This window comes from Acartia tonsa, chromosome 3, assembly GCF_053477335.1.
Source record: "Acartia tonsa isolate MP-2025a chromosome 3, ASM5347733v1, whole genome shotgun sequence".
NCBI lineage: Eukaryota > Metazoa > Arthropoda > Copepoda > Calanoida > Acartiidae > Acartia > Acartia tonsa.
In genome coordinates, this window is record NC_137262.1 from 4,731,570 (window position 1) to 4,853,465 (window position 121,896).

The window sequence follows — 121,896 nt, forward strand, 5'->3', positions numbered from 1 at the left end:
ACCTATATATTAATATTTATTGTTATTGATACACTAAATAATGTTCTAATGGTCAAAATTTGTAGAGCAACTTTTAGCTTTTTTTAAAGAGAGGCTTTACTTTCATACAATGTAGCTTTCCTAGGTTAATTATACTAGTGGCTGCGCCTCTAGAGTCAAGTAGGGTTGAGCTGGATATCCGGCCATTTTAAATAACCGGCTGGATACCGGATATTGAAACTACCCGGTTACTGGCTATACGGCTGACTTCTAATGCCGGATAATCGGTTATTCGGCCGGATATCCGGCTTAAGAAATCAGCGGGATATCCGGTATCCGGCCAAAAAGAATTCGGCCCAACCCTAGAATCTAGGGGCTCCGGAATTATGTGAATATTGCATAACAATCTATAATTGGTTCATTAGTTATTGTTATCTTAAACTACAGACAAAAAAACTTACTACTTTATATAATAGGATGAGAAATAGATTATTATGATAAATCTATTTATAATTTATGTATCTTTTATCCATAACTCGGAAAAGTAACGAAAGATTAAAAACTTTTATCTCTAACTTTTAACAATTTCCCATTTGAGTCATTTAAACCATTACAAAACTTTAGAAGAAATACAAGACGAACCTCAAACTGTCCCAGTTTTGAGCAAGACGATTCCTGTGACGTCATATAAAAAGGGAAGGGGGGGAAAAATCTCTTCCCTTTTCTCCCATCTCTTTTGAAGAGATTTTCTTCCCCCCCTTCCCTTTTTCTTTCCCGAAACGTATATGACGTAACTGGAATCGTCTTGCTCAAAACTGGGACAGTTTTGGGTTTGTCGAAATACAAGAATATGAACAAGAATGTGAGTAGTTTTTTTTTTAAATTAATAAAATACAGAATAATGTTTTAGGACTTGATTATGCTTGCAATTTTATACCTTGTTGAAATAGAAATGCTTATGTTAAACATAAAAAGTATAATTATATTATTCAAAAACGAATCGAGCCTAAGTATAGAATGCTTTGCTTTTAAAATGGGTGTAATCTAAATAAAAACTAATTCAAATATCGAGAGGGAAGTTTCCAACATTTTTTTCTATTTGTGTCAACAAAAAAAAGTGTCAGATTAAAGAAGTGGAAAAATGTATGAAAGTTTGATATTAATGTCTGGAGTATATAAAAAGCTGAAGGACATATGGATTTCTTATTATATAATTGCTTTCATAGAACAAGAATTAAATAATGAATAAGGAAAACAGGAGAGAAAATTGGACTGTATATATTGCACTAGAACCAAAAGAGATATGACTACTTTTTTATTTTACGTTGATTAAAAAACTTTGGTTACTCTTATTGGATTTGACTGATTGATTCCATAATAATAGTATCAAATTTTTTCAAACAGCCATTTCAATCTACAGAATGGTAAATCACCAATGAGTACTTTCATCAATTTATCGAATAACAAAGATAATTATAGAGTAGCTTTGTTACTAGAAAGGAGCAATAACTTAGTTTTATAGCTTCCTATCAAATTATTATAAAACTAGTAGATATCTGTATTAAAAGGGGAATGGAGGCCCGGAGTGCCTAGAAAATAGCTTAGAACCATCCTAAGACTTCAATATGAAAATAAAATAGCCTTTAACTATAACAGGACATATGTGAAGCTTACCTAAAATAGAAACCCAATCGGTTCAGTGTTTATTGAAATCTTAAGCTTCAGAAAAAAATAACCTAGCTACTTTATATAATTGGATAATGTTAATAACCTCTTTTTATTTCTTCTAGAACGTCTGTGCCTTTTTCTTGATTTCAGCAACCTAAATTTTAATATCATAATATTTTGAGAGAAAAAATAACTCATATTTTGCCGGTTAACGAGTATATTTAAGATTATTATACCGTATTGAATTTCATTCATAAAAGTTTGCTGTAGCGTTTATTTAGAACAAGGAGAAATTTTACAGTATTTGAAATTATTTCAGTAAAGAGAAATGTTAGAATCAAAGCATCTCTATAAAAAAGGGTAGGCCAGTCCATCAGAAGCTCTTATCGTTAATTCAGGCATGTTAAAATTGTCCTTTCGATTTTAAACTTGGTATGATGATACCTGTTTCAGTTAGTTACAAATTTTAAAAATTTGGATTCCTAGGATAATTAGGCATAATAAGTAAGCGAAGTATTCTTATATTACCTGGTTTGTGATCTATTCTCTTCTGGGGTTTCTTCTTCTGTTTCATTTGTATGCTTCTAGATAGATAGATAGATAGATAGATTAACATGGATAGATACAGGAGCGTGCAAATAGGGGTGTATCCATAGCCCTGGGTAATTAAATGGGAGTAGATACACCACCCTTGGTGTATATCCGTATACATCCCCCTTGACAGGTGCTTACGCCCCTCTGATACAACCCCCTGACACAGTCAAGAGTGTTTATGAAAAAATATTGTGCGCTTCGCGCCCTTTGACAATGAAATTACACCCGTGTAGTTGTGTAAATTACACTCCCCCCCCCCCCACACACACATTTTGGTTTAAGGGGGTAGCAAAATCTTCGGACGCGCTTCGCGCACATCCTCCCCCCTGGCAAAACTCTGTGGACGCTTCTAAATAGATATAGATACTTACATGGTGAATTGTTTTGCTCAATGTAGGTGTGTACGGACGTACGGACGGATGCGGGTGACTCAGGAAAGGTTTCTGGTTAATTTCTTTCTCGGTTGATCTAAAAAAGAGAAAATATTTTTTTAATAATGTATTGAAATAAAATAAAGATCTATATAGACTCTACAGGGCTACCTGGCCTAAAGTATTGAACAATTTAAAGTTAAAAGTATTTTTTTTTTGAGGGGGGGGACTCTATGTTCAACAAACAACTTTAATGGAAAAACCTCGACTAGACAATGTAAATACACATAAGACAGGTACTAAATTGAAAATACAATTTATGCTCCTCTAATATTAGAACCTTGGACACTTTTGGTGTTTTTACTTTAAAATGTAGCATTGGTCAGTAGGTTTAGTTAGTACAGTGAAATTTTGTCAAGATAAAACCATGTATAAATAAAAAGTTATTATTAGAATATGGTAGATATTCGTTTCTAGTATCATGTCTGTTACTTTGGATATTGAATTTTGATTGGTTGGTTCCAAACTAGCATTGACCAAATCTTTCCACCAATATTTTTAATGTATAAACGGGTAATTTTGTTAATCACTATTGGGGATGTAATTTGTATATCAACTAGCGGCTTCGCCCTTAGCCTCTAGGGGCTTTTCCCCAAGAGGTTATCAAAAAAAATTCGTAAAAGGACCAAGGAAATCTTCAGCAAAAAAAAATTTAAGGATAAAAAAAAATTAGGGGGATTTTTTGGTTTTTTTTGGGGGGGGTGGGGGGCGTCCCACCCCCCAAGAAAATAGCCTAAAACCACCACAGGACCAGTAGGTATATTCCCTGAAGAGTAGAATCCGATCGGTTCAGTGGTTACCGAGATCTTAAGGGACCGACAGACAGACAGACGGACGGACAGACAGACAGACAGACATCATTCTACTTTGTATTATAGATATAATGTCCATTATCCTATCTCTTAAGATCCCTCATATTTTTAGTATTCACCCCACACGATTCCATAATACCTTATACTGCTAAACTAGTGTTTCACATATGTATATTGTATATACTATATTATATGCATAGTAAACATACTTCTTTACATATTTGGTGCTTCCCCACTAAGAGCTTGTTGAACCATCAACCCCCGACCTCCCCCCCCCCAAAAAAAAAAAATATAGGGCATTTTTTTTCATATGCCTGACCCCTGCGGGGTATTAACCTGCAGTGCCCTAATCCCGTTGGGGAACCTAGTAAACAATACAGCCCTAAAGTAATAAACAAACAAAGGAAAAACTCCCCTCCCCATTATTTTCAATTTATTCCAAAAATAAGGGGGAGATTCAGTGCTCAACGGGCACTTTGAAGGAATGCGCCACAGATTTACATTTTACATATAATAGGGGATATTTTATCTGAAAAAAAACTATTCTATATATTTAGTTTTATGTATTCTCTATTTTGGGAAGGAGGAGACATGCAGCTGTAAATTACACTGGTACCCTTTAAGGTTTACATTTGTTGGCTCAAAAACCTTGGGTACTTTTACTGAATTTTGATTGGTTTGTCTAAACGTTTCAGTCAATAATTTTAATCTACAATAGGAATAATTTTACTTATCATCATTGCATTGGGTATTTATATCAATTTATTTTTTAACCCTTATAACCCTGAGCTTAATATATTGATACCTTTAGCACATAGTGTACATATTAAGTAAGTAAACAAAATAGAATGGGTAGCTATATAATAAATGGAGAACAAGGATGACAACATCCATAAGTAGCGAAGCACAAAAGATAAACAGATGGATAACAGACAAGTCAGTTATAGAGCAGATATTAAGTTTATCTATTATATAATAAATAAAACCATCACCAAATATATTAGCGGTTTCTGTTATGTAAAAGAACCGCCAAAAAAAGACTTTTCCTCTTATTATAGAGTAGCTTCGCTACTAATAAGTAAAGGTAAACAATGCAAATGGGTAGCTATAAGATAAAAGGAAAAAATATACTTTTAGTATATTAAAGAACTAGTGAATCGGTGGTGCAGGCACCACCTAAAAAATTATATTCTACGTTATCTCACTTCTGAATATAAACCCTATTCTTCCATACACCTATCCCCGACTATTAACCTTTTTTCTTCCATTCACCTATCCCCGACTATTAACCTTTTTTCTTCCATTGACCTATCCCCGACTATTAACCTTTTTTTCTTCCATAGAGCTATCCCTGAATATTAACCTTTTTTTCTTCCATTGACCTATCCCCAACTATTAAACTTTTTTCTTCCATTGACCTATCCACGACTATTAATTTTCTTTTCTTCCATTGACCTATCCCCGACTATTAACCCTTTTTCTTCCATTGACCTATCCCCGACTATTAACCTTTTTTTCTTCCATTGACCTATCCCCAACTCTTAATAATTTTTCTTTCATTGACCTATCCCCAACTATTAAACTTTTTTCTTCCATTGACCTATCCACGACTATTAATTTTCTTTTCTTCCATTGACCTATCCCCGACTATTAACCTTTTTTCTTCTATGACCTATCCCCGACTATTAACCTTTTTTTCTTCCATTGACCTATCCCCAACTCTTAATAATTTTTCTTTCATTGACCTATCCCCGACTATTAATAATTTTTCTTCCATTGACCTATCCCTGACTATTAACTTTTTTCTTCCATTGACCTATCCCCGACTATTAACTTTTTTTCTTCCATGGACCTATCCCCGACTTTTAACTTTTTTTCTTCCATTGACCTATCCCCGACTATTAATCATTTTTCTTCCATTGACCTATCCCTCAATCTCTTTCTCTCTCTCCGAACCGTACTACAAATCAAGTTACTCATAAAGATTACTACGACTTTTATAGTTTCGTTTATTCATCATTTTTTAAAGATTTAATGTCCCTCTCTCTCACTTCCCTTTTCTTCCGTCTTCATTTTAATTTCATTTTTTATTTAAAACCGTATTTATAATTTTGTCTCTCTTTCTTAAAACTATTTTAGGATCCTAATGTTTTTTGTTTGAAATTATCTTCCTGAAAGGGTTAAACTATTTAGCTAAATGTTAAATTTTAGTTTAATATCTGAACACATTCGGGCGCGTCGCTAGTATCATATTACATTAAAACTTAGTTTTCCTTGATTTACTATATTATAAACTTAAATTTTCTATTTTATGAATAGAAATTTAATACTTCAATATAATTTTAATAGCATAATAAAATAAAAGATTTAATTTATTCTTCATAGAGTAAAATAATGGGTCTTATCATTCTGGTCATTGAGAGTTTATTATTGATTATTGAACCAGTATGAGTTTTTAACATCTGACTTTTGGAAAACTTGAGCTCGTTTATAGACATTTATTTCCTATATAGATCTGTCATGGATCTTGATGCAATACAGCAAGCCGTTTTGTAGATGTTAAAAATTGGAAGATTTCATTAAATAAAAGTAATCGCAAATATAAGTATTAAATAAAGTCAGTTTATCAAATATTATTTAGAAGCAAAATTATAAATGCTCTGTTACTCTATATTTGTCAATGTATGTCTGACCGTTTAGCTTCGCTTTTATGGAGGTTGCCACCCTTGTTTGATTAATTAAATTTACATTATAGGTATGAAGAAAATGCTCTAACGATAGCCTAGATCCAATATATTCGTAGACTAACTGACCGCTACAGCAGCCTGTAAAATCTTGGATTTTTGGAGATACTCGATCCCAAGATTATTTACCGTGAACTGGACCTGATCCAGTATCTAATTAATAAATTACCTTGATTTTTCTGTGTCTTGTTTATTAAGGCTTAGTGCTGATAATTTATCTTGTATAGTTGTTGATCCTTTGTCCAGAGATTTACTTTGTCTGCTGAGGGTTACATCTGGGTTGTTAGTACTGCTTCCTATAGATGTTTATAATAAACAAGGATGATCCATAAATGTAGAAACTTAAAAAATCTTGGAGGGGCTTACGGACATTGTAAGTTAACAGCAGGTTTTAAGTGGCCATAAAAATAGAGGTCAGAAATAAACAAGATAAAAAATAAGTTCTAGAAAATCACTGAAACCTTTCATATTAATATAAATTTATGCATTTTGTATCATGACCGACAGACAAACGGATTAAGTAAGTTGTATAGCAGCCAAGAAAAAAACATTTCGGTTCGGCGGATAGACAAACAACGTAGATTAAAGAGTAGCACCAATACTTACTACTGAAATGAAATAAATATAATTATATTTAAATAAACATCTTTCCTTTGCTATTAATGGATTTAGAATCTCTTACAATAGCGTCTTTGGCTGTGGCTTTTCGCATTCCTATCAACCTAAAAATATTAGACAGAATAAAAAGTCTTTCAACACACTTTTATTTACATTTTTCAAATTCATTTTGTCTGTTATTTCATGAGTCCCTAACGCTATGGGGGGTAAATGATTTTCTCGACTTTACTTGGTCCGTCGTTCTATCGGGCACACTACAAAAACATATATTTATATACTTTTTTTCTAAAAAAAGCGTGATTTTAGTATACTTTCTTATATCTTCCTCTCTTTTTATGACCACTGAACATCTGAGCTGGATCTTTAAATCATTTTAGTGGTGAGCCAGATCGGGGTGAGCCGAATTTCAGCCAATCACAGCGCGGCATTTCATAAAATGCTGTGCTCTCATTGGTGGAAAGTTGGCTCACCCCGATCTAGGTCACCACTTTAATGTTTTAAAGATCCAGCTCTGCTCTATCAGTTTTCCATTTTGTTCACCGGCTTATTTTGCTTCGCTAAGTATGGATATTGACATCTTTGTTTTAAAAGAGAACCATTATACAATAATGAAATAATTGTTGAATTTGTGTCTTTTTGACATCAACAGGGTGTTTGACAGATTCATTAAGATGTTCAATTTAAAGTGTCATCTCAAACTTTTAATTTTCACTGCATTTTAATGGATGTAATCAAGATTTTCTTAATGCATATGTAACGGGAATAAGAATTCTTAACGTAACTTTATTTTCAAAGTTCAACCATACTTTGATTTCACGACATTTAACTCAATGACTTTACCAAAATTTATATTTAGTTGTATTTGTTTATTTGTCGAGGAATTTTCGTTTTTATATTATTCAAACAAAAAAATTAAAAAGTGTTCCAACTGCTAGATACAGTGAAGATACACGTTTTATAATAGTAGAGTAGGGTAATGCCTTGGCCAAAAACAGGCAAAACTCGTTACCTGACACAGTTAGATCTTTAAGACAAAGTTTTGCCTGTTTTTGAAGAACGTACAATAAAAGAATTGGTTGATTAAGGGAAGTTTGGCAGAACAATCATGTATATCAGCAGGCAGGTAAAGTCGGATTCGAATCCGATACCTTCGCAACATTTTGTAGATAATATTCATTATAAATACCTATCTATGAACCTTAATAGATATCTTTACAGCTGTCACTGTCAGGTTTCAGGTATAACAAGGAGGGGAACTTCCAAAGATATTAAGTAATACAAAATGAGAAAAGAATACGGAGAGGTTATCTAAAGGCAAATGTTTTAATCAAGAATGAATTTATTGGGGAAAAAATCATGAAATCTTTTACATGTAATTTTATATTTTTTAATATTCATATTTTGTAAAATGACAGACATACCGACAGACCAAAGAATTAACATTTTGGATGATGATCCATTTTCACAATAGCGTTGCAGACTGATTAACTAATGGACGGACGAAGTACGAAAATGTGAAGTATAGAGTTGCTTTGTTACTAAAAATGTTAAAAGATATCCAAACATTAAATTAAATGAATGAATTTCAACTTTTAACAGACAAAAAAATATGGTCAGTGTTTTTACAGTGTGACTTGTATAATATAAAGGGAATATGTAACTTCCCAGCTGTTATTTTGCGAAGATAACTTTTTAAAGAGCTTTAATTTCCTCTGATAAAGTAATAGGATGTTGGCCTGTTTGTCTGTCTGAAGGATATCGCCAACCGCTGAACTGATCGGGTTCTCTTGACAGGGTAGCTTCTCATAAGTCCCGGGAAAGAATATAACTATTTTAGGGGAGGGTACAACCACCCTCCAAGAGAAATCGCCCCTAGAAAAAATCCCCCCCCCCCCTAATAATAAAATTGGGTTATTAAATTCGACTTTCCCCTCCTCAAATGCCCCCTAAAGGCCTCTAGGGGCGTACTCGCTAGTACATATATGCATATATTTAATATTTATCCTTTATTTTATTTTCTTCTCTATTTTAAATTTATCTTTTTTATGAACATTAAACTCTGCTAAATATCTATATTTGTCCGTTTCTCCACCCAATTTTCGGTTTTACTAATCATTGATAATCATGTTTTATATGCTATAATAATTAAAAGCGAAGCTTTTCTATAATTAGGGTCGGTCCGTCCGTACGTCCATTTTAAACATGTTGATTTTTTTACTTTTTTAACAACAACTTTTTATGTGATCTAATCATCCGATTGATCTGATTTTTAGTATGTTGATTCCTGGGACAACAAACTATTATGTTATAAGCAAAGCAACTCTATAATCAAGTCCTAAATATGTAAGTATGTCAATATACATTATTCTGTATCAAGCAGTTTTTCAACAAATTTACTTACAATTTTGCTCCGATTCTTATACATTTATATAACAGTTCAGTTCTGACACTATATAAGTGTTAATTTCCGTTTGTCCTACCGATTCAGTGCTTCGCTTTTATGGATGTTGTCATCCTTGTTATAATTACAATTTAGCTGTTTTATAGTTTTGGTAGGTTTATGTAAACTTAGCACAATGTTGAATGTCTATATTATAAAGCCCCGGGCCTCATTTTAGGTTTCATTAATTAATGTATGATATGTAACTTATATATCTATGGAATAAAAAGTAATTTATTATAGTTTTTACTTATAGCACAGCGTCTTCATTAGTAATGTTTCACTAACAAAACAAATTTCATATTTTTAAAATGTAATGATATGTTTTAAATTTTAAAACTATCTATGTCGATATTAAATCTACGGTGCTATTGTAACAGTACTCTGTAATATTTTACTGTTATTTTTAAATTTTTAAAATGTATCTCCAAGATGATATATATATTGTCAATCTTAAAGTTGTGAAATAGAGATATAATATTGTAAATGTCTAACATATACCCAGATATATAAACTTCAAAGAGAATAAAATTTATATTCATTAGAGGCAATTACATTAATACATACATACATCAAGATAGATATACTAATTGAAGCTACATGTAGCTGGGCTATATCTATCTAGGCTATTTATCAATTATACAAATGGAACATTTATACATTATTCACATTGTTACAAGGTTCATACATAATAGATAAACTAGAATAGTCAAATGCCAAATTTAATTGTTACAGGGTGTCCACTTCAAAATTCAAGGTTTTTTTCTTAACAAAAAAAATCATGTTTTATAATAAGACTTTCAGGTTTATAGCTAGGTGGGATGAGGAAAATAAAAAATAAGATTTTTGTAAGAAAGCCATAAATACATGGTTGATGTTTTGCTGATTTATAAATGATAATAGAAAGAGTTAGTCTTTGTTATAGAGAATTATCTGACAGTACTTTGATATTTTTCTTAAAGATTCTTACCACCCAGCCAAAATGTTTCTTTGAAAATGACATTATTTTCTTTGCTGGCAGATAATAATAATATAACATTTTAAGATAATATGCTAAAAAAACAATCAGCTTTATCAAAACTGTTTCAAAATTTTGTCTGGCGAAAAGAAAGTGTAAAAAATCTTTTCTTCATATAATCTTTTTATAAGGTCATTAGTTTTCAATATGTTCAATCATGTATTTGGCCATAACTTTGTCAAAAGGCTTAGAAAGCAGACTTTTTTCAACCTAAGCTTATCACACAGTTTACAAGCCTAAGTAGTCATTATCCAAATATTTTTTTTACAAGAAAAATTGATGATTAAACATATAAAAAAATGTGGACATTATTTTCTAGTTTTAGTGATAGTATTTTTTCTTAGATGATGAGTATAAATCAATAAGAGTATCAAATATACTGAGGGCAGATAAACCAAGCCAGAGCCCAAGTGCAGATCCCAGATCAACTATCAGACCAAATTCATCAAAAGCTTCAGCATAAGTATAAACAGTCACTTCATCTTTAATTCTCATTTGTACATGTGCATTGCCAAGTCGGTTAGAATATTGATCCAACTCATATAGTTTAAAACTCATGGCTTCGCATGGTGGCTTACAGGATTCTAGGACATCAACTTCCATTCCACTTATGAACTTAGCAAACTGATTATACATTTCAAGCTTCTCATCAGATATTGTAATTATTTTTCCAATTTCACAAGTTGAAGTTGAGTTGAATTCAAACCAGGGAGGCAAACAAGTATACCAATCAAGCAGCTGCTTTTTGAATGCCCTGTCAATACAGTCATCATAGCTTGAACCTAGCCTTTCATAGCTAACACAACTACTACCATCATTGATGTTATGATCATGCAGGTTTACTTCTACTTCATACAACAAACCCTCAAAGAATCCATTTTGTGTTGGTCCAAATTCAATCTTTTTGTTCTCTTTGTCAAACATTCTCAATTTGTTTGCTCCTGTTGGGTTCACTAAATGAAATGTTGATTTTTCAGTTGACCGTACACTTGTTATCTTGTTAGAATTTGTTAAATTTAAACAAAAACCATGTGGGGCAATGTATATCATTTCCAAGTATTCAGGAAAATGATAGTCTAACATGTCACCACTATTTGATGTCATTACTCTAATATTGCTGTAGTTCATGTTGAAAATCATTGATTGAATATCATGAAATGAAATATTTCCATACTTTCCATACCATGTATAATTGTCAGATTCAATCAGTTTTCCCATGGTAAATTCAGTCAAGGATCTGTAGCCAATATCCTTTGCTTTGGTATAGTTAAATTGTCCTTCTTGGCAAACATAGATAAAAGGCTTCTCTATGTTTTCAAATGATCTTGTTGACGTTTGTTGGACAATTGGTTTGGTTAGAAACTTTCTGATTGAGTTCTGGATTTGAAATATAAACATTGCAAAGGCAAAAATCTGAAAGATTCTTCTTGCAAAAGTAAATTTCATCATTTTATTAAATGATAATATTCTAAATTCTCATTAATATTAAATAGTAAACAGAGTAACTATATAATACAAAGAAAACAGTATAGCCCAATAATAGTTGACTATGACTGAGCCATAATGATATGCTAAAAACACAGATATCCAATAATTATACCTACTTAATTAGTTTTTAAGTGGGAAAAAAATATTTTTTTTGTTTGTGTTAATTACTTGTGAAAAAAATTATATTTTTTTAAAAAATATTTCTAAAATCTATATGTTAAAAATAAAAAAAAATTCTAAATCACCAACAAAATATTTTGAGAACACCCTGTTATGAATAGACAAAGTAATTAAAATATGTGTTTTTATGAAAGGCTTATATTAAATGTTATAAACAACTTGGTAGCCAAACTTGACAATAACATGATTATAATTATAAAATATACAAGGTGTTTAAAAAAAAACTGCGTTTTCCAGTTTTGGGAATCAACCAGAAGGAGCATGAAAAAAATAATTATATGTCCATATTCTCTGTAAAAATGTACATAACATTTACTAAAGGTGTTTTTCAATATCTCTAAAAATGCGGCTGTACAGAAAGGTATATGTAGGGTAAAAATGCCAGATGCTAAAACTGTGATAACAATTATAATAAAATAACTCATTTATTGTGCAACATATAGGTTGAAAAGTGCAATATTAAAGTAACAAAAGGTTAAATAAATGCAACCATTTAAGATTTTTAACATTTTTTCTTTTTTTGCTACAAGCAAAGAGCTTTTTAGGTTCTTCAGAATTTACTTTTTTCTATTTCTCTATTTCAACATCATTTTTAGTAAGGAATCTCTTATAATACTGTGCGCATTGAAGAATAAAACAAGTAACTTTTTATTTCATTTCAATATCTTTAAAAATAAGCAAGTTATCTTGGTTCAAAATTACAGCAAAAAATACTTTTTCGTTAATAACTTGATATTTGAGTAATATGTCATGTATCAATCAAAAGGGATTAGGAGATTAAAGGGGGAGGAGTGAGGAACGAACATGAAGATTTTGAATACTATGAAATTGAATTATGATTAAAGCAAGAATAAAGTTAATCATTTGTTCTGTAAAAATAAGCATATTTAAGTTAAATTTAAAACGTGATCATTAGAATATTTCGTTGGGCATGATATAATGTTGTTTTCAAGTAAAAAGAAGACTTTAGTTGAACGTTATAGCCCTAAATTCTACAAGAATAAAGCAACACACAAACATTTTGATTTATTTAAGCTCTAAAAAGCGCTATTGTTTCAAGAGATATTAAAATTCACCTATTATAAAATTTATCCATATTTTTATAGAGAATTAGAATATATAATTATTTTTTTCATACTCCTACTGGTTGTTTCCCAAAACCGGAAAACGCAGTTTTTTTTTAAACACCTTGTATGTTAAATAAATAATAATATCAAAAATAGAATTATGAATATTAATTAGGAATATTTTAAAAATAGAATGTTGTAAGTTTAAGACTTATTAAAATTCATAAGATATTATTCATATTCATAAACTTTAAATTGTTGGGGTTTCTTTTCCTTCTATATCCTTATTTATATTTCTCTTTATCAATTTCTTATATTTTCTTTAATCAAATTTTTTAGTTAGATACTTTTATTATTAAATCCTTATACTAAAGTAACAGGATGTTTGTCTGTCTGTGTGTCTGTCTGTCTGTGTGTACCGAAGGATCTCGCTAACCGCTAAACCGATCGGGTTCTCCTTAACAGGGTAGATTCTCATATGTCCTGGGAAGGTTTTTAACTATTTTGGGGGAGGGTACTACCACCCTCCCAAAAGAAATGACAAAAAAATTGAAAATTTTCTTAAAATCTGGGAGACTTCAGCGTCAAATAAGGTGGTATCGTACATAAAAAATTAACTTTAACAAACAAAAACATTTAAAGTGCCACTAGAGGCCTCTAGGGGCGTAGCCGCTAGTCTGAGATAAAGTAATAAGAATTGTACATACAGTCTACTTGTTCTCTTAATAATAAAAGTTGAATTATTTTATCAAGTTAGTGCAGATAATAGACAAAAAGTATTAAAGAACAAATTACAAAATAAAATAAAAAAAGTATGTCTAACAAAATATTGACTTTCAATATAATTGGTGTCTATAAAAAAAATTACAAAATTATTTCTTCAAAAAAGAGGGGTAGGTAAATCCAGCCTTCACTTTCAAACTTAGGTTTTTTTTATGGTAAAAAAGTGAGTAGAGGGTTTATAGGGGCGATATCTCCTGGGAGGGTAGAGAAACCCTCCCCCAAAGTATAAATAAATCTTCTCTAGAACAAAAAGAAGGAATCCATACGTTCAGTATATTAGAATCGAAAACCTTTATAAAAAATTATGTGCACTCTTTTATACCTCTAATATGTAAGCTAAGAAAAGTTTATTCTCATGAAATACAAAGATTGGAAAAATTCATACTCATATTTTCTTAACTTACATCTGTTTTTGCAATAATGCAAAAGTATGTAGAATTAATTTATTAGGGTGGGGCCGGGGAAGGAGGATAAAGATCTAATTCAATCGTATCTTATATCCTCCTAGAGTCAATTTTATAAGTAGCAAGGCTCCAAAATAAGTCCAAATGTACCCCCTTATTTTATTATTGGTACACTTGAACTTTACCTTATTTGGCACTTTTTGTGAAGAATTAAAGAAATTATTAGAATCTCTGTTATAATGCATATCTAAAAAATAAATACAAAACCTAATAATGCTTCTTGTAATTTTGCAAGAACACGTAACTTTCTTCATCTTTCTTCAAGGTAAAAAGGATAAAGTAAAAATATTATCTTATTGTTCTTTGTAAAAATTCAAATTAAATAACCAAAATTAAGTTTATATTTTAAATTATGATAAGAGCGTACAAACCAACAATAATTATAGAGGAGCTTTACTGCTTGAAATGTTTAGTTTTATTGTAGAAAACTTGCTAAAAAAGTTTATGTTTGAATAATTGCAATAAATTTGAATTTATATACGTCAAATTCCTTTCATATGTCTAAAGTATCAAATTACCCCAATAATTGCTGCTAAAATATTCAGGGAGTAAGGGAGGGGATAATGGATCGAATATTCAATTTTTAGGAGTCTCAGACTTAGGGTACTGTTTTAAAGGGCATGTGCAAGAATTTAGCAGTTTCTGACTGAGTTTGGGTACTAGCGCATGAAATGCTGCTACTCGTTGTGTTAGTTTTGAATATAGCAGACGGAGAGTAGTTTAAATATAAAAGTTAACAATACACGGACCCCCTCCCATACTTTATTTCACTCCCCTCTCCCCCACTTCCATTTTTTAAAGCAATCGATAGGGTAAAGGAGAAGGGAGGTGGGGGCAAGGGGCAAGGGAAATAAACAGGATAAAACAGGGCCCCTCTCTTTTCCCTTTCCCTGTCATCTGGAGAGTTCCAGGGAGATTTTTCAGTAATTAATTACAGAATGGTTAGTCAGTCTGATATACTGGTAATCTAATTTTCAAATGATTGCTTTTTTTCTTGGAATTTTTTTCTTAGTTAATAGTTTATTAAATTTAATCAACAAACCCTTTACAATTTCCTCTAAATTTTCTGGATTAATCTGGATTTCATAGCCTTTCTTTGAAAACTCTTAAATTGAATTAATTGCCCATTGTCCCCTCCCTTACTCCCTGTAAAATATTAGTCAATTAACTGATTAAATTTTGTAAGCAAGAAACTGTTGTAAAAATTATTTGCTTAATATAAAAAAATACAAATTTATTTAAACTGTATTCTACAAGTTTTTTATAGTAAAATACAAATCTTTTTGTTGTGTTTAGTTTCAATTGCACTTTTGCCACAAAAAAAAACAACATATTTTCCAAAATATATTATTATACAATATTTTGTAAAAATATGTCAAAATGAGGTAACAATTTTTCTTTAAAATGTTCAATAAAATGTTGATATTGCATAAACTGCAACTGTTAAAGGCTTTTATATATTATTTGATATAATCATAAATTTGTTTAAATTGCATAATATATCATATGAAATTACAAATTCAAAACATGGAATGTAATAAAGAGAAATAAAGAGCTAGTTAAAAACAGGTTAAGTAAAGAAATTACAAAAAAAAATATGCCTAAGGAATAGGGCAATGTACCATAATATTTATTAAATTGCCCCTTATTAAATTAAGATATGAGTGAAAATAAAGTTATGTTTTTAAATTATCATAAAACAACCTAGACATCATCCTGTTAAATAAAGTATTATAGTTAATGTCTTTAGCATAAGTTCTCTAATTTTTGGAAGCTTCACATAGGTCTTAGGATGGTTTTGGGCTTTTTTTGTCTTTCTCTACTACTTCGTTTACAGATAGCATTAGTAAAAATAAACTCTTTTACAATTAGGATAGGTCAGTATCTTAATTTTGGTAGGTTAGTTGCAAAATTGGTATGATGATTCATCTAAAAGTTTATAAAACATCGAATTAAAGAACTTTGATGTTAAGTAAAATTTATGGTTATTTATATTGGAAACTGAGTGGCTCCGCAGGGTTAGAGCACGTGCACAGATATAGGCCCTGTTGGGCACTAATCCTGCAAAGATAAAACTATCTCCTGTATTTTCAGTTTATTTGAAATATAGGGTGGGGGGAGGGGTTACATTGATCAACCGGCCACTTAAAAAATAACTTACCCGCTTTCAACCCTGGGTTCACTCATTGTATCTCTCACATCAAACTCTTCTCTCTGTTTCTCCTAATAACAAGAACAAACATTAAGTTGGTAATGAAGCTCTGATTTTTACATAACTTGTAGCATGAATTTAAGTAGGAGGAGTGGGGGGGGGGTTGAAAAATCCCCCCGATGTCCAATATACTACAATCCCTTAACAAGGGTCTAACCCCCCCCCCCCCTAAAACAGACAAAGGAAGTGTCAAATTTAATAAGTCACACCCCTATGACAAAACCTTGTGCATGCTACTGATTTGAATAAGGAATTATTGTAAAGCTTGCTTTAAAGCAACAAAATTAAAAGGGAAACCTTGTAGAATTATTTAACTTTTTATAAAAAAAATTATATTTTCCTTTTTATAAGGAAATATGAATTGAGCTGGTTTTGTATCTACGTAGATAAATTTAGATTTGATACTTTTAAGATGGAAAAAATAAATACCAAAAGTATAGATAGCCAATGTTTTGATTGGACCAATAGGAATTCAGTGTAGGAAAAGTCCGACCAAATTATTGATTAGAAAGGGTGCATATTTTAACTGTAATTATTTCTTTACTTTATTCATAAAACATTTAAATTTGCTTTAGAGGAATCTTTAATTTAAATGAATTGATTTGAATTATAGGACCCTAAATATAAACAAAATCCTAGGAATTCGCATTTTAAGCTATATTAATGTTAGATTGTCCTTCTACGGTAATAGATCTTTTTATAGAGAAGGATACAGAAGTTGGATTTGAAAAGCATAAATTCATCTTAAAATATTTTCACTAAGACACTTGGAGTAAGATAAAAGATTTTAACTTTTTTTCATTTAAAGTTTATCTAAAGTAATCTCTGTTAGACGCTGGTCTTGTTATTATATTTTTAAAAAGCGGCTGCATACTGAGAATTTAGGGGCTATTAATTTAAATTTGCATAAAAATAGCCTAAAACAATTATAAGACTAAAAAAAGAAGCCCAATCCAACCCGATGATGGAGAACTCAATCGGTTCAGTGATTCGAGAGATAATAACAGACAAACGTTAAATATTGACTAATTTATATAATAAAATATTCTCAAGTCATTATTAGATAAGCGTTATAATGTTCATATCTATAATACAAAGTAGCTTGATGTCTGTCTATCCGTCCGTCTGTCTGTCCGTCTGTCTGTCCGTCCGTCTGTCCGTCCGTCTGTCTGAAGCTCAAGATCTCGGTAACCACTGAACCGATCGGATTTTTCTCTTCAGGGTATATACCAATTGTCCTGTGGTGGTTTTAAGCTATTTTCTTGGGGGGAGGGACACACTTAACCCCCCCCCCCCCCTGTAGAGGCTAGGGGCAAAGCCGCTAGTTTTATATAAAGTGCTTAATGTTGTATATAAAGTCAACGAAAGTTGGTTAGCTCTGATACAAGCGTGTCTTACATTTTCTACTAAATGTTTACTCTATATTAGAGGCAATTTTGTTTAACACAATTGGGGGTACAATAACCTATTTGCCATTGTCAATGTCCAATCCCTTGAGATCAATAGCTATGACCGCTGACAGAGAATTCAGTTTAATCAACAGACATTAAGTATTACTAGGCAGGTAGGGAGGGGACCTTGAGCTGTTTATTAACTAGTCCTCAAAGTTTTCAAACATTTTTTTCTTATTCGTTGGATACAAACTTTGCATTGGTTTGTTCATTAAGTTGATTATTCAAATGTTTCAACCACTGATTGTAATCTACATAAGGGTTAATTTTGTGTATCATCATTGGAGATGTGCAACAATTTATCGGCCATTGTCTTATAATCTTATTCACTTAGATCCATGATTACTAGATCAATACATTGACTCCAGGAAAATAATATTAAAATAAATATTCCTCTTTTTATTTCCTCTGTGGTAGAATTTTGCAAAGGGCAGTTTAAAAATATGTCACCTAATACTTTATACCATTGTTGAAATGTCATATTTCATATTCTATACATTAGACACTGTAAAAATTCATTTGCAGGTGTAAAATTTGAATTATATTTTTTAGGGTCGCCCTTGTCTGTCCATATCGAAGAGCTCAATTGTTAATTGAATTATGTTGGAATAACCTATCAATTTTAAACTTTGCTTTATGATTTTTGTGACAATTTGTAATGGGTAGTAACTTAAAAGTCTGCATGTGCCAATCTTAACCATGTTGATTTTTTCAATGTTTTGCCGCGACTGCAAAATAGGGATTCTTAGAACGAGTAGACATAATGAGGCCATGTAAGGATATCCTTCAAAAAAAAACCTATAAATATGCAATTAATTTTGTTATATTTCTTTAACACTGGTTTTTATGTTCGTTTTTTCCGACTGTCAGATGTATTGATCTTTGCATGCTTTTGTTCATGTTGTCATTTTTGTTTTGAGATGGGGGGGGGGGGGTGGGTTGTTTTTTTATAGTGGTGCATATTCATGCAAATAGGAACTGAGCACCACTTTTACTTACAAACTTTAAGTGAAATATCTTCATATCATCAGGGATCTTAAGGGTTAAGACAATGGACGAAAACTAAATGTACATCCACAATAAAAATAAACAAAATCAAAACTTTTGTGGGTAAAAATTGTTGGTTGAAAATTTTGGACAATATTATTTTAGAATCAACTAATCAAAATCCAATCAAAGTGCCCAAAGTTTTTATAGACATGAATAAGAAAACGTTGGGTACCACTCCCTTCCCTGACATATAATACATAGCAAAGAAATATATATAGGAAAAGATAAAATAAAATATTTACAAATATAGGAAAAGCATAAAAATCGAAAAAGGAAAATCCAGGAGAAAAATTAATTACTAAAAAACAAGGTAGATGGAGAGATGCTTCTCCAATTTTCGGGGATGGTTTCGTGGTTGATAAAGTTTTGGATTTAGGACTTGTAATCTATAATACAAAGTAGAACGATGTCTGTCTGTCCGTCTGTCCGTCTGTCCGTCTGTCTGTCCGTCTGAAGCTTAAGATCTCAGTAACCACTGAACCGATTGGGCTCTACTCTTCAGGGAATATACCTACTGGTCCTGTGATGGTTTTAAGCTATTTTTTTGGGGGGTGGGACACCCCCAACCCCCCCAAAAAATGAAAAATACCCCCCCCCAAAAAAAAAAAAATTTTTTTTTTACTTTTTAAATCTAAAATACGAAAAATTAGGTTGATCAAACCTCTTGGGGCAAAGCCCCTAGAGGCTAGGGGCGAAGCCGCTAGTGGTTTTAAAAGTAATAGGATATATGAAAGCTAACTGCTAAACTGATATGTTTACATGTAAGGTTTAAAACTATGTGAAGTGTAACTTTGTTGGTACCTCAACCCTCCCAAGAAAATCACCCCAAGACAAAATACCCCTTCCCCCCACCCAGAAGAAAAAACTTTTATCTTTTTTAAACCAAAATCAAAAGGATAGGGTAAATTCAATTCCTCCGCACTCCTTACTAAATCGAAGAAAATTTATAAAAACAACCCCTTTAAATTGAAAACCAAACATGCACACTTTTTGTTGTGTTAAAATTGGCAAAAAAAATCTCGGAAAACAATTAAAACTAGAAAATTAATTTCACCCTCGGGTGACTCGAGAACAATTCAACAGAACAACAAATAAAAACTTTAAAGGAACAACTAGAAAAATTTATTGTTAAGTGGAAGTGGAAATTAGAAAGATATATAGACAGATAGATAGTTGTGTTGCCAGATAGAAAGATATATATGTAGATAACGCAATATATGGATAATAGATAGTTAGATAGATAGAATATGGTGAGCAGGTTATATGAATAGATAGATCAATAGATAGTTGTGTTGCTAGATAGATCTATAATACAAAGTAGAACGATGTCTGTCTGTTTGTCTGTGTGTCTGTTTGTCTGTTTGTCTTTTTGTGTGTAGCGAAGGATCTCGCTAACCGCTGAACCGATCGGGTTCTCCTTCACAGGGTAGCTTCTCATAGGTCCCGGGAAAGTTTGTAACTATTTTCTTGGGGGGTGGGACACCCCCAACCCCCCCCAAAATTAAAAATACCCCCCCCCCCCAAAAAAAAACTAAAATTAAAATAGTGGGGTCGACTACCCCCTCCCCCATAAAAAAATTCCCCCCCCCAAAGAAATTTTTTTTTAGATTTATTTTTTAAAATCTAAATTACGAAAAATTGGTTTGATCAAATCTCTAGGGGCAAAGCCCCTAGAGGCATGGGCGAAGCCGCTAGTATGTAGATAAAGCAATATGTGGATAATAGATAGTTGGATAGATTGAATTTGGTGAGCAGGTTATATGAATAGATAGATCAATAAATATATAGTTGTTTTGATAGTTGCTTAAATGGTTAGGCGGGTAGATGAATAGATGGATAGACAGGTAGAAGTATAGATTAGTAGATGAGTAAATAGATCAGTAAATAAATGTTTAGATAGATAATAGATAGAATAATATAATAAATAGTAGAATAGATTAAAGAAAGACGATAAATTGATAGATGGAGGATGTATAGACGGATAGATGTATAAGTTGATAGATAGTTATATGCTTAGTTGGATGATAAAAGGATAAATGATTAGAAGGATGAATTGATATCCTGTGGTAGTTTTAAGCTATTTTCCTGGGGGGTGGGACTCACCCAACCCCCCAAAAAATGAAACCCCCCCCCCAAAAAAAAAAGGGGGCGAAGCCGCTAGTAGATTAAATATTAAAATGGATAGAAAGATAGATAGACAGATATTTAGGTTCTCCTTTACAGGGTAGCTTCTCATAGGTCCTGGGAAGGTTTTAAACTATTTTCTTGGGGGGTGGGACACCCCTAACCCCCCCAAAAAATAAAAAATACCCTCACCCCCCCAAAAAAAATCTAATTTTCTTTAAAATCTAAAACACGAAAGCCGCTAATATGTAGATAAAGCAATATATGGATAATAGAATTTGGTGAGCAGGTTAGATGAATAGATAGATCAATAGATAGTTGTTTTAATAGTTGCTTAAATGGTTAAGCGGATAGATGAATAGATGGATAGACAGATAGAAGTATAGATTGGTAGATGAGTAAATAGATAAGTAAATAAATGTTTAGATAGATAATAGATAGAATAATATAATAGTAGAATAGATTAAAGAAAAATGATAAATTGATAAATGGATATATGTATAGACGGATAGATGTATAAGTGGATAGATAGGTATATGCTTAGTTGGATAGATAAATGGATGAATAAATGGATATAGATTGAATAATAAAATGGATAGAAAGATAGATAGACAGATATTTAGGAAAATTTATATGTAAACCTACCTTTACTTTGTGTTTAGCAACTTCAGCCGCCCCTTGTGGATATGCAATGTCGCCAATAAATGCTCCTGCCTGAAAATAGATATCATTGGTATAAAAGTAATAGAATGTGTGTCTGTCTGTTCAGCCTCCCCTTGTGGATAAGCAATATCACCAATAAATACTCCTGCCTAAAAATAATACCATCATCTATAATACAAAGTAGTACGATGTCTGTCTGTCTGAAGCTTAAGATCTCAGAAACCACTGAACCGATTGGGCTACACTCTTCAGGGAATATACCTACTGGTCCTGGGATGGTTTTAAGCTATTTTCATGGGGGGTGGGAGACCCCTTACCACCCAAAAAATGAAAAATACCCCCCCCCCAAAAAAAAATTCTTTTAAAACTAAAATTTTTAAAAAGGGGTCGACAACCCCCCCCCCAAAATTTTTTTTACTTTTTTAAAAAATCTAAAATATGAAAAATTAGGTTGATCAAACCTCTTGGGTTGAAGCTCCTAGAGGCTAGGGGCGAAGCCGCTAGTTGTTATAAAAGTAATAGAATGTGTATCTGTCTGTTCATTCAACCTTGTGAATTAGCAATTTCACCAATATGTAAGTGTTCTCTCGGCCTAACACCGCGTTATAATTTAAGATATTAAAATGGTTCCTAATGATGCTTTTTAGGTTTGCAACATAAATAGTTAAAAGTAGGGATAATACTTCGGCCCAAAACTGGCGTAACTCATTACCTTGCAAAGTTGGGACTTACAGACAAGGGTTGTGTAATCAAAGGGTTGGATGTCTGAATAGGGTTTGATTGAATGATCATGCACTTCATTAACATTAGATTTGTTTCAGAGATACACAAAAAGATGATGAAAAATAGAATGTATATACTAAAAAAAAATAGAATAAAATCATAAAATTTAAGAAATCCTTGAATTAAACTTTTTATCATATAATTATTTTACAAAGTTTCTTATATAACCATCTTTAATACGATATATTTTAATTGGTTTCGTTTGAAATATTAAATTAAACAACTTAATAATTTTTTTAGGTTTCTTATTAAGATATACTTTTGTAAACAAATTGTTAAGAAATTTTAATGAAAAATATTAGATAATTATATTCTAAATAAGACGTTACTCTTTCGTTTCTAACTAATATTTGATTTATGTACCCTCCCAAAACATAATATGAACATTCCCTAGACCTATAAGAAGCTTCACTGTAAAGAAGAACCATATCAGTTCGCTACGGACACAACCACACACACACACACACACACACACACACAAAATTAATAATTTTGTAAGATACTAATGTTAAATTTAAAAATGTTTTATTAATATAACTGTATGTATTCAGGGAGGAGGGGGGGGGGACTTTATCATAGTCCCCAAAGTTTTATATTAACAGATTCTTATTCGTTGGTACAACAACTTTGGGGACTTTTAGTGAATTTTGAATGGCTAGTTGATTAAGTTCAGTGCCTAAACGTTTTAACCACTTAATGTAATCTACAGAAGGGGTTATTTTGTTAATAGGTGTGTACATCAATTTATCGGCCATTGTCTTATCCTTTTAGATCCCTGGTGTGTGTTTCATATACGCAATACAGTCGTGTAACTTATATCCTAACATTTTAATATTTTAAATTTTACTAATACTGGTTTTTCTTGAAATGATATTTTAACATACATTTTATCCTCATAATAAGAAAATTAGAAATGCCAAGGCATAGTGAATGGCGTGCTAACTGCGCATCGATTCACTAGGTAGGGGTTAAACCGTTAAGGGGTGAAAAAAAGAGAAAGTTAGGTCTTCCTTATTTCAATGAGTTAACACGACACTGTTTAAAACATTTAAAATAGACACTTTGTTAGAAGACGAGATTTTTTGTATCTTTACGAAAATTATAATGGAATGTTTTGCAATTTTGAAAATTTTTGCATTTGTTTCATTAAAAAAAAATACCGATTACCAAAATTTGTAAATTGTGTGGACATACCCATAAATCCTTTATTAACAATACGTAGTTCACAAAAAACGATTGAGGGATAGCACATTGGTCTGTAATTTAAATTTGTACTCACAGTTTTATAGCCTTGCTATCATTTTCGTTGACCTTAAAACTTTTATTGAATTTTAATTGGTTTAGTTCCAAACTAGCAGTTTACAAACGTTTCAACAATTACCTTTAAACTACAGAAGTGGTATCTTATTTACTAAGTATATTTGCGATTACTTTTATTTAATGAAATCTTCTAATTTTTAACATGTACAAAACGGCCTGCTGTATTGCATCAAGATCCATGAAATAAAGGAAATAAACGTCTATAATCGAGCTCGAATTCTCCAAGTAAAGAATGTTAAAAACTCATACTGCTCCAATAATCCCTATTAAATTCTCATTGACCAGAACGATAAGACCCATTATTCTACTTTTAGCATCATTAATTCAGTTTTTTAAATTCATGTTGCTATTTGAATAACATTGAAGTATTTGATTTCTATTCATAACACAGAAAATATAAATTTATAATATAGTAAATCTAAGAAAACTTAGTTTTAATATAAATTGATTCGTGCGACACTCCCGTAATGTGGTCTGATATTAAACTAAACATTTTAACCCTTTCAGGACGAAAATTTGAAATGAAAAATATTAGGTTATATTCTTTAAAAAATGTTTAAAAATGAAGCAAAACATTATATCGTGTATTGTTACATTAAATATAGATAAAACAAAAAATTACTGAATAAATCAGTTAAACAGATATTATAAAATAAGACGTTAAAGTCGTAATCTTTATTCTTTATGTGCAACTTAATATTTTTAAAAGAAAGAGAGAGAACGGGTCGATAGAGAGAGAGGGGGAGAGAGAGAGAACAGGGGGATAGAGAGAGAGAACGGGGGTATGGAGAGAGAGAAAGAAAGAGAGAGAATTAGGGGATAGAGAGTGAGAGAGAACGGGGGGATAGAGAGAGAGAAGATTTTGACTTTTACTTCATTGAAGGACATAACAGTTCCAAAAATTTTATTGTCAAGTTTGAAATAAATAGGACAATTCTAATATGCCTAAATTAACAATCAGAACTATCTGTTAGGGATATTCGGATGGACAGACCAACCCCCACTGTAGAAAAGTTTTGCTTTTAACAAGAAATAGATCATTAATATTATACAATCCCTTTTCAAACTGACCAATAAATGAGGTCCATACTGGCAAGCTATTTTGGGAATATTTACACAATTTTTCAGCCATTGATTAGTAAATGAGAAAATCACATTTTCCCCTAATCCTAGCCAACAGACTAACGGACAGATATTTTGAATTATAAATGAGATTCGCTACTAAATAACAGCGGAAAATGAATTTTGCAAATGTTCCGTTATAATCTTGATAAAAAATGTAATTTAAACAAATATTTTAGCTATAGGCGTACAGAAGTGCATTGCTTTCCAAAAAATTAAATCTTCTATATTAAATAGCAGAAGGGAAAAAAAACATTTCTCCTACAGTAATTTTATTTATTTCAGAGCACTTAAGACAGAAAGTAAAACTTTTTAAATTTAAATTTATTGACTTCGCTACTAACATTTAACAGATAAATAAGGATGACAATATCCATAACTATAGAAGCTCTTGAATTAAAAAAATAAAAGGCAAAGCAAATGAAAGCAAAAAGGGTGCACAAAAGCTGGGAAAATTATTTAAGAGCATTACCGATAGACCGACAGACAATATTATTCTTAGAGTATACATGCATTGGTTAGCAAACATAAAATAAGCCTTCTGTCTTAACCCTGAAAGATCGGGCCCTCTACAAATTCTTAATACATCGGATTTTATACCTTAATATTTGCATCAGCCTTCTACCTTTCCAGTACTGATATTTAATATTCTTAAGAACATTACAGACCAGTGAACAACGTGAGCTGTAGGCTAGTTTATTAATATTTGGGATGAATATCAATTTATCCTTCATTGTCTTATCCTATAATATCCCTGAAAAAAATGTTAGTTTACCTTACAAGGATCCATATCAATATCTTGGCCAGGAGTGCTTGGCAACTTTAGATTTAACAACTCTTCAGCACTAAAGAAAAAATAATAATTGATATACTTTGAAAGTGAATAATAATGTTATTTTCTCTGCTGCTTTTCAAGATAAACAACTGAAATTTTTTTAGAAGTTCCTATACTTATGAGCATCTTATGTATGATTTACATGATTTAAAGCATCCCTATTTTGTGTGCTTTACTACTTTAAAATGTTGTTATCCTTGTTTTACTGAGCTTAGAACCTTAAATATCAAGAAACAAAATTTTTACCTGTATGGAGAATGATATCTTCTGCCAAGGATTGATTCTGTACTTGTACTATCAATAGTTTCATTGGCCAGCAGAAGTGTATCTATTATAGACAACATAGAATATCATTTACTTGCGGGTATGCCCCTAGAGGCCTACTAAAGAACTTGAGGTTTTAAGAGGAGAAGTTTTAAAAAGAAATAGAAAAAATTAGTTGGTCTATTCTCTTCAGGGATGACCCTTTCCAAAAAATAGCAAAAAACATTCCAAGGACCTGTACTTAGGATATACATATCAGTTCAGCGGTTAGCGAGTTCATCAGGTTTTTAAATTCACTTACAGTATAAAAGACAACTCAGGAAATAAATCAAATTAATTCCAAATATTTGCAAATTAATATTTCAATGTCCCTGTTGTATTGCTTGCTAGTAATGGAGCATTAGTTTGGTCCATTTCACTGCCACTAGATGACTCTGTGGTAGTAACAGCTGGTTTTCCCGCCATCAGCTGATCCTGTTGTACATTCATGGTTGCCAAATTTTGAGGGGAAAAAACTTATTTATAAAATATTTACTAGAATTTTTTCATTGTTAATAAGTCTAAATTAGGTATCTTATTATCTAAATCTAGATACAAACATATCTTTTAGGGATAAATTTTTCAAAGTTGGCCACCATGCCTGTGTGGTAATTTGTTGGCTGCCATATTCAAGTTGCAGGGACACAAGTAGAATTGTGAAAAACAACATCTTGAAAATTATTACTATGTTCAGTTACAGCCTGAAAAAGTAAAGTTTTTTTTAACATTTTTTTAATAATATTAGTTTTGTCTATATTTTCTAAATATGCAGCAAACTATTTTGTATCTATATGTATTTTCAGGGAAGGAAGGGTAATTAGACTGTTAATTACACTGGTACCCAAGTTTTAATGTAACTGCTCAAAAACTTTGGTTACTTTCATTGAATTTCTATTAGTACTAGTATCCAAACTTTTCAACCAATAATTTTAATCTACAAAAGGAAAAGTTTTTTTATCTTCAATAGGGATTTATATATCAATTAATCGTTTATTGTCCTTTCCCTTATGATCCCTGATATACCCTCATATCTCATTTTTTTTGCAAATTGCAATAAAAGTTGCCAATCTACTTAACCTACTTTGTACTTTTAATTGCACTTTTTACTTATTGCATTGAGTTTACCAAAAAAAATAACAATTTTCCTAATATTGAAAACAAACAAATAATATGTGATTATTTCATAATAAGGATAATCAGAGTACAAAAAAGTTAAGATTATCCCTATTTTAGTTTTAAACTTTTTACTCAAATTAGTAGTAAGGTTTATCCTTCAAGATATTGCTAACCACTTAAACGATTGAGATCTCAATTGTAGAATAGCTTTAAATAGCTCCTGAGATGATTTTAACGCCTTAGCTCCCTCTTCGGGAAGAGAACCCCTAGCCTAGAAGTTAGAGTCTAAGTCACAGAGTAGAAAAGGAAATATAATTTTTACTTAAAGGAGATGAACTTAAATTTATCGTCTATTGTTTATCCCTTATTTTGCAAAATAAGGGGGGTTTTGTGCTCAAATAGGCACTTTTGGGGAAACTGCCAGCTAACCCTGAACCCAGACTAAGTGAAAATCAATTTATTTTCACTAGAAATAAAACAAATACAAACCCTAATGCTTGACAATAACAAATGGTTTTACATTTAACATTTACTAAAAATAAATATATTTTCAAAATATTTTTTATACTTTTTGAGCAGTGTTTTATATAGATATTATTTAGATTTAAACCTTTAGGTACTTTATTAAATCTTAGTTAAATTATACATTAGCAGTGTCTAAACTTTTCTGCCAGTGTAGTGATTCCCTCAGAAAGGAAAACGGACAAAATCATTAAGAAATTTCAAAATTACAATAATTTCAGTGAATCTTCACAATTAATTTCAATATTCATCTTACACATCAGCCCAGAAATTAATTTAAGTAGATTGTAATTGATATTGTAGGCGATGAATTATTATTTATAAAAAAAAATTTTAAAAACCAAAAAACTTGGGGGAGAGTTTTTTTTCATGGGCAGGGTAGAGATACACTCCCCCAAAATAGTTATAAACCATTCTTGGACCTGAAAAAGAACCATATAGGTCCAGTGGTTATGGAGAACCAACTGCAAACACAAACAGACGTTCTGTTAATTTTATATTAGGATTAATAGTTTAATTTACACCCTTAACAAGTAAAGTTAAATATCTCACCCCCATATTTACTAAATAATTCCCTCACAGGCCAAAGAGTTTGCATTATAGGCCTAGGCACATGAGAACAAATTGTTCATATAACACAGTAAAATAAGATGGTTTGATAATTTAAAGCACATTTTATGTAATAAGTTTACATCTAGGGACACTTTAATAAGAGGGGGGGGGGGGAGAGTTTGTCTTTCTATTTTTACAAGTACAATAAAAGATTTTTATGTTATTTTATTTTTATTCTGGGGAGAAAAGAGATGCCCTCCCCTATATTGTCTGCCTTCCCGTTACCTAGAAGAATTTTCACTGCAAAATAATAGCCATATCGGTTAGGCAGGTAGTGAGATCTTACGCTACAGATAAACAGATATCCTTTTACTTTCAATTAGTATTTCTCTTTGCTATAAAACTAACCCTCGTAGTATTATGTGCACACCATATCCAAAGCCGCATAAACGAGATAAGAGCCTTAAATCCAATATTTCTATAAGATTTAAACTTTACAATTCTTCAAAGTTATTTGGGTTAGAGTTGATACTTTGGGGTTGCACATTAAGATTTGAGTGAATCCATTGGTACAACAAGGATGACATTATCCATAAAAACGTAGCTCTGAAACTGTAGGACAAACGGACATTAACACTAGTATATTGTCAGAACTGAATAACCATTATATAAATGTATAAGAGTCGAAGCAAAATTGTAAGTAAATTTGTTAAAAAACTGGTTGATACAGGATAATGTTTATGAACTTACTTACATTTTTAGGACTTGATTATAGAGTTGCTTCGCTTATAATATTGTACTTTGATAAAAAATCAGATAATTCGGATAATTAGATCACATACAAATTTGTTGTTAAAAAAGTTAAAAAATCAACATGTTTAACATGGACGTACGGACATTCTGGTAATGATTATAGAGTTGCTATGCTTTCTAAATCATACCTAACTACTACAGGAATTACTAAGCAAAGTTTGAAATCGATAGGACAATTCTAACATGCCTAAATTAACGAATAAAGCTATCCACAACGGACGGACCGACCCTATTCATAGAAAAGCTTCGCTTTTAAAAACAGTACATTCTAAAACAATGCAAAGCTGACACTGATTAACAAAGCTTGTGAATTAAAGAGTAGGTTGTCTGTTGGCTTTATAGAGTTATACTAATTTGAAATCCTTTAGGCGAGAATTCACTTTTTAATGCTTCCCTCGAAGTACATAATGATATGTAAATCAACCACCTTATTTTTTAAATAGTTTTTCTAAATTTTTAAGAGATTAGTTTTAACCCTATGCTTAACCCCTACGGGGGACTCCAACCCTACGGTCCTAACCAGTACCCTATTTAACCTAACCAATCATGACCTAAAGTAACAAACAAACGAAAAACTACCCCGCCCCTTATCAAGAATTCATTTCAATTTCTTTTTTCAATTTTCTTACTTTCAATAAATTTCTTGAAAATTTTGGAAGGATTTTGTTTGGTTTAAAGAGTTATAGATAGGGTAGAATAACAGAAAATAGTACAGATCAGGGATTTTAAGGGATAAGACAATGGACAATAAACTGATGTACAATCTCAATGATGGCAAACAAAATAACTCCTTATAGAGATTATAATTATTGGTTGAAAAGTTTGCACTCTACTAGTTAATGAACCCAAAATTACCCAAAGTTTTTAAGATGACTAATACAAAAATGAGATTATAAAACTGTCCAATGTTCGCTCCCTCCCTGGGTAGAGAGAAAATTTAAAGGATTAAGGTGGTTGAACATTTTTTATTTAATTTTGTAAATTGGTGTAATATTTCATTACAATACAAATAGTGCATTCTAGATTTAACTTTATACAAGTGGCTACACCCCCTAGAGTCCTCTAGTGGCACTTTAACTACTAGTGTTTGTTTTTTTATTTTAAATATCTAATTTGAGAAATAATTGTCTATGTTGCGTTCAAGTCTCTACGAAAAGCGAGAATATTCTTAAAATTTTTGATCTGTTTTTGGAATAACTATTCCATAGACAACAAGGTACGATATTATATGCAAAGCATCTATATAATAAATTCCTAAAAATGAAAGCAGTCCTACATACAACCTTTGACATTGACATACATTTTTTATTTAGACTCTTAATTTATATTCAGATTCTGCTTATTAAGTTCTGACACTCTGCTAATGTTGTTGTTTGTTTATCCTAGAGTTTGATTTTAGATATTTGCTTATAAGGATGTTGTCATCCTTTTTAACATAAAAGCATGGAGATTAAAATTTCTTGAATTTCCTAGATTCATATTTATAATTAGATGCAGAAGTAGTGTCTTACATGTATTTCTTATGTGGCATACAATACTACTTAATCTATTTTTAGCCATGTGTAGGTTTATGTCTTTTTCATGTGTTACTAAAGTTTATTAATAGTTATTTCTTACATCGTATTATAAACGGCTTTTCGCGGACATAGAATGTACAATTATAAGATTAAAACCCCGAGGTGCCGAAATCTTATGGTTTTTTTAGCCCGTGCCTTCGGCTAAACTGGTTTTAATCTTATGATTGTACATTTTTATATTCGTAGAAAGCTGGATATAATACGATGATAGACATAGTTTTTTCGTATGGGTGAGAACCGGTTCCTATCCACCGGATTCGAATGAATACAAGAAACTGTTTTACTGTAAGGTCTTAAATTTTTTCTTTTAATTAGTCTTGATAAGATTTAGATATTTTTGTCATAGGTACCCTGATATAAAAGTAACAGGATGTATGTACCTTAAGATCTCAGCTAACCGCTCGACAATGGAGGTTCTCTTTTACAGAGAAGCTTCTTATAGGATCGGAAAAGGTTTATTTTAGGGAGGGTACATATCAAGAGTAAAGTCACTTTGAAAAAAATCCCCCCTCCCCCAAAAAAGTTATTTTCTTTTTAAAATTAAAAATAAATTGGAGGGTCGCCCCTCCCCTTTTCTCCTTCCTTTTAGTGCCCCTAAAGGCCTTTAAAGTTGTATATAGCCACTAGTGTTAATTTATAGAGAGGTGTCGCCAAAATAAGATACAAACCTATTTATTTTTTTGCTGTTAGTAACAAATTAAAACCAAGTTTTAATCATTTCATATGTTTTGTATTTCTTACTGTCCTTATTACTACTGCGGGTTGAATGACATTATATGGGTAAAACTTTTCAATAGACATATCATCCGTATTGCACAATTTTTCAGGGAGGTGACATTGGACTGTAAATATTACTGGTTTCCAAAGTTTAATAAATAAGTTCACTCATACAATTTCATTTTAAAACGTTAGGGACTGTTAATAAATCTTGACTTTGTTGAACAAACGATCAGTGTCCTAGTAATTTAATCTATATTAGGGGTAATTTTGTTTATTATTGAGAATGTACATCATTGTAGATCATTTATAGTATTGTCTTATCCCCCATGTTCTCTGACTAGATATATGCCCTGCATGCAAGCGTTGGTTTCATAATTTTGGCTTTTCCTTATACATACACACCCCACCCGAAGGCTTGTTAGGTTAGGGAAAAAAAACGTGGAAACGGTTTACACAGGATGTACTGGGACCCTATGGTGAGTTCAGAACAAGCTTTCCCTAAATTGAATTAGTACTACACATAGAAAAACAAGGATGACAACATCCATAAAAGCGAAGCACTGAAACGATAGGACAAACGGACATTAACACTTGTATAGTGTCAGAACTGAATAAGCATAATATATATGTATAAGAGTCAAAGCAAAATTGTAAGTAAATTTGTTGAAAAACTGCTTGATTCAGGATAATGTTTATGGACATACTTACATTTTTAGGACTTGATTATAGAGTTGCTTCGCTTATTACATTATGCTTTGTTGTCCCAGGAATCAATATACCAAAAATCAGATCAATCGGATGATTAGATCACAAAAAATTTGTTGTTAAAAAAGTAAAAAAATCAACATGTTTAAAATGGACGTACGGACATTTTGGTGATGATTATAGAGTTGCTACGCTTTCTAAATCGTACCTAACTATTAAAGGAATCACCATGCAAAATTTGAAATCGATAGGACAATTCTAACATGCCTAAATTAACGAAAAAAGCTAACCGTTACGGACGTACGGACGTACGGACGGACGGACCGACCCTAATTATAGAAAAGCTTCGCTTTTAAAAATTTTAAAATTACTTTTGGTGATCAAATTTAAATTTTATTTTTAGAGTACCTTCACCTTACCTCCTTTATTGTCTTAATTTGTCTTTTATGTTCATCATTAAAATTCGTTGACATTACAGTTGAATTTACAGATATTAGAGCTTTCTAAAAAGGTCTCTAACATTTTTCTAGCTTTAGTACTTTTTGAGATATCTTATTTCAAAGTATTGCTGTAAAATTATCTTTTACACAGCAAAAAGGTGAAACATAAAATTAGATATTTTAGAGAAAAATACAAGTATCTTCATGTAAATCTCTCTAATATTGCTCCAAAGTGACCAAATTGGACAGTTAAGGTGCCTAAAACTATCTAAATTCTAAAAACTGGATATAATACGCTGCTAGACATAGTTTTTTTTTGTATGGATGAGAACCAGTTCTAATCCACAGGATAATAATCGGTTTCGAAACAATACGAGAAAAACTGTTATCGTTTATAATAAGTCTATTAAAAATATAAAACTTTAACATATGTTTATTGTTTAAACTTAGGAATATATTTTTCATATAAACTGTACATTTTAAGTATGAAAAAACAAGGATGACAACATCTATAAAAGCGAAGCACAGAAACGGTAAGACAAACGGACATTAATACTTGTATAGTGTCAGAACTGAATAATCAGAATATAAATGTATATTGTATAAGAGTCAACGCAAAATTGTAAGTAAATTTGTTGAAAAACAGCTTGATTCAGGATAATGTTTATGGACATACTTACATTTTTAGGACTTGATTATAGAGTTGCTTCGCTTATTACATTATACTTTGTTGTCCCAGGAATCAATACACCAAAAATCAGATCAATCGGATGATCAGATCACATAAAAATTTATTGTTAAAAAAGTAAAAAAATCAACATGTTTAAAATGGACGTACGGACATTTTGGTGATGATTATAGAGTTGCTACGCTTTCTAAATCGTTACTAACTATTAAAGGAATCACCATGCAAAATTTGAAATCGATAGGACAATTCTAACATGCCTAAATTAACGAAAAAAGCTATCCGTTACGGACGTACGGACGGACCGACCCTAATTATAGAAAATCTTTGCTTTTAAAAATCTTTATTATAACGCTTATTAAAAGTTCAAAGTTCTAGGTTAATTTTTTATGAGGTTTTGCAAATTTGTTTATCAACAGTTTTATGTTGTAAAGAAATGAGAGGAATACAAAGTTTTTCAAAATAGATGTTATTTTAGGGGAAGCCTAATACTGGTGTTTTATTAAATGCTGGTTGTTTGCTTATAAAGAAAGATTAAGTTTGAGATGTTGTTTGGGAAATGTAAATTTCAAAAATTAAAATTACTAGCGACTGTGCTGATAGCATCTAATGTATCTGCTTTCGAAGGGAGAGGAAGGGTTGAGAAAATAGCTCAAAACCATTTCATGATATATGCAAAGCATCTCTAAATAGGGGAATTAAAACGGTTCTGTTGTTAGCGAGATTTTAACGGACAAACAAAAAAAACTTTCTGCTTCATATAGCTTATTAACATCAATGCAATAGCATTTCAATAGTGGTTTCGCCTCTAGCCTGTAATGAATGACAGGGGATGATAAAACCACAAAAGGCTTTGCCCCAAGAGGTAATTAAAAAAATTAAATTCCTCTGGTGCTGCTACCACCACATTTCAATTAACTGCCTAAAAAATGGGGAGAGATTTTAAGGAACGGACAGACAGACAGACGGACGAACGAACGGACAGACATCAAGCTACTTTGTATTATAGATAGGATTTAAGGATAATCTTATTTTTTCGTTTCTTTTCTAAAATATGAGAATAAATGTACTTTATAGATGCTAAAAGACAGTTATAAGTTTTTTTTTGTTAATTAATACAATATGCTTCATTTTATTTATTCTAATAACATTTTAGAATACACATTTTTAGAGGGGAACTTAATCAGAATTAATAAAAACAAGCAATAAATTATCTAAGTCATGCTATACTTTCAGTTAGATCTCAATAACGGCTTGAAAGTTAGGCATTAGCTTTTTGAATCCTAAAATCTTGCTTATAGCAACAGCGGTAAAAAAAACTATAATGCTAAAGGGCTAAAGTCTAAAAATATCTTCTAAAAATATTTTAATTGCGTAACATGTTTATTTTCCTACTTTAAGCACATTAATATTTACATCAAAATTTCGAAAATTCATCAATAAACAAGAAAAATATAATCAATTACTCTGATTTGGTTTTGAAGAAGTGACAAGGGACCATTACATTTTTATACATCTTCAATGATAATAAACAAAAATAATATTCTGTTGATTAAAATTATTGGTTGAAAAGTTTAGAACCAATTAATCAAAATTTGATATAAGTACCCAAAGTTTTTGAGCCAACAATAATGTGGTAATAAAGTACCAGTGTAATTTACTATCCGATGTCCCTTCACTCCCTTCTTAATCAAAGCAAATAGAATGAAGCAAAAGTTAAAACTCACCTTTTAAATAAAATAAAATGGAACTGATTCACTTGAATTACATTTTACATCACTTAAAATCACTTTTAATAAAACTCAAATATTAATTTTTTTTTTAAGTCTTAGAGTTAAGATATTGAAATAGGCTGAATATTCCCCTTTACAAAGCTTTATCTCAGACGTCGGGTTGACCCATCAGCACACAGCTGGGTCAATATTTACATAGATAGATAGATAGATAAGACTGTACTTCACAGAAAACTTTATTCTTATAATGATCTACATTGTTTTATCTGAAATGTATAAACATTAGATAACAAAAAACATTAGTTCTTTCTTTTAAGACGCCAAGCGACCAAAGAAACACTTCCCTTATATTTTAAATAGTTTGAAAATTGGAAGAGGGTGGAAGTTTTTCTCTACTTTCCCTATACCTGCAGGGGGTCCTAACCCTGCAGGACTAAACTGTCACTCCCCAATAACGTAACTAACCTACCCTTAGGTGAAACTAAAAACATGCGCAAATTAAGATAAACAAAATAATAATTTTTGTCGCAATAGTGATAATTACTAAAGCTATATATACAACTTAAAATATAGAGCAATGAAAAACTGTAATACCCAGTCAAACATGCGTCATCTCTCCAAAAAAATTAAATGACAATTTCAAATTCATAGAAATGATAGGAATCTTTTTTTCATTAAAAATGAAAAATAAATGACCAGCATTTTTTTTTCATTTTTGTAATTTTCCCCCAAATGCCAGAAAGATGAAAAGAATGTTTTTTTCATTGAAAATGAAAAGTGAATGACCAGCATTTATTTTTCATTTTTGTAATTTTCCGAAAAATGACCCGGCATTAAATTTTCATGTTTGACTTTTTACAAATTATGCCAAAAATCTTCATATCATTAAGAGATGAAAAATAAATGCTGGTCATTTACTTTTCATTTTTTTCATGAAAAAAACATTCCTGTCATCTTTTTTTCATCTAAATGACTTTCATTTAATTTTCATGATATTCTTTTTTTCTATATTACATTGTTAGAAAAAATCCCGCTAGAGGTCTCAAATTTAAATTTTAAAAATGGGAAAAGTTTAGTAAAAATAAATTTAATTAAAATTGAGTAATTATTATGTTATTAGAAAATATAAAGGAAATATTTTTTAACATGAAAGGAATTTTTAACATTCATTTCAAATAAAGAAATCTTATTTGAATTACAATTTCAATTAGTCATATAAACGACTAAATTCAGTGGCAACTACAACACATTATTTATTTTAGTAATATCTCTGGCCATCATACTTAGGTACATGTGGCAAGTCCTTGGATGCTGCTATACATTATATATTATTTCCGTTAAAAGATGACCTGGCATGTAAATTTCATTTCTCTACAAACATGACTGTCATTTAAAAGTCAGGTCTCCACAAAAATGATTGTCATTTAAAATTCATTTCTATAATCATCAAAATCGGTGCCATTTTAGAAGGGAGTTGATTCTGAAATATCCCTGATTTTCATTTTTCTGGCATGATGATTTTAAATGAATAGATGTAAGCGAAAAAGATGAAAATTAAATGAATTTTAATGAAAATGTTAGCTGGGTATAAATTCACAAATTCACTAAAACGTTAACATTTTTGATAAATAATTTTAAAAAAAATAATAACTAGATTTTTACAGAAATATTCAAATATTTCTATTTAATAATTAAAGAAAATAAGTTCTTGGAAAGCTTATTAACCCCTTTGATGTATGCTGATGCACTGCAAGATTGTTTTAATATTAAATGAAATATGCTTTGTTTGTTTACCCATCCCATATGTGTTTCTGAAGTATCTATCTATCTTTGTCAGTAGCGAAACAAATCTACAAAATGTCCGTCCAATTGTACGTCTGTAAGATATGGAACGAGGGATTTTTTTTTGTACAAGATAGACATCTGAAATTTTTTGTGAAGATTCTCTGTTTAAAAGCATCGAGTAAGTATATAATATTCTTAGTCCGTCTGTCTATCGGTCATGCTACAAAAGTATAATACAAATGTATAAGTTTATGACTATATGATGGTTTCGTATTTTTTTAAAATCACTATCTTTATATCTTTTTTATGATTACTAAACATTTGCTGATCTATATCTCAAATTATCCATTTGTCTTTTTGCTTTGCTACTCATAGATGTTGTGATTCTTGTTTGATTATCTATCTATCATTATCATTGTCTCTTGGAAGATATTGGGGTTGCCAAATTTTAAGATTCATGTGATAAGAATATTTTATATCTTATTAAAATATACTACTATCATATTAAATAAGTGACTAAACCTTTATTTCCAATTTATTTTATTTCTATTTGATATTGGAGTGGGATTCTCGCTAATGATAAGATAATAAAAAAGACAGAAAGACGAAAAACATTCTTTTTGTCTACACTAGAAGGATTAAAAAATACTTTACTAAAATGAAATTTGACGTCTCTCACTTAACCCCATTATATTTAAATTACACATGTCAAAGATTTCAAAACAAGGATGGAAATATCCAAGACATAGACAGTCACATGAGGGAAAGGTAATTATAACAAGGATGACAACATCCATAAATGCGAAGCACTGAAACGGTAGGACAAACGGACATTATCACTTGTAAAGTGACAGAGCTGAATATTTAGAATACAAATGTATAAGAGTTTAAGCAAAATTGTAAGTAAATTTGTTGAAAAACTGCTTAATATAGGATAATGTTTATGGACATACTTACATTTTTAGGACTTGATTATAGAGTTGCTTCGCTTATAATATTGTACTTGTTGTCCCAGGAATCAGTATTCCAAAAATCAGTCCAATCGGACAATTTTATCACATAAAAATTTGTTGTTAAAAAAGTTAAAAATCAACATGTTCAAAATGAACGTACGGACATTCTAGTAGTGATTATAGAGTTGCTACGCTTTCTAACTCATACCTAACAACTACAGGAGTCACCATGCAAAGTTTGAAATTGATAGGATAATTCTAACATGCCTTACTTAACGAAAAAAGTTATCCGTTCCGGACGGACGTACGAACCGACCCTAATTATAGAAAAGCTTCGCTTTTAAAAAAGGTTGGGGACTGGAGATTTGACTGTAAATTAATCTAGCATCTTAAGTTTTAAAGAAATTTTATTAAAGTTTGATTGGTTGGTTTAAACAAGCAGTGTTCCCACTTTCCAAACTATGTATATTAGAGATCCTGATTATAAAATATCTGTGCTAAAAAACCTGACAGAATTTTTGTCTGTCTGTATGTGTGGTTCTCCTTTACAGTGAAGCTTCTCATTGGTCCAGGGAAGGTTTATAACTTTTTTGGGGGCACCGCCAACCTCCCAAGATAAATCGTCCCTAAAAAAATAAACCCCTAGTAATGTATAAAGTACATAGACAGCGAATGCAAGATAAAGAAAGTAATATCAACATTTGGTCAGGACATTATCCTTAAGTATGCGGGTTTTATTCATAAACTGTTTGCTTTAATTTCAACTTCTTAAAAACTTTCATAAAACTTCTTTAGTTAATTCTATTTATGTAACATTTTAGTTTTATCCTTATGATGATTGTCGTACTTAGAAATATTTTTGTATCTCAAATTTGGTGTGTAAAATTTGCAACCTTTTAAATAACGACTTCCTAAAATTCGCCAATACTCGGTGAGAAGATGAAGCATTAGGTATAACAAATTCTCTTGATGTCAAGTTGAGCTAAAATTTTCTGTGCAGTACCTTCTGCTTACATGTCACTTAGCATCCCTAAGAGCATGTAATAAGAACTGTGTATTAGACAGGTTCTTTGTATAAAAAAATAATGTGTCTACCTTGTAAACAAGCCTTCTGTGAAAATTACAATACAGCTATTTTTTAGGTATCACATTATAAGTTGAAAGAAAAATAACTTACTGCTACTATATCACAGAATTTAATATTTGCTACCATATAACTAACAATTTATTGATTGTTTCTAAAATGTTCTATATTTGAGAATTATAAATGGGAATATATTAGCATTCAATATGATATTAGCTGTGTAAGAATAGTTATTTCTCGTATCGTATTATAAACGAAGGCACCGGCTAAACAAACTAGTTTTAATCTTATTATTGTACATTTCTATATTCGTAGAAAACTGGATATAATACAATGCTAGACATAGTTTTTTCGTATGGATGAGAACCGGTTCCTATCCACCGGATTCGAATGAATACGAGAAAATGTTTTACAATCCCTTTATAATGATAGATTTTTAGAAAACTCTATCATGCCACATTTTCATTATAAAATGACAAATTGCATATTGACAAAAAGAGAGGACAATGACCAGTATACCAAGTAAGGCAGAGTTTGTGTGCCCTGGTGTCTGTTTTTGTGGGTGTGTGAAGTTGCTTGAATTGATATGCATCATGCACACTTCTCTATTCTTGTTTATAAAGTGCAAATATCTCATTCTAACCAATATTATTTCCTTTTCTACATCTTTCCCATTCTTATTTCACTCCTTCCTTACCTTTTCACTTTTTCAAATATGTCTGCAAATTTTTCTTCTTGTTAAGCACATTGACAAAATACATTTTTTGCACTTTAAATTTTGCCATCTAAAGTTTTTTAAACGGTAATTTCTTGCTTACTGTGTAATGTAATTTAGACCTGTTAAACAAGAAAATGTAAACTGTTCATTGACCTAGCTGTTTTTATTTTCATGTCTATATTACTGTTAGTCCATGCAACCCATTCTAAAATTTATAAAATAACACAAATTTATAATATTTTACCATTTTATCTAAATCATTTATTATTTTTGTTTGTTAATCATAATCACTTATCCGTTTTATCTTGCCATCTCATATTCTCTCATTGTTAACAATGCGAAAAGAGGGAAAATTTGCATTTTGGCAGAGGCAGAGAAGATAATAGAGATGGGAGCATGATTATGCACTACTTAGCTATGCATATTAACAACAAGCATAATAATGTTCATATAAAGTGAAGATACTTTTAGTTTAGATCCTAAAAGAATTTTCAACCAGCTATGAGTACCTATAGTAATTGTGCCTTTGTGTAAATTTCTAGTGAATGTATTGTATAAGAAAATGCCATTTCAAAATTTAGAGGACCTTTTTTGTGATAAAAATATAAATGTGTATGTTTTTGTGGTCTGTTGGAAGAAAATCAATCAAGGAGGCAGAACTGCATAGAGACTGTGTTATTTCAATGACCTTATATATTTATAAATCATTATACAGGGTGCGCCACATATCTAGGGACTTTTTCTAAATTGTAAACAAATGAACATAAAATCGTCAATTTTAAAGATTTTATTAAATTTTAAAAACTGGGGAGCAAATTAGGTATATGACTATTAGATCATTGAATAAAATCGCCGCCAGCATCAATCACCGCCTCTACCCGCCTCCTCAACCGCCGGCAGGCCAAGGTTAGAATGTAACTGTCCAAGCTGGCGAAGTTCTCCTTGATAGTGGCAATGAGGGAGGTCTTTATGGTATGGGTACGTCTATTGGTGCATGCTTCAAAGTAGCCTAAGGTCCAAAAGTCCATTGAATTAAGATTGGGCTGCTGGGAGGTCCCATTTCCTTAGGAATGTGAGTAACCGCAGGATCCAAATTCACTCAATTTTCAAGCTACCCTTTGACACGGAGGCTCTTATTTGGACCACAGTTGAGCTAGAACGACGTTCTATACCTTTTTAGAAATGGCATGAAGATTCATCTAGGGTTGTCATTGCAACCCATAGTCTAAAATGAGTTTTTAAGTTCCATATGGGTCTTTAACGTCGAGAACCGAGAAATTTTCACGATTTTTGACGTTTTTGACATCTCTAAATCTGCCACGTTTCACTTTGCCGGAGTACTACAGCCAAGCCATTTTAGATAGAGAGCTCTAGTCTTTTCTAGTGTCTTACTTATGTATCTAACAGTATCCCCAGCAAGTTGCATAACTCTAGCTCATCTACAGATAGGCTGAGGTCCGATTTAGTGGGCCCTAGTTGAGAATCCAGATTATACCACCGGCGCACTTCGAATCTGCCTTGTTGAACATAAGCGCGGCCAGCTCGGAGTACGAGCCCATCTTCGCCCAAATATTTTTTTGTGCTAAAAGGTCATTACCTAAGCTTTTTATAGTGGGGTCAAACGTCCTGATTGGTCAAGTAGTTTTGACGCTATGGCCGTTTTAAAAAAGTCCCTAGATATGTGGCGCACCCTGTATATACATAATGACATAAAAGATGTAACTAGGATATAGTTTGTCAATACAGAGTAGCTATACCTTCTAAGCTAAACGCACATTTATATAGATGTATAAACTACCACTTTCAAGTCATAATAAAAAGTCAAATGTGAATTGTTTTAATAAACATAGGCATTTTTCAAATCTTTCAATGATTTTTAAAGTATTAGATTATTGAAATTAAAATTTTCATATTTAATCTTGTCACTTGTCCAAATGAATAAAAGATTTTTCCTCATTCTGAAAAGTTTAAATTAATGGAGAGTGGTACACATACATAAATGAGGCAGTAGATGCTTTGTTGTGCATTGTGACAGAGGCTCAGCCAGGCAATTAAACACTTTGAAATGAGTTGGAATCAGCAATTTACTTTTTAATTTATGCACACAAAAAAAAGAGATAGATTACAACAAGAACAGTTCTGCCCACAGTTCTTGTATCATCACATAATATAAGATAAAAATTATATTCATACCAGACCATAAATTTTAAGGGAACCAAGAATTGTTAAACTTTATATAAAACATATTGTTATGGACAATACTTATTAAATTAAAGTCAGTAAAAATTGATATCAGGCAGTTAATACTTTAGTTTATTAAATAATGTGTAAATTTAATCAAAATTTAACAATACAACTTTTACAAATATTGTTTTATTTTTGGTGGAAATATCAAAACTTAATTGTTTTTTCTTGGTTTCTATAATGAAAAGTATAATTATATCTGCTTGATCTTCTTCTCATAAGATCTTGCTGTCTTATAGACCAATTAAGTTGTCATTTTAAGGGAATTAACCTACTAATCATAAGACAGTTTTAAGATTTTGTGTTAGTTAAATTCTTTGATTTTGTAGGTGGACCATATCCCTTTTGGCTAGAGTGAAGCCACTATTATTGATTGAGTTATATAAATTTGCAATAACTGAAATGATTTTATATCCAGGACATAGAAACTTTCTGCATCACTAATCAAAATCCTGGCCTAATCTTTGGCTCATTTTTGATGGATGTGCCATACAAAACATAGCTCCATCAAGATTATTGGCAAAACTTCTCAACTTTCAAAAAGTTATGTAATTTTCAATCATGTTTCAATCTTGAATATTTGAAAAGATTTTTTATAATGGTTAAAAAAAAATTTTTCTCTACAATTACTTTGGACTTAAACAAATTTTGGATGATTATAAACCTTTGATACCTTATGATTATTAGACTAGTATAGTATTAATTTTTCTTTGACTTTTGACAGCATATAATAATAAGAATATTGCTTTGTAATAAAATCATATGTTCTCAATAAAAGCAACAAAAAAATTCAAGTTTTCAAAAACCCGTGGTCTAATTTATTTTAGGGCATATTTTTAAGAAACGATTTTTGAACAGCATGCTATTTTAGTCATATTGTAGCACATACAATCCTAAAGTTATAATAGTGTTATAAGAATGGGAGAAAAACAACAGGATTCAGATTCATCAAATGACTAAAGAAAATTGTGTTTTTTTTTAACTATTATATTGCAAATTAGAATTATAAAGAACGTGTCCTAACTTTTGTTATTTTTTTTACCCATTGCATATATAAATTCTATTAATTATTTTACAACAACTACTTACAAAAAACACCGACTAACTATTTTTTTTTAAATCACAAAAGTTAGGACACCTTCTTTATGACATATTCACGACTCAACCATGCTAAAATTATTTACTAACTACCAAAAGAAAAAAATTCTAATAAAAAAAGTGGTTAAAGAAATTAGTGTTACTTTCTAATCTACATAACACATATATGTAACTAACCCTCAATTATTATTACTAAAAAAAAGAAATTAGTGTTACTATAGTGAATAAGGCCTTTCTAATCTACATAACACATATAACTAACCCTCAATTATTATTATTTTTTTGAGAGTATTCCCCAGGGAGGAAAGGGACATTGGACTGTAAATTACACTAATACCCAAAGTTTCATAAGCATGCTATCCTTATTCGTTGGGTCAAAAACTTTAGGTATTTTTTATTTAATTTTGATTGGTTGGTTTATCTTTGTCCAAACTTTTAAATCAATTATTTATATATATATATATAGAAAGGTCATATTTGTTTGATATCATTGGGGGTGTATATCAAATATATCAACCAGTGTCTTATCCCTTAAATCCCTGGTAATCCCTTAACACCAATCTGTAAAAACAAGAGGCAGAGATCATATAGAGATCAATTATAGTAATCCTTTACATATATGTATATACATATGTACATATATCATATTTGCAAACAATCCCTTCTTTTATTTTTTGTATTTCTGTCTGTTTAATTGCAAGTTTGGATCTTAGTAACGGCTTGGCCTCTTGTAAGTCAGTTTTATTTAAAGATCAAGCCTTGAAGAAAAAATAAAATTAAATTTTTTGATTTAAAAATTACGATCTCCTTAACTTGTCTACCTTGTTCTTTCATTCTTCATAAAAATTGTCATCCTTGTTTTAAAGTTTTTCTTCCTTTGTCTGTCTTTTGTGTTCTACATATATCTGCTATTTTTTAATCAAAATAAAATCAAAAGTCTGTCTCTCTTTTTTTAAATTTAAGCGAAGCTTTTCTACAATTTTATTACTGGAAACTACCATATTATTTCTTAATGGAAAATTTTAATACAACTATAATTGTTAAAACTACTGCTTTTTTAACAGTTGTTTGTAAGTACCATTTTAAGATTTTGTGTTTTTTTATGTACACAGTTTTTCCCAGTTTTTTTCTTAATTACCCAATTACAGTTGAAAATGTAGACATAATTTACATTCATTTTGTTGTAGTTCAATTCTGTGTTTTAATATTTTATATTTGTACATCAAAATGTAAATATTAACAAATCTAAAGAAGTTAAATCAATAATATTAAAAAAATAAAATGCTTTGAATAATAGGTTTTTTAGCTGAATGATAAATTTTCATATATTTTTCAATCTTTTTATGAATATAATGCCATCTTTTTGTCTTACATAGGACACAATTAGCAATTCTTACCTAATATACATATTAGGAAGAAGAGACATAAGCCAAATATAGTAAGAGTAGTGTGAATGTCTTATATAATTGAATTACCATAGGCCTTATACTAATACAGTCAACACAATATCTAATCCAGGGAATGAGGTATATGGTTTTGGTATGGTTTCAGGCTATGTATGGATTGGGGAACAAATACTAAAAAGAAATTCTATAGAAAAAAAGGCACAACCCTCTCTCCCCTATTTTTAGAATTTCAGGTGCCAAATCCCAAGGGTTATTACAACGGTCCCCAATGTAACCACGTTATCTCATTCGTTGTCTCAAAAACTTTGGGGACTTTTTATTGGTTTTTAACTTTTCGACTTATTATTTTAATCTAAAGAAGGGGTAGTATTTTAATTATTGAAGATGTATATCAAATTATTGTCCATTATCTTATCCCCTAAGATCCGTGGAAATTGCTGACACTGTATAAACACATACCTAGGTGTCTAAATACATTACTAAGACAATAACACATTTACATATATCTATTTATGTCACATGTCAAACAAGGACCATCAAAACCAATAGAATTTAGAGGGTTTTTTTTCCTAGGAAAACAAGGATGGCAACATTCATAAGTATCAAAGCACAAAAAAAAACTCTGGATGGCCAAACGAAGAAAGTAAATTATAGATAAGATGATCACATAAAAATGAGAAATCACGAAACCTTTATAAAATTACATATTTATATCTTTTTAAGTATAAACGACAGACAGACGTACAAAACATTGTATAGAAGATGTGCATAGGTTACAGGAATCTTCTTTCAAAATCTCAGCTGTCTTTCTTAAATGGCAGCCGAGAAAATCACATATACTCCTTACTGAAAAACGAATAAACAATAGTTAATTTTAGAGTAGAACCGGCACCAATACATAATGAAATTGAAAATCACAAACACTTCAAATGATCAAAACTTTGGCTGAAATCCTAACTAAAAATACAATAATACTAATCCAGAAAGTAAGCCAAAGTACAAAAGTTAAACAGTACAAAAAAATATATTGTAAAATAAAATATGCAAATAAATAACAAGGTCAAGTTTGACATATGAACCAATCGACAAACAAATTTTTGGGTTTAAAATAATTTCTTATTCATATAGCAGTATTTCAATCCTTCTCACTGTTGTGTTTTTTTTAAATCTTAATACATACTAATCTTTTCGGTGGGCTGAAACCCTTCCTGGCACCTATAAACCCAACCTAATTTTCTTTCAAATCAGAGAGTTATAACTCTTCGTTAGCATAAAGGAAAATTGCAATTCCTCACTCGTAATTATGCAATTTTCAATGTTTTAAACAAAAATCAATAAAAAAAACATACAAAATAAATTTTAAAGAAGCTACGCAGTTTAAATGATAGGAAAGGAAGGAAGAAATTGAATTTTGCATCTTCCTCGTGAAAATTATGTTTGTTTGCTTTTTTTATTATTTCCGTTGTATGCTTCTTCTCTAGGGATGCAACGTGAAATATAAATTTTAAAAACTTTTCAAAAAAAAGATATGCAAGAAAAAGAGAATTGAACAAAAAGTTTAAAGCTCTGACAATCATGAAGCAACCCTTTGATTGCACGACTCTTGTCTGAAAGACATAAAAGCAAATACCCCTACTCACTATTCTACAACTGTGTAACACCTGACATAACAACAGAATTCTTAATCTTTTCTTAATGTCTTATGTTTGACGCGGTATAGGCCGATACTCGAGGACATAAGGTACTTTTATCGAATTATGACCCAATTTTTCGACCACTAACTTTAATCTAAACTACCAAAGGGTAATTTTGCAAATCGTAAACTAAAGCCCTTTTTAAAATTACATTGTAAATAATAGGTAAAGCATATTTTCATTTTTGTTTCTCTATTTCAATACGTCATTTTTTATAACAAAGCAAATAAAAAATCAATCTTCAAATTCACATTTAAGCAAACGTGTTTTATTTTGATTACAAGTTTGTTTTCATAATTAGACGCTTTGGCTATTTTTTCATTATTTCACATGTTATGCATATTATTGTAAACGATTGAACGTGATTACATCTATTTTTATAATCGTTTTTTCTTCAATTGTTAATTTCACATGAGTTATTGGAAATATTTAAATTCACATGTAAAATAATAAAATTAATTTGTCTTTTGCAAATATTACATTTGAGTCTCCGGTAAAGGAATTGATCTGCGACCCAACCCAAAACACTGGCCTCAAACCTGTCCGACCATGCATATCTTCTTTAAAAAAATTTCAAAGACACGCACACCCACATCCTTATTGCTTAAACTCTAACAAAAATCCTTTTATTTCAGTAGAAAAATAAAGCCCGTTGACTCAAATACCTAGTCGAATACAGAACCCCCTCCCACTATTCAAAAATTAGATATTGTTTGGAGGCTATTTTTTCACTTGTTTGTTTATCACTTTAGTATAGGTTAAATTGATACTGGGTAGCCCCACAGGTTAAGCACACTGCAGGTATTTACCCTTGCAGGGCTGGACATATGGAAGAAACAAACACCTCTATTCTTTTATAATAATATAAACAAAAAGGTTGGGTTTTTAGTGATTGACAACTTCTTTGAGGAAAAGCGCCAAATCAATATTAAACATTTTACTAAAGTCAAGCTACCTTAAAACCAATATAATTTGGAACCAACCATCCAAAATTAAAAACCTTAAGTTTTTTAGTCAGCCAACGACACCTGAAAAATGTATAATCCAATGTCCCCTCCCTCACTGAATACTAAAATCAGTATCATATAAACGTGAAGAATCATATCATAGATATTTTGATTACAACATAAAAAATTCATATTTTTATAAGAAATTCTCATGTGTTTTATCATGAAAATTCACGTTATGAGGAAAATTATATGCAGTAAAAAATAAAAATATTTTATGCAATATCATATTGAACTTTATGAAGGAAAATCCTTGGAAAAATGTTTTTTTTTTATTCAATATTATATGTGATAATTAGTCGATTAAACTTTTATGAAAGTAACTAGAGTTGGCTCGATATAATTATCTCCCTATTGGCTAGTTTTCTATATGCATATCTATTTCTCAATAAATCTATTTTCCTCACCCGGCATTACTATCCAAAAGAAAGTAAATATTTAATAATCTAAATGATCTTAAAAAGATTTTTTAAATTATATTTTTTTCTTTACATTACCATCACCAAAGGGTTAATGATGATGATTACAATTTTAGTTTAATATTTGAACACACAAAGTGTCGCCACAATCGAATTCTTTTAAAACAGAGTTTTCTTAAATTTATTATATTATAAATTTAAATTTTCTTTTTTACGATTAGAAATTAAATACATTGATATAAGGTAAATAGCAACATGAAATTAAAAAAAGGAATTTATTTTTAATAAAGTAAAATAATGGGTCTTATCGTTCTGGGCAGTGAGAGTTTATTATGGATTATTGAAGCACTATGAGTTTTAAAGTAATATTCTTTGGAAAACTTGATCTCGTTTATAGACATTTATTTCCTATATAGATCTGACATGGATCTTGAAGCAATTAAGCAGGCCGTTTTGTACATGTTAAAAATTGGAAGATTTCATTAAATAAAAGTTATCGTAATTATACTTAGTAAATAAGACAATGAACAATAAATTGATATACATCCTAATTATAGTGAACAAGACTTTCCCTTCTGTAGATTAAAATGTTGAACCTAAAATTAAAATTAAATAAAAGTACCCAAAGTTTTTTGGCTAATAAATAATATAATGTAGTTATAAAACTTGTGGTACCAGTGTAACTTACAGTCTAATATCTCTTCATGAAATATTATTAAGAAAATATTCATAGAATAGTCTGTAAATACAATTTAAATTTTAAATTTAGTTCTGACTTGTAGTTTTTGATAAATTGAGATAAATGAGTTGTCATAAGAATTTGACAGAATATATCACTGTGCATTTATTTTCATACACACCAAATATGCCTTTGTCTCAAATATTAACCCTATTTTGAAGACAGGGAGCGGGGATGAAAAATGCTCCCCTCATTAAAAATTGTTGGAGCTCTCAAATGAAAGAAAGAGTATGTTTAAAAACCTTTAGGTACTAGCAGGGAAAAGTGAATGTGATTCTGACAAACAATTCTAAGTAAAAATTTCCCCCACAAGCCCCTTCCCTTTTTTCTCCCTCCTTCTTACCCACTCCCCTTCAGTTACGTAAATAAGTTATACGCCAACTTTACCCCAACAAAATATTAAATTTTGCGTCAATTTCAATTGGAATTAATTGGCTGAATAGAAGCCCCTGAGTACTAGTATATTTTAAGGCAAATGCCCCACCCCTCCATCATTAAAAATATAACAAGTCAAAAACTTTGTGTACCAATATAATTTACAGTCCAATGTCCCTTCCCTCCCTAATTTTACAAGTAAAGCAATAAGTGACTGAAGAAGAAAAACAATATTTATCCAATGACACGTACATCATGTACAGTATATTATTGGGGTACATTGCATGTACATTGCTAGCAGTCATACTTGGTGACAGAGATGCAGTAGCTCAAGAATCTACACAAATTTTAAAAGTACATGGGCAAATAACCACTTACATTACAGTGTTTTTAGTAGCGAAGCTACTCTAAAATTCACTTTGTTAGTAGCGAAGCTACTCTATAATTCACTTTGTCCGTCAGTCCGTAACACTATGGGGGAAACGTGATTTTCTCGGCTCCTATACAAGATAGACAGCTGAAATTTTAGTGATGATTCCTATGACATATTCTGTTATTTGGGGTGCTCAATCGATTCCTAGTTTTTCAAGTTTTTGTGATTTTCTCAATTCCTTTTCAAGATAGAGGGCTGAAATTTTCAGGGATTTATCAATTTTATGTTGTAATCCTTGTTTTTAGATAGTTATGAAAACTTGAGAAAAATCCATGTGTACAGAATAGTTACTGTACACAATAGGACTCTGAATTGTCCTGTGATTATAATAATGCCTGCTGCATATAAATAAGGTATCAAGGTGGATTTACATCTAGAACCTCTACGTATATTCATTTATCTATGGACTTACATATCTATTAGATTAATATTAGTTATGTCTGCTATATTAAATTCCTCTTAGACATAGGGAAATGCGGGAGGGGACTCTACATAACATTTCTCTTGAGAGGATGGAGATACTCTTCACTAAAATAGTTATAAATCTTACCTGGACCTTTGAGGATCTTTACTTTAAAAAAAAACTATATCGGTTGATGGGCAAGCGTGACCCTTTATAAATACACACTGATACATCCTGTTACTTTCTTATAAGGATAAAAATAATTACTTTAATCGTCATTAAAGTTTTAAACCAATAGGACAATTCTAGCATGCGTTATATGCATAACGTACGGAAGGGTGGACATACGTTTGGACTGAACCTAATTATAGAGTAGCTTTGCTTAAAAACACAATAAAATGCAAAAGCTGGACGTACAGGATGGATAGTTGCAATTAATGTAAATAGATTATCTAACCTACTTCTTCTTATTATTGGAGATAATAACAAGTTACAATAATATTGCTGCAAATATGTGTATGTATATATACCATGGACTCTTAAAAACTATTGCGGATTTTTCCTTTTTAGTTGACAAATGCGTCGAAAACAGGTTTGTCCTTCTGTCTTTTTAGGAATAAAAAATAGTGCTTTAACTCAATTTTATAGTGAGCATCGAAACCTCTCTTTCTTTTCAAAATGAAAAGAAATTGGGGTGCACTAACCCTACGGAATTACCCTGTACCTAATATGACCTAACCTAAACCTTACCTGGCTTAAAGTAAAAAAGGATCGACTATGAATTATATTTAATTTGGGATAAAACTTTTAAAATTTGTATTCATTATATTAAAGTAAAAGAAACAGGATGTGTGTCTGTCTTTGCCGAAGAATCTCGCTAAACGCTGAACCGATCTGTCTTTTCTTTACAGTGAAGATTACATTCAAGTGTAGGTTTAGGGAAGATTTAGAACTATTTTAGGATGGGGGGTGGGGTGCCCCCCCCCCCCCTTCACACTCCCGATAGTTTAAGATATAATGGTTAGAGAGTTTAAATTAAATAATATATTAACCATTTATTTGGTGTAATTTTTTGCAGTGTCCTACTTATGTCCATACCAATGTTCTTTACCTAATTTCAAATGCAATTTGTGGTTGATGATTTGATAAGATATATCTCAATTTATATATATAGTCCACATAGAATGAACAAAAGTTTATTTGTAAAACATCATGTTTCATGCATTAAGCAATCTTCAGTTACAATTTAATACTGACGATAATATAAGAATTAATAGATTTTTTTAATCAAATTTAGAGGATTTTAAAAAAATATTGAAATTACAAATAAACATAATTTTAAAAAAAAAAAACTATCTTCGAACGGCAGTATCAGGTATCATTAGCAGCCAGGTGTTCAATTTGAAGGAACTTGTCTCTGTGTCTGCACTTGCTGTTGATCTCAGACCTCTTGTTGAGCATGGTGACGTCATTGTTGAACATGATCTTCACCTTCTCTAGGTTGCAGAGTTTGCAAGCACCGGAGCTAGGGTTGTAGGTTGGTGCTTGCTGCAGGATGGACCATCTAACATCAAAATTAGTTTGATTTCGTTTTAATGACCAAATGAAGGATGATAGGCTGGTTTTGTGCTCTGCATTGGCATTGTTAAAGGATGACTTGTGACCAGTAAACTTTAAAAGTGTTACCAGTCAGGCCAATGTATGTGGCAGGTTTGACTGCATTGATGACTTCTGCTTTGTAGACCAAGGAAGACTTCAAGCACTGGCCTCCAACGGGACACACAGCTTGGCCACCACGGCAGTTGCACAATCTTGCAGGTTGAGTGTTTGCAGCAGCTGTATCTTTAAGTAAGAATTTGTTATGTCCAGCTATGATGGCTTTGATGCTAGGCATACAACAGTAAGACACTTTAACTGTAGAACGGTTGAAGTACTGTTGAAGAGGTGTGTTCTTAAAATGTTTATCAATCAGTAGTAAGAATTTCCTTGCAACATTAGTTTTCACTGTTTGACAGAAAGGAGGGTTAAACCAAATAACCTTTCTTCTCCTGCACCTTGTAGTAGGATGACGTTGTTGGTTGGGTGAGTAGGTGAAGTCATCATTGTAGCCAGCTGAATTCAATGCATTTTTGAAAGGTGTTTTCTCAGCTTCAAAGATCTCTCTTGAACTTGAAAGTTTGGAAATTCTACTTGAAACCATTTTGGGAATTTCTTTCTTGATGTTAGCAGGATGGTTAGATTTCGAGTTTATGTAGTTGAGATCAGTATTTGGTTTCTTAAAAGGTCGAAAAGTTTTGGCTTTCAGGTCAAAAAAGGCATCCAAAAATTCGGTGCTTGTGATATTGCATTCTATTTTTACTTTCAGTCCTAAATCTTTAAAAAGTTGAAAAACTCGTTTTCTTACTTGTTCAACCTGTGGACCAGAACCATCAAGGACAGCAAGACCATCATCTCGGTACAGACCAATTTGAGGTTGTTCAATGATGTCACCCAGCTTACTAAGGATGTAGAGACCAACCAGTTCACAACATTCAGCACCATCAAAACTTCCCATATATATATATAAGAGGTTAACTCACAAACAAAATATGAATTTTACATATTTATTCAGACATTACAAATTGTTTCGTGCATGTTTGCACTCTTCAGATGTCAATGTAAAACTAAAGTTAAAAATAAATTTAATTTAAAGGATTTTTACTAATATTTTAGAAGATTTTTTGAACATAATATTTAAAAAAATATTCATATACAGCAGCACCAGAAGTTCCGTCGAGGCAGGGTAGGAGATGTTTCTTTCTTGAAATTCTTCTTCTTGATCTTGTAAGCCATGAAAGGACCAGTTTTACCAGGTGCTGCATGAAGTTGGTCAGAGGGTGGGGGCAGGTTCTTCTTCAGGATAGTGGTTGAAGGAAATCATTTTTGTTTCAGAGCGTTGATTCAATTTTGATCAGAGGTCTCAACTATTTTAATAATAGGAGACTAGTTTCATCTTGAAAGTGAAGGTATCAAAATTGTTACCAGAGAGTTCTCAATACATAATGTAGAGAATAATATAAGAGGTTAACTCACAAACAAAATATGAATTTTACATATTTATTCAGACATTACAAATTGTTTCGTGCATGTTTGCACTCTTCAGATGTCAATGTAAAACTAAAGTTAAAAATAAATTTAATTTAAAGGATTTTTACTAATATTTTAGAAGATTTTTTGAACATAATATTTAAAAAAAATATATTATATATATATTCATTAAGTAAAAATATAGAATTAAATTTAAGTTAGATCTTAACTCCTTTCTTATCTCTGTCTGTGTGTTTTAGCATATTATCTCGATAACCGCTAAAACGATATGGTTCTTATGGTGAAGCTCCTCATAGGTTCAGGAAAGGTTTATAACTATTTTGGGGGTTAGTACCACTACCATCCCAAGAATAATTGCCCCAAAAAATGTTAAACTTTTCTTCAAAAATAAATTCTAAACTGTAGGGATGTACTCAATATAACCTAACTTACCTGCCCCAAAGTGATAAACAAACAAACGAAAAAGTAACCCCTCTTTTTTTCAATTTAATTAAAAAACAAGGGGAAATTGTTATTTTATTTCAAACCCGGCACTTAATAAAAATACAAAATTGTCGTTTGTCTTTAAACTAAAACTGTTGCTAAATTGTAAATGTTTAAAAATCTTTTATATTGAAAACCTTTTGTGCACAACACATTTAAAGATTTTTTATGTGCGAACAATTTTACATGGACTCTGTATGTTTTCAGCCAAATTTTTTAGTAGCGAAGCTACTCTATAATTTAAAATGTCCGTCTGTCCGTATGGCCGTCTATACGTATGTCCGTTTGAAACGTTTTGGGGGAAACGTGATTTTCTCGGCCCCTTTTCAATATAGACGCCTGAAATTTTCAAGGATTAAATAAGTTCTCATCCTTCATATTTTCACTTAGTTTCATCTAGATATACATATCAATTAATTGGGGTGCTAGATCGATTCCTAGACTTTTAAGTTTTTCGAGTGATTCTCTCGAGTCCTATTCAAGATAGGAGTCTAAAATTTTTAGGGATTAAATAAGTTTGAATTCTGCTTATATCTTTAAAGTTTCATTGAGATTTATTTATTGTTGGGGTGCTAGATCGATTCCTAGATTTCCACATTATAAATCACGAAAGGTTTTGTGATCTATTTTATTTTTATTTTGATTTTTATTTTGATTTACACTGCTCTATAGTTCATTCCGGATGTCCATCCTTAATTTTTTAGCTACTTATGGATGTTGTCATCTTTGTTTAATATTTCTATAGGCTCTGATCATAAGTTTAAAGAAGCTGTTTTGAAATGAATGATATATCTTATTAAATCTGAAATATGGATTTCTTTCGTATTCTATGAAGAAGTAAGCTGTATCTATCTGTAGCAAATTATCTAGCTAACCACTGAACCGATATGGTTCTCCTTTTGAATTATGCTTTGTATAGGTCCAGGTAAGGTTTATAAATATTTGTAGAGAAGATATCTCCACACTCCCGAAAAAAATTGCCCCTTGAAAAAAACCCACAATCCCCCCAAATTTTCTTTTTAAAATTGGGAGAGAGGGTTGATCTCCTCCCTAATTAAATAATCCTAGATGCCACTGGGGGTGAAGCCGCTAGTAGTAGTTAAAGAAACTAATCAAATTTTAAATTCTTATAAATTTGCTAAATTTGGTGATAATCTTTATCAAAATTAATGGAACATCTTTTGGAATTTTGCTATATTTAGCAGAACCTAAAAGTTTACAATATTTTGTTAATTCAGCACAATATCGAGTTTTCAAATTGGATGTCAATGTAGTCAAGCATAAAAAAGTAAACTGCTCACTAGTCCCCAAAGTTTTATAATAACGTTTTATTATCCGTTGGCTCAACAGTTTTTGGGACTTTAGTGAATTTTGATTAATTTATGTTAATTTTGATATAATTAAATTATAATTCGGGGACTTTAGGGAATTTTGATTGGTGGTTTGTTTAGTTGAGTTTTTAACTGTTTCAACCACTAATTATAACCTACAGAAGTGGTAATTTTGTGTATCAGCATTACGGATGTAAATCAATTTATCGGCCATTGTCTTATCCCTTTAGATCCTTGCGTTCCAATACTTCTTTTTCCCATCTTGCACAGAAATTTACTATATAAAAAAAATGCTGTTTTGCTGAAATACTAAAAGTTGCCTTTCATAAAAATCCTATAATTAACAAATAAAACAATGAAATATTTATATCTTGATAGAAATTATTTGCTTTTTTGTTTTATCTGAAACGGCTACGCTCCTAGAGGCCTCTAGGGGCACTTGAGGAAAGGAAAGAAGGGAGTTGGGATAATATAAATTCTAGTTTTAAATGGGATAAGTTTATAAAATTTTGGTGAGTACCAAATCGGTCCAGCGGTTTTCGAGATTATTCTTACAATCAGACACAAAGACAGTCTACCTGTTTTATATAAAGCTAAAAAGATGAATTAAACCTTTACATATTAATCATTATTAAATAATAAAAAACTGCATGACAACATAATTCAAGTTAAATTCAAGTTTAAAAGTTTAAAATCTGATGACAGGATGAAAATATTAAAAAGCTGAGCTGTTTAAAATTATCCTTTTCAATAGGAGTATAGATTTGCCGATTTTTCACACAACATTTTAAGAATAGTCGCTGCGAACATGGCCTCTAGGTATTCCAATTCCATAAAACTTAAGATTTCATTTTAATTAAGATTTAATTAAGATGTCAAAAAAATAAAATATATTTATTTTATTTCAGAGAAGTTTACCTATTATCCCTCAAATAGATAGAGCGGACCAATATGAAGCTTCCATAAAAAGAACAAAACAATTTAGCTATTTATCATTAGAATTATCTTTTTAATGTATAATTTTAATGGGTTAATCAATCAAAATTATTTTTTTTTTTGTAAATTTAAATGCTCAATTGTTTTAAACGCTGAATTAATATATTTTACTTTTAATAGTGAAAATACGTCAGTATCTATAATAGAAAAGCTTTATATAGGTCCCAGGATGTCTTTAGGCTGTTCATTTTTTAATTTAAGTCCTTGGAGGATTTATGTTATTTGCTGCCCCTCCCTCTATTGAATACCTAGCCTCTAAAAGCTAGAGTACCAGCCGATAGTTGATTAAAAAGGTTTATTAATCATTTAGTTAGCACTTTAATCAAAACTAGTTTTTTATGATAGTTGCTTATGACCTAAGCAAATTTTCATTTTATATAACAAGAACAATATATTTCATGTTACATGTAGGTAACCACATATGCAAGCAGTAATCTATAATACAAAGTAGAACGATGGATGTCCGTCTGTCTGTCTGTCTGTCCGTCCGTCTGTCTGTCTGTCTGTCCGTCCGTCCGTCCGTCCTTCCCTTTAGATCTCGGTTACCACTGAACCGATCGGATTCTACTCTTCAGGGAATATACCTACTGGTCCTGTGGTGGTTTTAGGCTATTTTCTTGGGGAGTGGGACACCCCAAACCGCCCAAAAAACAAAAAATCACCCCTCCATTTTTTTTTGTAGAAGATTTCCTTGGTCCTTTTACGTATTTCGCAAAAAAAAATTTCACCTCTTGGGGCAAAGCCCCTAGAGGCTAGGGGCGAAGCTGCTAGTTTAAATGTAAAATAACAGTAAACATGGTTCAAATTGTATTTAGTATTCAGTAATACCTCTGGAGATCCCATAGAGGGAAGGATATTGGACCCTTATTTTTACTGTTACACAAAAAAATTTGTAAAAAAAGCTTGCTTGGGTTAGAAACTTTGGAATTATCATTAAATCTTAATTTCTTTATTGGTTGGGAACCAATATAATTTACAGTCCAATGTCCCCTCCCTCCCTAATTAGTTAGGCCGTGGTTGCCAAGAATTACAGGCCGTTGTTTGCACAGCTTTACAGCACCTAGGTATAGAGGAGTTTCGCTACTAGCAATGAAAATAATGCCTATTGCATGACCCAAGTCAATAATAAAACAATTACCAACAATCATTTTCTGTCAGTATTTATTCCCCGAGAATTTGTTCCAGCAAGGCCTCGAAACCAAAATATAACAGGTTGTGCCATAATAAAAAATCATGTATCGTATCGTATTTAAAGACAAAACAGAGAATAATCTTTTATTTTTTCATTTTACTATCCGCGGAAAGCTGGCTATAATACGATGTGATAATAGTTATTTCTCGCATCGTATTCTGCGGGTATAGAATGTACAATTATAAAGTTTAAAAAAAATTTTAGGCCCAAGGTGCCGAAGGCATCGGCTAAAAAAACTAGACATGCTACTTCATGGATAATACAATATACAATATACATATGACTTACACATTGTGAAATAGACAATAATAATATTGATTTTCAGGCACTATCACTTAAAAATATAGATTTCTAATTGTAGGGTCCTTTTCTGGTAAGATGAAACCTTAAACTAAAGAAGAACCGTCTCATTAACTCATTTTTACACTATTTTCTCTCTCTCTCTCTCTCTCTCTCTCTCTCTCTCTCTCTCTCTCTCTCTCTCTCTCTCTCTCTCTTTCTCTCTTTCTCTCTCTCTCTCTCTCTCTCTCTCTCTTATTCTCTCTCTTTCTCTATGTTACTTCCGAGAGTAAAAGAAATATTTGACGGAAGAGCGGATGTTAATCTTTGAGAGAGAGAGCGAGAAAGAGAGAGAGAGAGAGGGAGGGAGAGGGAGAGGTAGAGAGAGAGAAAGAGGGGAAGAGTGGGAGAGGGAGGGAGAGGAAACGCGATCACTGAGTATAAATAACAACAAGTTATCTGGGAGACGACGACGGTATATCGGATTACGGATCTTGCAAAATTCTCCGACGAATTTCAAAGAGGTGTTAAAATATTTTGGGAGGGGATGGGCTATTTTTACCCTCCCTCCCCAATCCCCCCTAAACACTTTTTGTTGCATTCTTAAATGGTTTCAAGGTATTTACACTTTGGATTTCTCATAAATGTTGATATTTTTTATCGTTTTTCGGTAGAAATTAAAAACAATCAAACTGGTTTAAATGATTAAAAAGTTAGAATCATTAATCTTGTCTGTCTGTCTGTTTTTTTTTGTACCGAAGGATCTCACTAACCGCTTCACTGGACTAATATGATTTCTATTCAGTTATAAACCTTTTTCAACCCAATTTAAAAGGAAAAAAGTCTACTTCATCATTCCGAAATACATTTCAAGGAAAAAATACTCATTATCAATCGCATCTCTTAGTGAAGTGAATCAAGCAAATTTAGTTTGGTCAGTTTGATTTCCCTTTACAACAGTAACGCTTCTCATAGGTCCAGAAAAGGCTAATAATTATTTTATTGGTACCAAAAGAGAATTTGTCCTATATACGTTGCATGGTTGCTTTGATAGGATTTTTACTGGTTGGTTCCAAACTAGAAGTGTCAAAATATTTACTTTACAGAAGGGGGTTGTTTTGTTAATCATCATAAGAATTTATTTTTAATTGTCTTATCCCTTTAGATCCCTGGTTAAAATGCACAGGAGAAAGAAACTGTGTCATGAAACCAAGAAAACAAACTATTTGTTGTCATGAATATAGGCATTTTCCATCCATACACCTGGGGTATTAGGTAACACCCAACAGACAACCAACTCTTTGGTTGCACGACCTTTGTCTGGAAGTCCAAACTGTTCAAAACTAAGTTGCACCTGTTTTGGGCCAAGGCATTCTCCCAACTCGTAATGTCGCGCACCTGACATAGCAGCAGTAGAAACATATTTAACATGTATGTATGTATGTAGCTGTATGTTGATTCTCTGAAGTTAGGATTAAGATGCACGAGAAGATTGGAAGTGAGAATCCTTTGACCAATCCTAGATTGGTAAGCTTCGCGCACAGCTGAGTGTTTTTTATGTTACATTACAAGCTGACCCGCAATTCTCGTGGAAGCTACTCAATTATTATATCACCCTGGCCTAGAGTTTTGGCAGATGTTCCATATTAAGCCACCCTAATTAATGGCACTCTCATATGAATGAGGAGCATGGACGAGGGAAAGCATGATTACAATTGCTTAATAGGTAGGATCCTAACTTTCTACAAATCTCCCTCCTTACAACCTAAGGGCATCTCAGGGAAGGTTGCGTGATTATATTCTAAAATTGCAACAGCATTTGTCATCCAAGTGCAATATCTATGAGGGGACTTGAACTCAGATTTTCTCAACCACAGCGTAGTGCAACACATATTTAACATCATTAGTAACGACGCTTAGCTTAGCCAAGAGTCGAACGAACCTATCACCTCCCCGACAACGAACGGATACCCGACGTGTTGATTTAACAACGGCCACGTGTATTTAACAAGATAAACTTATTGGGGTCATGAATATATGGAGGGGATAGATAATTATGTACCACAACAAACTTTTTATGCTATTAATCAGGAATAAATGGTCAGAAATATATACATGAAATGATAAATTATCCTTGTACATAAAATGTAATTTGTTTACGAACTGTTAATAGTTATTTCTCGCATCGTATTATAAACAGCTTTTCGCGGATATAAAATGTACAATTATAAGATTAAAACCATTTTTTTTAGCCCCGAGTTGCTAAAACTGGTTTTTATTTTATGAATGTACATTTTTGAATTCATGGAAAACTGGATATAATACGATGCTAGACATAGTTTTTTCGTATAGATGAGAACCGGTTCTATTCTACTGGATATTATTCGGTTTCGAATGAGTACGAGAAAATGTTATTACCATTGCTTAGCATGTTAAAATTATTATTTTTTGTCTCAATAAAAATCATTTCTACAGATTCCATAATCCTGAAGTTAAAGAATGCATTTTGAAGTGAAAAGGCGATAATAATTGGACAAAATACCAATACAATAAGGTGGCACTTCAAAATAGGAATACTTATAGCACTTGAGGGAAGAGGAGAGTGGGTTGGGTAATTGACCCATAATTTAATCTTTATTTTTGAATAAAAAAAGTAAAAATAAATTTAAAATTTAGGTTGATGGGGGGATTGTTTTCTCAAGGGAGAGTTTATTTTAGAAGGGTGGAGGTACCTTCCCGAGAGATATAATTTTAAACAAGACCTAGGAGAAGATTTACTGTAAAGGAAAACCTCCGTTTCCTCCGTTTCCCCTCTTATCTTTTTATTTCTTTCGAATCAAGGTGGATTCTGTGCACTTTGAGCTGAACAGCAACGAGCATGCTGAGGAATTTGACTACTTTTTTTATTTCATAATATTATTTCTCAAATAATAATAATAATGGATGGAGGGGGTGTACAAGATGCCCCCTCTCCCCGCCTTATAACCTAATGCTCAGCTTCTGTAAGAAATATTCTTTAATAACATAATTGATCTTTTTATTTCAAACTCTATCTCCAAGTTTTAGATACATTTATCATATACAATAAATATTTTACAATTTCCAACAGTACAGAAATCAGGGTTAAGCAGCCATTTTCGCCTGCAATTCAAGATAGAAGTCTGAAGTTTTTGGTAATGATGATTTCCTATACCAATGAGCAAACAGCACATATCTATTTGTCCCGTTGGTCCATCAGTTTCTAAAATCCTACTCTTACATTCACTTTATCCGTTTTTTCTTCTATGAGTTCGCTACTTATAGATGTTGTAAAACTCGTTTCTCGTATTCATTCGAATCCGATGGATAGGAACCGGTTCTCATCTATGTCTAGCATCGTATTATATCCAGCTTTCTACGAATATAGAAATGTACAATCATAAGATTAAAACCAGTTTTTTTAGCCCGTGCCTACGGCACCTAGGGGCTAAAAAACTGGTCTTAATCTTATAATTGTATATTCTATATCCGCGGAAAGCTGTTTATAATACGATGCGAGAAATAACTATTCTTTTATTTTCATTAAATCAGCAGCTGCGGCCAAACCGTCTATTTAAAAATACCCCCAGCTGAACAATATTTTTCTGAAGAAAAAAAAACGCAACAAAGCAAAAATAGACGGCTGAAGATCCCCAATAGAAATGTTTTGTATTTTACATTATTTGTTTGTACACCCATAAATAAGGATTCAAATAATATAAATGTAAAACGTGGACAATATTTTCTTATTTACTTTTATCCCAAAACACAAAAGTGTACAATTGTAACCAGGCTTTTTCCATAAAAAGCGCAGCAATATTTTAAATTGAATAAGGTTGACAACATCCATAAAAGCGAAGTTCTGAAATCAGACAGTAGAACAAACGAACATTAACATATGTAGAGTGTCAAAACTTGATTAAATAATATGAAATTTTAAGTTTAAACAAGATACTGTTCAAGCACATACTTACATTTTTTGGACTGGGTCATAGAGAAGCTTCTGCACTTTTTAATAACGATAATAGACTTGCTACGCTTTTTTAAATCGTACCTAGCTGTTACAGGAGTCTTCATCTTAAGTTCGAAATCAATAGAAAAATTACATATATCATGTAAATATTAATGAAAAGTGCTAAACCTTACATTAAGTATAAGACAGAGACTCATCATTTGATCCTTAATATTAAGGTCAGTTTATTTTTCAAATATTTAGCTCTCTTCTATTATATACTTTATGAATGTTTTTTGTTCTAAAAAAATGCTTTACTTGTATAAACAAGAATATTATATTGATGCTTTTCTATCAATGTCAAACTTGATCTGATAAATCATGCAATCTGGTTCAAATCCCTCTACCCCCAGCATTTCTTACCATATAATGAAAACTATCGGCTGCGCCCCCTAGAAGCCTCTAGGGGCTCTTAAGGTAGGAGGGGGGGAAAGTCGACCTCATCCCATTTTAATTTCAGTTTCAAAGGAGTAAAAAAATTGGTGGGGGGAGGGAGGGGGGTCGAGACACTCTCCCAAAAAATAGTTTCAAACCTTCCCAGGACCTATAAGAAGCTTCACTTTAAAGGAGAACAATATCGGTTCAGTGGTTAGCAAGATCCTTTGATACACAAACAACGCTTACTACTTTATATAATAGGATATCAGTTTATACGCAGTGCTCCTCAAAAGTTGGGAAGTAAATGACCATACAAAGAAATGCGTGGTGCGCATTTCGCCTTTTTTCTTCAAAATTCCTACTTATTTAAAGCAAACTCAAATAACTAACCGTCGCAAAATTGTACAAAAGTAACTTTTAGTTGAGGAGGAGGGTGTAAAATGTCGAACATTTCCAATAATAACCCCCTCTCCCCCTAGAAAAAGAAAAACGCCCAAAAGAAAAGAAAAAAAATTGCGGTTTGATTAAAATAAATTTTTACATTTTGAGGGGAGTTTAATTTGGTTCCTTTTTATAATCAAGGAAAATGCGAAAAGTTACCATAGAAATTTCAGGTTTAAGAAAACCAATTGCGCAAAATTTCTCACTAGTAAGTTTTCAACCAAGTAAGGCTTTGGTTCAAGCTGCAATGAAAATCTGCGTCTTCATGTAAGTCATTTATTTCATACAGTTTTTTAAACGCAACATCTAAGGTCTAGGAGCTCTGAGGCTGTGGATGAATAAAAATTGTAGCTGCAATTAGGGTTTTTCTATAATTTAAAAAATATTACTCTTGCAACGTGTATTTTTATGAGTGAAGCTTTTCTGTGGTTAAGGTTGGTTCATTCGTTCATACGTCCGTACCAGTCAGCTCATTTTGATAAATTAGGCATGTTAGAATTGTCCTATCAAACTTTGCATGAAATTGGAAGCGTAGTAGTTCAATACTCGTTACCAGAAAGTCCGTACGTTCATTTATAACATGCTGATTTTAAGTTTTTTATATGATATAATTATCCTATTCACTGATCTTTAAGATAATGATACCTAGGACAACAAGGTACAGTATTATAAGCAGAGCATCTCTATTATCAAATCCTAAAAATGAAAGTATGTCCTTTTACTGTGTTCTCTATTTATGCAATTATGCAACAAATTTTGTTTGGACTTTAAATTAATTTTCTAACACTCTAAAAGAGTTTTGTTCGTTTGTCCTTCCTTCTGATTTTCGCTTGTCATCCCTGTTATTACAGGAAAAATGCTAAAACTTTTCTGTTTTTCAGATATTCATTTTTTTTTTTAATTTTATCTTCTTTCTCTGGCTATTTCATGTTTGACCGTAAATTTTGTTCAAAATGCTTCCCTTATATTTGACCTAAACGTCCTTGATTATATACTAAACCTTGTTAAATTCAAATTAGTTTTGTTCTCGTGATGGTCCATGGTGTGATGGGATTTCCTCAAAGAAATACTGGTAATGACTTTAGTAGAAATAACCAACAAAATAAGGACCCCTGGAATGCAGTTGGAACTAATGGATATGGGTCTCAAAGTTCCAGATCTGCTACTGGCAGCGTAAGTATAATTATCATTAAAAATTTCGGATCATAGAAAGGAAAAAAAGTAGCTGGTTTCGTCGTATTTTCACAGTAGCTTTTGATACTTTATTTTAGGTTTGGTAAATATTAATGATTGCTCCGCATGGTTAGGATATAGGGCCCTCAGGGTTAGAGCCCCCCGCAGGGGCTAGAAATAGGAGGAAAGCTAGTGTGAAAATACAACGAAATCCGCTACTTTGTTTTCTTTCCATGATCCAAAATTTAAATATGTAATCTAAATACTGTAACCCCATAAACATACAAAAAGCATGTTGTGTTGTCTGAATTAAAAGATCTCTCAAATGGCTCAGGGGATTTTGATTCACCATTAAATTGCAAGAAAGTTTTTAAAAATCTCTTATTTATTTCAATGAATGATTGGGATTTAATAATTTTGTGCATCATAATTTGGGATACGGTAATTTTTCGTTTTTTGTCCCATAGTAAAATCTCTGAGAGATCTTACTAGAGAGAGATATATTTAAATTTATTTTAGGCAGGTAGTACAGTTATAAAACCTTCGTGGCCTTACTGGGGTTGAGAACATTGCCAACAAGAGCCAAACAATTTTTAGTGAATTTTTTCATTTTTCTCTTACTCATATTTTACAATATAATATATAAAAATATTATTAAATTACAATAAAATGTATGAACAATCTATAGTGATTTTGATTTTTTTTCATCCAAAAGCTGTTCTACAACACAAAGGCCTTGACATTCAAGGACGACATATTTACATCAATATTTGTCGAGTGTCAGAAGCAAAGTTACAAAGGAGGGTGGGGACACCCTTTGTAACAAGACCTTAACACAAAGAACCTAACCAAAAAAATGCAGCACCTTTATTTTGCATGGCAGTTGTTTTAATGATGTACAATGAAGAACTGTGAAGTAACCGCCGTTTTCTGCTGATTTATTGATTTGTATCTTTGAGACCAAAATTCTTTAGATTTTCCCGTATATAATTGAACTTGACACTTTTTTATTGAATATTTCGAGTATTTTTTAGCGTCAAATGAAAAACTATAGAAATCCAAAACTGAACACATAATACGCCTGGGTATCCAATAAGTGATAGTGCACCATCATAACTTACTTTCAGGGATAGACATATGGACGGACGTATGTACATTACAAGTTACAAAGTGGCTGCGAGCAACTAAAATATTTAGTCAGTTTCTTTAATCAAAACTAAAGACATCATATTAAAACAATAATTATATTTAAGTAATTTATTGACATTTTTTAAATTTTATAAATATTAATCAAAATTAGCACCATAACCAATCTTTTTGTAAATAAAATACATAAATAATCATAAAATTTTAGTATACAAAGTATAAAAATAAAAATATAAAATTCTCATATAAATGTCATTGTTAATAAAAAAAAAGAATATTTTTTTAAACTTAACAATAATTAAGTCAACATGTTTTTTAAGGTTCATTTTCTAAAATCAATACGGTAAAAAATAACTTTATAATGATGACTATGAATTTAAATGCATTGTTATTTTACTAACTTTAACAAATACAATACATTAATAAAAATTCAAAAAAAAAATGCTTTTAGTATTTGTAATAGTTCCTTTTCTCCTTTGAGAAAACTAGAGGTCTCAAAGGATAAGACAATGGACGATAAATTGAAACACGTCCCAAATGGTGATAAAAATTTTTCTGATGTAACTAACAACAAAAAATTAAATTGAAGAACACAATTTTCAAAAATATCTTGGCTATTTTACTTTGGGTACCAGTGTCTAATTTACAGTCCATTGTCCCCTCCCTCCCTCGCTAGAGAAAACTTTGTTTAGAAGAATCCAATGGAGGATTTACCACCTGGAGGATTTCTCACACGAATCTGGGGCTTGGAATCTATGGCAGGCTTGTTCTCTCTGTCTCTTCTAAAACAAAATAAGATTATTAAATATGTTTACAAAAATGTGGGCCGTTTCCCTTAAAAGAATTGTTGATCACAAAAATCTACTCCCATTAATTTTTAAGTAAATTAAAAACAACCATGGGGGGGGAGGTTTGTTAGTTTATTACTTTAGGTAGGTTAGGTTGGATTATCTTGGGTATTGAGTAGCCCTGCAGTGTTATGAAGGTATAGGGTTAGCCATAGGAAGAATATCCCCCCCCCCCCCCCCTTCATTTAAGATTGTGGAGGGGGAGGATAAGTGCTCGACAGGAACAATGAGAGAAAGCACTATAATGTTTAATAAGTAAGCAATTAATTAAAATAATGATAACCCCCCCCCCCCCAACAATTCCGTTTCTGAGTAATTGTATTTCATCCTAATATAAAAGTAACACGATGCCTGACTGTGTGTAGCGAAGGATCTGACTATTCGCTAAAGCGATAAGGTTCTAATGAATAGCTATATTGACACTTGTGCTGAAATAAATCAGCATAAAAAATATCTTATCGTGAAACCTATGTATCAAATGCTGTGTTAAAATCACACTATAGTGATACCAAATTTTACTAATTTTTCAACTTTTTAGAGACCTAAAAGATTTGTTTTTCGATTTGAATAATAAAAAATTCGACTAAATTTGTTCGGTGGGGGGATGGAAATCCAGAACTGGCTACCAAATAATGTCTGAAGTGTACTAAAAATCAAGATCCTAGCCAGCAACGACATGCGAACCAATACTTTTATCCTGTCTTTAAATTGTTTACCTCATATCATCTCTGGATGAGAAACTATTCTTTTGCTGAGGAGCTCCATTTTCTTCCTCATCTGTTTTAGGATATGGACCAGACATGTCCACATACATGTCCTACAAATATAGATTATTATTCCTGTAACAATTAGATACAATTTTGCTGTGATCCACCATTCTCATCCTAATATGTTTTAAGATATGGACTAGACATATTAACATACATGTCCTACAAATATTAATTATTATTCCTGTAACAAGTAGGTACAATTTTGCTGGGTGTCCCATTCTCTACCACATCTGTTTTAGGATATAGACCAGACATAGACATGTGGGCTAGAATTGAATCAAGACAAAAGTAAGTGCCGAGCCCTGGGACCTATGTATGGTGAAAATAGACATAAAACCATGATTTTTCCAGGTAAAACCAAAATATTTCAGCGGGGGCTTTTTGAGAAAATTAGATTTAAAAATTTCAAATTTTCACCACACAATTTTATGTCTATTTTCACCACACATAAGTCCCAGGGCTCGGCACTTACTTTTGTCTTGATTCAATTCTAGCCCACAGTGAATTAGATACAATTTTGCTGTGATCCACCATTCTCATCCTAATATGTTTTAGTATATGGACCAGACATATCAACAAAATTTAAATTATCTACATTTCAAACTTGGCTACAGTTAAGAAAGCGTAGCATCTCTATTAACATGGAGCTAAATTTTAAAAGTGTAACACTTTCGAGGCTCAGATAAAGATATTCACGTCAGCTGTCTGTATGTTAATTATACGATGCTTTCCCCGAAAGAACCTTATTTTTAATTTTTTTACCTATGCCTAGCTCCTATATAACTTAGTCTGACCTATTAAAAAAACAAGAAAAAAAAACAGCCCACTTCCCTTATTTTCAAATAATTTGAAAATCATGAGGAGAGGGAGGTTCCGTTGCTCGACTAAGCACCGCCAAGGTTTGGGGAAACCGCAAAGGTTTGTTACCTGTTCAGAGCGTTGTACTGGCACCCACAGCTTCTCTCTTGCTTCCTCTGCTATCCTCACTCTAAAATATTTTGGTATTTTAATTTATCTTAGATATCAAATTTAATATCTAGATCATTTTAATGTCCTTACTAATGATAATAAACAAGAACATTGACAAAAATCTTCAAACTTGAATAAGTTTTTATAACCAATATAACCTATTAAGGACGAGATACGCCACGAGATCTTATTTTGCTGGATCTCTAAACCAAATCTTGCTAATTTAGTTCATGAATATATGGTCCTTTAATTAGATAACCATCAAATGGATTGCACATCCATTGTCTAGTCATAACTATGTCATGAGTTATGAGTGTTTTGGGCCAAGGCATTCCTCCTACTCTAACTATTTATGACACGCACCTAACGTAGCAGCAGTTTGAAACGTCTTATGTTATGACGCGTTTATGGGCCGAGATTTTAACCTAAATTCTTTGAAACAACGAGCAGATGCGATTCTTTTTATGCCACGTTGGCGAGTTTTAATACAGAAATAATCCTAACCTTGCCTTTTAAAATTAGAATTACTTACTTTTCATAGACATACGGAGAGAATGGGGGTGTGGGGCAGAATTTCCCCGCCCCCTTGGTCACCTTCACCTCCCCATCTTCTACCACAATGCGTCCACGGGAGATAACCCAGTCAGCTATACCTTGGACCTAAAATATAACTACTTGTACATTTTGGTTGTAGTATGAATCTAAGTAGAAAGGTTATTTCTATTTCCATAACTACCCAACCGATAGAGTTCACAATATTAGGGAAACTTCACATGATATCAGACAATTTTATTTCTAGAATTGAGTATTATAACGTGTTTAGGCTATTTTTCTATTCATACCTGCCTCTTAAAATACAGAGCTTTATATGACGCAGCCACTAGTAATGTAATAATATTAAGTAAAAAGTTAAGAAAAATGGATTAAAAGATAAACTATGACTTTGAAAAATGTAGAGAAAACTTATACGGCGCTTTCCCTAAAGAGTCTTGTTGTGCACAGAAACCCCCACTCCTCTTATTTTTATATTAAATTAAATCGAGTATGTTTTCGTTTGTTTTTTATTACTATAGTTACTAAGTTAGGTTAGATTATATAGGGGACTGGATAGCCAAGAAAAGTTAAGGCCCCGCTGGGGTTAGGCATAGGAACAAAAACTTGCATCATCCCCCTCTTAACTATACTTTCAAAATAATGAGGAGAGGGTTACCATGCCCAATAGGTACTTTGAGGGAAAGTACCAAAATATTATAATATGAAAAAATGAAGTACATGAAAAAACAAGATATATGAAATGAAAATACAAAAATATTACCTAAAAGTATGAATAAAAATATTTCAAGAATTTAAATTTTCTTTACCTCATTTACTTCAGGCAAAGTTTTAAAAGTCTTAGACAAGATAAAAAGACTAAAAGAGTAAAGGGGGTAAATTGTAAAAAGTTTTTAGGGAAGATTAGTTAAGAGTAAAGCATTTACGGGATGTTTTATAAATGTATAAAATATACTTATAAAAGCGAAGCTACTCTGTAGTAGATTCCTTAATTCCATATGATCGTCTGTATGCCCCTTCGAAACTTTTTTGAATATTTCGGTTCCAGGACAACCGCAGAGGTGAATTCTTAAAAAAAAATTTACCCACTAATCGCTTAGTGGGGCACAATTGTTTTTGTAAAAAATCCTCCAAAATCACATAAAAAATCTACAAAAATTAAATGAAATCTTATGTTAATAACCCTTCTATGATTTTGTTCTATTTTTGTAGATTTTTAATGTGATTTTAGAGGATTTTTCACGAAAACAATTTTGCCCCACTAAGCGTTTAGTGGGGAAAACTTTTTTTTAAGAATCCACCTCAGGAGTCCCAAACGTCGGAGTGGAAAAACGCAGGAATAATTTAATAAAGTATTTCTATATAGATTAGGTTAGGTTAAGATATGAATGTACAATTAAGCCCCCGCAGGAGTTAGGCATTTAAAAAACCTAAAATATGGTCTAAAATGGGTTAGGTTAAGTGTCCACTCCGACGTTTGTCCACTCTGACGTTTGGGACTCCTGCGTTTGTCCTAGGTCTAATATTTCCTATCACAATTTGCATCCATTATACAATAAGTATGCTGATAATTTTATGAAAGACGTTAATTTATGTATTTAAAATCTTATTTTTATAGAAGGAAGTATCTTACACTGTTTTTTTGTGAAGATTCTACAGACCTATGAGTATCTACTCTATAAATTTTGAGTAAAATGTTTGTAAAGAAATTGTCCTAACTTTTGTGATTTTTTAAAAATAGCTAGTCGGTGTTTTTAGTAAGTAGTAGATGTAAAATGATCCATCGAATTTAGATATGCAATCAGTTCTTTTTTTGTAGATCTCTTATTTTTGAAGTAATTTAAGTTTTTTTTAAATCAAGTTGGTTTTAACGCAACAAATAAAGAAGAAAATTGCCATTATGAACAAAAATAGTAAGATCTTTAATTTGACACCTTACTTTTTGAATTCTGTTGAGTTTTAAAGTCTTAGACAAGATAAAAAGAGTAAAGGGGGTAAATTGTAAAAAGTTTTAGGGAAGTTTAGTTAAGAGTAAAGCATTTACGGGATGTTTTATAAATGTCTAAAATATACTTTTAATAGCAAAGCTACTCTATAGATTCCTTAATTCCATATTTCCGTCTTTATGCCCGTCTGAAACTTTTTTGAATATTTCGGTTCCAGGACAAACGCAGGAGTCCCAAACGTCAAAGTGGACAAACGCAAGAGTGTTAAATTATTAATTTAATAAAGTATTTCTATATAGATTAGGTTAGGTTAAGATATGAATGTACAATTAAGCCCCCCGCAGGAGTTAGGCATTTAAAAAACCTAAAATATGGTCTAAATAGGTCAGGTTAAGTGTCCACTCCGACGTTTGTCCACTTCGACATTTGGGACTCCTGCGTTTGTCCTGGGACTAATATTTCCTTAAAAAATTTGCATCCATTATACAATAAGTATGCTAGTAATTTTATGAAAGACATTATTTTAATGTATTAAAAATCTTATTTTAGATAGAAGGAAGTATCGTACACTGATTTTTTGTGAAGATTCTACAGACCTATGAGTATTTATTCTATAACTCTGTCTGTAATTGTATGTCATCAATTCTCCCAAATATAAAGTAAAATGTCTGTAAATATGTAATATTTTCATAAATGGCGAAATGTTTTTATTCGACACTATGAAACACCTATTACATTATTTAAAAGAAATGAGGTTTACCAGGGAGTAAAGAAAACTCACAGATTAATAAGAAATCAGAATATTGTTCAGGTAGTTTTCTTTCAAATTAAATATCCAAAAACTTCGGGATACAAATCCTCAAAATTGTTATCCCGTAGATTAAAATTACTGATTTGGGTACTACCAATTAATTTTTAATAAAGTTACCCAAAGTTAAATCAATGAACAAGAAAACCTAGTTATAAAACTTTGGGTACCAGTGTAACTTACAGTCCAATGTCCCCTTCCTTCACATTAAATGTTGCTTTACAAATGAAATATTCTCTTAATTTTATTCAGTGAAAAAAGTTTAAACATATTTCAAGTTCAAAGAAGAAAAGTTTTACCCACCAAACTACTTCCTCTCACTTCCACTTTCTAACCAAAACAAACACAGTGTGGAAAAAAAGTAATAAATTGGAAACATGAAACAAGCACATAAAATCATTGATGGAAATTCAGAGCGATTTATTAAGCAAATGTTCGGTGTTATAAATAGAAAAAGAAAAGTAAAGTAAATTATACACTCGATGCTCATTTTTATTAGTTTTTTTTAAATCAGCTGTCTATCTTGCAAAGCATCCGAGAAAGTCAAATTTTCCAAAGAGCCTAACTACCAATGTTCACAATTCATGTTTCATAATTACAAATTTTACGCCACAGTAAAATATTTATTTTAATGTACAGAAATGTGACAAAAGCGCAAAGGTTTTCCTGTATTACATAATTTTTCACTCAGCTATATTATTTTGCTTTTTAGTAATGCTCAACTTTTTATTATTAAAAGCGAAGCTTTTCAATAATTAGGGTCGGTCAGTCCGAAGTCCGTCCGTCCGGAACGGATAGCTTTCTTCGTTAATTTAGGCAGGTTAGAATTATCCTATCAATTACAAACTTTGCATGGTGATTGCTGTGGAGTTAGGTACGATTTAGAAAGCGTAGCAACTGTACAATCGTTATCAGAATGTCTGTAGTCCATTTAAACATGTAGATTTTCAACTTTTTTAAAATCAAATTTTTATGTGTTATTATTATCCGATTGATCTGATTTTTGAAATACTAATTCCTATGATAATAAAGTGCAATGATATAAGAGTAGCATCACTATAATCATTGAATCAAGTCCTAAAAATGTAAGTATGTCCAAAAAAATTATCCTGTATTTAGGCAGTTTTTCAACAATTTTAATTTGTTTGTATTCTTATACATTTATATTCCAATTATTCAATTCTGACACTCTACAAGTGTTAATGTTCGTTTTTCCTACCGTTCCAGATCTTCGCTTTTGGATGGATGTTATCATCCTTGTTTAAGATAAAATTAAACTTAATAACAATGCTGTGTATCCTTATATAAAAGTAACAGGATGTTTGTCTATATGGTTCTCCTATACAGCGAAGGATCTCATAAGACCAGGGGAGGATGTTAGCTAGTTTTATCTACCCAACATAAATGGCCCCAAGGACGTCCAATGGAGGGGGGGGGGTAAAGGGGTGATAACCACCACTTCCCCCCCCCCAAAAAAAAAAAATTAAATGCTTGGACGTCCTTGCCTGTATGATATAAAGATTTCTTTTCAAAATAAAATTAAAGTGGAGTGTTGTGCTTTCAAAGGAAGCTTCAAATGCACCTTTCAAACATTTTCTAGATTAATATTATTTGACTAATCCTAAATAAATAGATAGACAAAAAAATAAATTTCTCTTTCGTTGACATATCCCTTGGAATTCTTAAGATAGTTGAAGGCTAGAAATCAACCTTATTTGACATTCACTCAAAGCCCCAAAAATAATGGACTTAAAAGTGTATTAAACTGTATATAAGACATTTGCGAATATATTGGTACCATTAATTTGCCTCTGAGATAAAAAAAAGTATGTTTTTTTGATATTTTTCTCTTGCAACAAATCAAATTTCAAATTTGAGTCACCAAAAATGCTAAACTAATTTTTGCTCTAGAAGAATCAATTTTTGGAGTTAGAAAGTGCTTAATACCTCATTTTAATCGCCTGGCATTGCTTTATAATATACAGGTAATGACTTGGTTGTTTATAGAACAGCTGACTAAAAAATCGAGGTTTTGTGATAAACCCACTTTTGTTGTTGCTCCATAAATGATATTTTTTTTCCCAATTTTTTTTGGCTGTAAAGAAGCTTTATATATTCATATAACATCCACCTAAATTTGACTTTTGGTATTTTATTTATAACATCACCAGAGGGAATTGAATTTTGGAAAAAAATATCAATTTATATTTTACACTGCTATGCATTGTTCTTGTTCTTGTTTCTAAAAAAAATTTTTATTATAAAAAAGAGAATTATTTAACGCTTCTATAGGTATGTTTATCATTTTTCTATGCTAAATATAACTATAATTACACCATTTTAAAGTTAGACATCTTAACATATTAACACAATTATTGAATCGGTCTGTATTATTAAGCTGGCAACCCTTAAAACAGCTGCATTTCATTATCCTATTATATATAGTAATTATTATATGTATAAACACACTTAATTTTTTAACTTTTTATTGATGAAATACATATGTTTTTCTATAAAAATAGATCATCAGTTCCAATTAAGATGTATAAAATAAGAGTTATAAAAAATATATATATGTCAATGCATTTTGAATCCTTTTAAAAGACTAAATAAGAAAGAAGTGTTAGAAAATTGTGCCACCTGCAGGGTTTTTACTGCTTATATCCTCTTGGGGTTAGGGGGGAATTAGCATCTTTATATAAAAAGGGGGAGGTGTTTAAAGAGAATTTTTAAAGAGAAAAAAATAGGTCATATTTTATCATTTGCAGTTTTACAAATTAATACATGTTATATAAAGCTTTTTTGTCTGTAGCTTAAGATTTCGGTAAAGTATAAGGCTATTTTACTAATTTCCTTACTCCTTTAATTACAGAGCTGCTAGATGTTTGGAGCGCAGCTGCTAGTAAACAAACAAAGTAAAACGATTCCTGAATAATTGATTTACAAATTTAAAAAGCAAAACATTTTTACAATTAGGATGTGTATATCCACACCATGCACAGTGCCTTCTAAGGTGCTTTGACTTTAGTGTCAGAACCTAAATTGGGACATAGTGCATTTCATTACTCTAGGTTAGGTAACTTTATTTCACTTTTCAATAAAATCTAAAATGCAGCGGTTTTTGAGAAAATTAAATTTGAAAATTTCAAGTTCAATTTTCACCCACTAGGAGTTACCGTATAATCATAACAAGAAAAGCAAAGATTATTTATTTTTAATTTTGAACAAGTTTGCTCTAATAAATTTCTTCATAAAACCACTCCTGAAGTGATGTAATTAATGGCTATTTTTATCAATTGCTTTGCTAAGGTCACAGAAATTCAGCCTTAAATAAATCATATATAGGGAGGTTTTATGACTGACTTTATAAAAGCAAAGTTGTTCAAAATATTAAATAAATAATCTTTAATTTTCTTGTCATGATTATGCGGTAACTCCTAGTGGGTGAAAATTTAACTAGAAATTTTTAAATCTAATTTTCTCAAAAACCGCTGCATTTTAGATTTTTTTGAAAAGTGAAATGAAGTTACCTAACCTAGGGTAATGAAATGCACTATGTCCCAATTTAGGTTCTGACACTTAAGTCAAAGCACCTTCGAAGGCACTGTGCATGGTTAGCTCTTATTGTTAATTCAGGCGTTTTAGAATTAATCTTAAATGTTGGAAGATGATTTTTGTAGCAGTAAGGTACTTAGCAACTTTATAATCATTACTTTATGTAAAGGGATGTCCCAGTGGGGGAGGGGGGGGGGTTAGGGGGTTAAGGGTTATTAATTAATTTGGGGCAACCCCATAATTTTTAAATTTTTAATTTTTAATCTTCCCCTCTCCCCCCCCCCCCAAAAAAAAAATATAAAAAGCTTTGACGTCCTTGCCTTTTTTATATAAAGATTACCCCACAAAATAAACATGGGGATGCCCAAATTTCCCTCCCCCCTTCCCCCCCAAATCAAAAAGCTTGGACGTCCTTGATTATGTAAGCTCATTTAAAACATACTGAAATCAATTTGTGTACAACAATTATCCTATTTAGTTTTTTAGTAGTGAAGCTACTCTATAATTCAAAATATTTGTCCGTCCATTGTCTGTCCATTCATCTGTATGTCTGTCCATTGGTATGTCTGTCTGTCTGAGACAGAAAGGGGAAAACGAGATTTTCTTGGCTTCTATAAAAGATAGAAGGCTTAAATTTTCATGGATTGAATATTCTCTCTCTCTATCAATACTCCATATTTTCATCAAGTTTCATTAGGATTTGCCAAAAAACTGGGGTGGGCTATATCGATTCCTACAATTCAAGTTTTCATGATTTTCTCTGCTCCTGTTCAAGATAGATGGTTGAAATTCAGGGATTGAACACTTTGATATTTTGCATAATTTTATCAAGTTTTATTGAGATTTACTTATTGGGGTTCTACCTCAAACATAGGAGTCCCAAAAATCGGAGTGGACAAATGCAGGAGTCCCAAACATCGGAGTGGACAAACGTAAGAATGGGACAAACGTCAGAGTGGACAAACATCAAGGTGGACAAACGTCGGAGTGGAAAACATTGGAGTGGACATTGCTTAAATAAAACCTAGGAGTGTCTACTATTTTAATAATATTACAATTTTGAAATTTTTTATACCCCTGTCTACAAAATAATGACTATGGCTGCAGCGCTCAGCCCCCTAGCCTATATCCTAACCTAACCTAACTAAGAAAAGTAACGGGACGAAGGTAGGGGGGGCTGTGTTTGTAAACAAAAATTCAAAATTGAAAAAAAAGTTTGGGACTCCTGTGTTTGTCCACTCCGACGTTTGTCCCAAAAATCCTGCGTTTGTCCACTCCAACGTTTGTCCCACTCCTGCGTTTGTTCCACTCTGACGTTTGGGACTCATGCATTTGTCCCTTCAATGTTTTTCCACTCCTACATTTGGCATGGAACCAATTATTGGTTGGGGTGCTAGTTTGATTCCTAGATTTGTAAGTTTTAAGGATTTTCTTTACTCCTATTAAAAAAAATTTAAAAGGCTGGGTTTATACCCCCCATAATATATTAAGGGGGGTGATTACCCCCATCCCTAAAAAAATTACCCTTTTACAAGCACCTCCCCCTGGATACTCCTGCACTCACCCTTGTAGTTACTAGGCCAACTTTATGGTCTCTGGTTTCAGGAAGCCCATTCAATTATGAGAAGTTCACATTATAAGAGCACTCTTATAGCATCCTATCTATTAGCATTACATGTGTAATGCATTATAGACAGACAGATAGATATTGTGAGGGATCCTACACTTTATAACACCTTGTTTTGCATGGTAAAAATTGTTCCAATAGTTCTTGATATTGATATTTTATTTAAAAATTACAATAACTTGAATATAATGATGTTTAAAAAATGCTGGAATTATAGTTATATTTAGACTAGAAAAATGATTAACATACCTATAGAAGCATTAAATAATTCTCTTTTTAATTATAAAAATATTTTTTAGAAACAAGAACAAGAACAATGCATAGCAGTGTAAAATATAAATTGATATTATTTTCAAAATTCCAAAACTATCCAGGGTCCTATAGGAAGCATCCATAAAACACAGAACTCAATAGGTACTGTAATTGTCGAAATCTTAAGCTAAAGACAACAAAGATTACTACTTTATATAATAGGATAATGAAATGCAGCTGTTTTAAGAGTTGCCAGCTTAATAATACAGACCGATTCAATAATTGTGTTAATATGTTATGATGTCTAACTTTAAAATGGTGTAATTATAGTTATATTAAGCCTAGAAAAATGATAAACATACCTATAGAAGCGTTAAATAATTCTCTTTTTTATAATATAAATTTTTTTTAGAAACAAGAACAAGAACAATGCATAGCAGTGTAAAATATAAATTGATATTTTTTTTCCAAAATTCAATTCCCTCTGGTGATGTTATAAATAAAATACCAAAAGTCAAATTTAGGTGGATGTTATATGAATATATAAAGCTTCTTTACAGCCAAAAAAATTGGGGAAAAAAATATCATTTATGGAGCAACAACAAAAGTGAGTTTATCACAAAACCTCGATTTTTTAGTCAGCTGTTCCATAAAAAACCAAGTCATTACCTGTATATTATAAAGCAATGCCAGGCGATTAAAATGAGGTATTAAGCACTTTCTAACTTCAAAAATTGATTCTTCTAGAGCAAAAATTAGTTTAGCATTTTTGGTGACTCAAATTTGAAATTTGATTTGTAGCAAGAGAAAAATATTAAAAAAACATACTTTTTTCTATCTAAGAGGCAAATTAATGGTATCAATATATTCGCAAATGTCTTATATACAGTTTAATACACTTTTAAGTCCATTATTTTTGGGGCTTTGAGTGAATGTCGAATAAGGTTGATTTCTAGCCTGAAGTTGAAATTGTAATAAAAGTTTGGAACAAGTATTGCAGGTTAGGTATTTCACATCACGATGAACTGAAAATAGTTGCCGAATGTGTACGCAGTTTCCTGGGTGTTTCCTCATCCTAGCTCAATATTTACTACTAGCTACAAATCTTCAAACTTCCCTTTAAAAAATCAAAATTTGAATGTATAAACGATTTATACATTATAAATTTGAATTTTTTAAATTTTGATTTTTTTTTTAAGTTTGAAGCTTTTTTAGCTAGTAGTAAATATTGAGCTAGGATGAGGAAACACTCAGGAAACTGCGTACACATTCGGCAACTATTTTCAGTTCATCCACATCACACAAGCCCAGGAAGGGAGGGGACATTGGACTGGAAATTATGCTGTTACCCATTAAAAAAAACACACTCTATCTTTTGTTTGTTTTACAACATTGGGGTCTATTTATTGTATCTTGATTCGGTGATATATACAAACTAGCAAAGTCCAAACTTTTGTACCAATGATTTAATCTACAGAAGAATAATTAGAGAATAGTTTATCATCTATTGTCTTATCCCTTAAGATCCCTCCAAAACTAGGTACACATGTTCAATGTACAAACATTGGTTGCTGCGCCTCTAGCATCTATGTACTATGATATCATATTATTCTAATCACTAATGGAATAACTAAAAATGTAATAAAATGAAAACCTTTCTGCTAAAAAAATAAAATTAGATTAAATCAAATGCTGTACTTTTTCGAAAGAAAGGTCAAAAGTATAATTTTTTGGTGTTTTCTCTTTATAGTCTTTCAAGTGCTGCCCTTCCCATGAACGTGGTGTCCTACGGCGGACACTAACCCTGTGGGGCCCTAACACTTCGGGGCTAATCAGTACCCTTATAACCTAAACTTGAGTAGCAAACAAATAATCGAAAAAAATTTCTACCCCCCCTACTTTCTATTTATTTTCAAATAAGGGCCAAAGGAAGTGTTTCTATGGTCGAATATGCACTTTGAAGGAAACAGACAAATACTTTACTTGATCTGTAAAAATATATCGTGTTACTTCAAGGAAGTGTTGTTTTTATCAAAATATATCAAATTTGATTTCTGTTTAATCGGCATTAAGTGCAAAGAAACCAAACAAGAATTTAACAAGGATAACTACATAAATAAGTAGCGAGGAACAAATGAGAAAAAGAAAAAAGATATGTAGTAGATATATGAACATCTCCTCAAATCTCCAAGATTGGCAGCTGATTTTTTGTGAAGATTTCTTATACCAAAAGACGTCGGTCTGTCAGTTTGCAACAAAACTATATATATCAAAATTCTATGCATTAATTCATGATTTAATACCATCTCATTATCTATTCTTAAAGCCACGGTGTCTATATTTCAATCCTTGATTTTTTAGTGCTTTGCTATTCATGGATGTTATCATCCATATTTTTTTAAGCGAAGCTTTCTATAATTAGGGTCGGTCCGTCCGTCCAAGACGGATAGCTTTTTTCGTTAATTTAGGCATGTTAATATTGTCCTATCAATTTCAAACTTTGCATAGTGATTCCTGTAGTAGTTAGGTACGATTTAGAAAGCAACTCTAATAATCATTACCAGAATGTCCGTACGTCTATTTAAACATGTTGATTTTTTACTTTTTTAACAAAAAAAATTTATGTGATCTAATTATCCGATTGTTCTGATTTTTGGTATGCTGATTCCTAAGTACAATATTATAAGCAAAGCAACTCTATAATAAAGTCCTAACAATGTAAGTGTGTCTATAAAAATTATACTGTATCAAGAAGTTTTTCAACAAATTTACTCACAATTTTGATTTGACTCTTATTCATTTATATTCTGATAATTCAGTTCTGACACTATACAAGTCCTACCGTTTCAGAGCTTTGCTTTTATGGATGTCATCATCCATGTTGTCTTTTCTTTTAATTACCTCCATTCCCTCAAAGATATTGAAATCTACAGCATGATGATGTGTCTTGGCCGATATAACTCTAGTTCTCTCTGGGTCCCACACAATCACATCAGCATCAGAACCAGGGGCTATCAACCCTGAAATATAACATGATGGTGAGTCCTGTGCTGATATAACTCTAGTTCTCTCTGGGTCCCACACAATGACATCAGCATCAGAACCAGGGGCTATCAATCCTGAAATATAATATGATGGTGAGTCCTGTGCTGATATAACTCTAGTTCTCTCTGGGTCCCACACAATGACATCAGCATCAGAACCAGGGGCTATCAATCAGGAATTATAACATGATGGTGAGTCCTGTGCTGATATAACTCGGGTTCTCTCTGGGTCCCACACAATCACATCAGCATCAGAACCAGGAGCTATCAACCCTGAAATATAACATGATGGTGAGTCCTGTGCTGATATAACTCTGGTTCTCTCTGGGTCCCACACAATCACATCAGCATCAGAACCAGGGGCTATCAACCCTGAAATATAACATGATGGTGAGTCCTGTGCTGATATAACTCTAGTTCTCTCTGGGTCCCACACAATCACATCAGCATCAGAACCAGGGGCTATCAATCCTGAAATATAACATGATGGTGAGTCCTGTGCTGATATAACTCTAGTTCTCTCTGGGTCCCACACAATCACATCAGCATCAGAACCAGGGGCTATCAATCCTGAAATATAATATGATGGTGAGTCCTGTGCTGATATAACTCTAGTTCTCTCTGGGTCCCACACAATCACATCAGCATCAGAACCAGGGGCTATCAACCCTGAAATATAATATGATGGTGAGTCCTGTGCTGATATAACTCGGGTTCTCTCTGAGTCCCACACAATCACATCAGCATCAGAACCAGGGGCTATCAATCCTGAAATATAATATGATGGTGAGTCCTGTGCTGATATAACTCTAGTTCTCTCTGGGTCCCACACAATCACATCAGCATCAGAACCAGGGGCTATCAACCCTGAAATATAATATGATGGTGAGTCCTGTGCTGATATAACTCGGGTTCTCTCTGAGTCCCACACAATCACATCAGCATCAGAACCAGGGGCTATCAACCCTGAAATATAACATAATGGTGAGTCCTGTGCTGATATAACTCTAGTTCTCTCTGGGTCCCACACTATCACATCAGCATCAGAACCAGGGGCTATCAATCCTGAAATATAATATGATGGTGAGTCCTGTGCTGATATAACTCTAGTTCTCTCTGGGTCCCACACTATCACATCAGCATCAGAACCAGGGGCTATCAATCCTGAAATATAATATGATGGTGAGTCCTGTGCTGATATAACTCGGGTTCTCTCTGGGTCCCACACAATGACATCAGCATCAGAACCAGGGGCTATCAATCCTGAAATATAATATGTTGGTGAGTCCTGTGCTGATATAACTATGGTTCTCTCTGGGTCCCACACAATCACATCAGCATCAGAACCAGGGGCTATCAATCCTGAAATATAACATGATGGTGAGTCCTGTGCTGATATAACTCTAGTTCTCTCTGGGTCCCACACAATCACATCAGCATCAGAACCAGGGGCTATCAATCCTGAAATATAATATGATGGTGAGTCCTGTGCTGATATAACTCGGGTTCTCTCTGAGTCCCACACAATCACATCAGCATCAGAACCAGGGGCTATCAATCCTGAAATATAATATGATGGTGAGTCCTGTGCTGATATAACTCTAGTTCTCTCTGGGTCCCACACAATCACATCAGCATCAGAACCAGGAGCTATCAACCCTGAAATATAACATGATGGTGAGTCCTGTGCTGATATAACTCTGGTTCTCTCTGGGTCCCACACAATCACATCAGCATCAGAACCAGGGGCTATCAACCCTGAAATATAACATGATGGTGAGTCCTGTGCTGATATAACTCTAGTTCTCTCTGGGTCCCACACAATCACATCAGCATCAGAACCAGGGGCTATCAATCCTGAAATATAACATGATGGTGAGTCCTGTGCTGATATAACTCTAGTTCTCTCTGGGTCCCACACAATCACATCAGCATCAGAACCAGGGGCTATCAATCCTGAAATATAATATGATGGTGAGTCCTGTGCTGATATAACTCTAGTTCTCTCTGGGTCCCACACAATCACATCAGCATCAGAACCAGGGGCTATCAACCCTGAAATATAATATGATGGTGAGTCCTGTGCTGATATAACTCGGGTTCTCTCTGAGTCCCACACAATCACATCAGCATCAGAACCAGGGGCTATCAACCCTGAAATATAACATAATGGTGAGTCCTGTGCTGATATAACTCTAGTTCTCTCTGGGTCCCACACTATCACATCAGCATCAGAACCAGGGGCTATCAATCCTGAAATATAATATGATGGTGAGTCCTGTGCTGATATAACTCTAGTTCTCTCTGGGTCCCACACTATCACATCAGCATCAGAACCAGGGGCTATCAATCCTGAAATATAATATGATGGTGAGTCCTGTGCTGATATAACTCGGGTTCTCTCTGGGTCCCACACAATGACATCAGCATCAGAACCAGGGGCTATCAATCCTGAAATATAATATGTTGGTGAGTCCTGTGCTGATATAACTATGGTTCTCTCTGGGTCCCACACAATCACATCAGCATCAGAACCAGGGGCTATCAATCCTGAAATATAACATGATGGTGAGTCCTGTGCTGATATAACTCTAGTTCTCTCTGGGTCCCACACAATCACATCAGCATCAGAACCAGGGGCTATCAATCCTGAAATATAATATGATGGTGAGTCCTGTGCTGATATAACTCGGGTTCTCTCTGAGTCCCACACAATCACATCAGCATCAGAACCAGGGGCTATCAATCCTGAAATATAATATGATGGTGAGTCCTGTGCTGATATAACTCGGGTTCTCTCTGAGTCCCACACAATCACATCAGCATCAGAACCAGGGGCTATCAATCCTGAAATATAACATGATGGTGAGTCCTGTGCTGATATAACTCTAGTTCTCTCTGGGTCCCACACAATCACATCAGCATCAGAACCAGGGGCTATCAACCCTGAAATATAATATGATGGTGAGTCCTGTGCTGATATAACTCTAGTTCTCTCTGGGTCCCACACAATCACATCAGCATCAGAACCAGGGGCTATCAATCCTGAAATATAACATGATGGTGAGTCCTGTGCTGATATAACTCTGGTGCTCTCTGGGTCCCACACAATCACATCAGCATCAGAACCAGGAGCTATCAACCCTGAAATATAACATGATGGTGAGTCCTGTGCTGATATAACTCTAGTTCTCTCTGGGTCCCACACAATCACATCAGCATCAGAACCAGGAGCTATCAACCCTGAAATATAACATAATGGTGAGTCCTGTGTTGATATAACTTTAGTTCTCTATTACATCTGTGTCAAAACCAGAGGCAATCAAAATTAAAAATTAAACCTGATTAATAACTTTGGGGACTTTTATAACAATGTAGGGCTTGAACAATGGCACTAACATCCAAACTATTGCAGATAACTAACACTTTGACCGCACGATCTTTTTTTTCTAGAATTCCTAACTGTTCTTGGATCTGTTAGGAGAACCAAGTACGCCCTTCCTACTTTCCCAATAAGATTTTTACCCTTACACAAAAAAAAATTGAAAGTGTAGGGTAGACTTTCCAAAACCTTACTTACCTAGGGCCCCTAGATTCTAGGGGCGCAGCCGCTTTGGTGAAAACAGTTAATTACATGATTATTTCTTTGTCACGAAAACCTTACATTATGTATTTTTAATTGTATTGGAGAGCTTGAGTTTGATGACATTTACTTTTTATACTTTTTACAAACTTTAATTGAATTTAGTTTTACAATTTGTTTATATTACTTTATACATAAACTAGCGGCTACGCCCCTAGAGGCCTCTAGTGGCACTTTAAATGTTTTTTTTATTTTAAATATGTAATTATCATCTATGTTGCTTTGAAGTCTCTACGTAATTTTTTTTGTGATTTCTCTTGGGAGAATGGTGGTACCCGCCTCCAAAATAGATATAAACCTTCCCGGGACCTATGAGAAGCTACCATTCCTTCGGTACAAACATACAAACACACAGACATCCTGTAACTTTATTATAAGGAAAGATCCATATCGGTTCAGTGGAAAACAAGATCCTTTATTACAGACAGACAAACAGAAAGAAATCCCGTTACTTCAATATAAGGATTGATAAAGTAAATCAATAATAATATTTTTTATAAATATTTTTTTTTTTAATTTTGATGCCTATAAAGAAATTGAACATCATATTTACCTCCTAATAATTGTAGTTTCGACATGAATAAAGCACTTAATGATAGACAAAACTTACCCTTCTTAGGATAAAGATTGAAAATTTTGGCGGCAGTTGTAGAAGTAACATCCACAAATCTTTCAGGGCTCATTATTCCTAAAAATGCAGATCTGATTAATGTTTCAATTTCATACTTTTTTTATAGCAAATAAATAAATAAGAAAACACAAATCAACAAAATAATTATGTATTATGCCTAAATTCAGTCGAACATTATTTCTCTTTAGTTATGTTAAATAATTCCGATAATAATTAGCAATCCTATAATTAAAAGTAGTAGGTAAGGTTTTTTTTTTGGCTGAAGATATCTTAAAATACTGGCCCTAAATTGTTCTAGTTTTAGGAAAGCTTTCTTTTCCCTCCACTAAGAGCTTATAGGCGAAGCAACAGAAACAAATATGAAAAAATAGAAAGGTTGCGTGATTTTCCATATAAAAAAATTATCACCTGATTGAACACCCTTCTCCCAAATAACGCTCATTCTGTCTTCAAGGCCGTTCACACCATTAGGAATCTAGAATAAAAAATCGGTTCATAATTGTCGAAAAATTAGCCTATGTCAGTGGAATTTAAAGTTTGTTGAGCCAATAAAATTTCCTAGGCTAGTCTAGAAGTTTGAGTTTCCTTCTTATACTTACCTACTTATAAAGGCTAGCATAAGAAAAAATGATAGGATTTGACCCACATATTCTTTGTAGAAATTTTAATCCTGTGTCTATAAAGTAAATGCAAAATTATTAAAAAGTTTGTTTAGCCAATAGTTCAAATCCTATACAACATCCTAGGTATGGAATAGTGGTTTCCCTGGCCATTTATAAATCTAAAGGGAAATGATAGACTTGAACAACATTATTTCTAGGGTAAGAAATTTTAAAAATAACTTTGATTGATGTAAAAATTCAATTTGATGAATGAACTAACCTTAGTAAAATCATTGATGCCCCTTGCTTTCTGAGCAGATGAAAAAGTACAGTTATCAGTTCCAGTACAGTCTAGATCTCCTCTGGCCAGCAACTAAATAAGTATAAATCATACATTTGAACTTAAACCAGGGATCTTAAGGGATAAGACAATAAATTATGGTACATCCCCAATAAAGTTTAACAAAATTTCCCCCTCTTTATATTAAAATTATTAATTAAAATGTTTGGACGTTGCTAGTTTGAACTAACTGATTAAGATTTATGAATAGTTTCTGTTAGTATTTTAGTAAAAAAAATTGACAGGGGGCATTTTTTCCAGAGGTGAATTCTCTTGGGATAGTTGAGATATCCTCCCCCAAAATTGTTGTAAACCTTCTCTGGTTTTATAATATGCTTTTATTTAGTGTTATTCTTCGGTAAAGACAGACTTTTATATAACATTACCTCGAGGAGGTAATTTGGTGTGGTTTTATCTTCTCTGAGAGGTGGGGAGAGTACATAGGCAGCTGCGTGCTTCCAACAGGTGTGGTAGTAATGGCTCCCATCTGTGGCCAGGCTTGCTGCTATGGGCTCTCCAAAGATAATAGTTCCATCTTGCTAAAATAGATAGATAATTAAATATATAGTAATGGCTGCCATCTGTGGCCAGGCTTGCTGCTATGGGCTCTCCAAAGATAATAGTTCCATCTTGCTACAACATAATAATAAATAATTGAAAATATACCTACTATGGTTAGGAAAGAAATGTTGATAATTTTTTTAATAACTAATATCATAAACAGATTTATAATTAAGAAAAATTTATTAAAAGAATTTTTTTAATTAAAGCTGGTTTCAGAAAATTCCTTGTTAAGTAAAATGCTAACCAGCCCTCTACCTATTTTTTAAATAAATTAAAAATATGGGGAAGGTGTTTATTCGTCAGTTTAGGTTATTTTAAAGTACCTGTTTACCACGCAGGGTTTCGGTTTCCCGCAGGGGCTAAGCGTAGAGAAAATAAATTTCCCTCCTTTTTAAATTTATTTATAAAATAAGGGTGGGGGTTTAGGGCTAGACAAGCATAATGAAGGTAAAGCCTAAGATATTTTTCAGGAAAACTACCTTTCTCTTATTCATGATAACATTAGCAGCAGATTTGCTCATAACATGAACAATATACAGAGGGCATTTGGTCTGGGCGGCCTAAACACAAAAAATATTTAAAGTTTTTAATTATTTTATTTAAAAGTAGTATAATGAATAATATTATAAAATACTTATAAAAGCCAAAATAAAATAATTAATATAAGTAACCCCTAGAACGTTCAGGGGTTGGGGGAATGGGTTGTTTATCCCTCCCAACACTAATATATTTTTATATTCAGTGTCATAATTGTCAAGAACAAGATCATGAAATCTTTGACATATTTTCTTTATATTTTTGAATATTTATATTTTGGTAACATAACCAACAGAACGGCTGTCAAAGTAAATTACGTATTATATGCTCTGTTAATTGGTACATAGAATATTTTTTTAAATCATCCGTTAAATTCCCATTTCACCCATAGCATTGTGGACAGAGGGACAGACTGACGGACGGACAGACAAAGTGAATTATAAAGTAACCTAGCTACTAAAAGTTACTTACAATAAGACATGCTCTTTGTGTAGCTTCTTCTTCAACCTCCTCGGGTCGAGATAGGGGATGTCCCTCAGGTCCTGAAGTAAAAATTTGTAAAATTCATAATACAACTAAAGAGACGTCAGTCTGTCAGTCTGTCCGTCTGTCAGTAAGTAAGTTTGTCTGTCAATATGTCTGTCAGTTTGTCCATCGGTATGTATCTCAGTATGTCTGTCACTTTATCTGTCATTATGTCCATGAATAAATCTGTCAGTATGTTTATGAGTATGTCTGTCTGTCCTTCCATCTTGTTTGTTTGTATGTGTGTCAGCTGGATCAATAGAATTCTGCTTTTCGAGGTATACCTCTTCTGGCAGTACCTGTAATGCCCCTTTGCAGAAGTTTCTGTTGGTTTTCAACAATGACATCTCCGTTTTCAGCATGCACCTGTCCAATACCTCCCACAGCTCTGGCTGTCTGATATAAAAAGAGAGATTTTAAGATCTATAATTGCAAGAAAAAAATAAAAAAAATATTAGATACAATAGTAAAATATCTACTTAGACCAAAAATAACTCTTGCTTTCTAAAGCATTATGGTTGGATAGATGTTGATACTTTTGCAAAACTTACCAAGAAACAGGACCTCTCCCCTTAACACCTTCTATGGATTTTAAATCAATACCCTTTTCCTCATAATCACCCCCTCCCCCCCTTTAAATACTTTGTAAGTTTCAACCCCAATTATTCAATTTAAGATTTATGGTAATTCTAAAAATCTAAAATTTTTTGAAGTCTATTGCTGGTTAGCTGAAGCTGGGGCATCTGTATTCTCACCCGTTCTCAAGTACATAACCAAGATATTGAGCTAAGCCCCTAACATAACGTGTAAACCTACCTTGAAGCATTCAATAATTTCATGATCATCCAACATCATGACATCCTTGTAGGCCATGAACACTTTGAAGGAATTTATTCCGAAATCATCTCCAGTCACAACCCTATAAAATTATGTGTATAAATGAATATAGAATATGCGTGGATATTATGACAGGGTTAAAATTATCGTCAATTTAGTTTGCTAATAAGGACATCACTTATTGGTCAGTTCGGTAATTCAGTTGGAGGGGAGGTGATGGGGGAAAGCGTTATTTTAGCCAGCTACAAGTTTCACTTTATTTGAGTACAGTATCTTTTGATAGTTTATTTTAAGTTAGATTAGGTAAATGTGAATGAATACCCCGCAGGTTTAGGATATTGGCCGGTAGGGGCTAGAAATAGGATAACAGATACTGTGAAAATACGAAGAAACCCGCTACTTCGTTTTCTTTCCGGGATCCGAAAAACTTCTCAAAGGTCCAGGGAAGGTTTATAACCTTTTTATATCGGGGAGGGAGGGGGGGGGGGACATAGGACTGGAAATTATACTGGTCACTTAAACTTTAAAAGCAATTTCTCTCATTTGTTGACTTTAAACTTTTAATTGTTACTAGTGACTACGCCCCTAGAAGACTTTAGGGGCACCATGGTGGGGGGGGAGTAATATTTTCTCCCCCAAAATAGTTAAAAACCTTCCTCCGACTTATACGACTTGCTTCACTGGAAATGGAACCATATCGGTTCAATGGTTAGTAAGATCCTTCGCTACAGACAAAAAGCTTACTACTTTATATAATAGGATAAAATAATTACTTCATTTCTTCTCTAACAGAGTCATTCCAATGGGTGACAGCCATATGCAGACCATAATCACAACATACCTAAATATGAGGTATACATGTTAAGAATGTTAATTAAGATCTGTGGTACGACACAATTTCTCTCTGACTGAGTCATTCCAGTGGGTGACAGCCATATGCAGACCATAGTCACAACATACCTAAACAGGATAATATATGTTAATTAAGATCTGTCATACGGCTTAATTTCTCTCTAACATAGTCATTCCAGTGGGTGACAGCCATATGCAGACCATAGTCACAACATACCTAAATATGAGGTATATTTTGTTCTTTAAGATCTCCAAAACAATAATATGGATCAAGTGAAGCAGTGCATGGCAATACACAACAAGAAAAGTAAAGCATGCCAAAACTTTATCAAGTAAAGTAGGGAATTCAAATATTTTCTTGAATAAAATAGAACATCACAATTGCCATGTTATGCTTTACTTGATCCAATAAAAAAAACTCACTGAATCTTGTAAAAAATTAAATAAAAATATCTTCATAATAAAAAAAAATTAAAAGATACAGTTTTCATATATATCGCAATAAAACGTGATCTGTAAAAAAATACGCATTATTTTAAAATGTTTCAACTTTAAAATCTTGTTTTGTGTTTCTATGCAATACAGAAATTTTTTTTGTGCAGCTTAGTATATCTGTTTTCCATCTTATTTAATAATTAAAATAAAAAAAATAGAGGGGGAAGGGGTTTAATAACTGTATGTCCCCATCCCGTGAACACTGTACCGACTTTCAATAGGGCCTTTGAATATCAGCCAATAGCGTCGGAAATATTGAAACAGCCAAGTAACTACAAAAGAGCAGAAAGCAATTTTGATAGCAGACGAAAAAGGTCCCCAACACTTGATCCAGGTAGTTTTCTGGATTATATATCTATACTTAAACAATTATTTTCATATAAATGAAGTCTTTTACCTTGGGATCTGCCCATTCTCTCCATTGCTTGTAGGCTTTCACCAATGATTCACCTAAAAATAATTTTGAACTATAAGCAAGGATGATCATATTAGTAGTAGTCTTATTGGGACAAAAAAATATGTTGGATTTGGTGCAGTTAACGGTGCAATGTAGAATACAGAAATTGAACTTTAAAGTCTGCTAAACGGCTAAACATTATGTTCGCACATCAATTTAACCAACAAAAGAAGTCCTAAGATAATGTGAAACTGCAAATACTTAATTACAATTCTTTGCTCTCTTGCAGTTATACACATAGATGCGCGGAAAAGTCTTTATTCGCGCGTGTTTTATTTTGGTCAAGCTCTGTGCATCTGGATCTGTATAAAAACACTCTCCTGACAAACCCCCGTGCACGCCACTGATATGTGCTTGAAATATTTTTTCATAAGTATATTTATAAGTATATTCACTGATATGTGCTTGAAATATTTTTTCATAAGTATATTTACCTTTTTGCGGAATGACAAAATCAATGATCATAGTAGTGCCTCCTGCCAGAGCAGCTTTGGTACCAATAAAGAAATCATCTATGGCCTGAAATAATATCCTTATAATAAAGAAACAGGATGTCTATTTGTCTATCTGTCTGTTTGTCTGTCTGTCTGTGTGTACCAAAGGATCTCGCTAACCGCTGAACCAATCAAGTTCTCCTTAACAGGGTAGCTTCTCATAGGTCCCAGGAAGATTTATAACTATTTTTGGGGAGGGTACCACCACCCTCCCAAGAGAAATCGCCCCTAGAAAAAAATTACCCGCCCTCCCCCCTAAAAAAAATCTAAAATAATAGATTGTGTTATTAAATTCGACTCTCCCCTCCTCAATTACCCCTGGAGGCCTCTAGGGGCGTAGCCGCTAGTTGAATATAAGGTAAAATATAATCTATCTATCTACCCATTAAGCAATATATCTATCAATCCGTCTATCCTTCTAGCCATGAATACATTAATATAATAATGCATTACCCATATACCAAATGATAATAAACAAATTTTCCTTTATTTAGTTATTAACTTATTGGTTTAAAAGTTTGGACACTGGCCAATTATGAAATGATAAAAGTACCCAAATTAATCAAAGAACTTGGTTATGAATCTTTGGGTATTAGTACAATTTACAGTCCATTGTCCCCTCCCTCCCTGTTTTTATCTATGCTATCCATCTTGCTAGCTAACAACTATCTATCTATCTATCCTGCCATGTTTACCTGGGTTCCCATGAATGGCATCTGACCATTAGTAATGAGTGTCAATGCCACCTAGCATCCTTTCTATCTATCTATCATGCTAGCAAGCACCTATATATCCATCTTGCTATCTAGCACCTATCTATCTATCTACCCTGACATCTTTACCTGAGTTCCCAGGAATGGCATCTGGCAATGAGTATGAGTATCAATGCCAACTAGCATCCTTTCTATCTATCTATCTTGCAAGCTAGCACCTATCTATCTGTCTATCCTGACCTCTTTATCTGAGTTCCCATGAATAGCATCTGGTAATGAGTATGATTATCAATACCTCTATAGCATCTTTGCTATCTATCTATCTTGCTAGCTAGCAACTATCTATCTATCCTGCCATCTATACCTGAGTTCCCATGAATGGCATCTGGCAATGGGTATGAGTGTCAATGCCACCTGGCATAATCAACTTTCCACTGGCATCTAAAATTCATTCGCAGGTCAAAAAATGACAAGTTATTTAATATATTATACATTTTAAAAGCTTTACTTATTTTAGAGTACTTATCGTTAATTTGGGCATGTTAAAATAGTCGCATTGGTTTCAAACAGCATAATAAATTTAGTAACAGGTAATATTTAGAAAGCGTAGTAACTCTATAAGCACCACCAAAAAGTCTTTATGTTTATTTTAAGCATAATGATTTTTGGATTTTATAAAAAATAATTCTTTTTGTGTTGTAAATTATCATATTTACTTTATTTGTGTTATATTGATTCCTAAGACTATTAGAGATAAAGTTATAATCGAACCATATCTACAATTGAATCTTAAATTTTAGAAGTTCCACAATAAGAATCCTGTATTTAAGTAATTTTGGAATAGATTTATTATTTGACATATTGGAGAAGGATTAATTTATCTACCGTTGACCTATCCTATCATCTAGGATTAGGTTATATAGAATAAATACTAGACATACAAGAATTTTAAGTGTAACCATTTAAGTGAAGTCAATTGGTCAACCATAAAATTTGGGGAATGCGCTACTTTTATCCAGAGATCTTATGGGATAAGACAATGGGCGGTACATTGATATGTGTACCCAATGATAATGGACAAAATTATCCCTTTTCTAAAATAAAATTGTTGGTTAAAAAGTTTGGACACCAACCAATTAAGAATTATTAAAAGTACCCATGGAAATAAAAGAACTTTAATTTACCGTCAATTGTCCCTTACCTCCCTCCTTTTAACTATTCTCACTATAAGCACCATTAAATCTAATCGCTCGTTAATTGGTTACAGTTTGATGCAAAACTAGCGGCTACGCCTTTAGAGGTTTCAAGTGACACTTGAAGGAAGGAAGGAGGGGGAGGGTGGAGAAGGCAACCCTTCACGTTTAATTTTAAATTTGAATAGAAAGAATAAAATGTAGTTGGGGGAAATTCATTTCTCTTCAAAGGGTGGGGGTACCCTCCCATGAAAATAGTTATAAACCTTTCCTGAACCTATATAAAGATTACTGTAAAGGAGAACCATATCGGTTTAGCAGTTAGCGAGATCCTTCTATACACATACAAACTTACAGACATCCTGTTACTCTTATTAAGGGTTTAACAAAAATATTTAAAGTTTTTGATTGTGAAATAGAAGAAAATAAACTTACTTATTACTTTTACCCCTCCAGGGGCGTCTAGATTGGGTCCAACTTGCCTAAACAAAAAAATTAATTAATTCTATTACCTTATAAAATTTCAAAAGAGTATTTGCGTTTGTCTTTTCAATCATACGATTTTAAGTTATTATACATTTACAAGGATAACAAATCCATAAAAGCATATCCAAAAAATTTAAAATGGACATACTGACTTTCTGGTAATGATTATGGAGATGCTATACTTGCTAAGTTGAACCTATCTGTTACATGACAACATATCAAGATTGAAATTGATTAGTTAATTCTAACTTGCCTAAATTAACAATATGAGCTACCCTTACGAACATAGGAAGGAGGGACCGACCGTAGATATAGAAAAGAGTTGCTTTTAAAAAGCTATTTCCTATTAAATACAAAATAATAATCTTATTGTAAGCGAAGCTTTTCTACGATTGGGAATGGTCTGTACCTCCTTATGTAACGGACAGCTATAACCTTTTTTTATGGAGGTTAGAATGTCTTATCGATTTCAAACTTTGTTTTAATAATTTTCACCTGATAATATTGTCTTCAATGTAGACATCAGCCTTCTCTTGTCCAGTGGCATTCACTACTATACCTCCCTTGATCAGGATCCTAAATATATAGACAGATAATACATAGATAGATAGATAGACATTCTTGTCAGTAGTATTCACTACTATACCTGCCTTGATAAGGATCCTAAATAGATAGATAGATACTACATAGATAGATAGATAGATATATTCTTGACCAGTAGTATTCACTACTATACCTCCCTTGATCAGGATCCTAAATAGATAGATAGATAATACATAGTTAGATAGATAGATAGATAGACATTCTTGTCAGTAGTATTCACTACTATACCTCCCTTGATCAGGATCCTAAATAGATAGATAGATAATACATAGTTAGATAGATAGATAGATAGACATTCTTGTCAGTAGTATTCACTACTATACCTCCCTTGATCAGGATCCTAAATAGATAGATAGATAATACATAGATAGTTAGATAGATAAACATTCTTGTCAGTAGTATTCACTACTATACCTCCCTTGATAAGAATCCTAAATAGATAGATAGATACTACATAGATAGATAGATAGATAGATAGAAATTCTTGTCAGTAGTATTCACTACTATACCTCCCTTGATCAGGATCCTAAATAGATAGATAGATAATACATAAATAGATAGATAAATAGATAGACATTCTTGTCAGTAGTATTCACTACTATACCTCCCTGGATCAGGATCCTAAAAAGATAGATAGATATTATAGATAGATAGATAGAATATATCTATAGATACATTCTTGACCATTCACTACTTTACCAACCTTAATCAGGACCCTAAATAGATAGATAAATAGATAAAAAGATAGATAATAGATAGACAGAAAGATAGATAATACATTGATAGGTAGATAGTAGACTTTCTAGTTCCTTGATTAAAAGATAGATTAATAACAGATGAATGGATCGCAAATGGAAAAAACAAACATTGATCTTTTTTTCATACTAGTGTCTATATTTCCAAAAAAACATATTCTCAAAATAAACACCCCAAGAAAAACTAAACATTTAATAGCATTTAACAAAATATAGTGTAAAGTAGAGTACTTAATATACCGTAGAACCTTACAAATAAATATTTTAAAGTGGTATTTAAAAAATGCATAAAAATGATAGGTTAACCATTTCAGAATATGCATGGCCCTGATAAAAAAAAGCCATTTAAGAGTTTATATAACACGGCAAAATATTTCAAACAAACATAAAGTATTAATAGCATCTGTTGTATAGGATCTATTGTTAGTAGCGAAGCTACTCTATAATTCACTATGTCCGTCCGTCAGTCCGTAACGCTATGGGGGAAATGGGATTTACTCAGCTCCTATAAAAGATAGAAAGCTGAAATTTTTTGACAACATTTCCATCATTAAGGAGCACAATTAACTATAAAACATCAATGGCGGTCGGACGGCTTTTTAACAGGTTTTAGGCTATTTTTTATTTTCCACATTTTTCCTCATATCTTTGGTGTTTATGGTCCGATTTTCAAAATTTTTTCAGTTAGATATATCAAAATTAAATTTTCCGTCGTTTGGCGAACCAACAATGACGGTCAGACTGCATTTTTGCAGGTTTTTGGCTATTTTTATATTTTTTACATTTTCCCCCATATCTTTGGTGTTTATGGCCCGATTTTCAAACTTTTTTCAGTTAAAGATATCAAAATTAAATTTCCCATCGTTTGAAGAAATCAACAATGACGGTCAGACTACCTTATTGCAGGTTTTTGGCTACTTTTTATATTTTTTACATTTTCCCCCATATCTTTGGTGTTTATTAATCGATTTTAAAATTTTTTTCAGTTAAAGATATCAAAATTAAACTTCCTGTCGTTTGAAGAAAACAACAATGACCGTCAGTCACATCTACGAAATTTTGTGCTTCGCTACTTATGGATGTTGTCATCCTTGTTAAAATCTAACTTAAGAAAGCATTTCAACATATTCTATTGGAATGTCTAATAAAGATAAACTTATTTTTCTTCATTTTCTATATTATTCCTCTATGAAAATTTATATTTTATTTTTAATCATATCATTTGGCTATTTATATATGTACATTGTTATAAACTTATATTGTCTCTTTAATGTTAGAAATATTTTTTACTGTTCTATATGAACATAAGCTATTAGGAAGGGTATTGTTAGTACTCCTACACATTCATTGTTTATCTCAGTGTTTACACAAAGTAGTAGAAAATAGGAATCGCAAGGTTAATATTAATTCAACTAGGAGTATTTTAAAGTTCAATTTTATTTCTATGAGAAAATGCCTGATCGTGTGAATTTCCAATAGAAATGTAGGATTTTAAATATCTGCCTGTGTATCAATGGAAAACTATACTTTGACATTAAAAACAGGAAAGTGAAGTAAGCTTTATGGAACACGATTTGAGTATTTAAAAAACTAAATATTTATAAGTATACAGTAAGATATATAAGTTGGAAGGAATTTTAATGTTAGAGGGAGATTGAAAACTATCTGCCTTTGATTAGAGAAGCTTAAGTGTCGTACATCATTCAACCAACAAGAGCGCAGGTAGTTTTCAATCCACCTATCGCGGATATCAAAATTAATTAACTTAAATTGTATTTCCGCTTTTAGATAAAGAATTATACAGCATGACCCTCGAAAAAGTATTTTTAAGCATCTGCAGCCTATATTTCTCAATAAAATATTAAAAGATTTATATGTACTTGTTCTCTATAATTTTCTACATCAAAGGATATCAAAATATTTTTTTTACATCAATTAACAGCCGAGATTTTTAAAGCCAAAGTTTGGAAAAAGTGCTTGAGAAACTGGATATTGCTAAATATTTTTTAGTTTTTTATTAGTATATTACTTTTTATCAACCAGTTAAAAAACAAATAAGAAAGAAGAGCAAGTTTACAATTGATACATTTTTTATTGCATTAAAAAACGTTACTTTTACATATAAAAAACTACTTTTAAAATTTTACTGAATACATTTTTCTTATAACCATTTTCCCTCAAATCTTATAATATCTCCCACTTATTAATATGACCTTAAATAAACCCCTCCCCAATTTATGCTCATTACAGGAAGTATTAGCGCAACCTTTACCAATAAATTCACGCCCACTCATCAAATTAATCTAAGACACATAAAAATCATTTAAATTGTTAAATGTTCAATAAAAGTTTGTAGCTGTAACTTTTTGTTTTTTTTAACTTATTTTGATAAAATAAAAAGTGTTTGATTTCTGTTTCTGTAAACTTTCAATTTGCTACTATTTTTTATAGGATTTCTTTCTGTAAGGGTGTTTTTGCAATTTACACTAATCTAAAAATGCCTTTTAGAGCAAGTGAAAAAAGTGCTTTCAGCATGAAATAAATTTCTTGGAAACATCTTTATATAAGTTTTATAAAAAGTATTGAAATTATGAGGAAAACACGTCATTTCACTTTAAAAAACATTTTTCTTGAAAAGTTACTTTTTCCTCACCCACTTTTTCAAAACTTTGGCTCTAAAATTCTCAGCTGTTAATTGATGTAAAAAAAATATTTTTATATCTACTTACGTGGAAATCTACAGAGAACAAGGACATATACATTTTTTGATAATTCATTGAGAAATATGGGCTGCAGATGCTTAAAAATACTTTTTCGAGGGTCATGCTGTACAAAAAACCAATTTTATAAAAAATCCTTAAAATTTGATGCAGATTTCAAATCTCCCTCTAACATTAAAATTCCTTCCAACTTATATATCTTAGTATACAGTCATTTTTCCATATTGATATTGCTGCTGACATACATGTGAACAGGATATTCTTTATCTTATATGCTAAAAGTTAAAATAAAACTAGCATTTATATGTAAACTCTGGTTAGTAAAACCATTTATGGAAAATTATAAACATACATATAATGTTTAGTATGTACATTTATAGTTTCCTCTATTATCTTTTATTTATGCATACAAAGACGTTTTAATTATAAGAAACATAGCAACTTTTTCATTTTAATATTTTATACATTTTTACTTTAAAAGGGTGCAAAAAATGATAATAGTTATTTCTCGCATCGTATTATCAACAGCTTTCCGCGGATATAAAATGTACAATTATCAGAATAATCTTATGATTGTACATTTTTATATTTAAAGAAAACTGGATATAATACGATGCTAGATATTTATTTTTTTTGAGATGGATGAGAACCGGTTCTAATCCACCGGATTAAATCGATTTCGATTAATTACGAGAAAAGTTATTACTGTAACAAACAATAAGTTTTAATAAAGTACCCAAACGCAATAAGAGTATGTGCATTTAAAACTTTGGGTTACAAAATAATTTACGGTTCAAGGTCCCCCCCCCCCCCCCCCCCCGGAAGGGAGGGAATATTGGACTGAAAGTTATAAACGTTCTATTAGTTGGCTTTAAAAACTTCGGGCACTTCTATTAAATCAAACTAGCGATGTCTGAACAAATAATATTAATCTACAGAGAAGGGGTAATTTTGTTTATCGTATTTTGGGATGTACATCAATTTTTGGTCCATTATTTTTCTTGCTTTAGACCTAATGTAAAAATATTAGACATTACTCTGATCATATAAGCCTAAAATAATTAACTATTGCATGGCAGTTTGTATGTACAATGGACATGTATTGTTTGTGTGTTAGTTCAACTCTACATTGACGTAATCGTTCTTGTTTGAAGTTTTGAATTGAGTTATGTCTGAATATAATGGATATAATTCATGATTAACCACATAATTGTAAAATTGTTCCAACTAAATTATGGTTGGGGTTAAGCTGAGTTTTCTTGGCTCAAAATAACAAACCAAGTTTTATTTTTTTCTTCATTAGAGAAATAAGCTTTGAGCAAAAAAAATGAATCATTTCTAAAATATTGTTCTTTTTTATCCAAGATTAAAAAAAGTTTCAACATGAACAAATGATTACATTAACATTGGCATCCTGTGGATATAGAAGATTTGTTTTGGCATTCAAATACAAATTAGTTGGCTTTGTCGGCTTTTAGGTATCACAAAATTGAAATAAAAAGTTATTCAATATCATCATGGTATCTTATTTACTAAGTATATTTGCGATAACTTTTATTTAATGAAATCTTCCAATTTTTAACATGTACAAAACGGCCTGCTTAATTGCTTCAAGATCCATGTCAGATCTATATAGGAAATAAATGTCTATAAACGAGCTCAAGTTTTCCAAGGAATATATGATTAAAACTCATAGTGCTCCAATAATCCATAATAAACTCTCATTGACCAGAACGATAAGACCCATTATTTTACTTTATTAAAAATAAATTCATTTTTTTAATTTCATGTTTCTATTTACCTTATATTGATGTACTTAATTTCTAATCATAAAAAAAGAAATTTAAATTTATAATATAATAAATTTAAGAAAACTCTGTTTTAAGGGAATTCGATTGTGGCGACATTTTGTGTGGTCAAATATTAAACTAAAATTGTAATCATCAACATTAACCCTTTGGTGATGGTAATGTAAAGGAAAAAATATAATTTAAAAAATCTTTTTAAAATCATTTAAATTATTAAATATTTACTTTCTTTTAGATAGTAATGCCGGGTGAGGAAAATAGATTTATTGAGAAATAGATATGCATATAGAAAACTAGCCAATAGGGAGATAATTATATCGAGCCAACTCTAGTTTTATCTATATACTAGTGGCAAGGCCTCTTGAGGCCTCTAATGGTAATTAAGTACTCCCCAAAAATAGTTATAGACCTTTACAGGACCTATGAGAAGCCACATTGTAAAGAAGAATCATATCGGTTTAGCGATTAGCAAGATCATTCAGTAAAGACAGACAGACTACCACAGAGAAAGACAGATAGACTTCCTGATACTTCTATATAAGGAATGGTTCCACAGATGCAATGAGAAATACATATGAAAAAAAATCATTTTACCTGTTTTGGGCGCTCATTTTGTCACGATCTGTAAAAAAATCACAAAAAATATTAACAATTTTCACAAAATAATAAAAATCCGCTAAACAATTATAAGAAATGTACTAAATATTTGTTGCTAAGTTGGTTGAATATAACAGGTGTATGCTATAATGCTAAATACTAAACTTCAAATGGTTGTGTGTGCGTGCGTGCGCGTTAAGAAGGGGGCGCAGGAGAGAGAGAGGAGAGAAAGTAAGGAAAGGGGCGACCACTCTTCAGGGAGAAAAGGATAATAATCAAAAATGGATCATTTGCAGTGATGAAGGAATGGAGAGAATTAGAGAAAGAAACAGGGAGGGAGGGGACATTGGACTGTATATTAAACTAGTACCCAAAATTATCATTTAGTGCTTTTATTGGATTTTGATTGGTTGGTTCCAAACTAGAAGTGTCCAAACGTTTCAATCAATACCTTTTATCTGTTTTGTTTAAGACAATAAGGGGCAATTTTATATTATAATTTGGGTTGTACCATCAATTTATTGTCCATTGTCTTTGCCCTTAAAATCCCTGGGGCTAAAAGAATACACACTCGTTGACTCACGCCTCTTCTTCCAGGGATTTTAAGATATAAGACAATGGATGTTAAATTGGTGTACATCCCCAATGATGACAAGCTAAGATATCTCTTCTTTAGATTAAATTCTATTAAAGATTTGTTAATAATTGAAGGCGACGAATGAAAAAACGTGTTTATAAAACCTTGGGTATATACAAGTATAATTTATAGTCCAATATCCATCCCTCCCCCCTGTACGCCTCTTCATACATATGCACATAAACACACACTAAATCTCACACACAAACACAAACTAATTTCTAGCACACATGGTTTCAACCCTTTTTTAATTAAAATTCACTGTGCTATGTGTGTAATTAGCAACTTAAATAAGGCAAACCTAACAAGATGAATGCGATATCTTATCAATACATATTTAATTTATTTACATAATACAATACTATTGCTACGCCCCTAGAGGCCTCTAAAGGTACTTTAGAGAGGGGGAGGGGGCGGTAACAATTTTAAAACAAAATTTGGATGGGTGGATTAAAAAAAGTAAAAAAAGAGGTGATTTCTCTTAGGAGAGTGTAAGTACCCTTCCCCAAAATAGGTATAAAACTTCCCTGGAACTATGAGAAGCTTCAATGTAAAGTAGAAACATATCAGTCTGGAAGTTAGCGAGATCCTTAGGTACAAACACACAGACGGAAGACATCCTTTAACTTTTATGTATATAAACATATATTTATGAGAATAACTTTTGATAAATATAGATTTGATAATAGTTATTTCTCGCATCGTATTATAAACCGCTTTCCGCGGATATAGAAGGTACAATTATAAGATTAAAACCAGTTTTTTATCCTCGAGGTGCCGAAGGCACCGCCTATAAAAACTGGTTTTAATCTTATGATTGTACATTTTTATATTCGTAGAAAGCTGGATATAATACGATGCTAGACATAGTTTTTTCGTATGGATGAGAACCGGTTCCTATCCACCGGATTCGAATGAATACGAGAAAAATACTTATATAACACAATGAAAGTTAAATTGTGATAAATAAAATTACTCCATGTGTAAATGAAAAGTAATAGTGGAAAAGTTTTGACACTAAATTTTTGTACAACCCAATCAAGAACTAACATCCCCAATGACGATAAACATAATTACCCCTGTTGTAGGTAAAAATTAATGGTTTAAAGTTTAGGCACAATTAGTTTGAAATAATCCAATCAATATTCATTAAAAGGAATCCAATTTTAAACTTTGGGTACCAGTAAAATTTGAAGTCGAATGACCCCTTCCTCCCTGGTTATTGAGTAATGATAACAATCTATTCCACTCCTATCACTATCTTGTTATATACAGAAGGCATAAATAACTTATAAAACTTTGGGTACCAGTGTAATTTAAATGTCCTCTCCCTCCCAGGTTATTGAGTATTGATAACAATCTATTCCACTGGTATAACTATCCTGTTATATACTGGAAGGCGTATATGGACAAATAAAACTTTGGGTACCAGTGAAATTTAAATGTCCCCTCCCTCCCTGGTTATTGAGTATTGATAACAATATAATTCACTCCTGTCAATATCTTAGAATATTCTTAGAAGACCTAACTAACTAATAAATCTTTGTGTACTAGTAAAATTTGAAGTCCACTGCCCCCCCCCCCCTCCCTGGTTGTTAAAAATAGTGATAACAATCACTGGTATCACTAACTTGTTATATACAGGAAGGCGTAACTAACTAAAAAAAACTTTGGTTACCAGTGTAATTTACAATCCAAAGTCCCCTCCCTCCCTGGTTATTGAGTAATGATAACATTCTATTCCACTGCTATCACTGTCTTGTTATATACTGGAAGGCATAAATAACTAATAAAACTTTGGGTACCAGTGTAATTTAAATGTTCCCTCCCTCCCTGGTTATTGAGTATTGATAACAATATAATTCACTCCTGTCAATATCTTGTTCTTGGAAGACCTAACTAACTGATTAAAACTTTGTGTAATTTGAAGTCCACTGCTCCCCCCCCCCCCCCTCCCTGGTTATTAAATAGTGATAACAATCACTGGTGTCACTAACTTGTTATATACTGTGCTGCGTATCTGAACAAATAAAGGATATTTGAATAACTAAGTTACATTCTAGTGCCCAAATTCAGGTGTTTACACACATTTACAAATATTTATTAACAGCAAAATATTTCATATTATACAATATACATGTACCTTCAGCAGTTAAATATTTACGTGGATATTTATCAATTAGTAATTTAACTACTATTTAGCTCATTTGTGGATATTCAACTACTATTGTTTAAAAAGCTCTAAATGGAAATATGTATGGATAGTCATTCACTATTGGGAAAATTTTGGATATTAAAATACTATTGAGCTATGAGTTTTATTTATCCTTTTATCTTACTAAAGATAACATGAATAACAACATTCATAAAAGCAAAGCTCAACTAATCGACAATCAAACTCCAACAAATATCGAAAATAAAAACTTTAATGAAGAAATCACATATGATACATAAAAATCTGAAGAAAAAAAATATGAACATGTATTGAAATTTACTTAACATATGATGTACTTAACTTTTAAAACATAGATCAAGTAATAATTACAGATTTGTTACCCTCTCTAAACACTGTTATAGTTTTTTCAAATATTGTTTCAAATCAAAGATTTGATATAGGCCACGCTTCGTTTTTAATTAAATGAATAAGTTGGGGTACAATGTTTGGCATTTTCAATATAAGTAAATTATAATAAAAACCCCATAGAATGCGATAATAACTTCAGAAAAATCGAAGAAAATAGTTTTCATACTTAATTAACATTTTAAAGTTTGTCTTCAAAAAGTTTAGATAAGATGCCTTTAAAAGTTGTCTATGATTTTGTCAGGGATAAAAATGAAACTTTAAAATAAGAATTACAACATATTTTTTTAATTAGTACAAAGTAAAATTTTGAACATTTTATTGATCAGTATATTTTTTAAAATGTGAAGTAGAAACCTGAATATTTTATCATGAAAATTGTGTTATGATTTGATTGTCTGCTAGATGACAAGAAAAAAGATACTGACAGTACTTGTTGGTTCTTTAAAAAAAAATAGGAAGATTACTTTCAGAACCCCTCTTTTTGCAACATTATTTCAATAGAACAGAGCCGTAGTCTTAGTGTAATCAATATCTAGACAACCATCCATTGTTTTAGAATTGTTCAATTTTTTTACTTCTGATAAAAAGAGAATTAATGGTATTTTTGTAAATATTATACCTCCAAGAAATGGCTATACTTCCCAATCATATGTTGTGTGATATTTAAGAGGAATTATTATGATATAATGCCATTAAAATATTCGTTGAAAAAAGTGCTATTCTAGCTTATACTTCACATTTTAATGTGTATGATAATTCAAATAAAAGATAATGAAGATTTATATTATATTTAATTGTTATAATTATAAAGAAAAACCTGGAAACAGTAAAAAACTGACTTTATTTTATTACAATCATCTGACTTTAGGACGAACTAGCCTTAAATTTTAAGTTTATATATAGAGGCACTCGAAGATTTTATGTTATTGTTCATGATGAAATTGATATTTATTTTGTTTTTCACAGACTTATTTTTTTGTTGCTTTGATAAAACTTCTGCCCAAATTTCTACACTTGTTTTTCTTCCGTCCGTCCATTCGTCGTTACTTCGCCTGCCCAGTACCCGGCTTATCAGGAAACTCAAGGTATAAGACAATTGGTTATAAATTATTTAAGCACACCCCCTATATGGAAAACAAAATTATCCCTTCTGTAGAATAAAATAATTGGTGTAAGGTTTGTACAACTTTGTCCTTACAGCTTAAGGGCAAAGGAATGAGAGAAAGAGATAAAACTTTGGGGATTAGCATAGTTTCCAGTCCAATGTTCCCTTCCTCCCTGCGGCTTATGAACCAAACTTGTTTTAAGCCAAGGCACTTTAAATCTTACATACACACAAATGTATTTACACACACACCCACATACACAGACAAACACACACACACATACACCACAGACAAATACACAAAATACATACATGATGAAAAACAATAGTTTTTCGTACTAGCATTTAAATTCACATATTAATATATTTTATTTTTTTTAGTGACAAAATAAATATTAAAATCAATATAAAACCGTTCATTAGTAAATTATTGTCTTATTGAGGATACGACCCCTAGAGGCCTCCAGGGTCACCTGAAAAGGAGGAGGTAGTCATTAAAGAAATACAGCATGACCCTCGAAAAAGTATTTTTAAGCATCTGCAGCCCTTATTTCTCAATGAATTATTTAAAAATGCATATGTCCTTGTTCTCTATAGTATTCCACGTAAGTAGATATAAAAATATTTTTTGTACCTCCATTAACACCGGAGATTTTTAGTGCTAAAGTTTTGAAAAAGTGACTGAGGAAAAAGTAACTTTTAACATGATACGACTTTTTTAGCAAAATTAAGGTAGAAATCCTTTTATTTTTGTTACTAGCAGAAACTTTATACAAAAAAGAAATAAAAAATTTAGTTTTTGAGTAAAAAGCATTTTTTTACACATATTTTTTTAGTCTTTTTAGTTTAATGATATTTTGAAAAACTTACTTATTAGGCAAAATTGTTTAAGATTAAAAAACCAAATAAATCTCTATGAATATAGCAGGAAAATTGTTTTTGTTTCACAATCCTAACTTTAATAACAAAAAAGTTATAAAGAAAATAAAAATAAAACATAATGATTTTTTAGTCTAAAAAGCTTAATTTACCCCTTATTAAATAATTGAGATGTCAGAAAAGTAGGCGGAGCAACTGTCATAATTAATCCTTTTCTATAAATAAGGGTTAATAAATAACCTAAAATTTGCAAATAATCAATTCATTCAGTAGTATTTTTTGCCATTAAAAATTTATATTTTTTGGTGGAATAAAAAAGAAATATTTAGTTAACTTGTTTTTCTTTGTGTCTCATTATTCAGTTACCAGAAAAACATAATATAACTGTGGTATCCGCCTAGGGTAAATGGCAGACACCAGAGTTCGAATAAAGACTACGGCAGTGTGAACAGACGTGGACACCTTACTATAGAGAAGCTACGCTTCTCTAGCATTCACTAGACAAGAATCAACATCTATTTCAGTTGTCACTTTATTGAAGGTGTAAAGGATACTAAAGCTATATACAACAAACAATAACTACATGGATAGGAATAAATGATCATAACATAAAAGCATTATAATACATATACAATAGTCAGTTTGGGCAATCATGATTCCCCATCCCTGGAAAGGGTGGGGGGGATTAAGAATACAGTTAACCATAATATAAATACATATGGATTAGGAATAAAGATAGTTAAAGATAAATCATACAGTAAAACATAGATAATTGCAATGGTTAGGTAGATGGCTATCCCTGTCTGGGGCAGGCAGGATAGCCCATGGAGCAGCACAATAGGTAGATAAGCATAGAGGGGTTGAGTGGTAGGTCTGGGTACTAAAGAGGGAAGGTTTGATGATTACTTGTGACAACAACAGTCTGTGTGGGGGTGATTCTATCAGGTGAGGGCAGGTTTAGATCCTTTATCCTCAGGGTTGAGGTGGTGCTGATAACTTGGTGGTTGAAGGGGAAGGTTCCGGTGCTTAAGATGGGAGAGGGAGGGTTAACACCCCTCCCTCCATTTGCAGGACAACTGAGAGATGAAACCAGTACCGTTATCTGACATATTTTCAGGTGGCTTTATAATTGTAGAATAACAGGATTTAGCTAGGTGCGTAGCATCACTATAATGTCTTGGTTTCTGCATGGTCCAGAGCTGCCGCATACCACATAACCATCCAAAAAATAAGAGAAACAAAAAAAAATTCTTTTTCTCATTCACTTTTTCAAAACTTTAGCTCTAAAAATCTCCGGTGTTAATTGAGGTAAAAAAAATATTTTTATATCTACTTACGTGGAATACTATGGAGAACAAGGACATATGCATTTTTTAATAATTCATTGAGAAATAAGGGCTGCAGATGCTTAAAAATACTTTTTTGAGGGTCATGCTGTAGTAAACCATTTTTATAGGAGAAGGAGGTTTTTTTTTATAATTGTAATTACTCTTGGTAGACTGCAGGCACCCATTAACATAAGATACAAAAGAAACTTTATGGGACCTTTAAGAAGCTTTACATGGCAGTTAGCAAGATCTTTCTGTACAACATATTTAAAAATAAGATTTACTTTTTATATTCTTCTAAATTCGATATCAATAAAATGAACAAACATTGCATATAAATTTGCGGTGCACTTCAACGCCCAAATTTATTCATTGACTTTTATCCATTCTACATTCTATATGAAATCCAAATCTTAAATATCAGTAGGGGAGGGTGGGGATACTGGACATTAACACTTGTCCTCAAAGTTTAATAAAGTAATCTTATTTGCTGGCTCAATTACTTTGAAAACTTATCAGGGTTGTAAAACTTTCAGGGTTCAGACATATCCACCAATAAATTAAATCTTAAAAAGACGTAATTTTGTTTCATAATCATAAATGGGGATGTACTTACATCAGTTGATCGTCCATTGTCTAATTTCTTATGAGCTCTTATGTTTATCCTTGTCTATGAAAATATACAACTGAGGATATAAATTAGGTATTTGAATTTTAAGAAAGGGAGCAAAGCAGCTCAATAATAAGTTAGAGAGAAAAGGGAATAAATATTAGCTAGAGTAAAATAATAGAGAGGAAAAGGGTTAAATAACTGTATCTCCCCATCGCACTGTCCTTGTGCCCACTTTCAATTGGGTCATTGAAAGTCAACCAATAGTGTGGTGTGTATTAGCACAGCCAAGTAGCAGGAAATAATTTGGTAGCATACGAATGAGGTCATTGAAAAAGGAAGGGAGTTAGTTATCTGTATACATCTATACTTGTTGGGAATTGTCCATTTCGTGGCAACACCCCTTAAGGGGCGATTAGTCGTATGATTGCCCCATCGGGTTAGGCAATTGGCCCCGCAGGGTAAGAGCCCCCCGCAGAAGCCAGAAATAGGAGAAAAGCTACTGTGAAAAAAAACAAGAAACGCCCCTTAAGGAGAGTTTCCATGAAAGTGTCTATACCCCAGAATTCTAAATGAACCTAATACTACACTGCTTTGAAAGCATAATTATCCTTTTTTTATTGTCCTCAAGTAAGATTTTGTTATGTCTGTCCGTCTGTCTTCTTGTGTGTCTGTCTAGTACCCAATTTTTTTCTTTTTAAAATTAATGTAGAGAGCGAAATAATTTATCTAATACAACTCCTCTAAAATTTATAGGCACACCAAAACAAGTTTAAAATGCAATAGACTTGAATAAAAATATATCTATGATATGGCAGGGATCTTAAAGGATAAGACAATTGACGGTAAATTGTTGATCATTCCTAATGATAATAAGCAAACTAACCCCTTCTGTAGATGAAACATATTAATAGAAAAGCTATATTATGAAAGTAACCAATCATAATTAAATAAAGTAGTTTTTGAGCCAACGAATTATAAAAATTTGTGTAATTTACGGTCCCCTTCCTCTCTGATGATAAGGACACCAAATATTTTAGCAAATCAATCTTGTCGTCAAGGGGACTTTTGTTCCAGGGATAGGAGTGGGGACAAAACCGCGACAGGGACAAAACCGAGACATAACAAAACCGCGACAGGGACAAAACCGCGACATAACAAAACCGCGACATTACATATAAAAAAAATCTACTAAAAAAATAAGAAAATGTTCCAAATTTTAAACAATAATCTTCCAAATTTAGTAACGGCTAAATATGAACGTTGCAACATTTATTCCTTCGAACAAAGGTAGAAACTTACTTGTTGGGGCTGACAAATACGAGTATAGGTAAGATGATTTTTGTTTTGTTTTAAAATTTGCTGTTTTGTATCCACTCCCGATTATCGTTGTTGCAAGAGCGCAGTTATTTCCGTGTTGTTAATGGAGAGACAATGATTAACAGAAAATTATGTAATTATTTATAATATTGTAAGTATAAACATAACAAATATATTTAAAACGCATGATTTTCTTTTATGTAAAATATGCTGAAGTTAAGTGAAATATCACACATATAAAAAATTTGGTTCTATTTCAATTTAGATAAAACAAATATAGATATATAATGTATATTTGTTATGTAATGTTAGCTGAACCTTAATGTATTTTTATCTTTTCAGGAGGCGGAACGTTAAAGGTTCGACTACCTACTACTGCTGTCGGGAGGATGAGAGCAAGAAATGTAAGGCCACTGCTGTTACAATTGAGAAGGACGGGGTGACCTACATCAAGGCCGAGAAAGAGCTACAAGACAGCAAACAAGAGAGAGTTCCTGTTTGGCAACCGGGACACAGTTTAAAATTCACTTTTTGTTAATGTTGTTTGAACACATAAATTGCTTATTGATTAATTGTATCTCTTTGTTTGAATAATAAATTCTACAACACTTCTACATAGTTATATTTCTGTTAGGTTAGGTTAGGTTATGGGCAAGGGGGCCGAGCGCTGCGGCCATGTATTTCTACAAAAAAAATCCTACATAGTTATATTTCTGTTATTTTTTAACTTTCGCGGTTTTGTCCCTGTCGCGGTTTTGTTGTGTCGCGGTTTTGTCCCTGTCGAGAATTTGTTTGTCGCGGTTTTGTCCCCACTCCCAGGGATAGAGGAGTTATCTATAATACAAAGTAGAGCGATGTCTGTCTGAAGCTTAAGATCTCAGTAACCACAGAACCGAATGGGCTCTAACTCTTCATGGAATATACTTACTGGTCCATTGATTGTTTTTGTTTTTATCAGAGTAATGATTTGATTAAGCACAAAAGAAACCATACAGGAGAGAAACAATAATTTGTGACATAAGTAATACGTTCAAACGAAGTAAAACTGTCCATAAAAAGAGTCCATTACTCCATACTGGGATAAAACCATTCTCTTGTGGTCAATGTTGAAATCTCAGAAAAGTGATTTGACTAAACACAAAAGAATCAATACAGGTGAAACATACTCATGTGAAATATGTAAAAAAAAACAAGGATGACTACATCCATAAAAGCGAAGCTTTGAAACGGTATGACAAACGGACATTGACACTTGTATAGTGTCTGAACTGAATAATCAGAATATAAAAGTATCAAAAGAGTCGAAGCAAAATTGTAAGTAAATTTGTTGAAAAACTGCTTGATACAAGATAATGTTTATGGACATACTTACATTTCTAGGACTTGATTATAGAGTTGCTTCGCTTATACTATTGATCTTTGTTGTCCCAGGAATCAGTATACCAAAAATCAGATCAATCTGATTATTAGATCACATAAAAATTTGTTGTTAAAAAAGTAAAAAAAATCAACATGTTTAAAATGGACGTACGGACATTCTGGTAATGATTATAGAGTTGCTACGCTTTCTAAATCGTACTTAACTACTTCAGAAATCACAATGAAAAGTTTGAAATCAATAGGACAATTCTAACATGCCTAAATTAGCAAAAAAAAGCTATCCGTTACGGACGGACGTACGGACGGACCGACCGACCCTAATTATAGAAAAGCTTCGCTTTTGAAGATACGTTAAACGAATTGGGGGGAGCGCTCACCTCTCACACAACAAAGCAAAATTCTATTAGATGCGAACCAACTCTATAAGTGACCGTGTCTGCTCGTCTGTCTTTACCTCTAATATTATTTCTGTCTCTTTCTTAACTATTCAAATCATCTCTCTAATAATTTTACCAATTACCAATTAATAAATGTTATAATTAATTAAAAGTGAATTAGGAAAATGAGAAAGCAAATTGCAATAAAATATAACAATATAGCGAAAACTTGTAGAAAAGCTTTGCTGATAATAAGAAGTTTTTGATAGCAAAATTTTTGCACCACAGACATTTTTGTAAATAAAAAGTATTTAGGTAATGAAATAAGTTTTAATTCATCTATCTTTCCCATCTGTCACACACCAACTTCTAGAGATCATTGTTATATAGAATTAATAGCGGCTACGCCCCCTAGAGGCCTCTAGGGACACCTAATGAAATAAGCAGGGAGGTTTATTTTTAAAAGCGAAGCTGTTCTATAATTAGGGTCGGTCTGTCCGTCTGTACGTCTGTAACGGATAGCTTTTTTTTCATTAATTTAGGCAAGTTAGAATTGTCCTTTCGATTTCAAACTTTGCATGGTGATTCATGTAGTAGTTAGGTACGATTTAGAAAGCGTAGCAACTCTATAATCATTACCAGAGTGTCCATACGTCCATTTTAAACATGTTGATTTTGTTTACTTTTTAAAAGCGAAGCTTTTCTATAATTAGGGTCGGTCCGTCCGTCCGTCCGTCACGGATAGCTTTTTTCGTTAATTTAGACATGTTAGAATTGTCCTATCGATTTCAAATTTTGCATGGTGATTCCTTTAGTAGCTAGGTACGATTTAAAAAGCGTAGCAACTCTATAATCATTACCAAAATGTCCGTACGTCCATATTAAACATGTTGATTTTTTTTACTTTTTTAAATAGCTTTTTTCGTTAATTTAGGCATGTTAGAATTGTCCTATCGATTTCAAATTTTGCATGGTAATTTCTGTAATAGTTAGGTACGAGTTAGAAAGCGTAGCAACTCTATAATCATTACCAGAATGTCCGTACGTCCATTTTAAACATGTTGATTTTTTTTACATTTTTAACAACAAATTTGTATACGACCTAATTATCCGATTGGTCTAATTTTTGGTATGCTGATTCTGTGTGTGCGAATGGGGCGTTTGTCCATAGTTAGGTATGGAGACCGCTCTTCTATGAGTACTACTAAAACCTAATTTTAATGCAATACACATAGACATTCTCATCGTCGGTTCGTTTGTTTAGAATGCTTAACCCTCTATTCCCACAAGTATAATACGAATTTGGTTGAGCTGGTGGAAACTCAACAAAAGACCCACGCGAAGTATTATGTTGCTTTAACCTAAGAATAAATGGTTGGTTTTGATATTCGATCAGAATTGTATAAGTATATTAAGTATTAAGGAAGGAAAATGTTTTTATAAAGTGTATTTATATCACAAGTGCATAAGTTAAGTATGAAAATATTTACAGGATAAGTGTTAAAATTATAAGTAGATCGAGTAGGACAGAAATATGCCCTAAGTCCCAAGCAGTGAATTGTGCTAAGTGTTAGAGTTCTAACATAAGGCCTGAGCTCAATTCATGCTAAGTACTAAGGGGCCTAAATTTAAACTACAATGCATGCCAAACAACTAAGTCATTACCTTTTAAAGCCAGAAAGAGAAGTTGATGGTAGGAGAGTTAGTAAATAACTGAATAAATTCAAGAGGTACATGCTATAACATTAGCTCTGGACCAGGATTTTAGTGTTTGTCTGTGCAATTAAATATCTGTGTGTTAATATGTGACGTAAATCAGGCATGGTTGTAGGCATACATATTTGAACTAGTTGTTTGTATGATTACATTAACTATAAACATAATATCTTTAATAAACATATACTATTAGCAAATCACATACAGATTACCATGAATAGGCTAGCGTTACCCATATATGGTGTCATATAGGTAAGGATAGGCCTATGAATGCATAAATTGATACAAATAATGCCTTGGGCCTAGCTAAAGTAATTGTGTCTTGCCCCTGAATGCTACTAGTTAATTGCAGGGCACGTGTCAATCAAAGGTTCATAATATGATCTATAAAGTGTTGACTTTATATCAAGCATAGATAGATAGTTGTGGATGCGAAGCATTTCTGTAAAAGTCTCATATGTACGTTCAAAGAATTTGAAAATTGAGGATCGCATCTCCAATGGGGGTAAGTTGTAAAATAAGAAAAAAGAGAAAAAGAAAAAGTTTAGTAGTCCCAGTATATAGGCATATATAATAAACTATAAATGTATTCCAAGCTAAGTTAAATACGCTTTCCATTAAGAAAGTATGCTTTGCGAATTCTCATAGCTGGGTATACAAGATGATAAACCTCCCAAATAGAATACATTCTTTTCTTGAGGGGTTTAGTTTTATCTAACATTGTCACATCAATAAATGTTTTTGCGTTGGTTGTTCTGGATAGTTCAGCTTCTTCTGATGATGAACTAGGTGGTGAAGTGCTCTCGTTCGAAGTGTAGGTTGAAGTTGGGGGTGAGGTAGATATGTAGTTAAGGGCGTCCACTTGTGCTACCTCGTTACCATTCTCGTCCAAGGTGATTGAGTGATTTTCCAGGTCATAGTAGAGTTGGTTGAGGTCATTTGTAGAGAGGGATAGTGTGCTGCTGGAGCTAATGTCACTATCGGTCTCCACTCTACTATCTTCTGTGGTATTCAGGGCTGTATTTAACAAGAAATTCCTGATGGTGATGGACAGGTTCTCTGAGAATCCATCGTACTCTGGTGTGGTGATAATGTTGTTGTTCTCGTCTATAGTGTCAAGGTGTTGACAGGAACACAACCGCAATCCGTCCAAGGTAGGGTGGTGGTAGGGCTCCAATACTCCATGATCATCTAGGTTATCTCCAGGCTGGTCCATGGTAGATCCTAAAAAGAGTTAGTGCGCGTGCTCCAACCGGTTCCTTGGGGTATCCTGGCTATGGTAATCTAAACAAAAGAAGTTTTAATAATCTTTTATTAATCCTTTTATCCCTGGGATATTCTAGAAATTCTTTCGTTACAGATAGACCTATAATGGATTGGTTAGTTATCTCTATTTCTGTTAAATATAACTGTTTCCTGAATATAAACAATATTTTATATAAAAATGTATAAGTACAATTAGTATTTACATATCGTATTAGTTTCTTTGGTTACATTACTCGTATGTATGTAAAAATATAAGATTTTACTAACAATAGTTGGTAACCCTTTGTTTGTATATTTTGTATATGTACATATGGTTTATACCATTGTTGGCATTAGCTGTATTTATGTTATTTTTAACATGAATAAATTTTAATCATTTTAAAGACTAATATCTTACATTACGTCGTTGTCAAGTGTACCTTATAGACTTAATATCTACAAAATATATCGTTCGACGTCCGTAATTAAATTTTACGTAACAATAAGTTGTCAACCCTTTGTTTATGTTTGGGCGGTCAAAAGTGATAGGGGTTGGATTTGAGCGAGGTTATAAAAAGCTGGCGGCCCAGTAATTATGCTCATTTATATAATAATTGTCTTTGCGAGCGGAGCTTGCGTTCGAGTGTTTAATTTTACCGCTAAATTCCAAGAGAATTTATATAAAAGTGATAAAATATAGTAACCCGTTTGTTTTATATGAATGTTTTTATGTTATAGATTGTTGATATGCCCATTATTGCATTCGTTAGCCGCTATTTAAGACTCAAGAATCTTGTTTTCTTCGTCGATAAGGCCTTTATCACTGTATTTTTAAACGAAAGTGGGTTAGAAGCAATATGGGTACATCTTCAATATATGACAATTTTGTTTTATATATTGTTTGTAGTTTTGATAGGACATATCTGAGTCATCAGGTAAATTGATGTACCTTGTTTTGTTTACGTTTTCCGTCTGCAAAAGTTAAATTCGTTCATCGTAAACAAAACTTATATTGACACAGATATGTTCCATCATTCTATTCGTTTTAACTTTTGATTACAGCGTTCCCCTTTTTATAATCAAAACTTATTGAGTCCTGATTCAAATCTTCTAAAACAATTCTACTATAGGTTTTTAGAATAAGATTTTCTTTTTACTTAATTCAATTATAATGACGCTAATTGATAGGTTATTTACGTTACGAGTAACTCAACCATATTTATTTTAAAATGGTCGCTTACAAAAATTATATTTAGCTAGCTTTATCTAAAGTGTTTTTAAAACATCATTGAAGATATTCAGATTTAGCTAGTACATAAGTTTTTAATTGCTTGATGCATCATAATGAATATGTTTTTGATAGCTCAGCGATAGCTATTTTTAAGCGTTGAATCATGTAAAATTAATTACATATTCTTTAACTTAATTGAATCTAATAAAACAAAGTTTTAATGTTTGAATAGCTTAACGATAGCTATTTTTAAGCGTTGAATCATGTAAGATTAATTACATATTCTTTAACTTAAAGAATTTTACTTTTAGATGATAAATCAAAGTTTTAATGGTTAGGAGGTTCAACCATAGTTGCTTAGAATACAAAAAAATATTCGTGTGTACAGTCTTTTTCATAAAATTAACTTTACTATATTGCCTTTCAGAATCTCTAGTCCTCTATTTTAAATTTACATTCGCTCATAATGTATATACCTGACAGTTTGGACGCGCATCAGAATATTAAGGAAAGATTCGAGGAATCAATGAGAGCGGCTGCGGCCACTCTTGCCAATTCCTCGTTTCTTGAAAACTCCTTAGACGACTCGAGTTCAGTGTACAGCGACCAGTCTGGGATGCCAAGCCTTGCTGATGTCGATGACTATGGGAGTACAAGTACTTTTGATACTGTAGAGTCCGAAAGGGATCAAGGGGAGATGTTTGGCAACGAGCATCTCTCACTGATGCTTAGTAGAACGATACAAATCATCTGGTCTCTCCTCAATTCGGTGATGCAGAACTCCTGCGGTGACATTGGTGACGATGTTGCCGGAGGTGATTCTGGGTCTGCCGAGTCGAGGAGAGACCAGAAGACGAGTCTGGACACATTCAACATGGATGGCTTAATTAACATGTTGTTGGGTTTAGGCTTGTTTTCATGTGCTCTCATAGTGGTCTTGTTCGGTGCTGTAGGGCTTGAGACTCTAACACGTATTGACAACACCTCAGACAGGTCGCTGGCTCGCTGGATAAGAGATGTATGTACGCGCCTCCGAAACATAGGCGTCAGGACCATTGAGCTTCTTCACTGCGGTAACAGGACCAACAGGACTAGATCTGGGGCTATGTCGCCAACTGCGGAGCCGTCGGACACCATGTATGAAGCCGCGTCCTCTGAGATTGATGATATTCTGTCAGATACACAGGTGAGTTTTCTTCTGTTGTATATTTCTTTTCTGTTTTGTATAATTTTTTCTAGCCACCCGTTTTGTCTAATAAAGCATCATGTTGTTGCAGGGTTGTTCTGTCCTATTCTCACTTCCTCAACGTTGACTTTCGGCTCTTCCATATATATCGCTCACCGTTTGTCGTCGTTTTATGTCGCCAGAGAAATCCGCTCGGTTACCGCAATTAAATTGAGATACCAGTTAACCTTTACTAAAATCTTAATTAGCAACCTAATATTATTTCCCTCTGGGAAGGTTAAGAGTTTGCTCGTGCCGCACGTTTCTCATTGGGGGTTTAAATGTTAGATCAAGACTTTAATGTTTTCTTGTTGTTTTTAGGCTCCCTCTGCTAGTCCATCGACTCCAGCAGAAGTAAGGTCCAGAGTTGGGCTGTTTGCCGTACACCGTCTGTCTGCCACTGAGGATCGAGTTACTGGAAGTAATGTGCCTGCGGGATTGGACACATCGACGGGAAGCCCTGGCTTCCGTCCGTTGATCTTTGATCAAACAGAGCGTTTACATGTAAGTATCCATGCTTTAGTTTTTCTATTAATTTTCAGAAAGAGGCTGTATATTTGTACACGTATCTAGAGGTATTTGCAACTAAAATTCTTTTATTGGTAGAATATTAATCTTAAAATGTATGGTTGCATAAGCATTTTTGAACCGATCTAAGATTTTAATTCTAGTATAAAATGGGTTGAATTGCTACCTAATCATATAGCTTTACAGGATTTTAGGCATTCTCATTTCCTGATTTTCCTAGATTCTTTGTTGGCGTCGCGATTAAACTAATAAGATCTATTATATTTTAGGCGACCAACTCAGTCAATCTGGAGGAACACTATACAAACATGCTAAGGTTTAGCCCACCCAGTACTGGCGGGTCTGCAGAAGGATCCAGCTATAGTTCATCTCTGTGCTTAAGTCGCATTGATTCCCCATCTGCAGCGGACCTTTCAGCGGTAAGTTGGCTGCATTCGTTTAATATTATTAGTCGCCAAAACTACGTGACTTGAGGTAAAGAATTTGGTGACTTTAGCTATGCGTATATACAATAAGTTATTTTAATCATGGTGCTATTCCCGTTCCAATGGTTAGCATTATGACTTTAGCGGAGTTAATAAAAATTTTCTGAAAGTATCAGGGCTGCTCAATTATCTATATGGGTAAGCATTATTATATTTTTCCCTGATTATTTGTTAAGATGTTCTGTTTTAACTAATATTTACTTCCCTATTTTAGGAAGCGGAAGATACACTTCCTCTGGTGAACGTGTTCGAGATCGATATACCATCCAGCCAGTTCGGTTCCATGGGTAGTGAGATTCGGTTCCCATTGCCAGAGAGAGTGGTTGGAGGTTTAGAGCGGCTGTGTCTTACAGTCGAGACTCCCACCCCATCTCTTCCGCCAGAGACTGCCTCAGAGACGGCTAGCCTGACTTCAGTTGCGCGTTCGTCGGATAACAGCAGGGAGGAATCCGATGCCGAAGGTGTCCCTCGGCGACGGGGTTCTGCCGGCCCTAAGCGTACGCGCTGAAGTGGCGAATGTTAGCTTGGTCATAGACATTGTAAATTTTACTAGACAAAAAAAACTGCTCAGACACGTGTGACAAAATTCTTAATCTATGTAACTAGTCAAATTAGTGATTACTATTTAGTAAAATATTAGACGTTATGACTTTCATACTGTACAAGACCAAATAATTTACACCAATGTTATTTTGTTATATCATTACATGTTAGCTTGTAAGGGACTTAGTATGTAAGGAAATAACGGTATAAGGTTGTATTTTCTTTTCCCCTAATTTAAAACTTCGTGTAATCTCAATTACTTTTGTCATAGTTGAACTAAATTTCTTTTCTCAATATTATATTAACAATTTTAATTTTCAGCCTTATATCACAATTTATTCATTCTTGTTAGCTTTTAAGGGTTATGTATATAGACATTTAATCGAACTTGCGCCTCAGTACCTTTTCTCTGATCTTTTCATTTATATCCATCCCTGTGCATAATCGTGAATCTTAATTGTGCTGTGATATATATAGAGGACCTGTAAATAGCATATATTTTTTTTTGTAACCAATATCTAAGTAGACTGAAGGACTGACGTTAGACAAAGCTATTCAAATATGCTTATTCAAGTACTTGTAAGAGAGATATGTAAAGACTGTTTGTAAATTTTAATATTTGAGCAATTAAAGTAGTTTCATTGATCGGGTAATTTCATTAAGGAAGATTATTTAACTTATTAAGGTTTAGAGTATATATCATTCCTCTTCAAAACTATAGAAATTTACATCCCTTTAATTCTTACTACAATAGCCGTAAAACTTAAGTTTCGGGGTAAAATTTTCTTAGGCCTGTCATTAAAGTTAAATCTAAATTTTTATTTCCACCAAATAGAATTTTCCTGATTCAAGTAGAGTCGTTGATAGGCTGTGTGCCTATATATATATATATATAAGTTTTTGCATTTATTGCTCAAAAATTTTTTTTTCTTATGTGCCAGTATACAGCTTAAGTCAAAAAAAAGAAATATATTAACAAAATTTGTTAAAACTTGTCAGAAATCTTTCTTATTATCACAATTTTGTTTTCCAAAGATTTTGTTAAATGAAAATTTATATTCTGTTTTCGAAATTGTCTTAACTTTATAATTTTCACCAAAGAGAAATATTTGTCAAAATTTTATACCTTTTTCTAAAGATTATCTACTTTTGTTAGAATAAATATAGAGATTTTAAGTTACATATATACTTGTTAATTACTGGTTTAATATATGTAAAATTCTATTTACGTAGCTACTCTATAAGCGTTACTTGTTCGTTTGTCACGTTAGTAGTGATAATAATTAAATTAAATTGTTACCTTTATGAAGCGTTTAGCCTAGTTTTTTTTTTTTTTTTTTTTTTTTTTTTTTTTTAAGTTCGCTTGTTTTATAACAATTAAATGAGTAATAACATTACCTACTATGTTCTTTTGGTATCATAGTTACTATATATGTGGTTTTATTTTCTTACCGTTTCTATCATTACCCTTTTAGATAACTCATATAATAATAACGTGGAGATTTTTATAAGAACGTACAAGAATATAAGTATAATATTGTATAGGTAATTACGAGAGTGTTATATTTTCCGTTTGGCAAAGTCTTTTATATCATTGGGAATGTCCGTAAGTCTTTCCATCTGGATGCATTAGAAGTTAAGTCATAGGAATCATGTTAACTTGTATATTTATCTAACTATTCTGTTTGAGTTTCTAGGTCGATAACTAGCGGTAGTCGCGGCGGGGTGACCTCTCCTGCCGTAGATTACCGTTAGGTTATGATGATGTGCATCTGGTCGTTGAGGGATAAGCGTTCTACCGCGTATACGCAAACTCCTCTGAAATACTCTTAATATTCTTTTCAAGAGTCTGACTAGGAATGTAGTGATCCTGTCTAATATTATGACCATGATAATTGTTATCGACACGTATATAGCTATTTCTTCTATATGAGCGAAGATAGTTCTAATGGTCAATGGTTCTTTAGGTTTTGGTGGGCACAGTGATTCTGACGCAAATGGTAAAGTTCGTGCCGTGGTCTGTCGGTCATATCCTAATGCGAACTGTGTGATCGTATCTCCCAATGTGAGATTATATGATCCTCCTGTTATAATAAAAGGAGTGGATGTAATGGTTATTGATGCATTCTCTAAACTGCGATTAGTATTCTCACTCAAGCTAGTAAAAACAATTCCATCTTGCACATGAGCGTAGGGATAAGTCTGTTTTGCCAAAGGGCAGTGCTTGGTTATCAATGTTTCATTAACGCTAAGTAGTCCCTTAAGGCACTGGTCAGCTTCAACCGGTAGATAAGCGTTATAGTAAGATTGTCTGTATACTCTTTTGGTTTTATCCAAGTAATAAATGGAATCGATATAGCACTCATCAAAAGGAATTGGTGCGTATCTGTAGATTTTTATTGGCTCAGAACTTAATTCCATGGATAGGATAGTGGTGAATGATGTGGTACCACCACTTAAACGACTTTGGACTTCCAATCCCAGATTATGAGTATAGTCCAGGTTAAGCTCTTGCCTTACAAAAGTTTTAATAGAGTCTGTGATGTCTGTCTTTGCAAGATCTTGAATTAGAGTAAGTCTGAAGTTTAAGTCTGCTTTAAGCTCTTCTAAGTTCGTGATGGCTAAGTTGCTTAAGCTATCAACATAAGAGTATTCTGCTGTTTGCACAAAGTTAGCTGCTTTGGCATGAAGAGTTATACCACTTACAATTTGTGGTACTATCTCCGCAAGCAATAACTGTGTAAAATCAAACTTATCATGATCTAGCTTATAAGAAAGTTTATTTACGTTATTAGTCACTTCAATGCGGTTAGAACTTATTAAAGGAGTTACTGTTTCAATAGCTTCCTTGATTTTGCGGATAAGTTTTATTACTTCAATAAGCAAGTCCTTAATCTTTTTGGTATATAACTTGCCTATAAGTTTTGTTTGTGCTGAAGTGAATGTGCGTCCATCGTAGCTAATGTCTAATTGAGTCTTCAGGCCATCATAGATTGCTATTTCAGGCGCTGTATTGCCTACAGATATATCAACTTGAATGGATTGAATTGCTACAGCCGTGTAGCCTATATATTCTCCACTTTGATAGTGAGTGGGTATCAAGTCTGTCATTGTGTCTGCTGTTGTACTATAGTAGTACGTACTTAGTATTATTAATATTATCTTAGAATACATTGTTAAACAGTTAAGTTTATTTAATAGATGCTTATATCCACAATCAAAAGTTACTTTTCTGACTGATATACTTACACTAATAGTTAAGGTCTTCACTGCTTGGAGTTCTATGATAAACTAACTTATTTTTCCAAAATCTATTTATTATCCCACTTTCGCTACTGCTAGATCCTGAGTGGGCGTTTCCGGTTTCTAACTATAATTAAAGTTTTTGACATATTTTTTTTGTATGTAGATTGGTTATAAGCTTAATAACTAATCAAGTTCATCTCAATTCAAGGCATATATATATAGGTTGTCTAATAATATTTTTTATGCTTGTGTGATTTACGTAGTTTGTATTAGATATTTTAACTTTTAACTCAATTTTGTATATATTGGGTTACGCAGTGACATGCGTATATTTGTACAGTTTGTATTACACGTTTGACTCTGTTTAGATTATACAGATTCAAAACTTATACATATACAATTTTCCTTTTATATATTTTTGTGTATAAATATTTTTGAAGGGATCGACTTATTTAGTCGACGTGTATTGTATATGGTTGGTCTCCCCCTGTCAAGAGAGAAGACGTAAATTTTACCACTGGATATATAACCTTGAGTGGGAAAATTCTACATAAATTATGATATCTCCGTATCAGATTAGAATAACATACTATTATATTGTTCCCGAGTTTACAGGGTAAACGGAAATGCAAGTGATTGTTATTGGACTTGATTTATATCTCTCGAAATCTGATATTATAATTTATGTTTAATGTTTTATAGATATGAATTCTGTACGTGTGCAGAATTATAGGTTTTGTATTAATTAAATTTGCATTTTGTTATAATGGTAGTCATTCTGCCGTTATTTGTGCATATAGGGATGACTGTGCATATATTTCTGGTCGCAGATTTTGCTTTGGCCAAAATTATAAGCGGAAAAGTCTCGTTTAGTTAATTATCTTTAGTCCATGACTTTATTGTAAGACTTTATAATTACTCTTTTGTATTCTCTATGAAAGTGTCAAAATATTAGCCAATTGGTTTGAAACTCTTTGATTTTGAAAGGGTATTTAACTTGTCTGTATTTATATCAGATCTCCTTTCAACCATGTTTATTTTGAAAACTTGCAATTTATTAATACTGTGAGAGGATATGTGTGATATTAGGATTGGTCTTACGTGGAAAGTATTTAGTTAATTCCATGAATTTTCTGTAAGTTTACCTTTATTTTATTATGTGATTTTTAGTTGTAATCTTATCTTTAATTAGCAATTAAAACAGGTGTTAGCATCTTTTAAAATAGATATAGGGGAGTTTTAAATTTTTAAATATCCCTGTTTTATCAAAATTTGCGTACAGCATATAATATTGCGTAAGCAATAGTGTTCCCTTCTTATAGTATGAGCTATAATTAGTTCATATGGTTTATAGCTTAAATATTTTATGGCATTATTATTAGTTGTGTTGTTGTTATAGCAGTTCAAATCTAATTTGGTTAGAACTGTAATATACCTGTTAATCATTTGTTGACAAGATGCATTGGTATTTGGGTTATATTATAGTTCTGAAGTTTAAAGTTTTAAAGAAGTCTGAGTACAATATGCGAGAAAGAAAACTTAATCTTGTTTTGATTGAAATTTTCTTTGAGGGTAGGCAATGGTTTTTGCTTAATTACTAGATTTTAAATAAAATCATTGATGGGTGAAATTGTGGCATATCACAATGTATACTGTTGCTGTGTTCTTAAATAAGAGCATTAAAGATATAGTTTTGTTCGTACAGATCCTAATTGATAGTTTTTGTCTTTATCACAATTATATACAAATTAGATGCACCTTTACCGCAGCATGGTTTTGGGTACATGTTTCAGGCATTATTAAAGGCTGATGGGTTAAGTATCCGAGATGTGTTTCTTAGACTTAATGTTAATTGCAAGGTTACTTGGGAATTATAATTCATAGGGTTTTCGAGATAATCAAAATTTAAATTCAAGCGATTCAATACTGTTTTCCCTTGCTTGCAAATGCAACGATAAGCTTGGTATCTTATCACCAGGAGTGATATAGTATTGTATGCTCATATAAAGATTAGATCAGGTGATAGAAGTGGTCTGTGAGTTCTGATAATGCAGTTCAAATAAGACTATTATATAAAAGCTAGAGGTGGTACTAGCTTTATTTGACAGGGTTATTTTACATGTCAATGTGCTAGTTAATTCTACCAAAATTGGTCCAATTGCCAAACTTTCTTAGTGTCCTCTAAGTTTCACCGTTGTGCTAGGATTGAGACAAAAGTTCATCCAACCCGAAAGTATAAGTGAGATCGAATGTGCTATTGGTTCATTTATGCCTATTGTTGTGAATATGCGCATAAAAAGTCTTCTTTCAGTAAAATCTGTAAGTCCATACATCTTTTGAAAACTGCTATGCTTGTTTTCAATTTATACTGCGATAGACATGTAAACCTAGAACCAAGGAAAAGTTACAACTTTTCAAGGTAAGTGAAATTTTCTCAAACTAAATTTTCTATCTTTTATGTGCGTATTCTCCACAACTTTCTTCAGAATATTCAAAATGTATGCTCAGTAATTCTGACTTCGGTTTTAGATAGTTCAATCAATTTAATGATACTCCCTAAGTATACTGGGCTCCTGGGGTGGAGTGTACTATCTAGGTCATGTCCTAATATATATATTTATGTTTTACAATTTTGTCTTGTCTGTCTTAGGTTGAGTTTTAGTGTAAGATTTGCTTCACAAGTAATGATAGTCTTTAGACAAAGTCCCAGTGGTATTTTGGCACTGTTGATTGTTCAGGACTTTTTGTCTACATGTGAATGTATGAAGATTTTAGAATTATGCCATAAAACATTAGCCATATTACTATTCAAGTTTCTCTCTTTTTTTTTTGTTGAAATAGTAGTGTGTGAAATTTTCAATCCTGACCATACACCTTAACCTAATTTCTACAACATCATCTATGTGTTCAATGAATTTACTGTATTCAGGAGTAGATGAGACTGGAATCTTTATTAGCATTAAGATGATAATCAGATTAAGATCACTCATGATATGTGAGTGCCCTATTCGATAGTTGTATGAATTAAAGTGTATCTATCAGCTTAATAAGTTAATCAATGTAATTATTGATTTTGTGTTTCAGATTGGTATAAGAGTATTATTGGGTTGGTTACTAGTAATTAGAGTGATCTAATTAATAGCTGGCGTGTTTCGTGCTATGGCAAGTTGATCCAATTCGTCATCAGATTCGTCTACTTCTGGTAGCATAGGTAGTCCATATATGAATGATCCTGAGAAGTCAAAATCAACGACTACCTCTCTGACAATAGATTGGTCGCTGGACTCTATGTAACCAGTGATAACTGTGTTGGTGATAGTGTGATTGGAGTTGTTGATTATTAAAGCTCTGCCACTGAGTTGTCCATCATCATTGATAATGAGTTGTGTTTGTCCAGGTAAGATCTTGATTCCTGCATTTTCGTTTGAAATATGATCGTCGCTGAGGATCACTTGTGTTCCAGGTGCTAGGTTGAAAAAGTGGTTGATATTCATTACTATCACTTGGGTTTCTTTAGCTTTGATCTTTTTAACTACTCCTGTACAGAGCTGGAGCTCAAGTTCAGAACAGAAGATACTGCTCAGCGGTCCTTCAGGGTGAAGAATAGAATACAAACACGGTGCTAACCGGTATTTGTCTGTGACAGGCGTCCATGTTAGCTGTAGGCTTCTAATACCATTCAGTCCAATTATCATAGGTGCGACATCCTCATGGTCTTCAGCTACAATTGAAAAGAGAATTGGGTAATGACGGCTTGAAAATGATGTGGGGCGAATCATGAGAGTTACTTCTCTGGGTTCGGGGATCTTGTGATCTGCGCATGTAACTGGTAGATCATGACTTTCTTCCAGCTGATTTTTATCATCGTTCATTACTATGCCAAACAACTTGCTATAGTACCTGGCTGATATGATGTTTTTATCTGTTGCTGAGTCAAGTAAAGCTGTCATGCGTACATCATAGTCATATTTACAATCTATTTCTTCTGGCATACAACCAGAGCAATGAAGGTACAAATTTTCTTTCTTCCTCCTTTGCTGGTGTAATGTTATCTCTTACTTGATCTTTAGGCTCATTGGGAATTATTTCCGCTGTGGCAGCTGCGATTCCACTGAGGTTACAATCTCTAGATGATTCCTCAGCATTGGCTTTAGCCCAGTTTTCATATGTTTGCCTGAAGACACCACTAGGTTTCACCTTACCACTATGGTATAATTCCATCATGGCTGGCCTTCCAGGACATAAGTGTCGAGAATGGTATAACTCTTTACCATATGTCTTATAACAGTTTGTACAGAAAGCTGATGTCAATACAGTTGGGTATAACC

The 121,896-nt window shown here is 32.3% G+C and overlaps 2 protein-coding genes and 2 long non-coding RNA genes across 6 annotated transcripts in view; 2 read left to right on the top strand and 2 right to left on the bottom strand.

Moving 5' to 3' along the window:
* Positions 1-35,274, bottom strand: part of tok (tolloid-like protein 1 tolkin) — a 118,394-nt gene extending 83,120 nt beyond the window's left edge. For both annotated transcript variants that reach the window (XM_080152366.1, XM_080152367.1), the window contains exons 1-12: positions 35,007-35,274; positions 26,751-26,850; positions 26,482-26,584; positions 26,093-26,174; positions 25,787-25,856; positions 21,769-21,837; positions 16,448-16,509; positions 6,877-6,950; positions 6,398-6,521; positions 2,613-2,709; positions 2,176-2,231; positions 1,751-1,801 (exon numbers count right to left, since the gene is read on the bottom strand). In XM_080152366.1, coding sequence (XP_080008492.1) covers positions 1,751-1,801; positions 2,176-2,231; positions 2,613-2,709; positions 6,398-6,521; positions 6,877-6,950; positions 16,448-16,509; positions 21,769-21,837; positions 25,787-25,856; positions 26,093-26,174; positions 26,482-26,584; positions 26,751-26,819 — 857 coding nt within the window. In that variant the 5' untranslated portion in view covers positions 26,820-26,850; positions 35,007-35,274. The remainder of the gene's footprint in view (positions 1-1,750; positions 1,802-2,175; positions 2,232-2,612; positions 2,710-6,397; positions 6,522-6,876; positions 6,951-16,447; positions 16,510-21,768; positions 21,838-25,786; positions 25,857-26,092; positions 26,175-26,481; positions 26,585-26,750; positions 26,851-35,006) is intronic.
* A 26,514-nt stretch (positions 35,275-61,788) lies between these two features.
* On the top strand, positions 61,789-63,445 carry LOC145313107 (uncharacterized). The gene is made up of 3 exons (XR_013877247.1): positions 61,789-61,854; positions 62,607-62,760; positions 63,280-63,445. It is a non-coding gene; the product is annotated as an uncharacterized LOC145313107 (long non-coding RNA).
* A 557-nt stretch (positions 63,446-64,002) lies between these two features.
* CRMP (Collapsin Response Mediator Protein) lies at positions 64,003-97,194 on the bottom strand. Of its 2 annotated transcripts, XM_080152375.1 has the most exons (20): positions 97,127-97,194; positions 91,142-91,222; positions 90,596-90,642; positions 89,332-89,408; positions 88,195-88,279; positions 87,701-87,753; positions 86,730-86,797; positions 85,936-86,038; positions 85,419-85,515; positions 85,066-85,136; positions 84,537-84,617; positions 83,880-84,032; positions 83,434-83,526; positions 82,960-83,026; positions 82,531-82,608; positions 78,135-78,253; positions 67,026-67,153; positions 66,452-66,512; positions 65,471-65,571; positions 64,003-64,688 (listed from the first exon to the last, which is right to left on the bottom strand). In XM_080152375.1, exons 1-20 carry the CDS (start codon positions 97,141-97,143, stop codon positions 64,595-64,597), a joined length of 1,674 nt encoding a protein of 557 aa, XP_080008501.1. In that variant the 5' UTR covers positions 97,144-97,194; the 3' UTR covers positions 64,003-64,594. The 2 variants fall into 2 exon arrangements, with proteins under 2 accessions (XP_080008501.1, XP_080008502.1); XM_080152376.1 differs by lacking the exons at positions 89,332-89,408; positions 90,596-90,642; positions 91,142-91,222; positions 97,127-97,194 and adding an exon at positions 88,950-88,972.
* Positions 97,195-105,520: 8,326 nt separating this feature from the next.
* On the top strand, positions 105,521-106,264 carry LOC145315056 (uncharacterized). The gene is made up of 2 exons (XR_013877937.1): positions 105,521-105,602; positions 105,935-106,264. It is a non-coding gene; the product is annotated as an uncharacterized LOC145315056 (long non-coding RNA).
* Positions 106,265-121,896: the final 15,632 nt, after the last annotated feature.

Bases quoted from the DNA above. Each gene is read 5' to 3' on its own strand.
- CRMP (XM_080152375.1), bottom strand. The intron at 86,039-86,729 runs GTAATTATTTTA...ATAATTTTATAG, and splicing joins TCTGTTAGAGAAGAAATGAA to GGTTGTGACTGGAGATGATT. The intron at 85,516-85,935 runs GTAGGTTTACAC...TTTTTATATCAG, and splicing joins AAATTATTGAATGCTTCAAG to ACAGCCAGAGCTGTGGGAGG.